The sequence below is a fragment of the Ascaphus truei genome, chromosome 1 (assembly GCF_040206685.1).
Source record: "Ascaphus truei isolate aAscTru1 chromosome 1, aAscTru1.hap1, whole genome shotgun sequence".
In the NCBI taxonomy this organism is placed as follows: domain Eukaryota; kingdom Metazoa; phylum Chordata; class Amphibia; order Anura; family Ascaphidae; genus Ascaphus; species Ascaphus truei.
Window position 1 is genome coordinate 75047310 of NC_134483.1, and position 144179 is coordinate 75191488.

General features: G+C 46.0%; 1 protein-coding gene across 2 annotated transcripts; it reads right to left on the minus strand.

Annotated features, from left to right (window-relative positions):
* Nucleotides 1-24567: 24567 nt before the first annotated feature.
* Nucleotides 24568-110534, minus strand: LOC142489242 (very long chain fatty acid elongase 7-like). 2 transcript variants are annotated; one of them, XM_075589680.1, is made up of 8 exons: nucleotides 110381-110534; nucleotides 55601-55687; nucleotides 52474-52664; nucleotides 48798-48878; nucleotides 47669-47725; nucleotides 47116-47221; nucleotides 36202-36338; nucleotides 24568-25282 (listed from the first exon to the last, which is right to left on the minus strand). In XM_075589680.1, exons 2-8 carry the CDS (start codon nucleotides 55662-55664, stop codon nucleotides 25073-25075), a joined length of 846 nt encoding a protein of 281 aa, XP_075445795.1. In that variant the 5' UTR covers nucleotides 55665-55687; nucleotides 110381-110534; the 3' UTR covers nucleotides 24568-25072. The 2 variants fall into 2 exon arrangements, with proteins under 2 accessions (XP_075445795.1, XP_075445802.1); XM_075589687.1 differs by lacking the exon at nucleotides 110381-110534 and adding an exon at nucleotides 58959-58978.
* Between the last annotated feature and the right edge of the window lie 33645 nt (nucleotides 110535-144179).

Below are 144179 nucleotides of genomic sequence, written 5' to 3' on the forward strand. Positions count from 1 at the left end.
ATATCGACGCCTGGAGCATCTGTTCCGAAAAGGGTTCCCCCGCCAAAACTCCGTTAAATAACTTGAGCATGGGCGCTGCCAGAACCCCGACAAATTTTTTGTAATATAAATTCGAGAACCCGTCGGGTCCTGGGGCCTTAGAGGGTTTCAGATTCTTAATGACCGCGGTCAGTTCCTCCAGAGTGAAATCAGTCTGGATTGCCTCGCGCTCCAATCTGTTCAGCCTAGGAAGGGATGCCTCCTTTAAGAAGGACTGTAATAAATTGTTCGTTTTAGGGTTGTGTGTTACCTTCTCCCCATTATAGAGCTGTTCATAAAAAAGTCTAAACTCTTCCACTATACGTTTAGGGTTGGAGGACATCTCCCCCGATTTAGTTTTAATGGCCTGTATGTTATAACTCGGTTGCCTATTCCTGATCCTGTTAGCTAGCATGGTGTCCGGTTTGTTGGCTTTCTCAAAGAATTTCCTCTTAGTCCAACTCATGTCTCTCTCAGCCTGGGATGTGAGGAGGAGGTTAAGTTCTATCCTTACATCCTTCAACTCCTTAAGAATGTCCCCTCTACCTGATCGGCTATGTAGTATAGAGAGCTCATGTAACCTCTTATATAGCTGTGTCAATTTTATTTCCCTCTGTTTTTTCTGTCTTGCTGCTAGGCTAATCAGCGTTCCTCTCATCGTGGCCTTATGGGCCTCCCACAGTGTTATATGAGAATCCACTGTGCCTGTATTCGTAACAAAGAATTGCCTGATCTCATCTTTAACTGTCTGGGCTAATTCAGGGATCTTGATCAGAGATTCGTTTAGTTTCCAGTTTGCCCCCGGGCTGACTGGCCTAATTTGCGTGCATCGTAGCTCGATCGATGCATGGTCCGACCATGAGATGTCATGGATTAGAGTTTCGGTAATTTGTGGGACCATTCTGCTCGATACAAAAAAGTGGTCCAGTCTACTATAACTGTCGTGTGGGTGTGAGTAAAAAGTATAAGTGCGCTCGCCCGGGTGTTGTTCCCGCCAGATGTCTACCAGGCATCCTCTTCGTAACCCTTCTATAAGAGCTGTTGCCCCTATTTGTCTTGTTTTTTCCTGTCTCGGGGATCTATCTATTCGCGGGTCCAGGACCTTATTGAAGTCCCCTGCCAGTATTATATTGCCCACAGCCCATTGTTTGAGTTTGAGAAAAAATCCCTCAAAGAACTGAGGGTCGTGTTCACATGGGGCATACATACATGCCAGCGTGATTCTACATTGTTGTATCTGGCCCACCAGTATTATATATCTGCCTCCTGGATCACGTTTTATTTTTTCCAGTTCAAACGGGACTTTGTTATGAAGTAAAATGGCAACTCCTTTTTTCTTTTCTTTGGCTGAGGCGAGGTAAAACTTTCTAAAGTTTTTGTCTATAAACCCTGGGTTTTTGTTAGAGCAATAATGCGTCTCTTGAAGAAACAGAACATCAATTTTCCTACGCTTGAATTCTACAAAGGCGATTCTGCGTTTTTGGGGGGAATTGAAACCCTTAACATTTTGTGATAGGAACCTTAGAGCCATGCTTGTGTGTGTAGTGAGTCTCTGTGGGTGCGGTGCTTTTGCCTCCTACCCGTGCCTTGGATTTTCTGTGACTGCCAGTTGCTGTGTTGCTGACCTCTTGTCGTCGTACGACCTCCTGGTGGGGTACCTGTGGAAGGGGTGGGAAAACACAAAAGGAAATGACAGGGAACATATAATCCTGTAACAAGTACAGGTAAAACCACCTTGGTCCTAGCTGACCTGTGGTTTGCTGCCTGGGAAATCCGCCAGTACTCTGGATACTCTTCTTTTTCTGTCCTGGATTTTGGGATGTGTACCAGGTCACGGGTTCCCAGGTCTTTGACCGGGCTGCAGCTTAAGGCCGCAGACCAGCCACAAGGGCACATGCCAACGGGTGGGGATAAAGGCAATCACCAGCCCCCCCCCCGCCGGCAGTGTTAACATTGCCTTATGATAACAATATTCCTTAATCATCTAAAATACAAACTCAACTGTATAATTGGTGAACTAACTAGAGATTATCTCCTGATCTTAGTCTATGTAGCTGTCTGACTTTTCATGACTACTGTGTATTATCTATGCTATGATTCTCATTAAGGTGTCCCCTCTGCTCCTCAGCCGGGGAATGCGCGCACCCCTTCGCTGAGACCCCCCTCTCTGCTCGGCGAGTCTTTCATCTGCCTCCTTCGATCTGCCGCATCAGACGGCTGTCTCTTCTTCCTGGTAGGCGCTGTCTCTGACGTCAGATCCCCTGCGACGGGGCTCAGCGAAGGGCCGCCTCCTGACATCCGCCGGATCTAGTGCGCATAACCGCCTGTGCGTAGCTGAAGAAGGAGGTGTGTCTCGGGGGTGGAGCTGCCCGGAGCTCCCAGCTTTCGCGCCCAAACTACATCCGCCATTCTGAATTGGCGCTTCTTCCTCGACTCTTCCCGCGGATCTTGCTGGGACGCCATTTTGGTTAGTATATGGAGTCTCTTTTCCCCAGATTTTCCCATGTGTTTCAGCAGGGACTTTACCGCTTGGGCCCGAACCATCGGTGGGGGCTAGAGGGTAACACCGGAGCCCGTAGTCGTCAGGCAGCTTATAGTAAGGGTGATAGTCTCTTTATTTGTGGAACAACCGGGGTGATAACAGTAACGACTAGTTCTGCAGAGACTAGAAAACAGTCAGTGGACTCCTTTTTCAGCCAGGTCTTGAAGGTCTCGCTTTATCCTGCCGATGGCCGGCCGGGGGGCCCACCTTCTCCCAATCTGCCTGCCTTGGGGGGCAATTTATTGGGGGTTCGGTCTGCAGCATGCTCGGTATGTCCAGTCTTTTCAGGAACTCCTGGCCGTCCGATATATGTTTGAGGACATGAGATCGTCCATGCTGCGTCACAATCAGGGCGAAGGGAAAGGCCCATCTGTATTTTACGTTTTTGTCTCGTAAAATTCTGGTGACCGGTTGGAGGGCCTGGCGTCTGGATAACGTGATCGGGGAAATGTCCTGGTAAATGGCCATCTCTACTCCCTCGAATTTCACTGTAGGGGTGGCCCTGGTGATCTTGCAGATTTCCGCTTTTGTGGTGAAGTGGTGTAAACGTAGGATTACATCCCGGGGGGGATTGTTAGGCAAGGGACGTGCCCTCAGTGCTCGGTGGCACCGGTCCATGACCAATTCTGCTTCTGTCTTTCCTGGCATGATGGAAGTCATCCATCTATTTAGCATTGCTTCAGGGTCTTGTATTTCTTCAGGGATCCCCCTCACCCTGAGGTTGTTCCTTCTGTCACGGTTCTCGCTATCCTCGTGGCGGTCTTCCAGTTCTGCCACTTTCCGTTCCAGTATGGTGACCCTGGAGTCTGTCTCTTTTTGGCTTCTTGTGGATTCCTCCATTTTTTCCCTCGAGGTCATTCGTGCGGTTTCCGATATTTAAAATGTCCTTCCGCAGGTGTTCTACCTCTCCTCTGAAGAAGGTTTTCAAGTCGGAGAGAAGCTGCGCTATCTCCCGCTTCATAGCGCCTGTCGGGTCATCTGTCCCTATCTCTATCTCCGGTGCGGAGTCAGAGTCTGATGCCGCCATACTGTCTGTTTCCCTAGGTTTTTTAGCCCCCACGAAGTAAGTGCGGACATCTACCTTCTGTTTTGATTTTTTTCGTGTGGCCGCCATGGAATTGTATGCTGTGGGTATTCCGATATTATTTGCTGTTAATTTGCTGCGGCTAAATTGAGTTTTGTGATCAAAGTTTATGTAATTCTTGCCGGCGGGTTACGGAGCTCTCAGTTTAGACCTCCATCTCCATTCCCGTCGCGCATGCGCCTTCTCAAGTTCTCTCTTTTTAATCTTAAATGTTCTCCTTTTTCAGTCTCTGTACTATTCAGGGCCTCCTTGCAGTCCTCCTTCCATTTACACACATCTGCTTTGAGAATGACAGTCTCCAGTCGTGAGACTGTGTAGCTCCTTTCTGGAGACTTCCAGGTCTGTGCGGAAGCTGTTGGTCTCATGATGTGAGGCATCCAGTGCTCTGCGGAGTGTCTGAACCTCTTTCTGAGATACGTCCACCTCTGTCCGGACACTGTTGACCTCCTGTTGTGAGGCATTCAGCTCTACGCGAAGAGTGTGAACCTCTTGCTGAAAGACTGTCATCTGCTTTAGTGCCTCCTCATACTTCCGCTTCAGCTTAGCCATCATTTTGTCAGATTGGCTCTGCTTTTCATCCATGGCGGAAATAGTAGCATTTGCAGTATCTAGCTCAGTCTTGAGATCGTCCAATTCTGTTCTAGATTCAGAGTACCTTGCGTGCACCGTCTTCTGTAACTCAGCATTATCATCCCTCTCAAGTTTCAATTGTTCCCGGAGTAGATAACAGTCACGCCTGGCAATTTTCAGGGCAGGTCAAGGGATCGTCACTCACTGGTTCCGGCTCCGCTTCCCTGGGATGGTTGGTTGAGGGTTCATCACTGTTGGCACCGGACAGACACTTCTTTGGGGTACACGACTTCTGCCTTGGGCCCCCTGGATATTCGATTATTCGCGGGACGAATTCTCCATTTTCTCTAGGCTGCAGGGCAACTCGGCCCCCCTTTTTCTCCACAGGATCTGCGGACGTGTCTGCTCCTTCCACGGTAAGTGAAGAACCGCTTTTCTTTTTCCGCCGTTTTGGATGACTCCGTCCGATCCGGAATACTGGGGTCTCCTTCGTTATTTGATACTTCAGTGGCTTCATTGTATACGCCAGGCTTTCCTTGCAGTTGCTTTAGCTGACAGAAATATTTGATGATCTGCTGCTCCCGCTCTTTCTCCTGTTGACCATATTCGTCATCATAGAGAGCGGTCTTTTCGGTTCGTGCTGAGTTCAGGCACCCCCACCATTCTTGGGATGTTTTGTGGGTGTCACTCGGTTCGGGTTCCCCGTAAGAGATGTCTTCCTCTTTATTCGGACTGGAAGGGCCACTCTTCCGTGGGGTAGGTTTCATTACAGGAACGCTGCATCTTGTCCTCCATTTTGGGGCTATCAGGTGTAATTTTCTTCCTGACCTCAGGAGGCGTTATTGCCGCTGTTACCACTGTATTTGCTAGAACTCCCAATTGTGGTAGTCCTACAGATGGGCGTATTTTGCTTGTAGAGGTCGTAGTTCTCACAGGCATCTCTGTAGACTTTTCTTTTTCTTGGGTAAGTTTTCCAATATCAGCAGTACTGTGCACGCATTCTCTCTCTTTAGGTATACTGGATGTGCAGTTGCTAGGTAAAAACTTCTATTTGCTTTACACCATTTACTTGCTAGGTGCAATACCCTCCGCTTCAGCCAAATAATGTGGTTTTCTGCTTGAGTTCAGTAATGTTCAGTCTCAACTTTGGGTATTATGGCATTTACTCTTCACACTTTGGGATACCTTTTACACAGCTCAGCAATTCCTTTTTCCCCAGTAGGGCAATTTTACCCTCAGCACTTGTTTACTGAAAATTCCCCTGCTTCAGCACAGTCTTGCATCAATTTTCACACTTTTCTGCATATACTCCATTCACAACTGGTAGTCCTATGCGGTGTGGCAGCCTTTACTTGCAGAATCAGTACCACTCGTGTGTCACCATCTGTATTCACTGCTTCAGCGAAACATTTGAAAACAACAAACGCCTATCCCTTTTAAGGGCTAACTTACTTCTTGAACCCTGACTACAGCTGGAAGGAAAAACCCCTATTTCAATGACCATATTACACTTTATTTGTGATAGGCAATTAAGGTTTACCTGCTTCAGCACGGTCTCTCTTTCTCCTCTTGGAATCGGGGAAAAGAGTCCATCTGTGGTTTTGTAAGTTTCAGTGCAGTGTAGATTTCCTGCCTGGGTGTGTCCCTTTAACTCTGGTCTCTGCTGCATGAGATCCTTTGTTTATGTTGCTCAGGCTGTTTGTAGGCAAAAAGCACAAAAAAATAATTTTCACAGGCAATCTCCGGGCCCCTTTGAAATACATTTTATCACTGTTATTATTTGACTCTTATGTGGGTTTTTCGCATGACTGCTGGGGATATCGAATATTTTCACAGTTAATCAATGTTTCAGTGTTAAATACTATGAGAACACCTGCTCAGAGACATAGAAATATGACTTCTTAATATATCCTGCAGTTGTTTGCTCGCTTGGTCTAGTCATGTGTCTCAAATCTGCTTTCCAAATAGAAATCTCATTCTCATTTCCCTTTCATCAATACAAGCAGCCCCGGCTTGCAAATTGCAGGGCCTGGTGCAAACGGTGAATGCGGAGCCTCCTACGCTCCCCATAGCCCTACCTGTGAGATGGCGGTGTTGCTGGAGAGAGGTCACCCAGGGGATCTTGGCATGGAAGTTGAGCCCCTGCTGAAGTCTGGTTCGGCTCCTGTGATCGCCACCTGGATGGGCTGCCTCTGTTACCGCTCCCGCTCCACAGGTGGTGACCTGTGCAAGCACAGGGCCCGGTGAAGTGGCGCTGATGCCACTGCCATCAAGCCAGCATTCACAGAACAATGTTAAAACCAGTATTTTCCAAGGTCATTACCAGACAACTCCTCCAGATGGCGGTAGATCCTAGTCTTTCTGTTCAAAACTGGTTACCACCAGTGGTGCTTCCCTTTTTTCAGCCTTCATGTGAGAATGCAAAGTAACAGGAATATTAATGAGTATCTCTTACTCACGCTTCCACACAATGGGTGGATAGAGAATAGATTTTTGGGTGTTTGATTGGTCCTTTCAGTCTAACCGTTAGATTGGGGGTGATAGCCGGACGATACATTTAAACTGATTCCGAAGGTAGAACCGAAGTTTCTCCAGAACTTTGAGGTGAATTGTAACCCCCCCACCCCCCTCCCATCTGATATGATTTCGCCTGGGGCCTCGTGCAGCCGCCAAACATCTTTTAGGATCAATTTGATGTCTGTTCTGCTGAAGGGAGGCTCTGTGTAGCAATGAAATGGGCATCTTTGTGAGCCGATCCACTACCACAAGAATGGTGTCATTACCACTGGATCTGGTTAGTTCTACCAAAAACTCCGTTGATATTGACCCCCAAGAACGAGTGGTGAACGGAAGAGGCTGCAGCAAATCCACAGGGGATGCTTGTGCAACTTTGCTGCTGGCACAGGTCTCGCATGAGAGAACATAGTCAGTGATGTCTTGTGACAGTTTGGGCCACCAAAATGAGCGGGACAACAGTTCCTGTGTTTTGAGGACACCCGGATGGCTGGCCGGTCGGGAATAATGTATAAGGCTGAGGCCCCGTTGTCGGCGCGTGCAGCTGAGATCCCCGGTCTGCGGTGAGCTGCAGGGGGAAAGACAAGGGAGGGGGGGGCGTGCTGGGGGGCACGGCCATGATGTCACCCGGCAGGTTTGCCCTCATTGGCTGAGCCACCGGGGGCATGAGCAGTACTCCATCGCAAGTTGTGAGCACAGATTTCCTGTCTTCAGAGAAATCTGTTCGCACAACGCGGTGGGCAATGTATATAATGGCCCCGGCCCCATTGGGGGGCGTCTCTTGTCCCAGCAATGCGCGCCATAGCGGCCGCTGCAGCAGGAACCTAGCCTTAGTTGGAGCACTTTTAGTCTTACTTCCTTAGGGACGAACAGATGGTCTTTAAAGTTTCATAAGCTGTCCTGTAGGAACAGTTCAGCATCCTGTGGAGGGTTGTTAAGAAAAGTGTCATTGTGTTAGGCTCTCTTAATCCTTGTAAGGAGTTCAGAAGAAAACGTGATGCCTAGGAAATGTGTTTTTGGTAGAATGGTCTCTTCCTGTTCTAATCCTCTAGCACAGCAGTGCGCAAAGTGGGGGGCGGGAGATTGTGCTGGGGGGCGCGGGCAGTTGCAGAGGCCCCGCGCTCTTCCCCCAGGCATTTAAATTAAATGCCGGGGGATCGCGTGAGGCCCCTGCAACTGTTTACTTACCGGGATTCAGCAGTCTGTGTTGCGTCGCCATGGCAACGCCGCGGCACCATGTGACCTGACGTCACACGTCATCTGATGCGGATAAAGGTTGGCAGGGGGGCGCGAGAGCCGGGGGCAGAGAGACAGGGGGGTGCAGCACAAAAAAGTTTGCGCTCCCCTGCTCTAGAAGGTTTAAGTGTTAGTCAAGACAGGGCATCTGCCTTCACATTTTTAGAGCCGGAGCAATAGTTAATGGGGAATTGGAAACATGCGAAGAACAAGGTCCACTGAGCTTGCCAGGCTGATAGAATTTATTCGATCATCAAAGAGGCTAAGTTCCTGTGATCCGTAAGGATGGTAACTGGGTGAGTAGCCCCCTCAAGTAAGTGTCTCCATTCTGCAAATGCAGCCTTTATAGCCAAGAGTTCCTTTTTTTCCAATGTCATAGTTCCTTTCTGCTGCAGACACCTGGTGAGAGTAGAAGGCACATGGATGGAGGGAAACAAAAGAAAACAGCGCACAACGCCAAATAGTGAAGCAAATTCAACAATATATTATAGATTTAAAAAGGGGGTAATATATCTGCGTACATAAAAAAGGTTGGTAAAAGGCATGTAGTGTGTATCACACTGTTTACCACTCGGCTGTTAGCTGTAGATTCAGGTGCTTGCTTCCCTCTGCTGCTGCAGCTCAGTTGATTCTGGGGCAGGACGTCAGTCTTTTCACTCCCAAGGGGATTTCCCTTCATGCAGCCAGGTTCAGCAGCTGGTACTGGGGCTCGGTGAAATCGCTCCTGCTTCCTAGCCGATATGAAGCTGCTCCTGTACCTTGGCAGGTGTATCCTCTGCAGAGAGGTTAAAACGCAGCTTGCTGCTGTCTTCACAGCAGTGGTGGATTCAATAGGGAAGTTTGAACAGACTTACAGAGTCTCTCACAAGTGTCCAAAACAGCACACAGGATGAAATAAAAACAGGACAGGCCAACACATAGACAAAGGCCAATGTAAGCAGATATAAGGCAATAGAATGTTACATCCAACTAGTTTCGTAGATGTAGAGTTTCGTAGAGTTTCGTAGAATTAACTACTTCCCTGAAGAAGTAGTTAATTCTACGAAACTAGTTGGATGTAACATTCTATTGACTTATATCTGCTTACATTGGCCTTTGTCTATGTGTTGGCCTGTCCTGTTTTTATTTCATCCTGTGTGCTGTTTTGGACACTTGTGAGAGACTCTGTAAGACTGTTCAAACTTCCCTATTGAATCCACCACTGCTGTGAAGACAGCAGCAAGCTGCGTTTTAACCTCTCTGCAGAGGATACACCTGCCAAGGTACAGGAGCAGCTTCATATCGGCTAGGAAGCAGGAGCGATTTCACCGAGCCCCAGTACCAGCTGCTGAACCTGGCTGCATGAAGGGAAATCCCCTTGGGAGTGAAAAGACTGACGTCCTGCCCCAGAATCAACTGAGCTGCAGCAGCAGAGGGAAGCAAGCACCTGAATCTACAGCTAACAGCCGAGTGGTAAACAGTGTGATACACACTACATGCCTTTTACCAACCTTTTTTATGTACGCAGATATATTACCCCCTTTTTAAATCTATAATATATTGTTGAATTTGCTTCACTATTTGGCGTTGTGCGCTGTTTTCTTTTGTTTCCCTTCTCTTAGTGTGTGTGGGGTGCTGAGCCACCCCTGCGTTTACAGCTGCAGACGCCATTATCCCCAACACGGTTATGTGGCACTTATTATTTAATGTTTAACTACCTCACTGTGGGAGTTGTGGTTTAATTTTTTATACATTTTTTATCACTAAATTGATGGTATAGTCACTGCACTGTATATATTTATACATTTAAACTTTATAGGTAGTTAGGTAGTAGCGCACAGTTTTGTTTTTTTTGTTTTTTTTGTGTTTACATGGATGGAGGAGCAATTTTTTGCCTAACTCTTTGGGAAAGAATGGCACCAACAGCTGAGTTGGAGGCATCAACTTCCAAGATGAATGGAAGTTCAGGGTTTGGATGAACGAGGATAGGGGCATAAGTAAAAAGTGACTTTAATAATTCAATTTCTGAATCGGCTTCTGGAGTCCATTTGAATGGGGATCTTCTCTAGGTGAGTTTGTTAATGGGAGGGAGCGATTATGCCTGAGAAGTTCTTAATAAACAGTCTGTAGAAATGAGCCATTGCACCGCCAATTAGGTTCCCCATTATAGAGACTTTCTCCATCATACAGTCTCTCATTCCCCACTGTGACTATTCATACAATCACTGTATATAACTGGGACCCCCCCCCCCTTTTCAGGTACTGGTACCACGTGTGTGATATTTTTCACTGCCTATACCCTCTGCAGCACGGCATACATTGTATTACTCAGTCTGTGTGTTCTCCTGTCCTGTGAATTGTAGTGTGGACATGTATCCATGAGTGTGGTTGCAATTATTAGTCACATGAAGGTCTTTTCTGGAGGTTTTTGTACAGATGACACCATTTTGCCTCAGTGTCAACTGACCAGCAGTCCTTTCCACTACCTCTCTGTCTCACCATTGGGGACTTTTAAACTACACTGTATGTTTTTTGTCACATTTTTTCTGCGTTCTTACAGTTAATAAAGTTTTTTTGTTTTCAGTTATGTGTATAGTGGTTCTGTGGGACCTTTTTGTGGTTGGTTCCCATTAGGGATTTGTGGTAGCAGGTACTTTACTGCTGCTTTTAGTCAAATAGCAATTATGTGTATCTAGAGTGCATTCAATAGGGGCTTCGGTGACCCCTTGTGGTCACTTATCTGTGTTCTCCATATGTGTGTGCCTTGCAGCCATGCACTAACTACCCTCTGTGCTGTATATGCTGGCAGGCATCTTAGGAGTGGCAAGTTGGTCCCTCTGCTTGAAGAGCTGCACTATACTATGGCAGTCCCTTTAGCAAGGGGCTGCCGTGCGGTGATCTAACCTACGAAGAAGCTCTCTGATGCCTCGCGGGGGAGGTTGTTTCCCAATCGTGCTATTCTAAGAAGAAAAGTGGGGGTAGTTCCCTGATGCACCTACAGGGAGACTACAGTCTACTTGTGCTACAAGAAGAAGTTGGGGCAGTTCCCTGATGCGACACCGGTGAGACTGTTGCCCATCCAATTACACTATGAAGACGGTGAGGGTAGTTCCCTGATGCATCCCGGGGAAACTATTGCCCACCCAATTATACCAGTCTGTGTGATCGGGCAGGTATCCGAGGATGGTCGCCAGATCCGTGGGTGCCAGAACCTCTGCTGTAGGAGCTGCAGCCACGCACAACATGGCCCATGAAAAGGGAGCTGCATAAAGTTCTTTCACTATGTAAAATGGTGGTTCCCGCCGAAAAGGGGAGACCACATAGTTGCAAAGTTGCAAGACTTTATCTGCAAATCTATGGATTTGGCGCGGAGCCTGACCGCACCCTTCTGGCAAAGTTATCCGGGATTGGCGCAAACGCCAAGTGCCACCCTGTTATCTCCAGTGGACTATCTAAAAACAAGATGGAGGAGCTAAGGGCATATCTATCTGCCACTGAGCCGCGGATGTGAAGACTTAGCCACAGATGCACATGGTAGTAATACTGCACAGTCGTATGCTTACTCGCTCCCTCTACGGACTTTGACGATGGAAGAAGAAAAGGGTGTTCACTTTGTTCTCCCCGGAGGATTGCTACTACTACCAAATGATGGGGAGAATTCACTCCGTTTGGTCTGCCCGCAGTGTGCGCGGGGGGGGGGGCCTGCACTGGGATCCGCTTCCCCGTGCTCAGAAAGTACCACACTGTACCTCCATTTCCAGGACCCTGGTGCTCACCACAAGCTGGACGGGACCGTAAGGCTGAGGTGGGAATATTAGTAGCCACCGACCTACAACCGCGTAACCGCGTCTGGAGTGCAGAGTAATGTTCGTGTGGCCGGGTCAGGGTAGGAGAGGTGTGGATGGTAGTATATACTCGCCGTGGTCAGGGATTGGAGAGAGTAAAATTGTCGTTATCAATAGTCGTGGTCAAGGAGGAGAGAGGGTGGAAGTCCAGAAGCGAGCTGAGGTCAAGGGGTCAGAGAAGGCAGAGGTCCAGGTACGAGCTGTGGTCAAAAACAGGAAGCAAAACGAGACAAGGCAGTAGGTTGCTTGAGACAAGCACACGAAACACAAACCTATGTTTATGCTCAGCCAGTTTGTAGGAGGGCTGGCTGAGCATTTAAAGGACAGGCAGCCAATGGAAAGGCAGCACACAGGTGCAAAGTAACGAATGCAAGACAGCCCACAGCTGCAGGGTAATGAGAGTTAGACGTATGCTGTCCACTGATAGGCCAGAATGCACTACAGGTGTGGAGCAGCTGCTGAGTGTTAACCCCTTGTTTGCCTATGTCCACGCGGTGCCTGCGTGTAGGTAGCATGCGACGTGCGTCGCCCATGTCGTCACGGGACGCACTACGGGGCGGGACACATCACTGTCCTTTGTGTATTTTCTTTTCAAGTTGTGCGGCGCCTGCGTGTAGGTTGTAGCTGCACGCGTCACCCGTGACATAGCTGGATGCTTCACGGAGGCAGAGCCTGAGCCCGATCTTGACGGTCTGCCTTTAACAGGGGAGTTATCCCTGTTCAGGAAATGTGCCTCTAATCCAGCAGTGTGGTGGTTAACTGCTGGTAGTCAATTAACCAACACCACCTGGCTGATTAGGTTTGTTAGAAAAGCCTGCCTTTGAGACAGGAAGTGAGATTTTTCCTGAGTCTCACAAATTGTGGGACTGACCATAGGAACAGACGTCTTGAGCCTGCCAGAGACTGCACGCTGCCAGCAAGACACAGGGGAAAGGACTTCTAAAACCTGGAGAACAAAGAAGCCTTCCCCTACAAGAAACAGATAAGACTTTACTTTCTAAGACTTTTGGTATATCTGCACATATCAAGATATATGTTTGGGGCTGGGAGACATGCTAACTTAAAATGAGTTGTTGACTGCATAGGTTTAACTAGAAATACTCCCAAGTGGAACAGAAGCTTTGTTTGACCCCTTATTTGCATACGTTTGGATGATTTTCTTGTGTTAAAGAAACAGGTGTAATAAAAGCCTTATTTAATTTCACCTTAAAAAAGTCCCCATTGCATACCTCTGCACATGTCCTCTTACACTGCCAATAGAGGAGTTCCCTATATCACTGGGTTCCTCCAGAGACTAGTGGAGGTGGCTGGACAGCTGTCTGAGACCCCTCGGCCTGATTACTGGATTATGCTCCAGCACCTGGTCGGCTCCGACTTCCGACATGGGACCCGTCGGTCCCTAATTATGGACTCTGGGATGGGGTCGCTGGGAGCACTGGGAACCGAGGTCAGCGGTTTCTCCTGTCCTGCAGGAGAAGCTTTACTATTGGACGTACCTGAGCCCACACCGGACGGTGTGCAGTCACGTGAGTCCCCTTCTACCATCTCACCCGTCCCAGCCCCGATCCGCACCTTAGAGGAGGCGAGCCGGTGCCTGGACAGGCCCGGCTGTACAAAGCCTCCCATGCTCTTGTTGCACTGCTCACCCCAGGAGGAACCATCCGCTGTTGGATCAACGCGTTTCCGGCCAAACTTGAGGTGTCTGACGGGGCCTCAACCGATCCCGAGGCTGCGACTCATCCATCTCTCTTGAGCCCTATCTCCTTCCCGGCCGTACCGACCCAAGATGTCGCTCCATGCAGGACCGATGCTCGTGGAAGGATGTGCCAGCTCCGCCTACAGTGCCAAGCCATCTGCGAGGCCAGAGATCGAGCCATGGCCTACGTGGCTACTACCTACGGGGAGCGCATCGATGATGCTATCAGTGTGGAGAAATCTCCACTAGTGGTATCGGCCGATACTGCTGTTCCTCCGACTGCTGCACCCGCCCCTGCTTCATTGGTGAGTGCAAAATCAGAGGAACTTTTTAGAGCACTGCCGGGTACGGAAGCAGGGGTATGATCAGCAATGCTGCTCCGTTGAAATCCAGGCCATGGGAGGCCTTGCTTGGCCTTCAGCTACAGTTGTCCCTACTTCTGGGCATGGACAGCTGCAGGCCTTGATGCGGACAGCTTCTCCGGTTGTCGCTCCAGTCGGGTACGATGCCCTAACTCCCCGGAGAAACTTGACTTTGGGGTGCGGGACTTATTCCGTTCTGCCCTTCGGTCCCGCTCTGTATCGTCGCTCCATTCTGACCGTTCACCCAGTCTGGAACTTGGTCCCTAAGGAGCTGCCCGTGACCACAGTGACAAGCCCCGGGCCCCTTGCCCTGTTACTCCCATAATGACCCTGGCTATTCCCTCTGTGACGACTATTGCATGTATGCCAGATAAGGTGACTAAAGGGACGGAAGCATTGCAGTGGTAGGATCCACTATTTAGGGAATATGTGCCACATTTAAAACGGACACGGTTCGTACTAGAACGGGGGTCCCAAATTGATTATTGGTGGAAGGAGGGTCAGTTTCCTGCCAAGCAGGAGGCAGAAATCATGCGCGAGTGCTGCGCTAAAATGTGGAGGGCCTTGTCTCTAAACCAGAGGGAGAGGACTGAGTTAGTGAGCCTCTGTGGGTAGGACCCATATACTGGGTGTTACCAGGCCAGGCCTATGGGCATAACCTAACAAAGAGTAGTCGCGCCGATAGGGTGCTGGTCCAAAGGTTCCGGCTGGAAGGATATGATTACCCCTACCTTCCAGAAGATTTAATGTGCATGGCCGAAATGTGCAGGGATGAGTGGGTGCGCATAGCTATTATAGACCATGTAATGCAACGAGTTGGCAATAATACACATGAACGAGAGGAACGAGTTGCTTATCTAAATAAGATATGGCATGTAGGCCGCAGTATACACATTGACAGGGTGAAGTATGTCGCAGAAAATGGCCACAAGCGCTGCTACTCTGTGACAGTGACAGCGAGGGGAACATGGTGCGCAAGCCTGACCCCGTGCACTATTATTGACAGTCTAAAAGTACTGTATGACCTGTTGAAATGTTTACTGCATTTTGTGTTCAATTGTATAACTATGTGATGGATGTTACTCCCTCCTGTGAGGTTGGGAGGGCTTTTCAAAACCAGGGGGAGGATGTAGCCAAGTCCCTTTGGACTACTGATTCCCTGGCTTTCCAACACTGTTAGTCCTAGTAAAGAGTGGTCTGTGTTGGGAGTAGATCATGCAGGGCCGGTTATTCTGTTCTGTGTGTGTGTATGTTACAATAACAGGCTATTCCTGAACTTTATTGCTAAGGGGGGCCTATGAATATAGGAGGCCAGCTTACAAGCCACTCCCCTGGGAAGGAGTGGGGTGCCTCTAGAGGTTTGAGTGTAACAGTAGTTCTGGGCTGTCCTCCATGCTGTGAGGATGCAACAGTGAGGCTCTCCCCAAAATGAGTAGGCTGAGGCCTTGCCCCACTAGGGGGTAAAGTTAACCAAGAAGAGGTATTCAAGGCCTCAAGTCTGGGTATTGCATTCGGGGACTGTATCCTGTGTCTCATCATGCTGTACCAATAAATCCCAGCTATACCCCATCTGGTGTACTGCTTGAAATGACCACCCAAAGAAGAAGTGCCCCATAGCTCCATTCTGGCCGCTCCAGGTTCCTCTGGGGCTGGAGGCGCTGTCACTGACCGATGAACCATCCAGAGGCGTGGTGCTCAGAGCACTCCTTTTTGACACATATACATATATATTTTTGTGGCGGCTCAGGAGTTCCCAAAATGAGCTTCTTGGGGTTCTGTGTGTTGATTAACTTATTGTCAGCTGGTCTCAGCTCATCCTCAGCTCATCCTCTCTCAACTGACTAACTGACCTAACTAATTTAGGAGGCATGTCCCAATTTGAACATCCTTAGGGAGTGTCTCTAACTCTGACTCATTACAAGCCAGAGCCGGATACAGATTGGCCCACACACAGCAGGAGGTGTTCCAACCAATATCCACCCCTTAGATTGACAGCCTCAGAGTTGCTAAGCCTGCCCTCGAATACTGATACAATATTCAAGGCTGAAATACACATACAGGCCAACTGAAGGAATTAACCTTTCCACTGCCTGCACTAACAGGACTGACAGAGGAAAGCCCAAAAAAAGAAATAGCTGCCGGAAGGCCAGGCAATATACTCCCTCTGGTAAAACTCCAACACCTATAAATTTAACATACGTGAAATGCAACAACTTGGCACATTTCAGCAGAACATGATGAACACAAATACAGGACATGACATTACAATACATTGCAATGTAATAACACCATTCCTACAATAGGAGTGAGCTACCTTAGTAGTAATGAGCTGGGTCATGCTTCCTGACCAGTCTGCCCTGACTGTCAGGCACTCTTACAGAGTAGCACCTGCGTTTACCGAACTCAGAAATGTACTCCACCCTATCTAGGTGAATATTGCGGCCCACCACCCATAACTTTAATAATTGTGGAGCTCTGTCAAGATCCACATAGGTAGGATTCTTAGCAGTGGCAGCTAGATGGGCAAGTATAGCTTCTTTCACCCACTCTATACGGTGAGCTTCAGCACTGTGCATTAAATTCTCAGGGAGATGGGGGTATTCGTAACCCATCTTCCTGAATCTATGAACAAGTACTCTTTCTGCGCGGCTAAATTTCACTAAACTTATGTCGGTAGTGGTGCCAGGTAGCACCCAGAAAATGGGACCTTCCCATAATGGTACTCGCTCTGTCTCCTCCCTGACAGGAGACAATACATTTACAGATTTTACTGAACCCGTCTCCTTCTCATCACAATCCCCCCACTGCACAGACCCTTCCATATGTGTCACAGGCACATTGTCCATTGGGAGCCACAGGACTCACTGGTGATAAGGGCCTGGGTTCAGAGCTCGTATCCTGAGACTGGTGACGGATGGGGAAAGCGGGACAGAAGGGGCAGATGACACAGGGACTTGGGCCGCCGGTGACAACGGGGCCTCACCAAAGTCTCGAGGGGGCACATTCAGGGAACCCTCCCCGGGAGGAACAATGGCACAGTCCTGGGTCAAGTTCAATTTGCCCCTCCCTTTGGCCTTAATATAGCAGGCTTCAGCCAGCGCTTTGGCCTGAAGAGCATCTCTGGCTTCCTTCCGCTTCCTACAGCGCAGGAGGAAAGGATTGTTTGTATCAATAGCACTCACCGGAGCGGCCTGGATATCACTGGAGCTCACCCAGCCATGCGACTGGGCGACCTTCTCATCTCCCGGTGGTGGAGCAGCAACAGTAGAGTCGACGCAGACATCAGGGGTGGTGCCGGCCAGCACTTCTCCCGACAGTTGACTCTGTAACAGCATATCATCGTAGTGGCGTTCAGCAGCTCGCATGTAGGAAAGGGCACGAGCTCGGGCCTCGCCCATCTCCCGCTGACGCCGCAGGTACAGCTCTGCAGCTTTCTGGGCTTGATCCCAGTGGGGATCTGAAGAAAGGACAGGCAGCTCACGGTCAGTAGTAGCAATTAGGTTGTCCCCAACATCATCGGGTACGTAGGAGGTATCGGCCAATACCTGTGGGGTGTCCGGAACAGCAGCCTCAACAGAGGGTACCACCAGTAGAACGCACCTCACGGTGTGGAAGTGAGGCGGTACCGCAGGGCTCGGATGGCAGACCACTGAGTGCCGCTGGCACAGGCGCAGAGGGGAATGGCTCTGGAGACGGAAGAGGGTCAGGCACTTGTTGAAAGGCATTCACCCAGTCGGTAGGACTCATCAGAGAGCGTTCTTTTCGACCAACATGCCTTAGAGTTGGCAGATCCATGCTGGACCTGGACGACGGGCGAGTGGACACCACTTGCAGGTCAGGGTAGAACAGTTCGTACACCATGGCGATGTAATGATGCACAGCATCATCGGCTGATACTTGGGCCAGTTGGGATAACTTACGCACCAGTTGGTATAAGGTACGCAGCTCCCCAGTGCTCATTACCAGGTCCGGTTCTTCAGGGCCATCGAGACTAGCCCTCAGATAAGGCACTCGACAAGCGGAGCAGCTTCCCATCAGGTGCAACAAGCCGCCTGGGTAGTCACACAGCGGGCAGACCCAGAGGAGTTGGTTCTCAGGGGAGTCCCGGATGACAAGGACGCCAACGGTTAGTTCATAAACCTGCCCACAGTTCTTCATCGATATGGTAGGCAGATCACAGTAGAGGCACAATTGCTGTCTCTGGAGTACACATGCGTCTGGCTCCTCACATCCTGTGTGCTCCTGCAGGGCACACCCAGCTCCTCCCCCTGGTAAATAGTATAGTCCAATCCAGAGCAAGCAAGGGGGAGGGATTTCAGTATTTTGCGCTGTTTCTGCAAACTGTAAGTCCAGCAAAAGCTTGCAAGTTGATGCAACTTTTGCAAAAGAGCACATGGCTTCCCTGGTAGGATCGTGAAACGCCATTTTGAGGTAGATAAGAGTCCATGTGGTCCCCAGTTCTCAGGAACCGCCATTTTAAAGCACAAAGTCCAGCACCACGCAGTCTCCTTGAGAGCAAAACCACCATCTTCTGAGGACTTGTGAGAACAGACGTGGCCCACTTTTCTTCAGTAAGGGACCACACAAAGTAAAGCACAATTCTTTCTGCTGAGTACCACTCACACTGGTATAGCTTCAGGGAACGCCTCACGAACCTTTACCGCAATAGTCCTGTTATTGCTGGGTGCACAGGGGTCTCCGATCTCACCTCAGAGTCCCTGTCCCCTTGCTGCTATCTTCGTTGGGGAATACAGAAGGGTATCACGCTCCCTGGCCCCTAGCCCCCAGGGGGTCACCCCAACTGCAGTGCCAGGATGGGCCTGCAGACTCCCTGGTGTAGCCTCAGGGACCCGTTATTCCCCATCCTTTTCCGGGTTAGCTGATAGGCAGGGTATCCACGCTCCTTGGCACATAGCCACCAGGGAGTCACCCCAAATCCTATTTAGCGGTGTGTATGTGGGTATCCACGCTCCCTGGCACATAGCCACCAGGGGGTCGCCCCACAGGCTAGCAACATTATGTGGGTAGCATACTCCCTGGCACATAGCACCAGGGTGTCGCCCAAACATAGAAAGTCCTCTTTAGGGTAACCCCCTCCCTGGGGAAGCTTCAGGGAGAGATTCCCTCTCCGGGGCCTGTCTGCTGCTGCAAAAGTCCCAAACATTGCTGCATGGTCCACTGTCTCTGAAAACCTGTCCCGTTGTTAAAACCTGTCCTGGGGAGCAGTTCCATCTCAGCAGTGCCTCCAAATGTAACCCTTTTAGGGTACCCCCCCCCTAAGTGAGATTTGGGGTACACTCCTTCTTGGTTACCTTCATAGGGTATTGGTGCTGTGACCTGCTGGCAACAGGAGGGCTGAGGGCTCTGCGGTGGTGTTAGGAGAGCCAGAACAGGGAACAGGGGGGGGGGGACAGATTACCTTGTTGTCTCTCTTGATGGTGCAGTGCCTCCAGCCAGCAAGGATCCCCTGTGGATCTTCAGGGGATGGACCCCCCAGTGACACACCTTCATTCAGAGCCAGTAACAAACATAGCATGTCTTTTCATTATTTATTCAGCCAGCAGCTCCAGGACAGAGAATACACAGTTCTCATGCAGTACTCATCTGCTTCTCTCTCTACTCCATCTACACCAGATCCCTGATATAGACAGCATGGATTCCCTCCCCTCCCAGCCTTAGCTTGGCTAGGAGGAAGAGACAGTTCTTCCCCTGACTGACTTCTCTCAGATCCTCTCTCAACCTGACTAACTGACCTAACTAATTTAGGAGGCGTGTCCCAATTTGAACATCCTTGGGGAGTGTCTCTAACTCTGACTCATTACAAGCCAGAGCCGGATATGGATTGGCCCACACACAGCAGGGGGCGTTCCAACCGATATCCACCCCTTAGATTGACAGCCTCAGAGTTGCTAAGCCTGCCCTCGAATACTGATACAATATTCAAGGCTGAAATACACATACAGGCCAACTGAAGGAATTAACCTTTCCACTGCCTGCACTAACAGGACTGACAGAGGAAAGGCCCAGAAAAAGAAATAGCTGCCAGAAGGCCAGTCTATATAGGTGTATTAGTATTTTATCTGGTAGTGTTAGGACCTGCGAGCAGGGTCTGCCTTGATGTGGCTCACGAGTATTTTACTGTGTATTTTTGTCATTGGGCTTTTTTATACTTTGTTTTATGCATCTGCCACCCTCAGTAGCACTCCTTTTTGACACTTATATACATATATATTTTTGTGGGGGCTCAGGGGTTCCCAAAATGAGCTTCTTGGGGTTCTGTGTGTTGGGAAATGTAGTGACTCAGCGCTAATATATCTCACCACAACATAATATTTTTTTACTTTTAGTGCAAATATAAAGAGCTAAGGTTTAAAAAAAATTATACAGTAGAAAATATAACTTTTATATTCATCAGAAAAGTGATCCAATCCAATTGCAGCCAGAAAGTTCTAAGAATCTCACGTGAATGCCAAACAAAGAATCACAAAAATCAGGAATGGACTTCTTGGGCGCATTAGATTGTTTGTAATATAAAAATGCAAAAGAGAACTGTTACAGTGAGAACGCAACAACACGAAGGTTTTCTAATGGTAAACTCTTATTCAGCCTCAAAACATGGAGCATCAAAAGAGTTTATTTTCAGCATAATTTAATGATCAGGCAAAAATACCTAGCTCCTATCTGGATCTATAGGTTGGATGCTAAGCCGCTTAAAACTATACCAAACAACTTCACTGGCAGGTAAGTTTACCTTCTGCCTCCCAACGTTCTCCTGGCTGGGGTGAGAGGGGAGAGTCCAAGTCCAGTGTGGTCTAGGAGTTCCATGGGGTGTACCTCCCTAGTTAAGAGAGAGCATCCAAAACAGACAGGCTTTGATACAGGGCATCCTTCGCTCCTCCATCAGAGATTCAGGATGTTGGACACCCTGATTCACAGAAAATAGACTACTGAGAGCTACAGCCTTTTAAAGCTCCTGAAAGAGCCAGTTGAACCTGGCTAATTAAGTCAGCTGCTCTCAGACGGAGATTAACCTGATCAGTGCTGGGTTCAACCACTATATATAGGTCTCCCATGCTAGTTATCAGACAGCGAATCTACCCTGTCACAAGAACATATAGTGTAGTTTGTCTCAACAGGGTGTACAGATTGATTAAAGAAAAACTCTATGCACTCAGTGAATTGCCTCATTCTTTTTCAAGCATGTCAGTATCTCTTTCTTTACAGGCTTTTTCTTGTTTCCAGGAGTTTATGTCAGAGCATGGGTTAACCCTTCTCCACAGTGGAACTACCTACTGCACTAGTCTTGTAGTACACTTAATTAGATCAAGGGGTCTGATAGTGTAATCATTATTTAATAATAAAGATGCACATGAATTAAATCACACTCACAAATGTGACAGTCAATTTCAGCACAGGGGGAATCAGTGTTGGTGTTTCTGTGCATGGTAAAGGACCTTTGGCATGACTGTCAGGGTTGGGGAGATTCGAACAAACCAGCGTTCCCTCCACCACAGGACGCTCCTCAGCATTGCGTCTCTGTCCTGCCAATATCTGGTATCACAGCTGTATCCATGGAGAGCTGCAGTCTCTCACTCCGGTCCAACTCCAAGACTGATTCACTCACTCCACTCATCCAACACAACCCTTCTTCATGCCGTTGCTTCCGACTTTTTTGTTTAGACCGTGTCTACGGTGTGCTGGGCATAAATGCTATGATGTGTTTCCGTTAGACTTTTTTTTCACTTACTGTATGTACATGAGACCTGAGACCTGAGCCCTCCTGAGCTGAACTGTCCATTTTATTTATCACAGCGGTTCAAGCGTGCCCCAAAACATCTTTTGCGATATCCCGATTAACGCGCGTGCACGGTCCGTGCTGCTGGAAGCATCAGGTTTGCAGTGGTCTGTGTGTTTTTATTGTGTTATTAATTTATATATTTTTAAAATTAAAAAAAAAAACGTGTAAGAATAAATTATTTATTAACATTGTGCGTGTGTACACACACACACACACACACACACACACACACACACACACACACACACACACACACACACACACACACACACACACACACACACACACACACACACACACACACACACACACACACACCCCTGTGAGTCTATATTAGAAAACCCCCGAAGTGTCGCTCTGACACAAAACGCGTTGTGGTGAGGTCATACCCAGCAAAGTAAGATCTGTGACTGCGGAAGCTGCCAGCTGTGCATACCCACGAGGACGCCAACTGAAGGACTGATCCGGCATCTTAATTCCATCATTAGGGCTGGAACTTTTCTCTTTCCTTTCAACAACTAGGACTTTGGAATCGCGGGGGCTTCAGTGACCTGAGCCCCGATCCTCTGTGCAATGCGGATGATCAGGATCACTGTGACCCACCTTTATTTTATGTAAGTGTTAGATGTTCTATTCGTACATATACATTGTATTTTGCTTTTCTAATTGTGTCTGTTATTTCTCCTTTGCACCCCCCTTTTTTATTTTATTTTTTAGTCTATTTTAGAAACCCAAAACATATTTCTTCTGCAATAACATATTGCTGGTTTGTGTGACGTATAATTTGTTTTAGCAAATAACTTGACTGTCCTTTTAACGCCGTGTATTGTTGCCACATTATATAGACATACAGTACACCCCCAAGACATTGAGGCGCTCTGCATTTAATATTTTTGTCCTGTTTCCTATATTGTTAATTAAGGAGGGGGGGAGGGGGAAGAGAATTCTTCATTCATGAGGAAAATGAATCATGACTTTTTTTACCCTCAATAATTGATTTTGAACAGGGGGTGACCTTTTTTGCTCTGCCACACATTGCTTCACTCATCAGTCTTGCGCTGTCTTCAATTACATTACTGCTTGAACAGATTTTTATTTTTTTTCTGTCAAAGCGTGACAACTTATACCCCCCAATGATGTCACACACTGTGGGCGATGCAATTGAATGGTCAGACTGCCTTCCCAACTCGCACACGAAATACAGTAGTAAGTCACCATGTCTGCTGACAGCACTGGAAGAAGGAATTTGCAGAAGGTATGTAAAACAGCAAACACAATTATATAATAGCAGTGGGATTCGGGATCAGATGTAGTAGATCGAGCATTATGCAGAGGCACAAGTGATTTAGTGCATGGCTCAAGCATTCCTTCTCTTTCTGTGAGTTGTTATATCACTCCATGTTAGTCTATATATTATGTATCGCAGCCTTGTAATCATTTCTAAAGGTCTTGGTTTCTGTCGTGCTCTGTACTTAATGTCTCCTTGTGAATTATTCTACTTTGTTTCCCCCCCCAAAAAAATATAAATATTAACTCTGTATACTGCTCAACAGTACACAATCACAAAAAAAAAAAATCATAAATATAGAACATAAAAATGATAATAGGATGTGTGTGGTTTAACCGGTAGCGGATACAGGTGCGTTACCAGATCCAGAAGGAGTGGGTACAGTGGGCATGTCTTAGTCTAAAATGGGGCACCTGTCCAAAAATAGTTTGATAGCTTATACCCTCCCCTAATACTTACACATTCTGATCGCTCTCAAGCACGTGCCTTCTCTAATGAGCTCTGATCTACCACAGGGCAAATCTTGTTTCTGCAACATACAGTATGTATTTTTATTTTTGCAACCTGACCCGGAATAAAAAATTTTTTATATCGTTTAATAAAACTTGACACTTTTTTGCAAACATCCCTGGCAACTATTTTTTTTTTTTTTTTGCAGCCTTTACACATGCCCAGCCAGTGCAACAATCTATAAGGAAAGTCTCCATGACATGCTAAGCAGGTAGTTTTATAGCCAATTCAGATGTGACCCTTGGAGCTGGGAAAAGAGGGGTCACATTTGGAGTCCGGCATAGACGCTTGTCCAGTGAAATATTGCTCTTTTTAGGACTTTCAGTGAAATAAGAGGTTTTTTTAAAATATTTTTTTGTGGGCTTCTATAAGATTTCCCACCTCCAGAACTATCTTTTCCAAAACAAAAGTGTGCAAGATTGCAATTAAAATTCAGCATTTACCCCACAAGAGGCACAAAATAGTTGTTCCACATGTAGACCAACCAATGAGAGACAAAGAAGAAGACTAACACCCATCCCGATTGAATATGTTATGGATGGGGATTGTGTTCTTTCAACATGATCATATGTGAGGAAACGCGTGACCAGACACCATGTCTCGTGCACTATTTTAGAAAACAAAAATGTTTTCATACTAATTAGATTGGGGTTAAATGACCAAATACGCACATGGGACCAACACCAACTTTCAATTTGTTCTGGAAAACAATGCACAATCTTTTCAGAATACACAAGAAAAACTTCACAGCAATCTAGTCTACAATCTATCATTACTAAAATGTGAACGGTTCCTATGCCATGCAAAACTCTTGCTGGGATAAGCAGGCAAATTATGTATAAGAAATCTAAAACACTGCATTTCAAAACACTAATCTGGTCCTTTTTTCCCCCCTCCATGTCTTGTGAGCAAATCTCATAAAATGTGGAAGTTAAACTCCTTTGAATGCATCGTTTCTTTGTAATATAAAGTACATATTTTTAAGATTGATTAGATGCATGAATTTATGATCACCACTTGTATATGAGATATGTAACATTACTCAGTGACAGACGAGGGAATTAATTACATTATTGTGTGACTGAATCATGCAACAAAACGAACCACAACCATTTTTATTTTGGAACAAATTTGTACAAAAAAACAGGCATTTTGTGCCAACTTGAATTCATTTTACAAAATCGACATCAAGTGTTGTGGACTTAATTACAAAAAGGTTTCATGTCTTAAAAGACGACAATCATTTTTGTTTAATACAATTACCAGTTCAGTGTTATTTCTTAGTAGTTCAAATCAACACAAACATTGGTGCTCAAAGTACTTTTCATAGACATCCATTGTTAAAACAAGACATCATTTCAGCTTTATATGTGACAAACAATAGTGTCTCCGTTAAATAAATTACATTTCTTAATATGTACATTTGGTGAAAAACTCCTGTACGCCCTTTAATCACCAACATACAAACCCAAATAACTTACAGTAAAAATACAGGGTTTTTTTGTTGTTGGGGGAAAAAAAATGTGCAAAGATGTACAGTTTACTGCCACCCAATGTATGTCTTGATTGTCATATAATACAAAGTACCATTCTCTGGTACTACTAGTTATAGGATATGTTATTGATCACATCAATGAGATTTGTTCTTGATTTCTCCATTTTGAATGTTCTTCGGCAGCCTCTTTCCTTTGGTATAAGCATGGAACCAAAAATTGAGGAACAAGACTAAGAAAATTAATCCATATGATACAATGACATATAAGAAGATTGGGAACTGGTAGTGACAATCATTCATGAAGAAGAACTGTCCAATGTGAAAGGTAACCATTAGGAACTGCGTCTGAAGGAAACAAAATCGAAAACAAAAAGTAAGGAAATGTTCGTATGGGTTACTTATTGAAATACTAACTTTTGAAGTAGTAGCAACACAAAAAGAAGCAAACCTGGGGAATATGTGCACTCAAGCACGTTACCAAATACAGCACATTGCTGTATGTCAATATATAGGTGAAATTTCCCATGAGAAATTGTCAACATAAATTAGTATTGAAATTGTGGCTTCAGTCAATTTCCCTCCTTAACTCTGATATAGAACATTTTTGTTTAAAATGGAAATTAGCCACTTTAACGTTATAATTATTCCCACTTTCCTATTCCATTAAATATATTCATATTTGTCCTCCATTGCAATTTCTCTGCATTTATAAGATTTCAATAACATGTTGGTACTACACTTTTGCCAGGTCTGCTTTTGCCATGAGCACATAACATATTAATACAAATACTGTATAACAGTGTCTCCTCAGAAGACTAGGTATAACATTCCCTCCCAGCTTTTCAAAAGCCAAGCAGTAACAGAGGAGAAAAAGGGGGCAAAAAAACCTTTCCAAACCACAATATCATTTGGGCTAACCCACGCCCGGGATATTGGGGGGCCAACATGTGAAAGAGATTACACACTACGTACAGTACTTTTTGTACCGGGCCGTACAGTAGAACTTTGGCTATTCCTGTTTATTAGCACCATGCTTTTCTTTCATTTAATGGTTTTGCAGAGGAATCAAATGATTTCTAGTCATGAAGTTAGGGGGAAAAAAAGAAGCTTCAAAGCAGACAGTTGATAGATCTCTCTATCTAAATTAATCAAACTCAATACGAGAAAAAAAACCTTATTAGCATAAATAAAGACATAGCAAACATATTGATAGGCTAACCATAGGACTGGTTCTACCCGTGCCCCAAAATACTGTAATAGTGACCTACATACTTGACTTCTGAGCACTTATTTGGTTATGACTTGCTAATTTAGTGTGCTTGGCTTTTACATTTATTTATTATTTTTGTTTTAACACGTACTACGGAGTCAAATTACTTCCGTATTGAGGATTGGTACATTTCCCTTATAATATTCTACAGGGTGTTCCTACTTTACAGAAAAGTTTTTTTTTTTTTTAAATGATGACCACCATTCTGAATACAAAACCTTTGAAAATGCCCCTCTGGAATCCCCATAGTGCTTCTAGTCAGTTAAGTGTAGCCAGGTCCCCCTTCTGCTTGTGGGCCCCCCTCTGGGTACTCACCGTGCGGCGGTCGGGAGTAGATGCGGCCGTCCGCAGGGAGGTGTGGGGGCATGGGCGCGCGTGACGCACGCTCTTCATGCTGCGGACGGTTGCCAGAGACGCATGCGGCCGGTTGCTAGGGCCGCGGTCGGGTTGCGAGGCGCGCCCGGCGGATCCCGGTGCAGGGCGCCGCCATGACAGTTCTTCGCGCGTGCGCCGACTGCCGATGCGACGGGAGGCCCTGGTTAGATCGCGCATGCGCAAGACAAGCGCGCAAACTGCCACCAATGAGAGGAGGGCTGTGTAAGGGAACTTCAAGTTCCATGAGCCTTTGGAGCGGACACGTGACGCCAGGGAGCCAATAGGGCTGCAGGAGCTCCCTGCTTGCAGGGAATAGATACATTTCGCGGGTTGCAGCACGTTGGCAGTTGGTGACAGGAGCAGCTAGGGGAAGGAGGTAGGGTGCAGGAGTCAGTGACTCTCTGCACTAGGCCAGCAATTCCCCTAGGCCCCAGATAGCCCTGAGTCACCCTAGTGGAGTGTTGTAGGGACAGGCCCTAGGTTAGGGACTCTGCCCCATTAGCTATTTGTTAGAGTGCAACGAACATTGTGCGTCTTGCTGGGAGAGAGCTGGACTATTATCCGATAGAGATCGCCTCTGATGGATCGTCCTGCGGTGGATCACGGATATCGTGCGGGAGTTCGCCTTGATCCTTTGTGATGTCCGCTGCAGGTCCGAGCACTGGAGTGCTCGGCAGGTAACCCATAACCTCACGTGCACCAACAAGGCCTATCACCAGACATAGTGGCTGCGCAGTCACACACACACTTGTATATGACTTGGGAGTGCGAGACATTGGGTTGGGTTTACTGGACACGGGGTGGGATCATTCTGTGGAAGTGTTAGCGTCCGCCGTGGCGCATAAAGTGTTAGCGTCCGCCGTGGCGCATAAAGTGTTGCGTCCGCCGTGGCGCAAGATAGTTTTAGTGTTGTGTGAGACGCAGTGGTTAGTGTCTTCTCTAGAGAGGGACATCTGTTATATTCATTGTGATTATATATGTGTTTCTTATGCTCCAAAGTAAAAGGTATTTGGTTAACTCACATACGTGTATATGGTTATTGTATTGTCCTGCGAGGAACCACTCCCCCTCTGGTGGGAGCCATCGCAGGTGGAGGCGCTGCACCGAGTAAGTGGTTACTCATTAGTATAATATATTGCCCCAGGTTCCCCGTGGCGGAAGCTCAGCCCTCCTGTGAGCCAACAGGTAACGCACCACACCCGAGTAACACTGTATGATTCCCCGCACCCACAGTATAATCTGTGATTGGGGGGGGGGAAGCCCATTACATTTGGAGGCACTGCTGAGTTCTTAGACCTGGGGTGCCCTGTCCATTTTTTTTCTCAAAATGTCACCACCATTACCGTCCCCCTCACGCTCAGAAGTGTGTGATTGGGCCGTGGAGCTACAAGTGCCGCCGCTCCACATGCTCGCGGTGAGCCGGGTTCCTGTTGATACGCCGTCTTCATCCATACAACTGGACTTGCGGCAACACCCACATATCCGGGATGCTGCCAAAATAAGAGTGTTAGAGCGACGTAAGGATGCGAATCGGGAGTATTGCTCCATGTTAGTGAGTATAGGGCAAGATATAACTGAAGATCAGGGTCCATCCAGCTTGTGGCTCACGACGTCCACCGGGTCTTGCTGTATTGTTGTCTATCCTGAACTGCCCATAAAATCAGAACCCGGCAGCTCCCGCACAAATTTACAAGAGGTTGCAATGCACACATCGCCTTCCCCCTCTGAACGTGATCGCGGGGCCGAGAGGGCCTCACACGCCGACTACAGCCCACCATTAAGTATGGCCAACTCGTCCTCTAAACCTGGGGACGAAATCCGAATGCTAGCTCAGGCCCTCCTAGAATTGGGGCCGTCCCGATCCGAAGCTCAGATTTCGCAACAGTATTGCAAGATAAAAATCTTTTCAGGAACCAAGCCGACCCCAACGGGTGAAGAAGCGTTTGACGTCTGGAGAGAATACACTTCTCAGGTTCTAGAAGAATGGACATGCTCTGAGTTGGTGAAGCGGCAATGCATAATGGAATGCCTGCACCCTCCCGCATCCACCACAATACAGATGGCTAAAGATCAACATGCGGACGTCACCGCACATTAAATGCTAGAGACTCTTGCGCGGGCTTATGGACGAACTGAGGACATAGGGCAATTGATGAAACGGTTCTACGATCTTTGCCAGAAAGACGGAGAGGAGCTATATGACTTCTTACAGCGGATTCGAGCAGTCTTATGGGAAATGCGAAAAAGGAAAAGTATTACGGCCGCCCAAGTGGATGAATACTGTCGTGCTCAATTTCTGAGAGGAGCGATACCTGACCACCATATCGTAATCATGATAAAGTGCTCCATGATGCAGGGCGACCCCCCTTCCTGGGAAAAGCTAATGGATGAGATAAAAAAACATGAAGCCTATGCCCAGTTGCACACTTCCAAGAAGGTTAAGGAGCCTTCCACCAGTGACCCTGCTAAAGCCGCTGGGGCCAAGGCCAAGAACACCCCGACCCAGGATGAGGAGGTCGCAACTAAGGGCTCGGGCCCCAAAGCTAGACCCGCCCGTAAATCATCTTCTCCGTACAGGGGCCGCTCGGAACAAAGAGATCTCCTTTGCTATACCTGCGGTAAGAACGGCCACTTCTTCCGTGATTGTCCAGAAAGGGAGGACCTCACCGAGGACAAAACTCCCGACCGAAGAAACCCAGCCCGGTCGATAGTATGCCGAGTACAAACTGTCGGGTCTGATGTGGAGACCCCTCCGGGAACTACCGATACCTCTGCGGAGGCTGACGCAGGGGATGACGCCCCAACTGGGAAGCTTACAGCCAAGTAGGTCCTGCAGCTATCATACCGGTGTTACTAGAAGGGATCTATGCGTCGGCTCTACTGGACACGGGGTCACAAGTGACCATCATATACCGCCCGTTCTATGAACAGCACCTCCGACACTGCCCCCTGAGAGCGGCCGATCATGTGACCGTACGGGGGCTAAGTAATGAAGACTACCCCATCGATGGGATTGTAAGGGTTCAAATGGAAATACTCCAGCTGAACACCGGCAAGAGACACCCCATGCATGTAGCGGCCCTGGTATGCCCGGAGCCCCAAGACCAGTGCAAGTATCCGATCATCTTGGGCACCAACGCTGATATAGTACAGGCGGTGATCCGAGCGTAACTGAAAGAGACTAACGAGTTGCCGCTAGCCACCGCTCTCCTAGATCCGGTCCTACGAGAGGAGTGCAAACGGGTGTACGCCCTGGAGCGACACGGGGATCTCTACAATCGTCAACGCGGGCTGACGACCATATTACCAGGGGGAGTGCGAAGAATGGCCGTCTGGTGTTGTTATCCCGAACGAGATGGGAGCGATCAGTTTTTCTCTCTGGAAAGTACGCCTGAAGAAGAAGAGGTTCGGAGAGGGTATAGGGTACTACCCAAAGTGAGGGAGTGGATGGCTAAGATCCCTCTATGAACCGATATGTATGTACAAAATCTCTCCCCCTTCCCGATGGAATTTGATGCCGACCAGAAGTTAGGTTGCATATATCCGGTCAGCCCTGTAGAAACCACGCCTCAGGTGAAGGCGGCGGCCGTGGATGAGCAGTTAGTTGAGCTGGACTTCAACTTCGGTGAGTCAACGCTGTCCACCCAGTGGAAGGAGCGGCTGGCAACCCAGTTGAATCAACGACGACAGGTGTTCTCCACGAGTGAGATGGATGTGGGGTGCAGTCGCAGCACCAAACATACCATTCGACTGAGTGATGCCACCCCTTTCCGAGAACGCTCTCGTCGCATCGCCCCGCGGATGTGGACGATGTGAGGAACGTCATTCACGATATGGAAGATGCCGGGATTTTGACGGAGTCTCGGGGCCCCTACGCGTCACCCATAGTGGTGGTGCGTAAAAAGAACGGATCCGTACGACTGTGTGTCGACTATCGAACTCTGAACAATCGTACGATACCGGATCAGTACAACCTTCCGCGCATTGAAGAGATACTGAATGCGCTGAATGGAAGTCAATGGTTCAGCGTGCTCGACCTCCGATCCGGGTACTATCAGGTACCTATGAATGCGGAAGATCAGGAGAAAACAGCTTTCGTCTGCCCATTGGGATTCTACCAATTTACACGTATGTCCCAAGGTATATGTGGGGAGCCTGCTACCTTCCAACGTCTGATGGAAAAGACTATCGGGGACATGAGCCTGCGGGAGTGTCTTGTATATCTGGATGACATCATCATCTTCGGAAGAACTCTGGAAGAGCACGAAGAGCGGTTACTTAAAGTGATAGACCGTCTGGGGAACGAAGGGTTGAAATTGTCCCTAGACAAGTGCCGGTTTTGCCATACCTCAGTGACCTACGTGGGACACATCGTGTCCACCCAAGGGATCGCCACCGACCCCGCCAAGGTAGAAGCAGAAGTGAACTGGCCTCGTCCCGAGAATGTCACGGAGCTGCGATCCTTCCTGGTATTCTGTGGGTATTACTGTCGCTTCGTGGAAGGGTACTCTAGTAGAGCTAAACCCCTGAACAATCTGTTGAAGATATACCCCTCAGAGACCTGGAAGGCTGTATCGGCACGCCAACCGTTTGGTGATAAATGGACGTCTGAGTGTGAGCAGGCCTTCCTGAAATTGAAGAAGTGTCTGACCGAAGCGCCGGTGCTTGCGAATGCTGATCCCGAACAGCCATACGTTCTGCATGTGGATGCCAGTCTCAATGGACTGGGTGCCGTCCTGCACCAGAAGCACCCTGAGGGTCTTCGGCCTGTATCCTACATCAGCTGCAGCTTGACGCCCAGTGGACAGAGATACCCAGTCCACAAGTTGGAGTTCCTGGCTCTCAAGTGGGCTATCACCGAGAAGCTCCACGATTACCTGTACGGTGTTACCTTCGAGGTAAGGACGGATAACAATCCCCTCACATACGTCAATACCTCGGCCAAATTGGGTGCCGCCGGACACCGCTGGCTGGCCGCCCTAAGCAACTACAGGTTCTCCATGAAGTATAAGCCGGGACCTTTGAATATAGGGGCTGACGCTCTATCCAGACGACCCGGGTTAAGTGCTATTCCAGATGATGAGGAATGGGAGGAACTCCCAGGACCCGGAGTGCGAGCTATGTGTAGCATGGCCACCATCGTCAACGACCAAGTGGCCTTTTCAGAATTACGAGTGGCTGATTCATTGGGATGCCGGTTACAGGCTGTTCCAGCCGCCTACTGCGACCCCAAAGGGATGAACATCACGCATGACAAGGTGTTACGGTGGAAGGATCTGGTAGACTACCAAATACGAGACCCTGTCGTTAGTATCATCAGGCGAGCCGTTGAAAAGAACCCAGCCCTTCTGAAACGCGCGCCCAATGATGTGGTGGCCTTGCTCATGCGGGAATGGGACAAATTCGAGATAGACAATTGCTTACTCTATCAGGTGGTGCAATACCACAACCACCCGGATAGGCGACAACTAGTCCTCCCTAAGAACTTACAATACCTGGTGTTGAAGTCCCTACATGATGATCATGGACATCTTGGTATAGACAAGACCTTTGGCCTGGTCAGAGATCGCTTTTTCTGGCCCAAGATGCGAGAGGCCGTTGAGCGTCACTGTCGCCGCTGTACTAGGTGTATACAGCGCAAGACCCTGCCTACCCGAGCAGCCTCCATGGGCCGTCTAAAAAGTTCTGGCCCCATGGATCTTGTGTGTATGGACTTTCTGTGCATTGAACCTGAAAGCCGGGGAATATGCAATGTACTGGTCATCACGGACCACTACACCCGACATGCCCAGGCCTTCCTCACGAAAGATCAGAAAGCCATCACAGTTGCAAAAATATTATGGGAGAAATACTTTGTGCACTATGGTCTTCCCAACCGCCTTCACTCCGACCAAGGGCGGGACTTTGAAAGCACCTTGATCAGAATCACGAACGACTCCATATCACCCCGAAGGAGATGCCCTGCCAGAGCGATTTAATCGAACCTTACTGGACATGCTCGGAACTCTGCGGAGTGCACAGAAAACTGAATGGAGTCGACATGTGGAGGCCTTGGTGCATGCGTACAACTGTACCAGACACGAGTCAACTGGGTTCTCCCCATACTTCCTCATGTTTGGGCGAGAGTCGAGACTGCCAGTGGATGTGTGCCTTCGCGTCTCGACAGATGGGATACACAACGCTACCCATTTCAAATACGTGCAAAGGCTCAAAGACAGTTTACAGCAGGCCTATCAACAAGCTGAGAAGGCTACAGCTACGTTGAACGCTGGAAATAAAAGACGATATGTTCATAAGGTCAAATATCGGGAACTTCGTCCTGGGGACGCTGTGTTGCTTAGAAATCTGGGAGTCCCGGGAAAACACAAATTGGCCGACCGATGGAGAGACGGAGTGTATGAAATAGAATCCCAGATGCCTGGCCTCCCGGTCTATCGCATCAAAGACACCGACGGCCGGGTAAAGGTATGGCACCATAATCATCTTCTCCCCATTCAACAAGTGGAAGATGAAGAGACAGAGATACTGGCCACACCGCTCAATGGTGAGCCTGACTTATCAGAGTTGGGTCAAGAGACTGTCGATAATGAGACCCACTCTGAAACTCCTGAAGATCCTATGGAAGGACCCTCTCAAAGGGACTACTCCACAGAAGGGGCATCTCCCGGAGGAGCTACGGGTAAAGGGCCCCGTAGGCCAATGCCTACTAAGGTGGCACCAGCAGGCCAGCCGTTGGATGCACAGAGCCCGTGCTTTGTGCCTAACAGAGACTGTTCAGAGACAATTATCCCCTCAAGGGAAGAGGCCGAGCCTCAGGACTGTGTTTATTACTCCCCCGAGGGAGTTGCAGAAGAACAGCTTCGCCGGAAACAAAGAGTTAGGTACCCTCCAAATCGAGTAACCTAGGATCAAATTGGGGTACCCCATTATGAGGCTCAGCAGTGGGCTCGCGGCAGAGTGCAGTCTGTCATTGTGATGTTCACTGAAATGTGTAATCTGATCTAGAGTTAATTAAGATCGTATGTGGTTGTGGCATTTTTATTATTTAACTTCTGTACATAGTTACATTGTTGTGTCCCAAGCAGGGACGTTGGGGATTTTACCAGGGGGAGGATGTAGCCAGGTCCCCCTTCTGCTTGTGGGCCCCCCTCTGGGTACTCACCGTGCGGTGGTCGGGAGTAGATGCGGCCGTTCGCGGGGAGGTGTGGGGGCATGGGCGCGCGTGACCCGCGCTCTTCATGCTGCGGCCGGTTGCCAGAGACGCGTGCGACCAGTTGCTAGGGCCGCGGTCGGGTTGCGAGGCGCGCCCGGCGGTTCCCGGTGCAGGGCGCCGCCATGACAGTTCTTCGCGCGTGCGCCGACTGCCGATGCGACGGGAGGCCCTGGTTAGATCGCGCATGCGCAAGACAAGCGCGCGAACTGCCACCAATGAGAGGAGGGCTCTGTAAGGGAACTTCAAGTCCCATGAGCCTTTGGATCGGACACGTGATGCCAGGGAGCCAATAGGGCTGCAGGAGCTCCCTGCTTGCAGGGAATAGATACATTTTGCGGGTTGCAGCACGTTGGCAGTTGGTGACAGGAGCAGCGAGGGGAAGGAGGTAGGGTGCAGGAGTTAGTGACTCTCTGCACTAGGCCAGCAATTCCCCTAGGCCCCAGATAGCCCTGAGTCACCCTAGTGGAGTGTTGTAGGGACATGCCCTAGGTTAGGGACTCTGCCCCATTAGCTATTTGTTAGAGTGCAACGAACATTGTGCGTCTTGCTGGGAGAGAGCTGGACTATTATCCGATAGAGATCGCCTCTGATGGATCGTCCTGCGGTGGATCACGGATATCGTGCGGGAGTTCGTCTTGATCCTTTGTGAAGTCCGCTGCAGGTCCGAGCACTGGAGTGCTCGGCAGGTAACCGATAACCTCACGTGCACCAACAAGGCCTATCACCAGACATAGTGGCTGCGCAGTCACACACACACTTGTATATGACTTGGGAGTGCGAGACATTGGGTTGGGTTTACTGGACACGGGGTGGGATCATTCTGTGGAAGTGTTAGCGTCCGCCGTGGCGCATAAAGTGTTAGCGTCCGCCGTGGCACATAGAGTGTTGGCGTCCGCCGTGGCGCAAGATAGTGTTAGTGTTGTGTGAGACGCAGTGGTTAGTGTCTTCTCTAGAGAGGGACACCTGTTATATTCATTGTGATTGTATATGTGTTTCTTATGCTCCAAAGTAAAAGGTATTTGGTTAACTCACATACGTGTATATGGTTATTGTATTGTCCTGCGAGGAACCACTCCCCCTCTGGTGGGAGCCATCGCAGGTGGAGGCGCTGCACCGAGTAAGTGGTTACTCATTAGTATAATATATTGCCCCAGGTTCCCCGTGGCGGCTCAGCCCTCCTGTGAGCCAACAGGTAACGCACCACACCCGAGTAACACTGTATGTTTCCCCGCACCCACAGTATAATCTGCGATTGGGGGGGGGGGGGGGGAAACCCGTTACATAAGTATAAGCAACTAACTAGCTCTTAGTGAAAGCAGGTACTGCTGTGTTAGATCTGCTGAACTACACAAATTTAGTTTTGGGGGGGTATAGCTTAAAACAACCAAAAAAAGTTTACTAAAAGCATCATATTTTGAAATAAATGTTGAAAATGGCACAGACAAGGTTACATGGCCATGTACTTTATTGCAATGACCGTGGACCCATACGTTTTCAGATTTTAAGTTTTATTTGTGCCGAATTGTAAGTCAAAATAAACTACAAATATGTCTGCAGGATCACTAATAGAAAGCAGCAGCTCATCTCCTGATGACATTGCGGCTTTGTATTGGGCACTGGCGTGAGGCTGACCCAGGTGGCTCTTTGGTCTCTTAATTCTTTAAACCATTGATTGTAAAACACCATGGCACCTGTTTAATATACTATGAAGCAGCTTTCATGGTACAGAAGGGTTTAGCGCCATTTATTTGAACATAGATCAGGTACACAAAGTCAGTTCTGGAGAGTAAAAAAGTGCCAAAAACACTCCCAACGTACAGCTAATAAAAATATCACTTAAGAACACATTCACATGTCTCAGACAGGTTCACAAACCTGCCTTTCCCCATAATCGATAAGCATACATACTTCCACTGCAGCCAGGGATTCTGGGTAATGACATGCAAATGAGCGCTCAGCTTTGACTGCAAAGCCTTGGTTATAGAAACGCATGGTCAGCAAACCTGGCTGACTACGCACTTCTTTAACCCAGGCTTTGCTGTATAACTTGTCATACGGCAGGCATAAGCTTCTAGGGATCCATGTTAAAATGGATAGGAGGCAAAAAGGGATACCCTGTCAGAGCTCATTTGCAGGTCATTACCCATGCTAATTGATTATGGGGAAAGGCAGGTGTGTGAACCTGTCGAAAACATGTGAATGAGCTCAGAAGTGATATTTTATTTGCTGCTATGAACATAAATGAAATCTCCAGAACAGAGAAGATTCCTGTGCTTCTTCTAAGCTTTAGTAAAAATATAACGCTCTGTTTGAAACTAAAAATGCTAGCGTAATTTTTCCGACGATAAGGTAACATTCCATTATTTTCATGGCAAAAAAAAAAAATCAGAGATAAGATATACATACCAGTTGTATAGAGGTCATGTATTTTTTCCACCACAGGTACTTTTGATAGACTGGTCCCATTGCCGACAATCCATAATAAGAGTACATGATAACATGAACGATACTGTTCACTAATGCATGGAATGTGCCCAAACCACCTGAACAAGAAAGAGGATGTTAGATATTTGGAACCAAATCCAAACGAGATCAGATGATTGTCATGGCATGAAAAACGTACCTGGTTAGGATACTTCCAAGTGCAAAATCTTCTATTGCAAAAGTATAATGCACTATAATATTTAATCACTGGAAAGAAGTTGAGAACCAAAGTGTGTGTGATCTCGTGAATATTTAAATTCAGGCCACACACACACACACACACCACACACCACACACACACACCGGTTCTCATTAAAAAAAAATAAACAACACACACACACACACATCCCTTAATAGCATAGTTTTGAGAAATTAAACCAGCAGGAAAATCAGCAACAAAACATTAAAAAACACAATTGCGATACCTGCCTCCTTTCACACTTTGTGAAATTGTATCCTTTAGTGTACATAAAGGGAGCCCTGGACTTCTAAGGAAGGGGCGGCATGACATAAGGCCGAGGGTCCCCTCCCCATACAATGCTGTGATGCCAGGCCAGGGGAGAGGTTAAGGAAGGGGTACTTAAGGCAATGGGGGAGGGATCCTAGCCTCCTCTTTCTTTGATCAACTCCAGGGAAGTCACCTTTTCCTGGTTCCGGATTCCATATTCCTGGTGTCCTGATCCAGAGAGATGGCTGCACGGTGAGGAGGAAGAAAGACGTGGTCGGAGAGCCCAGCAGAGCTGAAGGTGGTTGTGGTCGGTGGTGGAGCTGCAGGAGAAGGTGCAGCAGCGCGGTCCGGGGTGGATGCTCACGTGCTCGGCCGTGAAGTGGAGATTACAGCCAGAGGGATCGCCTGGCGGAGCAAAGAGGCAGCAGCAGAGGTGGAAGGTAGAAAAAAGGGGAATCTTAATCTTATGGGTTTTTTTGGGAAGATCTGCAGATTTTCGTGTTGGTTTTGGGAGGGCATGCGCATTTAGGCATAGTGAGCCAGTTTCAGATTCCTGGAATCCATTGGCGAATTGTTTTCAGCGATCCGCCGGCAGGTGGCATGGAGTTGGGGCGCTGGCGTGGATTCCGTGGTTTAGTGCGGATTTAATAAGTGGTGTGGATTTGTGGGTGCATTGAGAGGAGTGCGCGGATACGTATTTTGTGGTATAGGGGAGGATTTGGCGCGGATTCGCGCTATTTAGTAAGCGGTGCGGATTTGTGGGAACATTGAGCAGTGTGTGGATTTGGGCAGGGAACGCGGATTTTGGGGTATAGGGGCGGATTACAACAAGGAGCATGGATTTGGGTGTTTAAACAGATTTTGCGTAGGAATTTTGGCAGGTAGGTGTGAATTTGGATTGGGACACGTATTTTGGGGTGGAATTCGCGTGGATTTGGCTAAAGGGGGAGGATTTGTCAATTAGGGAAACCTAGACATTTTAGGAGAGTCCGGGGTGGTGGAAGTATGATAGGGACCGCAGGCAGAAAAAGGCGATTAAGAAACCGTTGCGGTGGGACGTAAAGGACATGGACCTGTAGATGGGCAAAATGATGCTGAATAAAACCGATTCCTCTAGGTCCGGAAGCTCACAGCGAGCTGGGTAGTAGGTCGAGAATAAGAAGGGGGGGTTCTTGCTGGCAGTATAGCGAGGCCCAGAGTAAGTGGGGCACAGGTTGTCAGTTTAGACATGAGTGCAACAGCTACGGGGATAGCCACCCCATGTCTAAATGCAATAAAAATGGCAAGGGTGGATTTAAGGAGAGCAAGTGGAGAAGCTGGGGCAAAAAACACTGGATATTGGATGGGACCGTGGCTCTGCCGCTACCCAAATAGGGAGGCGGCGGAGCTGCCAGAGGGGGTTTTTTTTGAGTGGTTTTCCCCTATACAGAAAGAATGTGAAATCACTGGAGATGCACATGGGGGTAGCACAGGCGAAAATAGCAAAGGAGGCGAGGGCAGGCAGAATGGCAGGACGTTTTCCTTTCCCCTGTTACCAGCGTTGAGAGTGTTTCTCCATTGGGGGTGGTCCCAAAGCAGGAGCTGGGTTCATTCAGTCTCATACTTCACCTGTCATACCCAGAGGGGTTGTCTGTGAATGATGGGATTGAGAAGAACTTGTGTAGCATGCAGTATGCATCTTTTGACAGTTTCAGGGATCTGGAAAGGGAGGCTGGACCGGGGGTGTGGATGGGAAAAGCCGAGTCGGCATTTGGTCTGCTGCCCATGCACCCAGAATGCTTACACCTGCTGGGGTGCAAGCTGGGTGAGGAATTCTTTGTAGATCTATGCCTCCCAATGGGGTGTTTGATCTCATGTTTTAAACTTTGAGATGTTCAGCTCCTTGTTGTACTGGACATTAGGAGATGTACCCAGAGTTCGTTGTATCCTGCACTACTTGGATGACTTGCTATTCATAGGAAGGATGGGTCCGATGTGTGCGGGAGGTTACTGTTGGAATTTCAGGAACTCATGGCATGTTTCTTTGGCTAAGGACAAGGGGAAGAGCCCTGGGGTACGCATCAATTTTTTGGGTATTGAAATTGATATTGTAAAGATGGAGATTCCTTAGCTCTCAGGAAGCTACAGGCTTTGAGGGAGTTTATGGGGCTCAAGAAAGCCACGCTGAGGCAGTTCCAGTCCCTGCTGGCCCAACTCAATTTTGCAACCAGGATCTTGTCAATGGGAAGGGTCTTTCAGAGGCGACTGGCATTCACAATGTCAGGGGTAAAATCGCAGCACCACTTTGATAGGGTGTCAAAGCAGGTAAAGGGGGATCTGCAAGTGTGAGACACCTTCCTAGGGTGGTACAACGGGTGCATGATAGCGTTTCAAGGAGATATGGTGAGTGGGAAAGTTCAGCTCTTCACGGATGGGGCTGGATTTGTGGTTTTTAGAGCATTTTTTCAGGGACGATGGTGCACTAAGCGATGGCCGGAGGAGTGGGGGCAGCAGGAGTTTATGGGGAACTTAACATTCTTGGAGATCTTTCTGCTGGTGGTGGCAGTGCAGCTATGGGGGATGGAGTTGGCCAACAGGGAGGTCATCTTCCGGACGGACATGGGCGTGGTAGCTGCCGTGGACCAGCATTCAGCGTCTTCTCCGTTAGTGGTCCGACTTCTGGAGGTTGCTAGTTCTAAAGTGTCTGGATCATAATATACAGTAAGGTTCAAGGTGAAGCATGTGCCGGGTTTGGTTAAAAAGATCACAGATGCCCTATCTCGTTTTCAGTTCATGGCATTCCAGGAGTTGGTCCCGGAATTGTCTACAACAGGGGAACCATTCAACTTTGACAGCAAGCAGTGAGGGAGTGATGGAGCTGGTGAAGGCTTCGGTAGCACCGGGCAAGTGGTCAGCATACACCAGGGCTTGGGATGAATGGCAGGCCTGGTTAAGTGCAGAAGAAGAACAAAGGCCTGAGGGAGTGAGCATAGAGAAAATCAGGGGCGGAATGTTAAGGTTTCTAGTAAAGAAACTGGAATTGGGAGGTTCAGCCTCAATGATTGGAACATTTTTTAGCAGGCGTCACCTTGAAGTTGGAGACGGGGATTTTACCAACGATTTCATCATTTGCAAGCTGGTAGCGGGTTGGAAGAGGGGGGTCAAATTCAAGGATAGTAGGGCCCTTATTTCGGCAGCAATGCGGGGGGGAAGGCAGTTTGGGATAAGGGCAGGCTTCGGCAAGATGTTTTGGATGGGCAGCAAGGGGATGTGTTGGGACCAACACCTGTCCGAGTTATTGCGTAGGAAAAGGGGTAGGGACCATCCTGATATCATTTTGCTGCATGTGGAGGGGAAATTATTTGGCAGCGGTCCCATCGCTGGATTTAATGTGGAACATGTGATGGGACATAGGGTGGATTGTAACCAGATTTAATCAGGTGACTGTTTGGAAAGTGGTATCTCCTAGGCTGCGCTGGCGTGGGAGCAACAATGCAGCAGTGGAGAGATCCAGGAGGAAAATAAATAAGGCTATGGCATCATTCATGTTGTATTTAGGAGGAGTTGCAATAAGGCATGAGGTGTGTGGGACCGCGCACAGGCGGGTAGATCTGCGTGTGTGTGCGCGCGCGTACAGGCGGGTAGATCTGCGTGTGTGTGTGCGTGCGCGTACAGGCGGGTAGATCTGCGTGTGTGTGTGTATGCGCGCGTACAGGCGGGTAGATCTGCGTGTGTGTGTATGCGTGCGTAAAGGCGGGTAGATCTGCGTGTGTGTGTGTGCGTGCGCGTACAGGCGGGTAGATCTGCGTGTGTGTGTGCGTGCGCGTACAGGCGGGTAGATCTGCGTGTGTGTGTGTATGCGCGCGTACAGGCGGGTAGATCTGCGTGTGTGTGTGCGTGCGCGTACAGGCGGGTAGATCTGCGTGTGTGTGTGCGTGCGCGTACAGGCGGGTAGATCTGCGTGTGTGTGCGCGCGCGTACAGGCGGGTAGATCTGCGTGTGTGTGTGCGCGTACAGGCGGGTAGATCTGCGTGTGTGTGTGCGCGTACAGGCGGGTAGATCTGCGTGTGTGTGCGCGCGCGTACAGGCGGGTAGATCTGCGTGTGTGTGCGCGCGCGTACAGGCGGGTAGATCTGCGTGTGTGTGTGTGCGTGCGCGTACAGGCGGGTAGATCTGCGTGTGTGTGTGCGCGTACAGGCGGGTAGATCTGCGTGTGTGTGTGTGCGCGTACAGGCGAGTGGATCTGCGCGTGTGTGCGTGCGCGTACAGGCGGGTAGATCTGCGTGTGTGTGTGCGTGCGCGTACAGGCGGGTAGATCTGCGTGTGTGCGCGCGCGTACAGGCGGGTAGATGTGCGCACACGCGAGTAGGTGTGCATGCGTGTGTGTGTGTATACAGGTGGGTAGGTGTGCATGCGTGTGTGTATATATAGGCAGCTAGGTGTACGTGTACACATACACGTCAGAAGCACGAGAGAATCGCGTGTGCGCGCGATACAGCAAAATATACATCAAAATGTATATTAAAAAAAAAAGTTAATATGTATGTACACAAAAGGACACCATTTTGCCAAGAGTGTCAGGAGGCAGAGATCTCATTTTAATTAAATAGGACACTGTAAATATCAGAGAGCATTAATATTCATCCCAATTACTCGGCTCCTGCTTCTCCTGTAGCAGCATAAACCAGTTGTTTCCTTGAAGAGGCTACAGCAAGTGAAGGGGCCACGTAACGCAGCAAGTGAAGGGGCCGCGTAACACAGCAAGTGAAGGGGCCGCGTAACACAGCAAGTGAAGGGGCCGCGTAACACAGCAAGTGAAGGGGCCGCGTAACACAGCAAGTGAAGGGGCCGCGTAACGCAGCAAGTGAAGAGGCCGTGTAACGCAGCAAGTGAAGGGGCCGTGAAATGCAGCAAGTGAAGGGGCCGCGTAACGCAGCAAGTGAAGGGGCCGCGTAACGCAGCAAGTGAAGGGGCCGTGTAATGCAGCAAGTGAAGGGGCCGTGTAACGCAGCAAGTGAAGGGGCCGTGTAACGCAGCAAGTGAAGGGGCCGTGTAATGCAGCAAGTGAAGGGGCCGCGTAATGCAGCAAGTGAAGAGGCCGCGTAACGCAGCAAGTGAAGGGGCCGCGTAACGCAGCAAGTGAAGAGGCCGCGTAACGCAGCAAGTGAAGGGGCCGCGTAACGCAGCAAGTGAAGGGGCCGCGTAACGCAGCAAGTGAAGGGGCCGTGTAATGCAGCAAGTGAAGGGGCCGTGTAATGCAGCAAGTGAAGGGGCCGCGTAATGCAGCAAGTGAAGAGGCCGCGTGAAGAGGCCGCGTAACGCAGCAAGTGAAGAGGCCGCGTAATGCAGCAAGTGAAGAGGCCGCGTAACGCAGCAAGTGAAGGGGCCGCGTAACGCAGCAAGTGAAGGGGCCGTGAAATGCAGCAAGTGAAGGGGCCGTGTAATGCAGCAAGTGAAGGGGCCGTGTAACGCAGCAAGTGAAGAGGCCGCGTAACGCAGCAAGTGAAGGGGCCGCGTAACGCAGCAAGTGAAGGGGCCGCGTAACGCAGCAAGTGAAGGGGCCGCGTAATGCAGCAAGTGAAGGGGCCGTGTAACGCAGCAAGTGAAGAGGCCGCGTAACGCAGCAAGTGAAGGGGCCGTGTAATGCAGCAAGTGAAGGGGCCGCGTAATGCAGCAAGTGAAGAGGCCGCGTAATGCAGCAAGTGAAGAGGCCGTGTAACGCAGCAAGTGAAGAGGCCGCGTAATGCAGCAAGTGAAGGGGCCGCGTAATGCAGCAAGTGAAGGGGCCGTGTAACGCAGCAAGTGAAGAGGCCGCGTAATGCAGCAAGTGAAGAGGCCGCGTAATGCAGCAAGTGAAGAGGCCGCGTAACGCAGCAAGTGAAGAGGCCGCGTAATGCAGCAAGTGAAGGGGCCGTGTAATGCAGCAAGTGAAGGGGCCGTGTAATGCAGCAAGTGAAGGGGCCGCGTAATGCAGCAAGTGAAGGGGCCGCGTAATGCAGCAAGTGAAGAGGCCGCGTAATGCAGCAAGTGAAGGGGCCGCGTAATGTAGCAAGTGAAGAGGCCGCGTAACGCAGCAAGTGAAGGGGCCGTGTAATGCAGCAAGTGAAGAGGCCGCGTAATGCAGCAAGTGAAGGGGCCGTGTAACGCAGCAAGTGAAGAGGCCGTGTAATGCAGCAAGTGAAGAGGCCGTGTAATGCAGCAAGTGAAGGGGCCGTGTAATGCAGCAAGTGAAGAGGCCGTGTAATGCAGCAAGTGAAGGGGCCGTGTAATGCAGCAAGTGAAGGGGCCGTGTAACGCAGCAAGTGAAGGGGCCGTGTAACGCAGCAAGTGAAGGGGCCGTGTAATGCAGCAAGTGAAGAGGCCGCGTAACGCAGCAAGTGAAGGGGCCGTGAAATGCAGCAAGTGAAGGGGCCGTGTAATGCAGCAAGTGAAGGGGCCGTGTAACGCAGCAAGTGAAGGGGCCGTGTAATGCAGCAAGTGAAGAGGCCGTGTAATGCAGCAAGTGAAGAGGCCGTGTAATGCAGCAAGTGAAGGGGCCGTGTAATGCAGCAAGTGAAGGGGCCGTGTAACGCAGCAAGTGAAGGGGCCGTGTAATGCAGCAAGTGAAGAGGCCGCGTAATGCAGCAAGTGAAGGGGCCGTGTAACGCAGCAAGTGAAGGGGCCGTGTAACGCAGCAAGTGAAGAGGCCGCGTAACGCAGCAAGTGAAGGGGCCGCGTAACGCAGCAAGTGAAGAGGCCGCGTAATGCAGCAAGTGAAGAGGCCGTGTAATGCAGCAAGTGAAGAGGCCGTGTAATGCAGCAAGTGAAGGGGCCGCGTAACGCAGCAAGTGAAGGGGCCGTGTAATGCAGCAAGTGAAGGGGCTGTGTAATGCAGCAAGTGAAGAGGCCGTGTAATGCAGCAAGTGAAGGGGCCGTGTAATGCAGCAAGTGAAGGGGCCGTGTAACGCAGCAAGTGAAGAGGCCGTGTAACGCAGCAAGTGAAGGGGCCGTGTAACGCAGCAAGTGAAGAGGCCGTGTAATGCAGCAAGTGAAGAGGCCGCGTAACGCAGCAAGTGAAGGGGCCGCGTAATGCAGCAAGTGAAGGGGCCGTGTAATGCAGCAAGTGAAGAGGCCGCGCAACGCAGCAAGTGAAGAGGCCGTGTAACGCAGCAAGTGAAGGGGCCGTGTAATGCAGCAAGTGAAGGGGCCGTGTAATGCAGCAAGTGAAGAGGCCGCGTAATGCAGCAAGTGAAGGGGCCGTGTAATGCAGCAAGTGAAGGGGCCGTGTAACGCAGCAAGTGAAGAGGCCGCGTAATGCAGCAAGTGAAGGGGCCGTGTAATGCAGCAAGTGAAGGGGCCGTGTAATGCAGCAAGTGAAGGGGCCGTGTAATGCAGCAAGTGAAGAGGCCGCGTAATGCAGCAAGTGAAGGGGCCGCCTAATGCAGCAAGTGAAGAGGCCGTGTAACGCAGCAAGTGAAGGGGCCGTGTAACGCAGCAAGTGAAGGGGCCGTGTAACGCAGCAAGTGAAGGGGCCGTGTAACGCAGCAAGTGAAGGGGCCGTGTAATGCAGCAAGTGAAGAGGCCGCGTAATGCAGCAAGTGAAGGGGCCGTGTAACGCAGCAAGTGAAGAGGCCGCGTAACGCAGCAAGTGAAGGGGCCGCGTAATGCAGCAAGTGAAGGGGCCGCGTAATGCAGCAAGAGGCCGTGTAACGCAGCAAGTGAAGGGGCCGTGTAACGCAGCAAGTGAAGGGGCCGTGTAACGCAGCAAGTGAAGAGGCCGTGTAACGCAGCAAGTGAAGAGGCCGTGTAATGCAGCAAGTGAAGGGTCCGCGTAATGCAGCAAGTGAAGGGGCCGTGTAATGCAGCAAGTGAAGGGGCCGTGTAACGCAGCAAGTGAAGAGGCCGCGTAACGCAGCAAGTGAAGAGGCCGCGTAATGCAGCAAGTGAAGAGGCCGCGTAACGCAGCAAGTGAAGAGGCCGTGTAACGCAGCAAGTGAAGAGGCCGCGCAACGCAGCAAGTGAAGGGGCCGCGTAATGCAGCAAGTGAAGGGGCCGTGTAATGCAGCAAGTGAAGGGGCCGCGTAACGCAGCAAGTGAAGGGGCCGCGTAACGCAGCAAGTGAAGGGGCCGCGTAACGCAGCAAGTGAAGGGGCCGCGTAACGCAGCAAGTGAAGAGGCCGCGTAACGCAGCAAGTGAAGGGGCCGTGTAACGCAGCAAGTGAAGAGGCCGTGTAATGCAGCAAGTGAAGAGGCCGTCTAATGCAGCAAGTGAAGGGGCCGCGTAATGCAGCAAGAGGCCGTGTAACGCAGCAAGTGAAGGGGCCGCGTAACGCAGCAAGTGAAGAGGCCGCGTAACGCAGCAAGTGAAGGGGCCGTGTAACGCAGCAAGTGAAGAGGCCGTGTAATGCAGCAAGTGAAGGGGCCGCGTAACGCAGCAAGTGAAGAGGCCGTGTAACGCAGCAAGTGAAGAGGCCGTGTAACGCAGCAAGTGAAGGGGCCGTGTAACGCAGCAAGTGAAGGGGCCGCGTAACGCAGCAAGTGAAGGGGCCGTGTAATGCAGCAAGTGAAGAGGCCGCGTAACGCAGCAAGTGAAGGGGCCGCGTAATGCAGCAAGAGGCCGTGTAATGCAGCAAGTGAAGGGGCCGTGTAACGCAGCAAGTGAAGGGGCCGTGTAACGCAGCAAGTGAAGAGGCCGTGTAACGCAGCAAGTGAAGGGGCCGTGTAACGCAGCAAGTGAAGAGGCCGTGTAACGCAGCAAGTGAAGGGGCCGTGTAACGCAGCAAGTGAAGAGGCCGCGTAACGCAGCAAGTGAAGGGGCCGCGTAACGCAGCAAGTGAAGGGGCCGTGCAACGCAGCAAGTGAAGGGGCCGCGTAACGCAGCAAGTGAAGGGGCCGCGTAACGCAGCAAGTGAAGGGGCCGCGTAACGCAGCAAGTGAAGGGGCCGCGTAACGCAGCAAGTGAAGGGGCCGCGTAACGCAGCAAGTGAAGGGGCCGCGTAATGCAGCAAGTGAAGAGGCCGTGTAATGCAGCAAGTGAAGGGTCCGCGTAATGCAGCAAGTGAAGGGGCCGTGTAATGCAGCAAGTGAAGGGGCCGTGTAACGCAGCAAGTGAAGAGGCCGCGTAATGCAGCAAGTGAAGAGGCCGCGTAACGCAGCAAGTGAAGAGGCCGTGTAACGCAGCAAGTGAAGAGGCCGTGCAACGCAGCAAGTGAAGGGGCCGCGTAACGCAGCAAGTGAAGGGGCCGCGTAACGCAGCAAGTGAAGGGGCCGCGTAATGCAGCAAGTGAAGGGGCCGCGTAATGCAGCAAGTGAAGGGGCCGTGTAATGCAGCAAGTGAAGGGGCCGCGTAACGCAGCAAGTGAAGGGGCCGCGTAACGCAGCAAGTGAAGGGGCCGCGTAATGCAGCAAGTGAAGAGGCCGCGTAATGCAGCAAGTGAAGAGGCCGCGTAATGCAGCAAGTGAAGGGGCCGTGTAATGCAGCAAGTGAAGGGGCCGTGTAATGCAGCAAGTGAAGGGGCCGCGTAATGCAGCAAGTGAAGAGGCCGCGTAATGCAGCAAGTGAAGAGGCCGCGTAATGCAGCAAGTGAAGGGGCCGCGTAACGCAGCAAGTGAAGGGGCCGTGTAACGCAGCAAGTGAAGAGGCCGCGTAACGCAGCAAGTGAAGGGGCCGTGTAATGCAGCAAGTGAAGCGTATTTAGATACGCAACTCCCGAAGTCTCACTGACGTCACATCCGCCCTGCTGGAACGCAGGAGTGAGACGCACGCTGAGAAGAGGGAAGGAAAAACTGCACCAAGATACCGGAGGCGAGATGCATTGCGTATCTAAATGCTTTTAAATAGCATACATCATGTGAGTGTATTGTTATATTTTAACCACTTGAATACAGTTTTTAAACAGATCGCGCTATGTTGGCTTTTCTGTGTTTAACCATTTAAGGAATACATTCCCACACCGAGGTTCCAGCCAGCTTATCATCACTGCAGACACATACCCAAAGATACCTTTACGTACACAGTATCATCCTCACACTTGTGAGTATAAATAACAGCAGACTTAAAGAAGAATACATATTTATTTGTCACAATACTGCCCCATCATTTTTATTTTTTATATCTCCACATGTTTGCGCTTCCCTTTGATCACCATGCTGCATCCTGTGAAAGTAGAAGGCTGGCTCACTCTAGTTTCAACAGAAAATAAATAAATATGGAGGCCAGAGGGGCCAAACAACAAACACACACATTGCTTAGCAATATTTTCTAAATCTGGAAAGACGCCAGACTAGGTGCGCAAAGTGTTCCAATGAGCTGTGAGCTTCTGTGCGCGCGCGTCACCCAGAGACGTTCGGGAATCACGACTGGATGTAAAATACTAAAATGCTTCATGTTTCCTACACGTGAACACAATAGTAAGAATACTTTGCATTACCTGCAGCAAACTTGACACCAAACCACCAGGTCCATGGCATGATGGAGTGATGGTATACATGCAAGAAAGTGATTTGGCTATTCTTCTTACGCAAGACAAAAAAGATCTTAAAAAGAAAAAAAAGCAATAGTGTTAAGTGAAAACATATCCTTTACTGTATTGTATATTTTTCTGGTTAATAAATTTTTCTGGTTAATACGTTTTCCTTATTGACTGCTGTTTAAATGGGAAGGGCAGGAAATAAAGATAAGAGCAAAGTGTAACACTTATGTGCATGCACGACTTCAAAAAGGTGTAACGGGCATAAGACTGTCTAAAAGTACAGTATCAAAACTGTGGCATAAATTTAAGCCGGTATTATCTGTACAAGTCTAAGTAGAACAGAAGCAATGATTCTATTGTACAGAAAATGTATTTATTACACATTAAACTAAACTTTATATACAGTTTATCTAGAAAAAAAGAAAAAAACAGCTCCTAATTATAAATCTTCCCAACGCAGAACATCCTCACCATTAGTGATGACACGGGGGCACATTTCCTGAATACTCACAGTGTCTAATAATTCAATAAACTTTGAGAAGTAGTACAGCCAACAGGTCCAAGCCATCTACAGGAAACAAAAATCAGTTTACACCTGTAACGTTTGAAACAATCTGTTCATTTATCCACTGGTGTGTTAAAAAAAAAATTCAATTTTTTCATCATCAGCTATAAATGTACTATATGCCAAACATTACTATTGGTACTTGAAACATTTATTCATTAACATCTTTGAACAAACAGGGTGATAACAGAATCACCCAAGAGCCCTATTTGCTGCACTCAGTCCAATATTGGGAAGTGTGATTACAAATAATTGTATCATTGGCTGGCAATTGGATACACAGGACCTATAGTAACCGCTCCCATCGCTGTGGGAGGACGGATACCATTAAAAGCCAAATTCTGGGCAAAAATAATACAATTTAATATAACGTCGACGCACGAACAAACACAGTGAACGTAAAAACAATATACGTGCCTCTGGCTTTCCCTATATGCGAGCGGTGTTAGGTCTTACTGTGGTGTAAATTCATTAACATCTTGTAATAGGGAATTTCTTAACGAGTTGGGCCCAAACCCCTATTCCATGGCTTCCTCAGGTGGTGTCCTATCACCAATCTATTTCTGTGTTTCAGTTAAACAACAAAATGTACTTTAATTATATATAGTAAACAATACTGCATTTACAATACGGTGGTCAATGTGCAAAAACAATGCTATAAATGACTGCTCCACCGCCACATATATTCTTTATTTCCCTAGAAAAACTGATTTATTGTTAACTACAGAACATGTGCTATTTGTAAACTCTTTCAAAGTGGTCCCACGGCCACAGGAAAGAAAAAAAAGGAGGAGAATTGCTCAAAACACACGTGTATTACAAGAACCAATCCATGCAAACAGCAGCATTGCAATACCCTAGGGTTTTTGGCAATTTAAAATCATTTCCATTTTATTATAGGACACATAATTAATAGTCAAGGCTAAAAAAATAAAAAAAATAAAAACACACACACTTTTCTTTTTGCCAATTACCCCAAGTGACATTCTCACCACATTTACCTTTTATATATTTGATGTACTTGAATGATCAGAGGCATGTTATCATAAATCTAAACTTATGCCAAGTTACTTACCCTGACAGCCAGGGGTGACCTAGAGTAATCAACAACATCACAACGATAGGAATAACTTGTACCCCAGCCTGCCACAAGAAACTTGAAAAAGGGAACAAAAAAGCATTGTTATAAAACATTGTTAAAATTCAAGGACGTATTAACCTAAAAGAAATAACTTTTGTACAAAGTTATGGCAGTCTCCCTCAAACACGTTCACAATTAACATGAAATATTACAAATACAGAACATCCAGTGTTGAAGGTGCAATCCTACGTAGAACAACTTAAATGCCAGCAACGTGTCTAACAAAAATTGTAAATAGTTCAGAATAGTGATAGATTTGTGAAAAAATATGCTCTGTTATTTTTTTACAATATGAAGTTTGGAATGGATGAAACAATGACTATGAATCTTGTTGGGCCCGACCCAATAACAACAGAAAAGGATAAGTAAGAGAGAAGTATAAGACGCACCATCAACTTTGCGTGTCACCATTTATACACATTTCCAGCAAAAACACTTAAAAATTGATTGCAAAAAACTAGCATGATTGGAAACTCTAGTAATTTGAACCGATTCATTGTATCGCTGTTATTAATTTGATTTGGTCCTATGTTAGGACTACATATTTTATATTACTGTATGTGAAGGTGAGGGGGTAATCAGGCCATCAATAAAAAGGTATTATGCCCGCTGGTTACCTCTGATCCATATTTGGGGTTTTAGAGTGTCAGCTCTTGAACCTGTTTGTTGTACATGCAATGTATGTAATTGTGCATCAATAAAGAATGTTCAGTGTTTTACCTTTCCAGGAGTGCCAGCAAGCAGATATTGCTAGGCTATGCACTTCAAGGGGGTTTTTTTACGGAGAAAGTTTTGTCAGAATGTGTCTAGGTAGCGGAGTTCCAGAGATACTGGATACCCCAAAAATGTACTCGGGAATCAGGTCGGATTCTCGGATACATCGCTCCAGCAAAATCTCCCCTTGAAAACACTTGCGTGATTCACCGCCAGGACTCCCTGCTTCAGCACAGACCAGAAAGGTAAATGGGGCATAGGGATGTGTGGTATCCCTTAAACGGTAAAAGGGTCCCTAGTATAAGGGGGGATGCACAGTTAATTCCCTGCTTACCCAGAACCTGGTATAGGGGTTCTGGGGGTACTCCAACCATATATAAGGTTGTGAGGGTTTTTATGAAACTTATGTCCGGTTTTCAAGAAGGGAATGAGATACAGCCCTGTGAATGAACCGAAGCGGTTTTTCATTCTACTTTGGGACTTAGAAAAAATATTTTGTTTCATAATGTTTTAATAGCACAGAAGGCTGTGCGGATTTTAAAAGCCTAAGTCAGGATTGCAGTGTGTGAGGAATATGGCTAGTGGGAATAAAAGGAAAGAGTCTCATTCATTCTCTCATAACCAGAAGACAGACAGAATAAAAAAGTGTAATGTATATTTTATTAAACAGGTATGCTTAAAATGTATTTATGCTTGTGCACTGTAAAATAAGCTGGGACTTTCAAAGCCGGTATTCTGAGTGAGCCAGGGGGCTACCAAACAGTGGTGCCCCTGTGTCTACTCGAGGTCCGGACTTGAAAGCCACAGATGCTGCCAGAGTTGTGAAGAACATTTGGGCAGGATGGCTAGGTGAAGAAGCCACGTCCTGGGATCAATGCAAGCCGTTACGGCTAGCATTTGCCTTCCCAGACCTGGAGGCACCTAGCCCCGTGGGTGGCTTCTGCATAGCAAGTGGCAAACTCGTGCATGTCCATGTTTCATTCAGAAGATCCGCTTGCCCAGCTTCAGAAGACTGGAAGACATCTGAATGGCTGGTTGAAAAGTTCCCACGCTGGGATTGGCTGTAGTAATGAATTCCAAAATACTATAAGAAACCCTGCAGCCAATCCGGACAAGAGCTTTCTAAGCGCCAAGACGGCAGCAGCAAATTCGAAATCACCAAAAGATGCTCTGAGAGAAATACCAGCGAGCCGGCTTCAGAAATTTCAAGGCAAGACATTTTCTAAATCCCACTTTTCGGGGCCAAGGTCTGAAAAGAGAACGTAGCGGTCGCGGCTGGGATTGCAAGTCATAAGGAGTACCAGGACGTTTGGTACTATCTCCCGGTCAAGGGATTTCTGCAGCTCCGGAATAGATACAGTGGTGGTGTTAGGAACTTTATGCCAATTTGAGTTCCAGGACATTTCGGGCCAACTCCAGTCAACCTAAAAACTTTGTTTTATGGACTGTTTCACCTAGGAAAGGCTAGTTTTGCAGCCCAGACCCCCAGTAAGTGTGTTTTCTCTTGTATTTTGTAATACACTGTGCGTACGTCTGTTTCTATGGAATAAATGACAATTTGTTTTACTATTTGGTTTTGCTCAGTGATATGATCCCGGTATAAAAAGGTGTAAATGCCTGGTCTCCCTTGACACTGTATTATATACAAACACACACAGTGAGTAAACAAAGAAAAGAAAGGTGGAAAAATCCTCCATGTAAAGCAAAAAAAAAAAATGTGCCGAGCAATTGCATTTTAAGTGAAACTTCTTTGTCTTTTGTCACAAATATTGTATTTGTGATTGTTTTGATTTTTAATCAAAACATTACCATATCAGTGACAAAACGCAAAGACGTTTGACTTAGAACGCGCGAGCTAGACCCACACCCGTTTTAGCTATTTGCACTTCTATATTTATACTAACAGTGAATTCCTCGTGTGCGCGCGAGAAACAGTGTGCGCACGCGCGCAAGAGACAGTGTGCGCGCGAGAAACAGTGTGCGCACGCGCGCAAGAGACAGTGTGCGCACGCGCGTGACACCGTGCGCACATGACTGAGTGCGCGTGTAACACTGTGCGTGCGAACAGGAGAATGACTATAGGCTTCTGCGCATGCGTGGCAGGGTTTACAACCTCCTCTTTTGCGCATGCGCTGCCTAGCCATTTGGCGTCACTTCCATCATGGTTTTTCGTTACAACACAAGGGATTTTCCCTATAAAAACTCTGTAGGTGCCAGCAAAGAAGAAGTTTCACTTCAAAAATACCACTTGTGAGCACATCATGTCTCAGACATGTCTACAAACCCTGCTATTGCCCATTATCTCTTAGAAAAAACTGTGCAATACGGCAGGCATAAGCTTATAGGGGTTCATATTAAAATGGACATGAAGGAAAAAGTGACTGTTCTCATTTGTATGTCATTGCCCAGAATCCCTAGCTGCAGGGCCACCGACCGATTTCCCGGTGCCCAGGACTAGTTACAACTGGGCCCCTCACCCCGTGTCGGCAGTCTTGGGGAGAGCCAGGGTCTGGCGGCAACGAGAGGACTGGCCTCCCTCACCATTTCGCGAAGGGCCTCTCTGAACCCCATAGAGCTGGGGAGAGCCAGGGGCCGGCAGCAACAAGAGGACCGGCAGCGGGGCTCAACTGTTTTGTTTGGCCACCGGGACCTCTGCAGCTACCTGGCCCGGGACACTTGTCTTGGCTCTCCATGTGTCTGTGGCCCTGCTTTCGACTGCAGTCCTGCTTTTCAACATTATCTGTTAGCTGCAGACGTCAGAATGTGTGCACAAGTGATCTTTTTATTTGCTGTACACATATGGAATTTTACATTTCATAGATGCACGGACGACATGTTTTACTTATTAAGACCCCATCTAGCATAAACTTAACATGAAATTCTTCTGTGAACTTACTTCATAGACCATGTATAAGGAAAAGGCCACCATAGTGAAGTTATAGAGCGCCATTAACTGCGTCAGATGAAATGGTTTCCTATTCTCCATGAGCCTGGGACCCAGGGATGTCACAAAATAAATGTAAGCGACAATAATAATTGTTTGCGGGATGGGAGATGACATGAGAGGCCAATCTTCCACCCTTGGATCTACGGAAAAGAAAAACGGTGATTTCATGTTAATTGTACTAAAGAATAGTCCCAATAAACAAACATTTATATGATGGGGTTTTTTTTACCGCTAACAAGGCTTAGGGGTTATTTATTAAATTCCCACTAACATAAAATAAATAATTGATGTATAAAATGTTTTACCAGGAAGTAATACATTGAGAGTTTCCTCTCATTTTCAAGTATGTCCTGGGCACAGAGTTAAGATAACAAATAATAATACATGGTTACAAATCCATTTACATAAGTGAACAGGGTATAGATTATATACAAGACATTGTATGCACTGTTAGAGATAATATATATTACAGTATAGGCGCGTGTAACCGTTACAGACCAGATTAAAATGTGAGACAGCTTTAGTTTTGGAAGAGGCTGCACTTATAGTGCCGTCGCCGGCGACAGCACGCTGTGGTTGCTGGAAAAATCAAATTGACTACATCCAGCGATCGCGACCAACCCATCGCTCCGTCTCTACTATAAGCGCACGCGACAGCGGCAATACATTTGTTTTGCCGCGGCGCCGGTACTATAAGCGCAGTCTCAGACTGGTGGTGGCTGAGAGAGTCTCCGGTAGATTGTTCCAGTTTTGGGGTGTACTTCAAATGGAAGTTATCGTACGACAGTGGCCCCACTTCGGTGTATATAGGATTACCCCCTTACACACGTATGCGCTTAATATGCTATGAAGCAGCTTCCCAGTGCTGGAGAAGATACTAGTTCCATTTTTTTAATAGAGCAATTTTTTTCTTCAGCACAGGATAGTGGTTCCACAGCATAGTGATCAAGGGGCTTAAACTCCCAAATATGCCAAGAGCACTATCCCCTTAATTTCCTAAAATATAAGACACTTTCTGCAGCTGTTCAATGGTTCTCATAAAAAAAAAAAAATTAAAAAAAAAAGCTTTTGGTGGCTTAAATTCTCATAAAAAGTATGCTAGCAGGAAATCAGCAACTAAACATTAAACTTCACATTTATATTTAAATATTGAAAAATAAATTAGTTTATCAGCCTCAGAAAGACTGGATTTATATATGAACCTCGATCGTCCTCATTGCTTTTGGACTCCAGCCAGCACGGTATAGGTGGAAGCACAGTCACCCAGCCTCTAAATCATTAACTTGTTCTGTTATCCATTAACAAATCCAGTTTCCTACGACTTCTCCGCACTAGCTCAGTAACCATCGGAGCTCGACTTTCTTCACCTTTCACACATTGACAATACAATTGAGACGCCTTCCTCCATTTTCTAGCATATCTCCTATCGCCCCGAGATTAAACTTGTCTTTTAGATTCCAAGGACTCTACAAGACACCCACTTAAAATAATGAAAAATACAAAAATAAAAAAAAACGAGGAAACAAAATATTTTTTTAGCTCCGTATTATATTTTGTTATCGGTGTTGGAGACAATTGAACTTGAAACACTTTAGCTGGCCTGGCCCTACGGCAAACATCCAACAGGTTGATTCTACACGAAGGACCATTAGAAGCAACAAACCAAGATGCTACAAATGGATCTGTATCAAGAAGAAAATATAGTTTTAATGTGAAGCCACATTAACTGGATTTTTTTCTATATTGCTGGTATTTATAAAACTATAACCTAGAAGTACCAGAAATATGGTGCTTGTGGCTGAAATACAGAAAAATAACTAAAAATATGCCATACGAGCTGGTTCTGGGTCTCCAACTAGCTTCCCCCATTTCAAAGATTATTGTATTGAACTTTAAGCGACTAGGTGTTACACACCGTTTGGCAGTTTTCCCTTTTTTTAGGCTCAAGTTTTATTCTACCTACATAAAACGTGCTGCTGAAGAGAGATGTGCAAACGCCGCTGTTTCGATCGAAGTTTGAAAAACCACATGGAAGTTTTGATGAAACTTTTGGCACCAAAGTGGCAAAAAAAATCAGCCCCGAAATTTTTCAAAACGTATCGAATTTTTTAAAGTATTTGAAATTATTTGAACAAGCAATGCCCACTGACTTTTTAGCATTAAGCAAACTTGTCTCAAACTTTTGAATCGAAGGAAACTTTCGACCAACCAGAAAAAGGGGGAAATTCGCAAAGTATCCCAACATGGCTAAAAACGTTTGTACGTCTACTGCTAGAGCCCAAACTGTTATGCTTTTGTCTAGTGCAGGGGTTCTCAACTACAGCCCTCAACAATCTCCCCCCCAAAAGGTCAGGTTTTCAGAATATCCCTGCATCAGCACTGGTGGTGCAGTCTTTGACTGAGCCACATGTGCTGAAGCAGGGATATCCTGAAAACCTGACCTGTCAGGGGGTTCTTGAGTTGAGAACCTCTGCTCGAGTGCAAGAAGTCTCCCGCCATTTGGTTACTTACATGCACAAAACTGACAGCCAGGACAAAGGTCTCATCTCCCTTAACCAGGAATCAGTTAATTACCTATACCAAGTACAGATGCAGCCACGAGTATCCGAACACTCGCCTTGGAAAATCTGGGGCAATCTCACAGTAATGCTGCAACATTTCTGTGACATTTCTGCAGACATACTAATGGCCCATCGGATTAACACAGCGGGGGTCCCTGGCAGTCCCATTGAAACTGAATGAGACTGCCAGGGACCCCCGCTGTGGTAATCCGATGGGCCATTAGTCTGTCTGCAGAAATGTCGCAGCATTACTGGGAGATTGCCCCAGATTTTCAAAGGCAAGTGTTCGGATACTCGTGGCTGCATCTGTAGGTAAGGGGTGGTGAAGCCTCACTCACCGGTTATTTTTGCAAAAATATAGGTATATTTTCTTCAAATACTTTTAAAGCCACAGCCACATAGAGGGCAAGTGCTCCCTGCCTAAGGAGCCAAAAGTTTAACCAGAAGCAGGAGGTCGAGTACTCATCCACTATCCACTGATATTCTCCAAATGACATCACTCTTAATGGACTCACCAGCATCTTTAATCCATTCATCGTAAAGAAGTACTGCCCTTGAGGTTAGTTCCTTGAAGGCCATGCTCACTGGAATTCCGACTTGCTCTGCAAAACATAAAACAAAATGTCTAAAAATGTACACACAAAAAGCTAAATAATTAAATATATTTATACAGAAGGGTTTTTAAAGCCTTATAAAAACAACACAACGACCATTCTATTCACTCAGTATCTTATGGGTTTAATTCCTATACCAGATAAGGGGAAAAAAAAAAAAAACCTCAATGAAAAGTAGCTGTAGAGGGAGAAAGGGGGTGGCCTGGTATTAAAGGGGTTGCACCCCATATGGCCATCCCCTGACCTCACCAGAGACAAGGGGTTAACTGGACTGCGGTCCAGGGATGAGGTTTGCACCTTATACCTTGAAAATGTATGTTCCCCTGTTTCATTATAAGCATGTATATTAATGTTTTAAAGTGCATTTCTGTATCTCCAATTCTGGAGGTCGCAGAGAGTTCATATTTGGCCAATATGTGGAGTCACTCTAGGCATTAAAAACTGGTAAAGGTCGACCCACTGAGCCCACCAGAATGGAACTTATTAATATGTGTAGATATTAAAGTGTATATGTATTTTATTTTGGATCTGTTCTGAAAATGCAGACGCCATTTGCTAGGCTAATAAGTCATGAAGGGCAAACGGCTGAGTAGCCTAAGCACGGTGATCAAAAAGTAACTGCCTTGATTGTTACCCAATGTCTAGGGATTAAGTATTAGTCAATCAACAAACTCTGCCAGTCTAATTGTTACCTGAGGGCATGGGTTAGTCTGTGTCTCCACATTAGAGAGTGAATACAGATAATTGTTCACCAATAGGCTGTGTTCAATGTTAAGAATAGGGTTGCAAAGGTATATAAACTGTGTCAACCCTACAGTTTTTATTTGTGCTTCTGATACCATCTTGAATGTCACTGGATTGCTGGAGTTGTGCTTCTGATACCATCTTGAATGTCACTGGGTTGCTGGAGAATTGCTATTGGATACTTCTCCATCCCCCAACCCTAAGTAAGTGTTACCTTCTTGCCTGTTAATTGTACTATATTGCTGTGTTCACCTTATTTAAGGAATAAATTAAATTTTATTATATCTAAGCCTCGTTCAGTTCAACCCAGATATTTGGTGTTCATTATATCTTGTCATAAGCTACCGTGACAGTAGCGAATTGACATTTATGATAAAGATAGGATAAATAAAGCTGGATAAATGGAGTGTTGAACATTATGATAGCAGTCAGACTAGCCACACTGAGAAAATGTACCAGATGTAGTTTTATGGCACGTGGGACAGCCACGTGCAGAGGCAAAACTAGAAGGGGGGGGGGGGGGGTGTTTGGGGCAAAATCCCCCCCCCCCCCTCCTGGCACATTCAGTATGTTGCAGCCCTGCACTGATCGACCTGTCACAGTGAGAGCTGCAGTCAGTCACAGCGCACCCGATCCTGCTTCACTACCGTGACATCAGGATCAGACACTATGACCGGCAGCTGTGCTGTCTGATAGGTGTGTTAGTGCAGCGCCAGTCAGTGAGAAGGGACGAGGGAGGCAGAGAAAAAAGAGTGGACGGCAGAAACTGAGGCAGGTGTGAGGCAGAGACATGCAGGACTCTGCCCGACTCTCCTCTCCATGATGTCAGGGGGAGGAGTTGCTGTGTGTGCAAGTATGCTGCGTGTCTGCAAGTGTGGAGTGTATCAGTGTATCATGCTGTGTAAGTAAGTGTGCTGTGTGGCTGTGGAGTGGGGGTGCTGTGCAATTGGAAAAACTTGCCCCAGGCACAAAATCACATGCTGGTGTGCATGTGTGATAGATAGATATATTCACCATGTATGTACATAGCACTTCACAGCAGTAATACACGTGCTATAACATCCACAAAAGTCCAAGACCAATCCCAGCTAAAATTGAGAATATAGGACTGTAAAAAAGTTTTTAATTAAAAATAATAATAGGTGTCCAGACCATCTACCCTAGATCACAAGCACGTTGCCTAAAACTAAATCCGCCAATGTGGACCTGACCTACAGCAAATCAAAGTTTCTACGACTCGTTGTCCCAGCCATTGCCATACCCCTTGCTTCCCTAATCAACTATTTTGTCTGCAGGCCATATCCCCAAGCCCTGGAAAACTGTCAGAGTAGTCTTCAAAAGTGGGTAAAAAAAAAAACAAATATGTTTCGAACTACAGGCCATTCTCTCTTCTTCCAGTACTATCTAAAATCATGGAAAAATGTGTCAACTCCCAATTAAGTGATTACTATACCAAGACAATGTCCTTCGCCAACTTCAATCTGGCTTTCGTCCAAAACCCTGCACAATAACTACCCTCCTAAAAGTTTGCAATGAGATCCAAATGTCGAATGGAATTGGGACGTCTTACTGGTGCACTAATAGATTTTGCAAAGGCTTTTGATACTGTTAATCGTGTTATCTTGTTAAACAAACTGTGGAATAGGGGAATGATGCTTTAAACTGGTTTCAGTCCTACCCATCAGGTAGATCCCAACACGAGTCTCTCTGGCTCTAACTCCAACCCCTTGGATATCACCCGAGGTGTCCCACAAGGCTCTGTTCTGGGGCCCCTACTCATTTCTGTCTTCATCAACGACCTACCTACAGCCTTGTATGTGAGCTTCAATGCACATGTACTGTATGCAGATGACACAATCTTATATGCACCCAGCCCTAGCCTCTCTGACTTTGGAATACGTTTCTAATCTGATGAGAAACTGGATTTCCTAAAACAAACTGTTTTCAAACACTGACAAAACCAACAATGGAATATGGGACCAAGCCTACAGTACATTTCTAAAGCTACAAATGACAGAGCTACAGATCAGAACCAACTCTAATATCATCCTAGATCCCATCACTAGTTTTAAATATCTGGGCATATGGTGCGTCCCCATTTAATATTTGGGTTGCACATCGATACCTGGATATCCAAAACCTATGCCAAACTAGGCGTACTTTATAGCAGGGGAGCACAATCTGTTTTTCCCTGCGCCCCCGTCAGGGGAGCACAATCTTTCGTTCTGGGCATCATGACGCCGCGTTGCCATGGCGACACATCTCCAGAAGCCGCCTGAGCCAAGGTAGGTGCAGTTTACAGAGGCCTTTGCCGCTTCCCCGGCATTTAATTTAAGTGCCTTTGCGAAGCGCGTGGGGCCTCCGTAAATACAGCACCCCCTGCCGACAATCTCGCGCCCCCCTGCTTTATAGGAACAAGTCCTCCCTAAGACAGCTGGTTAGAAAGCGTATCGCACAGCAAATACCAATTATAGACTATGGGGACATAGTATATGATAAAGCACCTCAAACTCACCTTTGCAAACTAGACACTCTACGACTCAATATGCCGCTTTGTCCTCCAATGTAACTACAACACACATGACTGCGAAATGCTCAAAGACAAAATTAGCCATTACTTGAGGCTAGGTGCAAAGTTTATTTTTCCTGTCTTGCCTTTAAATACTTTCTGGGCAAGCTAACCATGTATCTGGACAAGCGCCTCATCCCTCCCAGACACAGCTCTTACCCGAGATCTGACTCCAAAAGACTTTTTATGGTCCCATGGTTCAACAATGAATCCGGCCGCTCTTCCTTTTACCGCGCACCTCACAACAAACAATCTACCAGAGACTCTGAAAATCGCCACCAGTCCAAGTTCTTTCAAAACTAAGGCGGTCTCACATTTTAATCTGGTCTGCAACTGTTCCATACGCCCATAACATATACCAATCTTTAACTGTTCATACACTTGCTTTATATTTAATGTAACCATGTATTTGTCGTCAGAACTCTGTGCCCAGGACATACTTGAAAACGAGAGGTAACTTGAATGTATTACTTCCTGGTAAAACATTTTATAAATAAATAGGTTACACTCGAATCCATCACAGTTCACAATGTAGGTAAAAGCTGTCGTTTTTACCAGTGTAACATTGCAAAGATACGCCCTTTTTCTCTGTCCCGTTACTGCAAAAACTCTACTGCGGCACTCATTCTCTCCAGTCTCAACTATTGTAACCTCCTGCTGTCCGGCCTTCCTGCCTCTCACCTGTCTCCCCTAAAATCTATCCTTAATGCTGCTGCTAGAATCACTTTACTCTCTCCTACATCTGTCGCCACATCTCTCCTGCTGAAATCTCCTGAGTGCCTATCAAATCCCGTATTACTTCAAAATGCTCCTCTCTTTTAAGGCTACGTTTATAGTGCTGGCGACTGTTACTGGAAAATCAAATAGAGATGACTTCCAGCGATCGCGACCAATCCGTTGCGTCGCGCTTACTATAAGCGCATGCGGCAATGCATTTGTTTTGCCGCAACGTCGAGTCACTGTCACTATAAGCGTAGCCTACGACTACATTCTTTCCTGCCTCTCCTTGTATCACAGCCCTAGTTTCTCACTATGCACCTGCCTGTCTCTTGCGTTCTGCTCAAGGATGTCTTCTGTCTACCAGTTTTGTATCTAAAGCCCACTCCCGCTTAAAACCTCTCACTCACGGGCCAACACCTCTAATGTCCTTCCCCGTCAATATTCGACTACTGGTACCAGTGCAGGCAGTGTTAGGGATAATCTGGGTTTTCCCTTGCAGTGAGCAGCTCCCTTGAGTGACAGGGGGGTAGGCCTAGGGTCTGTATTCTGCCCTATCAGGGGCTCAGACCTAAGGCCTTCCCCCTGTGTACAAAAGGGGCTGCAGAGTCAAATTCTAGGAGTTCTGTGGGCTGGAGAGATCCTCTCCCTCAGGGAATAAGGGAGCTAAGGATAGACTTGGTGGCCTGTAGCTCCCTGGGTTGAGTCCAGGGACCCTTGGAAGAAGTGTACTTGTTGAAGAATAAAGATCTGTTCCTGTTTTATACTCCTGTCTGAGAGTGCAGTTAATCCGGGGAATGGAGGCCCTGCAGCAAGTAAAGAACTGAGAGGAACCCTTAAGCCGGTCCTATTCGTCCCCACTAACACTGGCGGACACTCAGTATCCTGTAAGGCTAGCAGGTGAGCAGCACAACACCAGGTAACAGTGAAATCTCCCAGAGATGTATCATTGAACCAAATGTGTATTCAAATATTACTTTGTTCTAAAATATTAAAAACCAGAGACCGAACATGAAACACAGACAGAGCTCAGTGCTACATCCATTAACACAGATACACGGTACAGTGATATATATATATATATATATATATATATACACACATGTATATATACACACATGTATATATACACACACACACATCAGTACCGTGTTAGCCGAGCTTCAATAATCAAAAAATAAATAGATGATACCGTTCTGTGGCTAACGAAAGGCTTTTATTTGTGCGAGCTTTCGAGATACACTGATCTCTTCTTCCGGCGATGTTACAATGAATGAAGCAAAGGGTATACTTAAAAACAGTGTCTCTTGGAATTATATCTCTGCTTGTCCCTCCCCTGTGTGTGGATGTGATTTATGGCTAGAGGTGTTAAATGGTTCCTGAAAGTTAGTGATGTAAGAGTGTGTGTGTGTGTATCTGTGTGAATATAAATGAATGGAGAGCCCACAGTGTATACAGTGCTTTACAAAAGGTGTGTGTGGAGTGGGAGTTAATATAAATGGTGTGGGTAGGTGTGGAAATGTGAGAGATTGTAGCATAACTAAAAGTGTGTGTAGATACTATGTGGTCCCTATTGGTATATAGGGATGGAAAAACAAGGAGTATTAGTATGTGTAAGAGACATATGTGTGTGCATACGTATAGCACAGTGTGTACAGACATGGCCTTTAGCGCTCATAGGAGGAGAGTTCACTTGTGTAAGTAATGACTCATAAAATTTCGATCTCTGTTTAGGCCACCGCTAAGTGTTCCGAACAGTTGCATACACTTTCTTTTTAATAAAATGGTCTTTTAGTTTAACCCTTTGGCCAAAGTGTTGTAAGCCCTTGAGCCCCTCCAAGGCAGACCACATCTCAAGGGTCCTAACACTAAAGTAAATTCTTAATAACCTGTACATTACCAGGAAGAATGATTTATAATAAATCTGTCAAAATTAGTTGCATAGTTCTAAGTCTGATTGAAGCTCTTATTAACCTGTACATTACCAGGAAAAGCACTCTGTATTAGATTTGTCACAATCAAACTGTATGCAGGTTCCCATGGGTGTGGAGGTGAAATGGAGTGAGCTTTTAACCCTTTAAAAGTGGGAGGGAGTGAGCTTCAAAACTGGGAAGGAGGAGCCACCCTCCAAATCAGCCAGGACCAGCTGAACAGAATTGCAAAACATACAGAACCCCAATAAGCTCATGTTCTGTCTCTGGTTTTAAATATATATTGCCATGCTCAGTAGCAATCCTCTTTGACACCTATACATATATATTGTGATTATTTTGGGGGTTCAATATGAGCTTATTGGGGTTCTGTATGTTTTGTTCTAAAATAGCATGAAAACAAAATCTTCAAATACACCATCCATGTTATCCCTGCAGAGTATCATGTTGAAAAGTAAATATATATTGGGGTCAATTTTAAAAGCTCCAAAAGTGATACATATTGCAAAAACTCCCATTGATTTCATGAGTTTTCAGTTAATTTGGGGCTTATTGAATCAGTGAAATATAGTGTGTCTTTTTGATCCAAATTACTTACCGGACTACTGGTCATTAAACAATTACACAGTGCCATTTTCAGATGACTGTGCATTAAAATTTGCTAATAGTCTAGTGATTGTGTGAGAAATAGCACGTAATAATATTTTCATAAATGTTTTAAGAACTGCATTAAAACAGTAAGTATATAATGCAGTATTGATGTAGTGGCAAGAATGTGTGCGACTTTATAAATCCCTGTCATTTATCCTCTAGTTTGACAATAGATTACAGTGATTTATATAAAATAAGTGCGACGAACTAGAAAGCACACTATAGGGAAAAAAAAAAGTTATGTAATATATAACTATATAATCTATATCTCTTTGGACCAAAGATCTTATAATCTATGGGGACGATTCACTACCCTCCAATATGTGTTATTGTACCTCAATCCCACATGAACACCAGTCAAGTTAACAACAGATAACATAGGTTACTGGTGTAAAATTATATAATTACACACACTATATACAGTAGACTGCAACAGCAAACATCAATGTGTATCATACATTTGTATGCGATTGGTGACTATTAATATTTTTCATAATTGAAATAGGGCTTAAAGCAAGTCTCTGGTATTGAGCTCCGTTTAGTACTGTAGGGAAGCTCAGTGGAACGTTTTGTGCTGATGTGGTCCTCTTTACCACATGGGGTTCACATGTATATCTGCAAAAACAAGCGCGCCCCAAAAAAGGAGAACATTTAAACAACTTACCGTAATTTTCTTTTCCTGGAACCATGGCAGTGGGCACATAGGCATTAGACATACATAGGGAGGGTAACTATGTGCCCACTGCCATGGTTCCAGGAAAAGAAAATTACGGTAAGTTGTTTACATTTTCTCCTTTCCTGATCACCCTGACAGTGGGCACCATTGGGACATACCCAAGCAGTGCAAATTTTAGGGAGGGATACATCAGAATAGACAACACCAGTTTAATGCCTTATCAGTTTGACCTTTATTAATACACTTTACACTTTATTTCACTACAGTTTCTAACACTCTACGCCCAAAGCTTGCATCAGCTGAAGATTGTACGTCTAGTCTGTAGTATTTCAAGAATGTATTGAATGAGGACCAGACCGCTGCTTTGCATATTTGTCCTGGTGTAGCCTGGGCCTTAAATGCCCATGAAGTAGCCATGGCCCTTGTAGAATGAGCTTTAACGTTCAAAGGTTTATCTTGTCCTTTGCTTTCATAAGCTTTTTTAATACAAGACACCATCCACTGGGAAATTGTTGTCTTTGATGCTGCTTGTCCTTTCTTTGGTCCCTCTGTCATGATGAATAATTTGTCTGACTTTCTGATATCTCTCATCCTTTCTAGGTACACTTTAAGACATCTTACCACGTCTAACTTGTGTAGTCTTTCTTCTTTCTTATTTTTTGGTTCTGGACAAAATGACGGAATCACAATTTCTTGATTCATGTGGAACTGTGATACCACCTTTGGCAGGAATTGATGTACTGGTCTAAGAACTGCATTGTCTTGATGTATGACTAGGAATGGTTCCTTGGTAGATAGAGCCTGTAGTTCTCCCACTCTCCTTGCTGAGGTGATTGCTATCAGAAACGCCATTTTCCATGACAACCATTTTAGGCCTATCTCCTGTATAGGTTCAAACGGAGCTGCTGTTAATACATCCAACACTAGAGACAAGTCCCATGTAGGTACCCTGTTCTTGATGTAGCCAGGTCACCTGTTTCCCCCTTCGTCCTCCTAGGGAGCCTCCGTGGCCAGGAGAGATACCTGGTGCTGCCGGAGGCCAGCGGCAAACCCGACGGCCATCCCAAGGGTGGGGGCCGTTGCAGGGAGCGGTGCGCTGTCTCCGCGAGCGGGCCGGTTGCCGGGGACGCGATCGGGCCGTTGCTAAGGCCGCGGTCGCGTCTCGAAGGTCCCGGCGGCCGGCGAAGAGAGCGCCGCCATTACTCCACCACTCGCGCATGCGCAGGAGTCGCGCGAGAGTAGGGACAGTGAGAGGGATGTTGCGGCGGCCATTAGGGGTTAGTGCAGGTGTAGGAAAGGCACGCATGCGGCCCCAATGTTATTACAGGCGCCCAGGGACTACAATTCCCATAGTGCTTAGCGAGGGAGGCACCAGGTGCCTCATAGGAGCCAATAGGGCTGTAGGACTGATAGGAGGAGAAGTGGATACATTTGGCGGGCTTGCAGCTACGTGGGCAGTGAGAGCAAGGAGCAGACAAGGGAAGGAGGTAGGGTACAGGAGCGAGGGACTCCCTGTACTAGGCCAGCACCCCCTTGGCCCAAGATAGCCCTGAGTCCCCCAGTAGTGTGAGTGTTGCCAGGGACAGCCCTCAGGATAGGGAACCTGTCACTTACTTTAGTTGGCAACTGGGGAACAGAAGGGAAGATAGGGACAACTGGGGGGGTTTCATAGCGGTAACCAATCCGGGGAGCCATAGCCCAGGGTCCTGTTGTAAGTTAGTGGCACGAGACAGCTGGGGGGTTCATAGCGGTAACCAGTCCGGGGAGCCATAGCCCAGTGTCCGTGTTGCGAGTGGCGAGGCGAGGGGGGGGGTTCATAGCGGTAACCAATCCGGGGAGCCATTGCCCAGGCCAGCGTTGCGCGTAGTACGAGGCAACTGGGGGGGGGTTCATAGCGGTAACCAGTCCGGGGATCCATGGCCCATGGCCCGTATTATGAGTAAGGTGGGTACAAGACATACCTTTATAGGATAGGCAACCCCGAATGCCCTAGGAGATTGACCCTTAAGCCACTTAAGGATGCTGTGCTATAGGGACGGCCTGTAGTGCAGGGTGTGTCACGTTGCTGTATCGTTAGAGAGGAACTCAGCGGATGCTGCGGTTCCAGTGACGGAGTTCGGACCCACGTTGGGAGTCCACAGAGAATATCGCCAGGATAGGATCAGACGGATTCATCACGCGTCTGACCCTTTGTGAAGCGTTGCTGATCCGAGCACTGGAGTGCTCGGCAGGTATCTACAGTTCTAAGTGCACCACCGGGCCCTTAGCTTAATAGTGACTGCGCAGTCACCCATTGACTCTCTGCAAGAGTGCGGGACATTGGGTGGGGTTCTTTGGACACTGGGTGGGATCACCTAGTGTTGGGGAATCGTCCTGCGAGACGTCACGGTTAGTGTCTCCGCCGGAGAGGGACACAGGTTATGTTATGAATGTGATGTGTCGTATTACATGTTAGTAAAGTCCTCAGTTATTATACTCCATTGTGTATGTGATCATTGTGATTGTCCTGCGATGATCCACTTCCCCTTTGGTGGGAGCCATCGCAGGTGGAGGCACTGCACCTATTGTAAGTGGTTGTCCATAGTATTGTAATTGCCCCAGGTTCCCCGTGGCGGAAGCTCAGCCCTCCTGTGAACCAACAGGTAACGCACCACACACACCTGGTAACACGTATGTTCTCCGCACCCCCACTGTATATGCGATTGGGAGGGGTGGAACACCCGTTACATTGATTTGAGGTTTTAACCTTTTAACTGCTTGAAAAAACCTGATTATCAATCTTTCCATTGCCAGATTTCTTTCCAACAAAGCTGATAGTGCAGACACCTGTACTTTCAATGAGCTGAGACTGAGACCTTTCTCAAATCCTTTATGCAGGAACTCCACTATAGATACAATTCTTGGTGAAAGGAATTTTTGTTTCTCTTTTTCACACCAATCACAAAAGCAAAGCCAGATTCTATGGTATACTCTTGATGTGGAACTTTTCCTTGCTTGTAACAGGGTTTGAATTGTTTTGTCTGAACAACCTTTCAGTCTCAATGTTTCCCGCTCAATCGCCATGCCGACAAAGCCCATTGTTTGGCATTCAGATGACATACTGGCCCTTGTCGCATCAGCCCTTTGCGATCTGGTATGTGCCATGGTGTATCTACTGCCATATTTACCAAGTGTGTAAACCAAAGCCTTCTTGGCCAGTATGGTGCTATGAATATCACCTCTGCTCTGTCTTCCCTGATTTTCCTGATTGTTTCCGGAATTAGAGGAATTGGAGGGAACAGGTATACCAACTTGAAGTGCCATTTGAAACTGAGAGCATCTGTACCTTGTGCACTTGGATGAAACTGTCTGGCACAGTAGTTCCTTACCTTGCGGTTTTGGTGTGTCGCCATGAGATCTATGTCTGGCTGACCCCATCGCTCTACCAGTTCTTGAAACACCTGTGGATATAATGCCCATTCTCCTGGGTGTATGATGTTCCGACTTAGAATGTCTGCTGTAACATTTTCTAGTCCTGGGATATGTATGGCTGTAATTTCCGACAAGTGGCACTCTGCCCAAAAGAGGATTTCTGCTGTGAGGTTCATCAGCTTTCTGCTCCTGGTTCCTCCTTGTTCGGCTATATACTTGACAACTGAACTGTTGTTTGATTCTATTTTTATACAGCCACCTCTTATATGGTCTTGGAAAGCTTCTAAGGCCCTTGTACTGCTTTTAATTCCAGCAGATTTGATGGAAGATGCTTTTCCTGGTTTGTCCAGGTTCCTTGCACCAATGTTTCTCCCATCTGGGCACCCCGACCTGTGTTGCTCGCATCTGTTGTAATTCTTACCCAGTGCACTGAGTGTAGTGTTTGTCCCTTTTCCAGGTTTCGGGTATCTTCCCTCCACTTTAATTCCTGTTTTGTGTGTGGGTGTAACAAGATTCTTGGTCTCATATGTATTGCTGCCCATTTTCTGACGCTTAATGTTGAAGCGAATTTCCCTAGGAGCTTCATGCATTCTTCTGCTGAAGTCCTGGTAGCTTTCCTGAGCTTCTTTGTTGTATGGCTATGTCTTGCCTCTTTGCGTCTGGTAGTCTCACTTCTCCTTTTGCTGTATCAAATTCTACCCCCAGAAATCTTAACAGCTGAGTGGGCATGAGATGGCTCTTGTTTCTGTTTATTAACCAACCGTGGTGTTCCAGGAAGGTTATTACCATCTTCTGGTCTTGCTGGAGTTTCTCCAGACTCCCTGATTTTACCCGGATGTCGTCCAGGTATGGGTATATTTCTACCCCTCTTTCTCTCATTTCTGCCACTAGAGGGGCTAGAACCTTTGTAAACGTCCTTGGGGAAGTCGCCAGACCAAATGGCAGTGCTGTGTACTGATAAAGATCTTGATTTACTATAAACCTTAGGCATCTTTGGTGTCCCTTTGCTATGGGCACTTGTAGATAAGCATCTTCTAAGTCTATTGCCACCATCCAGTCTCCTGGTTGTACCTCTTGAATAATCAGGTTCAACGACACCATCTTGAATTTTCTTATTTTCAAGAATAAATTCACACTTCTTAGGTCTAGGATTGCTCTGTAATCCCCTGTAGGTTTTACTAGAAAATTCTGGAATAAATTCCACATCCTCTTCCTGAGGTACCTTCTTTATTACTTCTGCTTGTAATAATTTCTTTAAAGCCGAATTCATCTGCCTTCTTTTTTCCTTGGACTGTATCCATGTTATTAAGAACATATTTCTTCTTGGCATCTCTCTGAATTCTATACTGTACCCCTGACGAATGGTCTGTAATACCCAATTGTCCTGTATTGTTTGGGCCCATGTTGCAGAAAACTGCTTCAGTCGCCCTCTACTGGCAACTGTCACGAAAAAGCCGGTCCTGGCCGCCCCTCCATGTTGTTTGTCTTGGAGATGACCTGCCAGGTCTATATGCTTTTGCTTCCTTATATTGGTTTCTATTAGCCTGTTGGAAACCGAATCTTCTGCTTTTCTTGAGGTAAAAAGTGCTCTTACCTCCTGATGCTTTTGTTATGATTGCATCCAGTTTGTTACCGAAGAGGAACTCACCTTCAATGGTAATCCACACAAGTTGTTCTTTGATGCTGTGTCAACCATCCACTGTCTGAGCCATAAAGCCCTTCTTGCTGATACCGCCAGCACCATAGATTTTGCTGCTCCTTTTACTTCGGACAGTGCTTTAAGAATAGCACTTCTTTCCACACCTTTGTATATTGCTTCTTCAATGTTGGCAATCCACACTCGCATAGCCCTTGCTGCTGACGTATTTGCTATGGCAGGTTTGAGGATGTTCCTGCGGTAACATATGCTTTCTTCCATACGTATCCATCTTCCTATCCATAGCGTCCTCCAATGACGCAAGTTCCTTATTGGAATTGTGGTCTTTTCTACTATTCTGGAAATAGCAGTATCCACCTTTGGGCTGACATCCCAAAATTTTACCTCCTCTTGTGGGAATGGATACATCTTCCCAAACCTTTTAGGCGTAAATACTCTGGCGTCTGGTTGCGCCAACTCCACCTGAATGAGGTCCTTAACTACTTGATGGATAGTAAAGACTACCTTTTTAAGCAGCAGCAGCAGCAGCAGCCCGCTTAGCCTGTCAACAGCAGGCCAGTACAGAAACTCTTGAAGCAGCCAGGACACTCTTTTTGTCTCGCCCCAAAAAGTTTATCTTTTTTGTGGGTTAACTCCTCAGTGTCTTCCAGTTCCAAAGCCTGTATCATGGCTTGATGAGTGGATCCACCCTTTCTACATCAAATTCAGATTCCTCTTCCTGAATATCTTGATCTGATGAATCCATTTCACTCTCTGACACATGAAAACAATCAATTTCAGACTCATATGATGAAAAAACCTTTCCCCTTATCCAGACTGGTCTGGGATCTAGATCTTTCCTGCGCAGGGTTAACAGCTTGCTGGACTGCCGCATCAACACTCTGTTTAACAGCCTCCTTCATCAATAAGGAAAGTGATCATTTGTTCATTGGTATCACCTGCAGGTGTCTAAGACAATCTTCACATAATTACTTCCCTATTAGGGCTGGTTTCTCACAAGCTGACACCATTTAGTTTTCTTAGCAACCTTTCATTTATGTTGCAGGGATTCCCCTGTCCCTTTTGAAGATCCTGCTTCAGGGAGGGTAACCACCGAACTAAATTATAAAAACAAAATAAATACTAAACATACACCCTAATGTATATATATACCATCTCTCTTTCCCATGTAGAACTAAAACTAAGGACTCACCTAGCCTTGGGAACTGAAGTTTTGGGTGTTTCCATTTTTGAATCCATTTCCAGCACTTGGCTTCTCCTTGCTGAGCGTTCCATGCTGCAGCTTTCACTCACACATACACAGTGTGGTCGTCGCTTCTCTGACGTCATCAAGTGCTCGTGCACGGCTCGTGTGTCTGTGCACGCATCTGCCGGCCTGCCGTGACGCTCGCGCTCCCGAGCGGCCGCGTGCACTGTACCCTTTTACCGCAGTATTTCAGATACTCACGCGGTCAATATGAACCTCCTTCGGTTCGCAGCAGAGTTCCTGGGGTAGTTCACCGCCGCGTCCCAGACGCTAGCGCGGTCAATTGAGCCATCCTCCGCTCGCAGCTATGGCTGCTCCCCCCTCCGCGTGTAGCGGGCTGCTGGGTACTTTACCGCAGCGTACCAGACGCTAATGCGGTGAGTCTGGGCCTCCACGGCTCCCAGCTGCAGCTGCTGTGCGCCTTCGATTGGTCCTTGGGCTTTGCACCTAAGCTTCCCCGCCCGCGGCTGCAGCTGCTCCCCCCCCCAACCAGGGGCTCCCCCGATTCTAAGGGGTCTCCGTCTTGCCACCCGTAGGGCGCGTCGACCGGAACTTCAGGGCAGAGAGGCTGAGACCCTGGATATCTGCACAAGGTGCAGTAGGTGAGTCCTGTTAGAAAATAACAAATCCTACTCCTAGCTGTGAGGACAGGAAAAAGACTAAGGTGCAGGTAGAGGGAGGGGCCTTTATGGCCTACCTGCAAAAGTCTATTTCCTGTCCTACCTAGAGTGAGAAGGGATTAACCCAATGGTGCCCACTGCCAGGGTGATCAGGAAAAACACTTAAGAACATAGCGCGATTTAATAATTAAAAAGCATGATTGAAGAATAAAAAAAAGAAGGTTTACACGCACAATCCATTATCTATGTAGTATGCCTTAAAAAGATCCAACTGGTGCCTGCCCCACCGCTTCAGTCTGCGGTGACTGATCTCCACCCATGGGAACCACACACACTTTGCATTGGTTCTTGCAGATACATAGCTACACACACACACACACACACACACACACACACACAATAAAATCAGCAGCAAATACTAACTTTAGAGTTGATGCGTTACTTCCACTTTAATTAGCTCCTAACAAAAAGTAGTCATGTATATATGGTGGTGTACACGGCACGCAAACGTTTGCAGAAAACACAACAAAAAGCAATTGACGTTTGGGTTCTAGATTTCAGAAGCTAAATTAAAGCAGCAGAATAGGTCAGATATAATAACTGCAGTGTGTGCTGCAAAGTGCGATCTTTAAATGGACAATGCTTTGCAAACTACGAAAGAGGACTGGTATACAGAAGTGAATACAGTGATCTATTAAACAGATGCATCTGAATGTATTCCCATTCTCCGATGTATAATTTATACAAGATTTTATTAAAAGGGCTAGGAGGAAAGGAATGAGTGGAGGCAATGAAACTACAGCATTACATTCACTGTGTGTGTGTGTGTGTGTGTGTGTGTGTGTGTGTGTGTGTGTGTGTGTGTGTGTGTGTGTGTGTGTGTGTGTGTGTGTGTGTCATGAATAAGGGTATGAGCTGTAAGAATAGCAAGTTACTTTAACAGAAAGGGCATTATGTGCTCCTATTTCCCATAAGTGTGGCGGCGACAGCAACATTTCCCACTATGGTGGATTGCAGTTTTGTAACAGCACTAAAATAAAGTACATTTAAATGGATAACATTATCTTAACGGTCATAGGATTGCAGATGTTGTAAAAATGGCTGAAAAATAATTAGCTTATTACTACAATAAAAAATGAGTAGTAATTGACTTGCTCATTCAGATCACCTGACATGCGGTCATACAAGTAGGGCCGCCGACAGGGGTGGGGACAGCCGGGACAAGTGTCCTGGGCCCGGTGGCTGCCCAGCTGCAGGCCTCACTCCACACCGATTGTCCCCGCTTCTGATGTCAGCGCGTCACCGGGCCTCCCTCCATGCTGTGCGCGCTGGAGGCTCAGCCCAGCTTACTACCGGCACGTGCTGATGTCATAGAGACCCAGCACACGCCAGCCACTCGGTGTGGGACAGTCAATGAGGAAAGAGGCCCGCAGCTGGGGAGAGCCGGGGTCCGGCAGCAGGATGTAGAGGTATACACATGTGTAGAGGTGTACATATTGTCACGGTAGCTTGTGACAGGGTATAATATACACCAAATATCTGGGTTGAATTTAACACGACTTAGATATAATAAATATAGTTTATTCCTTAAAGAAGGAGAGCACACAAGATGATACAAATAACAGACACGGTATAGACACTTACTTAGGGGTTGGACAATGAAGCAATCAGGTACAGGATTGGCAATTCTTTCAGCAATACAGGTTCAAATGAAGACATCACGAAAAGACACGAAAGACACTGGGCATAGAGCTTACACTCCTTTATATGGAGTTTCACTCCTATACCCTGGCATTGAGTGCAAGTCATTGGAGAACAATTCCTCCTTGCCACCTCACCTGAGAGGCAAAGTAATACCTGCCCACTGGGTGGGCCTTATTCTAATCAGGGGCTCATTTCCCTAGCCCCCCTCCCACAAGACCGGTGTCTGAAAGTCTGCTTGGGACAGGAAAACCTTTGTCCCAAGGTGTGAAACACAATACTTATCATAAAGTACCCACGTCCTGCTTTCCTTTGTGCTAGCATACACAAACAGGGTGGGGGAGCCTTTGATCAGGGGGTTTATTGTAGACCACTTGTCTCCCCCCTGAGCATTAACATACCATATGGGCTCTGTGTTTTTATACCACATCCAAAATACAATACATTCTTTAATATCTACACATATTAAAATAATCCGTTATGTGGGTCTGAGCGGACTGAAATTTGACAGGTCCTCATGCCGGAGGACCCTTGCCATTGTGGCCAAATATCAGCCTTCCACGACCCCCAGAACCGGAGATACAAAAATACAGTTTAAAAGCACATTACAAAAGTGGCTTTTTCTGCCATGCAAGTCAACGGCAGAAATCTAAACTTTACCATTACCCTGACTCCGTTCTGTCGCCCCGAGAGGGTCGCTATTTGCCATGCAATCCTGCCAGAACTAGGACTACATGGTGACCGAATCTCAGCCCTTTAGGTTGAACAGAACCTGAGTTATGGGTTCCAGGTTTCTGCTCATTCTGACTTAGCCGTTTTTTCCACGTGGCTTCCCTCCATTAAAATCAAAAAGGCCGGCGCCTCCATAGGAAATGGATGGGCCGGCGCCGCCATAGGATTCAATGGGACCTCCGCTACCATTGAAGTCAATGGGACACACACACACACACTTTTAACAGTTAACCCTACTCCGTTCGGTTGAGGGGAGAGGGCTGGAAATTGCCATGCAGTCATGCCGGAGCAGTCACTACATCCTTGCCAAATCCATACCTTGGGTCCCCACAGAACCGGAGTTATGGGTTTTCAGATTACCCTTTTTCACACTTAGTGTTTGAAAGCCACGCGGCTTTCTCCGCCATTACGGAGAATGGTAGGACCCTCTTGGCCGGCGCAACCCTTTCTCTTCGCCATTAATTGTCGGACCCTGTTGGGGTCAAGTGAGGGGGTTCCTAACATCTAGGGGCAAAAGGAATTTTATTTCTGTGTGCCCTAGAACAAAAGTTCCCACGCCAATTGGCCGTGAACTTGACCGAGGCCCTAGTTCCCACGCCAATTGCGCAATCAAAGCTCTTTTTTTGACAATGTTGCCGCTCTTGCGGTTTTGTGGTCTGGCAGGCTGCCAGCTCGTCTCCGGAGGTCGGCTTCCAGGAATCCCCATTGAAATGCATTACTCCATTCACTTTCAATGGGGAACGCCGCTCGTCCTCTCGAGCGCCACCTGCAGGTCTTCTACGGAAACAGGCCCAAATCGCCGGAATCTCCATAGGATTGTATTGAGCCCCCATGGCGATCTATGGAGAAACTGCAAAATGGAGCCTGCAAAGGCAGGAAAAGGGACTAAGGGCCATAAACACAGAATTAACATTAACCCTTTCCCTCCCGCATAGATCCCAGTGTGAGTGTTGGTGCAGACACTGGAATGGGGAACAATACATCTTTACAGGGGAATACACATTTGGGTGCTGACGCAGGGTAAAAACACATTACTGGATCGCAGTCAAGTTAACCCCTTGCCTCCCAAGTGAGAGCAGGGGGTGGCCAAATGGGGTGTAACCCCTTTAATACCGGGCCAAACCCCCTCTCCCATGACACATGTGTAGAGGTGTACATAGGTGTAGAGGTGTACATAGGTGTACATAGGTGTAGAGGTGTACATAGGTGTAGAGGTGTACATAGGTGTAGAGGTGTACATAGGTGTAGAGGTGTACAGAGGTGTAGAGGTGTACAGAGGTGTAGAGGTGTACAGAGGTGTACATAGGTGTAGAGGTGTACATAGGTGTAGAGGTGTACATAGGTGTAGAGGTGTACATAGGTGTAGAGGTGTACATAGGTGTAGAGGTGTACATAGGTGTAGAGGTGTACATAGGTGTAGAGGTGTACATAGGTGTAGAGGTGTACATAGGTGTAGAGGTGTACATAGGTGTAGAGGTGTACATAGGTGTAGAGGTGTACATAGGTGTAGAGGTGTACAGAGGTGTACAGAGGTGTACAGAGGTGTACAGGTGTACATAGGTGTAGAGGTGTACATAGGTGTAGAGATGTAGAGGTGTACATAGGTGTAGAGGTGTAGAGGTTTACATAGGTGTACATAGGTGTAGAAGTGTACAGAGGTGTAGGTGTGCATAGGTGTACATAGGTATACAGAGGTGTACATAGGTGTAGAGATGTAGAGGTGTACATAGGTATAGAGGTATAGAGGTGTACACTGGCGACACACTTTATTCGAGCTTGGCTAGTCCCACGAATTCGGGTATACCCGGGTGTATTGAGGTTTGTGACTGTTTTCTGCCCGAGTGCATTGAGGTATTTTCCATGCAGGGATTTAAGCATTTTATTCCCACTGGCTGCAATACTGCACAGTATATATATATATACTGCATTACAATTCATGAATTTATGCCATCTGGTAGACACGCGAAGCATTGCAGCCTATTAAATCCTTATTATCATTTAACAGATTAGCCGCCCGTCAGCCAGGCATGAACCCAGGCTGGGAAGGCAAACGCAACGGGGCTTGTCAGAGGTGAGGAGCGGCGCATTCCAGGTATCTGCCAGGTACCTGCCAGGTACATACTGGGTATTTGCTCGAATAAAGTGTGTCGGTGCAGTACATAGGTGTAGAGGTGTACATAGGTGTAGAGGTGTACATAGGTGTAGAGGTGTACATAGGTGTAGAGGTGTACATAGGTGTAGAGGTGTACATAGGTGTAGAGGTGTACATAGGTGTGTAGAGATATATTGGGCGGAAGGTTGTATGTATTTGAGGGTGGAAAGTTTTTTGGTATATATTTTGTGGGGGGATTGTGTGAGGGGGGAAATGAGTGAGGAGGGGGATTGAGCGAGAGTGGGGTAATTGACGGAGAGAGGGAGGGAGCGAGGAAAAGAGGGAGCAAGAATGAGACGCAGGGGAGAGAAATGCATGTGAGGCTGGGGGTGGGATGGAGTGAGAATGGGGTAATTGATGGGTGGGGGGGAGGCGGGGAAGAGGTGAAACGGAGGGGAGAGAAGTACACGGGAAGAGGTGTGAAATGGGGGGGCTCAAAACACTGCCAATGGGGGTGGGGGGTGGCTGGTCATAACTAGTCCTGGGCCCTGGGAAATCTGTCTGCGGCCCTGCATATAAGAAAATATTTTATTCACTACAAGACTAACTGGTGGACCATTTAACGTTCTGAATAAAGCATCAATTTCCCCCCCTCTTTTTTTTCTTATATTTGCAAAGCATGTGACAATGTATAATTCTACATTCTTACCTAAGATGGCAATCGTTTGGTGCTCCTGTTATAAATCCTGTTTGTGTGCCTAACATAATGGCCGCCTTTCAGTTTCAAATCAATCCTTCAGTTAGTGTAACTCAGCAGCTACAACGTATTCTTATATTACTAAGGTAACATTATCTATTGTCACAGCTCAAACTGGTGGGAAGATTGCAACACTTTCGTGTTTGCGATCATTTGTTGCTAAAGATCTTGCACTGCTTTGGAGGTGGGCTAAAACCTGCTATAGAAAATCAAAGGATGCTTTAAAAACGCATTAATAAAAAAATTGCATTTAAAAAGTTGAATAAAAACAAAACAAAAAATAAAATTAAAAAAACATACTATTATCCAATACTACAGAACCAAATGTATTTAAAAAGGAACAGAAGATTTCAAATGTTTTGCTGCTTTAAGGGAACTTGTAGGTGAATTTGGAGTGGAAACATTAAAATATTTAGTGTGGAGTAACTTTTGCAACAGATGCCACTGCTTGCTAAACTTTATGTAGTGTAGTAATAGAACAGATTCAATTAGTTTACACATTTTACAGTCGCAAACAAATGAGGGATTCTTTGAAGCATTATGCCTAAATCAACCTGCTGCTGTGACAATTACACAACACATCTGTTACAACGCAAATTAGAACAACGACACCAAACCACTGTGTGTATCAAGAGAAGATAGGTGGTCTTTCTTCTATACTTCCTCCAAACACTGGCCCTACGTGTTTGTTCCAAAATGCCGCTCCATTTCCCTACAGCCCACGCACATCACCAAGCCAATATTTTACTTTTTTGTACTATTACAGGGGGGGGAGGGGGTTCTTGTCCCAGCAATTCTATCCACCAACACGATCAAATCCCTGCTAGGCAGGGTGTAATGACCGTGTGAGCCCCCCACTAGTCCCTGTTTTTCTGCCACCATAATCATATTTGACCGTAATATTATAATAGTGCATTATTGAAAAGAAATCTGCACGAAAAAGCAAATGCCTTTTGCACATACAATACATCAAGGTAACTGAAATCTAAACTGGCACCATACCAGTCATGCCATGAAGACGTTGCTCTCATCGGTAACACTAGCATGATTGATAGATGTTTCACATTCTTTTTATTCAAAACTTCCCACAACAAAATATTTGACATGCCACTGCATTCTCTCTCTGTGCAACATAGCATATTGTAGCTGCATTTTCTGTACAGTATACAACCCACAAAAGTTACAATGTGGACGTTTTGAATTAGTACTAGTGAATGCACTGTGTATGGATTGTATTAGCAAACTGTGAACTGCGCTTGTTTAATCCTACGTTCCTTTTAATATTTGACAACTTTAAGGAGACCTATTGGCTCTCGCAATGTATTTAAAGGTTTTTAAAAACACACCTCCCTCTTCCTTCTTTCGTCCAGGCTGTACAGCAAGTTTTGAAGATCATGCATCATTTTAGTTATATACTCTGCCTTGCTACTTTATTGATGTCCTTCTAAAGACAGAAATACCCCGTAGAGCAGAACACAACATTCGATGTGAAATTTTACTAATTACCTATACAAATAAGAGGGACCTTTCTTTTGTTAACACCAAGTTACACATCATGATCCAACCTGTGAATTGTGTAATTATACAGGTTAATAAGAATTTTAACCCAGGGAGTGTTAGGACCTGCTAACGGTCATGCCTTGAAAGTGGCAGCAGGCTTGGGACCCTTTGACCAAAGGGTTAAACTGAATTACTCTTTTATCCTAAGAGAATATATAGGTATTGCACTGTGTATTTTTGTCACATTGGAGGTAGCTTTAGGCATCTTTGCTTGTTTTTTGTTCCAACCCGTGATGCCAGATTGTAAAAATGTACGCAGATAGTGAACATCTGTACAAAAGTCAAAAACGTGAGTTACAAAGCTTCAGTCTGGAATTGTGTACATCGCAAGTCATGATCTACTTTAGGAGTTTGTGAAGACTCATTTGATAGCATTTTACAGGTTGGATCACAGAATGTAACAAAGTGCTGTATGTAAGATCTCCTTTATAAATGTGCCCACTAATAACTCAATATACTGCCAACTGCAGTCCTCAAGGGCCACTAAAGTCAGGTTTTAATGATATCGCTGCTTCAGCACAGGTGGCTCAGCCATATTTTACACTGGTAACTCCGATACGAGTATACACACAGTTTTGTGTTGCATAATTAACTCCTGAACAAGAGATTTTTACAATATTTTCATATACAGTACAGGAAAAACACACACACGCACAACCATGGGTTTTTTGTTTTTGTTTAACAGAATGAACTAGATTAAGAACCGGACATTACATATCGCGCATGGAGTTACAAACTTTGATACCATAGGCGTACAACTTTCCTAATAAAGTATATTGCTTATGAATTTAAATGGAACAATTCATTGTACACAAAGCAGGAACATTGTGAAAAATAGAGTTTTCTAAAGGAGTGCCTCTTGAATGTGCAATACAAATGTTATTCCTTGATGTTTGATGGTTATTGCTGTGACATTGTAGCTATTTCACGCAATGGGTCATCGTGAACAATGTGTGTGTTACCAAGACAACACACACTGGTATTTACTAAAGAAAAACAAACAAAAATGTCAAAATGTACAATTGTAACCCTAATGGCGTTCCAGAGTTTACCAATACAACAACACTTCACAATATGGCTTAAATGTTTGTAAAAGCAGACAGTTATTTTATTTTAATAGTATGCGGTGTTGTCTGGCGGCATTTCCTCAGCAATAACAGATTATAAATCGAAGACTGGGAGACAAAGCACGATTTGTGCCATCTCAGTGATACATGCCATTAAAGTCAATGGCAGGCAGACTATTCGGCCGCGATAGCACGGATCACGTTTTTCGTTGACTCCTGGCCGTAGGTTCTGCATCGCCACACACATGTGAAATGCTCTCCCGATAATTAGAGAACAGATTGTAAGATTATCCCTCCATTCTTGACAGATCGTTTTACAGATTATCATAAACCAGGACATAAAAGTAACCTATAGAGATGGACAAATCTTTCACCAACATTTGAATTTGCCAGTTCCTTTCAGTTGTGGATATTTGCAGCTCAGGTCTCAAAAAGGAACATTCAGGGTTCTCCCCACCCCCCCCCCCCCCCCTAAAATCACTGGAAATTCTGTATCGAATTTGAAATTGAAGGTTTAGAATTTATTTCGGGAGGAGTTTCAATAGGGGTGCAGCCTCAGGTCTGAGCCATTGTGTTCTTGGGTTTGGCTTGGCGTAGGTTACAAGGTGGCTGCTGCAATAGGCAAGCAAATTCAGGACCAAGCAGGGTTTGGAAACAGCAATAGATGGGATAAACTACAAACAGGAACAGGAAACAGAGGTCTTAAATAGGGCTGGCTGCAGGGAATTGACATGTACAGGTTATCAAGTCATTAGAAGCTTTCAGACAGGTCCTGATCAGAAACAGCAGTCCCGGTGGCAGAGAGGGAGTATTGCCAACTGGAAGGGAGAGCGCGCGCGCGCACACACACACACACACACACACACACACACACACACACCTTAATATAGCATAGTAGCAGTTACAGATTCATTCCATCATTGGAGATCTATCTCCTAAACCATCCCTCCAAATAAATTAGGGAGACATGCCTGTGCTGAAAAAGGAGCACACCTGGAAGGGAGATATTTAAATGTACTTTGCATAGCCATTACATCAACTATATATAGAGTTGATAAAGGTACCAACCTGAAATCTTGAATGGTATCAGACCCAACAGGACCCACAACCACTGCTTTTCTAGGCCAAATTTCTAGTAGTGTGGCAAAACCAGCCATCACATCCTACTTTTGTGCTGCTCACACACGTAGCTATTAATGTTTCTCACAGGTATCTCAGGTGTGCTCCACAGGGAACATTAATCTGTGCAACCAGGAAATGGTCTGCTTTTAATGAAGCCAGAGAGAGAGAGCTACTACAGGTATGTGCACTCATTTTGGTGCTACATGAAGGCAATGCCAAAAAATGGCCACGGTAGAAAAGGGACACATTCACTGTGCCATCTGCCATACATCGATTTGAAATACTTTATTTTACAATATAATAATAAAAAAAACCTCTACAAATTGTAGGAAGTGATTCCACTTGTCAACCCAATAACACTTTGTGTGCTGTGGGGAACAAGTTTAAGGCACCGTAGGAATAGAGGATGTCCGAACCAACCGCAGCAGAATAGGAACCCACACAACCTCTGGTTATTCAGAACAGCTCTACCAGTGTGAGCTAAACCAGCTGATGACTAGCAGTGCATACTGCCTAACAGCATACAGTACCTCCTCTATTTTGTCAATTACATTTGTAACTTTGAAAGCACAAAGTAATAATATGTACTGAGGGCTGTGAGTTACTGAGGCTCGGTGACATTAAAGAAACAGAACATGGGCAACCTCGCTCTACTGGGTGAGAAGAAAATGGGTGACTTCTCTGCTGCTCTATCATTGTATATTGTAAGATTTCCAGTTCAGTTACATTATTATATTGTTATATTGTTATTAGGTAGAAATCTGGTAAATAAGAACAAATGCAACACATGCATTAGTCTGATTTGCAACAATTCTTCAATACAGACTACGTTGCCTACTTTAATTTACTATGACAGGCAAAGAATCTTATTACACATGAAGTCTTTTACAGCTGCAGACCAACAATATCCTACGTGGTTTTTTTTCTTTAATAAATCAGTTCTGTGCTATGAGAAAATGTATAGCATGAAATTATTATTTATTTTTTTATAACTTTGATTTTATTAGGTGATACAGTACATACATGGTAACACAACCCATTGGCTTTAGTATAATCACCCATTTTCTCCACCCTACCCAAAGAAACTGACAAACCGGACACACAAGACAGACAGGGAGACGTGACCAAAGGGTAGGAGGGTGGGAGGGGGGTGTGTGGAGGAGGCGACAACGTTGGTGGGAGTAGGGCAACCGCTCATTCTTCCCGCCTTCCAGGCGGCTGTTCGCTTTCTCATGAGATGGAGATGTTTATCTCCCCCGCTTGGAGAGTCCCCCAATCTTAGGGCTCCTGCCTACTCCTCAGGCCTGCTGTCGCTTTGTGGTCATGGATCAGTTTGGTCACCGGAGGACGCTTTTTTGACTATCATTGCAATATTGTGGTATTATCTACCCCAGGGATGTCTGTCTGAGCCAGCCAAGGGGACCAAACTTTTAGAAAATTGGAGCCGGTGTCGTTGACCAGACTTGTCAACTGTTCCATCCGGCAATCAAACCAAATTCTATTCCTGATTTTGGGTATAATTGGAATATCTGGTTGCTTCCATAATGCTGCGATCTCGCACCTGGTGGTAGTTGCAAAATGTGTAATTAATTTATGTGTTGCGTTCGAGAGCCCCCGGATCCGCCTGCCCAATAAGAACAGCCACGGGTCCAGGGGGATCTCCACACCGAGCAGTCGTTGCAGCCACTCCCTAATTTCCACCCAAATCGGAGCCACCCTCGTGCAAGACCACAGCATGTGGCGTAAGTCCGCTCGTTCCCCGCACTGCTTGGGGCAGAGTGGTGAATAACCTTTGACAAATTTGGATAGTTTAGTTGGGGTATAGTACCAACACATCAGGACTTTATATGCGTTCTCCTTTAATGTGGTACAGGTAGAGCTTTTAGCTGCTGCCTGCAGGATCCTGTCCCAGTCCTCGTCTTCTAATGTCTCTCCTAAATCTGCTTCCCACTGTCTCATATAACTAAGTCTGGGTTCGTCCTCTGTCTCTGGGCAGACCACTTCCCTGTACATCCTAGAGGTTAGTCCCTCGTGTCCGTTCCTCTTGAACACAACTGCTAAAAATTTGTTCTCCGGGGCCGAATAGGGGCTTTGTTATAGAATGCCCCTGATCTGGAGGTATCTAAAGAATTCTGAGTTAGGAATGTTTTTTTCCTCTTTGATATGGTCAAAGGTTTTAACATATTTTCTACCTTCCAGATCTTTTAGTCGGAGATACCCTGATCGAATCCAATTTGAAAAACTAGAGCTATCCAATCCTGGAGCAAAGTCTGGGTTACCCCAAATGGGGGTCATCAATGAGTTCAGTGTTGTGAGAGAACATCTGAATTTGGCAGCCTCCCAAATCTTCAAGGAAATTAAAATGGCCTGCAGCGGTGTGGACCGGCTTTTTTCAGGTAACCACATTAGGTTCTGCAATTCTATGGGTGCGCAACATTCTTTTTCCAATGCCACCCATCTCCGAAGGTTCGGATCTGCGTGCCACTGTAGGATTTGGCTCAATTGGGCTGCTTCGTAATAGGCAAACAGGCAAGGCACCCCCAACCCTCCTCTCGAGGTCGCCCTCCTCAAGATGTCTTTTTTTATTCTTGGGCCTTTTTTATTCCAGATAAACTTCGTTATTGTAGACTGTAACAAGAGGACATCGTCTTTTAATAGGGGGTTCGGGAGGGCCTGGAAAAGGTATAGCACCCGCAGAAGGAGATTAATTTTCACACTGTGAATTCGTTCAATCCAAGAGATGCCACACTCCGCCCATCTCCTGAGATCCTCTCGCAGAGTCATAAACAACGTGGGATAATTTGCCTTATATAAAGCTTTGTAATCCTTTGTGAGATAAACCCCTAGGTATTTGATCATGGAGGGTTGCCACTTAAAGTTGAAGTTTAGTCCAATTAGCTTTTCTACTGGTTTAGGTACATTTATGTTGAGGGCTTCTGATTTGGCCTGATTAATTTTGAACCCTGAAATTTGATTAAAATTCCCCAGAATTGAAAAAACATTGGGCAGGGAGGTAAGAGGATTGGATAATGTCAGAATCACATCATCCGCGTATAGCGCCACCTTGTGTGACTGCTCTTTTACTGATATTCCCAAAATATCTGGGTTATTTCTCAAATGTGCCGCCAAGGGTTCTATACAAAGTGCGAACAGCAAGGGAGACAGCGGGCATCCTTGCCTTGTACCGCTATGGATTTGAAATTGTTCTGATAGGAACCCCTGATGTCGTACCCTCGCCGCTGGCCCTCGTACAATGCCATAATGGCTCCCAGGAGACGTCCCTCGAAGCCAAATGCCTCCAGCGTCCCCCTCAGATAGGGCCAATCGATCCTATCGAAGGCTTTTTCTGCGTCCAGACTCAATACCATTAACGGAATATTTTGCTTTTGTGCCAGATCAATCAAATCGATTATTCGTCTGGTATTGTCTGCCGCTTGCCTTCCTCCGATGAAACCTACCTGATCTGGATGAATCAATCTGGGAAGGACGGTACCCACTCTATTAGCTTGGAGAAATTTTTTATATCCGTATTGATTAACGAGATGGGCCGGTAGCTTTTACAGTCTGCCGGGTCCTTTCCAGATTTATGGATCAGGGAGATAGACGCCTGAAGCATCTGTGCTGGGAATGAGGCCCCTTGCAAGACCGAATTAAAGAGTTTTAGCAATTTTCAGGTATTTTTTGTAATATAGGTTTGAGAAGCCATCTGGACCGGGCGCCTTGGCAGGCTTAAGAGACTTTACAACTTCCGTTAACTCTTCTAAAGAGAAGTCATTCTGTAACGCTTCCCTCTCCGCCCAGCTCAATGTCGGCAATTTCGCCCGATTTAAAAATTCCCGGAGACTATCCCTCGTTTTATGATTGTGTATGACCTTGCCTCCATCGTAGAGCGTCTCGTAGTAGCTTTTAAATTCCGCCACGATCCGCTTAGGATTCGAGGTAAGTTCTCCCCCCTGCGTGCAAATAGATTGAATGTGGTAGTTTGGTATTTTGTTTCTAAGTCTGTTAGCTTGGAGGGTGTCCGGCTTGTTCGCCTTCTCGAAAAACCTGCGCTTAGTCCAGCTAAACTCCTTCTCAGCTTTGGAGGCCAATCGAATGTTTAACTGACGTTTGATATCTAAAATTTCTTTTATGAGTTGCTGTGAGGGATGCCAATTTCTCCTGCAGCTCTTTAGTCTGACGCTTCTACTCTCTTTTGCGTCTAGCAGCTAGCCACATAAGAGATCCCCTGAGGGTAGTCTTATGGGCCTCCCACAAAGTTGCGTGTGATGACACACTACCCTCGTTCTCAGTAAAATATTCCTTGATCTTCTCTCCTACTTCTCTCACAATTGTTGGAATTTTTAACAACAGCTCATTTAGTCTCCAGCTTGCTCCCGGCCTGTCTAGTAAATTTAGTGTGCACCGCAGCTCTATAGGTGCATGGTCTGACCACGAAATGTCGTGTATCCCCGAGTGGGAGACCACTGGAACCAGTCTATTAGACACAAGGAAGTAGTCTATCCGGCTGTAGCGGTTATGGGGGTGGGAGAAGAAAGTGTAGTCCTTAATCTGTGGGTGTTGCTCCCTCCAGATATCCACTAGCTGGCCGTAGTCCTTGTGTAATCTTTATTACGTCCTGTCTGGGGGGGGGAGGCTAGATGCTGTGCATCGGTCGAGCTTGGGGTTCAATGTCCTGTTTAAGTCCCCTGCTACAATCATGTTTCCCTTTGCTTCCTTGTGCAATTTCCGGAAAAAAAATTCTGCAGCCGGTTCGCATGGTGCATATATTGACACCAGCGTAAGGGGCTGGTCCTGTATGGATCCCACAAGGATAAGGAATCTACCTTCCCTATCCCCCACCTTCTTCTCTAGCATAAACGATATCCTATTATGGATTGCTATGGCTACACCTCTCTTCTTTTCCTGTGCTGATGCTAGGTGTATTATTTTAAAGTACTTATCTAAAAATTTTGGGAAACTACCCCTGGAGAAGTGAGTCTCTTGGAGAAAGAATGTCAACCTTATGACGTTTGTAATCCTTAAGGGCCAACTTACGTTTTGCTGGGCTGTTAAAGCCTTTAACATTGTGGGAAATACACCTGCTCTCATTATTCATTTTGCTTAATTCGTGACCTGTCTCCGTCGGTGTGCTCCCGAGCTGTTCTGCCCCTGTCAGGCGGCGTGCTGTTCCCAGCTCTGTCTTCTCCGACTTCCCCGTCCCCTTCCTTGCTCTCACATGTGGGGGGAGGGGTGAGGGGTGGCAGGGAGTGACACAGAAGGAAAAACCAGAAGGGGAGACAAAAGTGAAAACACAACATGAATACATGCACATAAAAAACAATTTGTCGTCGGCTCCAGGGCCTCCCCGCCCTGTAGCCAAGTCCAGCACCTTTGGGGTGACGGCTCTCGTGGATCCCTGTCCACGACCCGCAATTATCCCCCAACGGGTCCATTTATCGGGTTCCAGGGGAACCCACCTCCCCCGGACCCAACTGAGACCCATGCCGACCCCGGGGTATGTAACTCCTCCTCCACCCCATGTCCGCGCTCTCTACACACCCATCTTCTCCTTCTAATCTAAAACTTTAAATGCCCCAACTTGCCTGTGTGAACTTTGGTGCATCCTACTGCTTATAGGTCCCTGCAGCTTGCTTGGCGTTTACATCCTAACAGTCTACCTTTGATATAATTATGATGGTTATTATCACCCCCCTCGTACCTCCCACTAGTCTCCATCCTAATTCCTCACTGTCTCCTACCTCCTCTTCCCTTTTCTAACCTCCCTTCCTTACATTTTCCAGTGCCTCTCCTCGATCTGTCTCCTGTCGCCCTGTATTCTATTCTACCCTCTCCTTCCTGCTCCTCGGGCCCCCTCTCCTTCCTACTCCTCTGCCCCCTCTCCCCCCCTTCTTGCCCTGTATTATCCCCGTCCATCTCTTATTCCCTCCCCTTCTACATTCCGCTCCATGTCCGGCAACTTAAATTGCGCCTGTAGGGGGCTTTCCAGACCCATGTGTTGCTCCCCGATGCGTTCTCGTGTCCCGGTGACGTCATCTGCACCATCCAAGATGGCTTCCCTCCTTTCGGCTCATTGTGATGACGACTTCCGGTTTCCGGACGCCATTTTGGATTTTCCTCTGCCTCGAGGAGGATGGAGCGCGCGCTCTCCTCCCGCCTTTTCACCTCTTCCGGGTTCTGCGCCTCAAGCTGGATCCAGAGAAGCGCCATCTCGACCGCCATCTTCTCTCCACATCCAGGTCGGGGAGCAAAAGTATTTACCCCTTCTTTTAACAGGAGCTGTCGCCGAGCTTTTAGGTTGGTGTGGGATCTTCGCGGCCCAACTGTGGGCTGCTATTCCCCTGTATCCTACTGACAGGGGCATTGTAGGTGACCTGGCAACTCATATTGGTAGATCCTACGATTCAACAGGCAGGCATTTTTTTCCATAGTGAACTGGACAACTTTTAATAATAACTGAGCCGCTGCGGTGGCTATTTTAGTCTTTCATCTCTTGCTCCCTTTAGCCTTGGGCGAGCCAACCCCTCCACTCCACTCGGGCTCTAGTGACTCTGCTTCCTCAGCCTCCCTTGTGGGGGCCCCCTTCAGGCCCAACTTGGCTAGGAATTCCGGCCCTTCCGTGGGATCTTTCATTGTGATGGCCCTCCCGTTCCTCGCCACCAACAACCCAAACGGGAAGGTCCATCTATACCGCACGTTCTGGTCCCGTAAGATCTTTGTGACTGGCAACAAGCTGCGGCGTCTAAGCAGTGTGACAGGGGACAGATCCTGGAAAATGAGCATTCTGCTGCCCTCAAATTCCACTGTTGGTAGGGCCCTCGTTTGGCGCAAAACTGCCTCCCTGGTAGTATAGAAATGCAGCCGGATGATAATGTCCCGGGGCTGCTCATTTTGCACTGGTCGGGAGCGGAGGGCTCTATGGCAGCGATCCATGGCCAGAGCTTCCTTTCCACAATCAGGCAGCAGGGACTCCAGCCAGCGCGCGATGAACTCCTCACAGTCTCCTACCTCTTCAGAGACCCCCCCGTATTCGATTATTCCGCCTGTCGCGGTTCTCTGCATCTTCCTGACGTTCTTTCAACTCGTCTATTTGCCGCTGTAAGTCTCCAGTCTTTTTTTCCGTTTTCTTAACTACTTTGATCGTGTGATCCACTTTATTTTCCAAGTCGTCCGTTCTTGTTCCTAGCTTCACGACATCCCTCTTTAATCTCAGCCTGCAGGAGAGACTTTAGGTCGTTATACAGCCTTTCAAAGTCACAACGCCGTACTGGTAAAAGTGATTGATTATTGAGCCCTTCCTCCTCGCCTTCTTGCTCAGTGTCCGTGTCGGGGTTTGAAGCAAGCGCCATTTCCCCTGTCCCGCCACTCGAGCCAGCTCCTCCAAAGTAAGTCCTGACGTCCGCCAATTTTTGCTTCTTCTGGCTTGCTGGCTTTTTCGGGGCCATCCTTGTATGTTTAGTCAGTGTTTCCTCGCTTTTTATTATAAAATTCGCACTTTTCGGGGTGTTAACAATATTTTCGGTGAGCGCAGCACGGAGCTAGACACTTATGTTACCATACCCGTGGCCTTCGTGCATGCGCCTCGTTAGCATGACATTTTTAATGTAGTACAATGCAACAAACAGAACAAATCGATTGTCAACTTAGCTAATTACTTATTGTGTGGTTTTTATTGATGCACATATTAAAAGGGAAAAAAAAATTTCAAAAAAGAACCGGCAGTCCAAGCTGCCATTTTTTTTTATTTTTTCCTTTTAACATGTGCATCAATATAATTTACACAATGATAAGTAATTAGCCAAGTGGCCGATAGATCCGTTCTCCTGTGATCGATCTGCGAAGATTCAGTTTGGGGGTTCACTAAATGGCTGTCTGTGCAGCAGAAGATGCAAAGTTCTGTGGGGAAGATCAAGTGACCAGGCAGTCACTAGATACAATTGGTGCACTACTAGAGGGCAGGGCTCAAAAAAGGGGGTGTGCCAGAGCCTGTTTCAGAAGAGGAAGGGGATGTAACTTTGTAAATGGTTGCTATACAAACAAAAAGGATTTTTACATTTAAAAAAAAAAAAAGTCAGAGTTGTTTTTGAAAATGTAAAATAAAAAACCCAAAACCCAAAACCCACTATTTTCTCATAGTACAGAATTGATCTAAAAAAAAAAAAAAACACATGTAGGATATTGGTTGGTCTGCAGCTTTCAGTAAAAGGTTTGTTTAGACTTCTAGTTAGAATACAGCTGTGTTGGAATGTCTAGGGTGGGCCAGCAAGAGACGACCATTGCTATTGACTGATGATATGCCACGGTAACCAAAACTGATCATAACTGAGGTAGTCTCTTATACAGGCAGTCCTCGTTTTACAATGCTTCGTTTTATAATGAATGGCTTATCTAACGCTACGCAATGCATACCTATGTTAATTTTTTCAACGCCAAAACGGCTTATCCAACGCTTTGCAAAGTTGTTTATGTGTATACAGTATACATATATTATACTATACAATATATATTATATTATATATTACAGTATATGCACTATATAATTTATGTGTGTGCTGCATATCTTATTGTCTGCGTAAAATATTTTGTGTATTTAGCATTAAAAATGCCTTCAGGGGAGACACCTGCTGGCTGTTGGAGGGAATGGAGACTTGATTTCAGAGCTCCTCTCCCACCGGCACTATTAAAGCAATTACAAGCGGCAAAAGCGTGATTCTACCTGATTACTACACAGCACATCTTTTATAAACATCGAGAGATGCCGATTAACAAAACAGCTCGATCCAAAGGCCAACCGGTTACCACTTTTTTCAAGAAAAACGGAGCGCCCCCACCCGAAAATAAAGAGATCCCTGGGCAGACATCAGACAAGGCCCCTGCTGTGGATCCTCTTGTGGAGGAGGAGGGAGATGAAGATATAGTCCGGCGCAAAGACCTAAAAGCATTCTGCGCAGATATGAAGAAGTTCTTCATGACAGAACTTTGGGCGCTTAGAAAAGACCTAGATGCTCTCGGAGAGCGTACTGACTCCATTGAAACTAAAATGGACGAGACAACCACCGCCATAGCTGAAACACACGACCAGGTCACTGCTTTAAATGACAGAGTTAGATTTTTAGAAGATAAGGCAGAGGACGCCGAAAACCGCGACCGGCGGTGCAACATCAGGCTACGGGGGGTCCCTGAAAATATAAATGACCCTGAAGATTTTACAAATAGGTGGCTGGAGCACCTTTTTCCGGATAAACCAGACTCTGAGATACGGCTAGACAGGTGCCATAGAGCTTTGCGCGGGAAACCCCAGAGCGGCGACCCCCCCAGAGATATTGTGGCGCGATTCCACCATTTTCGCACCAAAGAAGAGGTGTGCAGGATCTCCCGTGAAGCTAAGACCCTTGAGTTCGAGGGGGTCAAGCTCCAGATATACCAGGACTTAGCCCCTGCCACCTTGAATAAAAGAAAAGCTCTGACTCCAATTACAAAAGTTCTCCGAGAACATAACATCAGATACAGATGGCTTTTTCCCTGTGCCCTCCTTTCAATTAAAAATGGTGTTGCTCACACTTTAAAAAACCCAGAAGACGGAGAGGGCTTCCTCACCAAACTCGGGGTCACTGGAGCCATACTCAACCCAGCACAGCCACCATCCGTCATCGCCAACCCCCTCACTCCCTCCTGGAACAAATCAGGGACCCCCCGTACTAAGCAGCATGTGGTGCGGGAGGCTTCAGGCTCCAACTGATCTTAATCAGCACAACAACACAAGTTTATAACCTCTCAGACCACAAGGAATGAATCCCTGTTCAAGCCCACTGTCCCACCAGTACCAGATATCAACCAGACTTACCTCCTCTGCCAGATGTCAGCTATAACCTGGAGCAGATCCGTTTGCAGTTTTGGAGCAGCAGCCATCTTGGTCCTGTCCTCCTCTGTGTGAGGCGGGAGCAGCAGAGGTTTTGGCGCGAAGGAATCACTGACGTCATCCGGAGGTTCCATCCTCACGCGAGATCTCAGCCGCAGACTGATGACGTCGGGGAGACCGGGACTATGGGACGCGAGACGGCCCCTCCATTGCTGGTGGGGTAGGAGGGGGAGAGGGAGTCTCGGCGTTCGAGCCTCTCTCCCTGCTCTCAATTCTTGGCCTGCTCGCCCCAGCATCTGCGCGCCCGTGCCCCAGCATCTGCGCGCCCGTGCCCCAGCGTCCGCATGCCCGTGCCCCACAGCCTAACACCACATAAGCTGCACTCCCCGCCTTCTCGTGAGATCTCGGTCGCGGACTAATGACGTCAGAGCGACCGGGACTTCTCTGTAGGAGGCGGTCTCCCCGCGGCCCCGCATGAAGTAGGAGGGAGACTGGGAGATCGAGCCCCTCTCCCTGCTGTCAGGTCTCGGCCCGCTTAACTGGGGGGACCGGGGGGGGGGGGTCACATAACCCAGCGTCGCCGCCCAGCATCACCTGCCCAGCTCAGCATCACGCGCACTGCTCAGCATCACGTGTACAGCACCACCTGCACAGACCTGCCCAGCACCACCTGCACAGCCCAGCACCACCTGCACAGCCCAGCACCACTTGCACTGCACAGCCCAGCACCACTTGCACTGCACAGCCCAGCACCACTTGCACTGCACAGCCCAGCACCACTTACACAGCCCAGCACCACCTACACAGCCCAGCACCACCTACACAAACCAGCACCACCTGCACAGCCCAGCATTACACACACATCTCAGCATCACCTGCACAGCACATCCCAACATCACCTGCACAACACAGCCCAGCATCACCTATGCAGCCCAGCTCAGCACCACCTGCACAGCCCAGCATTACACACACATCCCAGCGTCACCGCCCAGATCGTTGCCCTCCGCGTGGTGCATCCACAAGCTCCTAGTGATGTCAGTGCAGCCGGGACTTTTCTACAATAAGCGGTTCCTCCGCAGCCCCAGGTGGAATAAGAGGGGGAGAAGGAGACTTGGAAGTCGAGCCCCTCTTCCCCCTCACGGGTCTCGGCCCGCTCATCTGGGGTACCCGGAGGATATATATGGGTCTAGTTACCACCAAGCATGTCCCTGCCCCCCACACAATACACAACACCCAACAAACATAAATAAATAAATAAAGATCATCTCCATGTCAAATAGTGCCCCACATAGGGTGACACAGGATCTGGGAATCACACAGGATCTGGGAATCACACAGGATCTGGGAATCGCACAAGAAAGAAGTTAAACCCATATGATCTCATATAACAGAGATGATTAACATTTTATTAAAAAATAGTAGTATATATGGAGAAGATATGTTATATGGGTTAGAGGTATATTATTGTTATGTTGAGTACATGTGTATATATATATATGTGTATGTTTGTGTGGGTGTACATATGTTTGTATATATGTGTGTTATTACATATTACCAGTGGTTGACAGGTCACCGGGAAATCTACTCGCCACACGAGAGGGTCTGCTCGCCACCTGGTGCCGGGCGTGTGCTGCTTGCTCGCCCGGGGGTTGGGTCCACTCGCCCGGGGCGAGCAGGTGTGTGGGTTTGTCGAACACTGCATATTACTATATACGCTATATAAGATTCCGCTATGATAAATATCTGCTGTTTCGGTTTGGCTGTACACGGTGTGCTACGAGAAGGTCTATTATGTCACGTCATAAGGACTACATCAGTGATGGAGACTTTTCAGCACATGCGGACTCGTTCGATATAAATATATTTATCTCTATATGAAGAAGCGGGTTATATGGAGGATACATACAATACAATTTACATATTATTTGTCTCTACGGATTGAAATTACCGCACGTATTGTATCCATATGCTAATGTTTCTCGTGTCATATCTGCCTTATATGTTCGGGAAGATGGTGTGCAGACATATATATATACATGTTTAAAATTTCATAAGTTAGCTTAATTAAAGCTGTTTAGAAGATGTTCACATTAGATAAGATTACAAACATAAGGGCTCAACGGCCTAAGGTTACTGTTATTTTACCAAGGTTAACCCCGCTAACCCCATTACCAGTAATAGCACTATCTAGATTACAATCGGGATTCAAGGTTCATGGTCATTAAGGTCACTGTTAGTGGCACTGAGATGATGTCACTATCATTTTATGTTGCAGTTCACAAAATATGCTTTGCTTTTTCCTTTTTGAAAAGTGCCGGGGGAGATACTCCCCTTCGAGCATGTGTCCCCTTCATCGGTCCCCAAATATGAGGGACCGATTCCAAGACCCAGGGTGGGATATCTTCAACACAGGAGACTGGCCCATCTTTAAAATGGAGTCAGAAGACCCACCCTTTGGGCACAGGAGCTACTCTCGGGGGCTCCCGAGATACGCCCTTGTTTTTTGTTTATCCCTTTTTACAATTTTATTATTATTTTCTTTTTCCCGTTTTAGCCCTCTTGTCGCTTCCCCTGTCTTGTCTACCTTTCCCTGCCCTCTCCCTTTCCCCTCCCTCTCCAGGGAGCATGGATTCCACCCAGAGCGTCTAACCGACACGATAGTTTGGGACACATCCGCCAGAAACCTCAGATATAATTTCACAAGTAAGTATGCAGATCACTATATATATCATTCCCTGCTTCGTAATACATGGCGTTAACATTAATCTCTCACAATGTGAAGGGCTTTAATAGCCCAATCAAAAGAAAGATTGCCTTTACAGATTACAAAAGAAAACAAGCGGATGTGCTATTTCTACAAGAAACACACTTTAGTAATAATAGCTCCCCCAAGTTCCTAGATAGGGGCTTCTCCCAATTTTATACAGCATCAGCATCGGTCAAAAAACGTGGGGTAGCCATCGTATTTAACAACTCAATCCCATTTATTCTCCAGACAATCAAAAAAGATGTAGATGGTCGTTATATCATTTTAACAGGGACCATACATGAGCAGCCTATTACGTTGGCCTCCCTCTACGCGCCCTGTACACAGGATGCGTCCTTTTTTGACAGATTCTTCCGCCTGCTAAACTCAGCAGCTAAGGGATACACTATAATAGCAGGAGATTTTAACATCACAATGCAATCCTCAATAGACAGATCAGGGGGAAATGACTCCGATAATAAAAAAGCTCAAAATTCCCTGCACAATGCCCTGAAAGATAATCAATTAGTAGACATATGGAGGGAGCTCCACCCTACGACAAGGGACTACACTTTCTATTCCCACCCACACACCTCATATAGCAGAATCGATTATCTCTTCGTTTCGTGCCACCTGGTCCCTAAGGTCAATCATACAAAGATCCATGATATTTCATGGTCTGACCATGCACCAATTGAGCTCAGGTGCAACAATATTCAGACCAATAGACCAGGCGCAAACTGGAAACTTAATGAATCCATTCTTAAAATACCCGAAACCTGCGAAACGATAGGTCAAGAAATAACTCAATTCTTTGAGATAAACACAGGCTCTGTGGAGTCCCATATGACTTTATGGGAGGCTCATAAAGCAACGCTAAGAGGCATAATAATTAATCTCACTGCTAAAAGAAAACGAGTGAGGGATTCCAAAATTCGGACGCTCCAATCCAAATTGAATTCCCTTTCATCGAGTCATAAGACCAATCCCGATCCACTTACGACACAGGAACTTAAAGATACAAAAATTGAATTGAATATGTTATTGACTTCCCGGGCAGATAACTCCCTATGTTGGTCTAAGAGGAAGTTTTATGAAAAAGCTAACAGGCCGGATACGATGCTGGCGCGCGCACTGAAAGATAGGCAATCTAAGTTTAATATCCAAGCTATACGCTTACAATCGGGTGTACTTACGGCCAATCCTAAAAAAATAGTGGAAGAATTCGGTTCATTTTATGGCTCCCTATACGACGGTAAGAAGGTGGCACACAATAACAACACGAGCAGCGCACTAAGAGATTTCTTAGCCAGCTCAAAACTGGAGAGATTGACAGAGCTAGACAGAGAAGCTATGGGCGCTGACTTCACATTGGAAGAAGTGTCGCAGGCCATCAAGGAGCTTAAGCCATCAAAGGCACCAGGCCCTGATGGCTTTTCGGGGCTTTATTATAAGAAATTTTCCGAATCACTTGCTCCAAGGCTGCTCCAAATGTTTAATGCTATCTTAGCAGGAGCCCCTATTCCTGGGGACATGCTGCGGGCGTCTATATCACTTATACATAAACCTGGCAAGGATCCGCTAAATTGTAAAAGCTATAGGCCAATATCTCTAATTAATACCGATATCAAAATATATGCGAAATTATTGGCCAACAGATTAAGTCACATCCTACCCAGACTAATACACCCAGATCAGGTCGGTTTTGTTAAGGGGAGGCAGGCAGCGGATAACACCCGACGATTTATTGATCTGTTGGAATTGGCTAACAAAAATAACACACAAAGCATGCTATTAAGTCTGGATGCAGAAAAAGCTTTTGATAGGATAGACTGGCCATACTTAAAAGAGACGCTCGCGGCATTTGGCTTCGGAAATCGGGTGAGTAGAGCGATTATGTCACTATACTCAGGCCCAACCGCCAGGGTCATACATCAGGGCTTCCCCTCGGTCCCATTTCAAATCCAGAGTGGCACAAGACAGGGATGCCCTTTATCTCCCCTCCTGTTCGCCCTATGTATTGAACCCCTCGCGGCACGAATTCGAGATAGCCCGGATATCTCAGGGTTAAACGTTTACTCCCAATCACATAAAGCGGCCCTCTATGCTGATGATATCCTATTAATTATCTCCAAACCCCTTACGTCATTACCTAACCTGTTTGACCTACTAGATAAATTCTCCAAGGTCTCAGGTTTCAAGATTAACCAATCCAAATCTGAAGCTCTGAATATCAACCTCCCTAGACATACAGAGAAATTACTGAAACTAAATTTCAATTTTAACTGGCAAAAGAACTCGATAAAATATTTGGGGACCTATATCACCAAAGATGCAAAAAGCATCTATAAAGCAAATTATCCCAAACTGATCTGGACTCTAAAACAAGACCTAATCAGATGGTCTTCCAAGAAGATTTCTTGGATCGGAAGGATTCACAGCGTTAAGATGAATCTACTTCCCCGTATCCTATACCTCTTCCAGACACTACCTGTGCCACTCAAACTGAAGGACATACTCTCACTTCAGTCTGGAATATCTAATTTTATCTGGGGAGGTAAAAAACCGAGAGTAAATAAGTTATCTATGAAGAGACCTATTTTAGCGGGTGGCCTAGCGGTACCCTGCCTGTTGTCATATTTTAAAGCGGCTCAATTAAGCCAGGTCATACAATGGCATTCCGACCCCAAATTAAAAAGATGGGTTGAGCTCGAACATGCAGCTTGCTCCCCTTTAGAGCTTAACAATTTGATTTGGCTACCTAAAACATCAAGGAAAAACACTATTTTACCGCTCACCTCAATAGCTAACTCCTTATCTGTTTGGGAAGCATCAAGAGTAAAAAACTCACTTACTTCAGCAAATTCCCTGATGTCACCCATTTGGAATAATCCTAGCTTTGCACCGGGTCTTATTGGTCATAATCACTCAATTTGGAAACAAAAAGGCTATACTAGACTCAAAGATCTGGAGGGCCATGATCTAAAAATTAAATCTTTTGACCATATCAGACTAGAAAAAGACATCCCCCACACTGAATTCCATAAATACCTCCAGCTCAGATCATTTTATAATAAATTTGCCCCATACCCCCCATTGGCGAACTTTGAAAAGCTCTGTCGGGCAGAAACCGACACTAAGGGACTCATATCTACGATATACAGAGAGGTAATCGAGCCTGCAATCTCAAAGCACCAATCACCTACATTCCGTACCCAATGGGAAAGGGACCTAGGGGAGACCTTGGACGACGAAGAGTGGAATGCTATATTCATAGGAGCCGCAAAAAGTTCTATATGCACCACACTGAAGGAGAACGCATATAAAGTTCTTATGAGATGGTACCTCACCCCACTCAAATTATCTAAGTTTATACCAGGGTCCTCCCCATTGTGCCCTAAACAATGTGGAGGAACAGCTGACCTGTTACATATGCTGTGGTCTTGCCCGCTGATATACCCGCTATGGGAAAAGATCAGAAATTGGATCCAGAGAGTTTTCGATCTCACTATTCCCCCAGACCCGTGGCTGTTTCTCATGAACAGACCCCTAAAGAACCTATCAAAATCACACAATAAACTAATTGCACATTTTGCTCTAGCTACGCGGTGCGAGATCGCAGCACTATGGAAACGCCCCGATATTCCAATTATCCCAAAGATTCGGAATCGTATTTGGTTTATCTGCCAGATGGAAAAGTTAACGAGCTTAGTTAATGACACTGGTGACAATTATCTAAAAGTTTGGGCCCCCTGGCTTGCCCAAACAGACATCCCTGGGGTAGAGCGTAACACAATTTGGCTATAATAGTAATAAATGCGTTCTCCTTTGGGGGCATGAGAACCAACCCCACACCTAGAACCTCATACTCCTTACGCCCAATCACTTATTCTACAGAAAAGCCTCACTAGTTGATACATAGTCCTCACGCTGTCCTGGTGTTCCCCAGATATATTCTTATTCTTGTCCTTGGATACACCTTCCCCCTCTCCTTCCCCCCCACCCCCTCCTTTACCTCCTCCCCCCCACCCCCCACCCCTTGGTTTTTTTTTTTTTTTTTTTTTTGTTGTTTATATATTATTATTTACCCCAGTACCTTACACATGACGATTCCCACTCACGTGGTTAAGTAGGGCTCGAAAAACTACGTGAGTTTATTATGCTCTTGTTATTGTATATGATATGCTAAATATGCACCTGATGTCTTTTTTTTATGTATATCATGCATTTATAATAATAAAATACAAGTTATAAAAAAAAAAAAAAATGCCTTCAGGAACGGAACCTTTCATTTAAAGTGTTCCTATGGGAAAACGTGTTTCCTTTACAACGTTTCGCTATCCAACTCCATTTTGAGTAATGCATTGTGTCGGATAACCGAGGACTGCCTGTATCTACATAAAGACATCATGTTAAATGGACTAGGGTGTTCTGAAAGACTCATGGCACCATATCTGGTAAGAGATGGCTGACTAGGTGATTTTCTTTGGATAAATACAGACAGTAAAAGCTATTAGAGCATAGTGGAGTATTTATTCAGCCAACGTTTCGGTCTTACACAGACCTTCCTCTAGGTGGACCCCTGCTGAATAAATACACACCACAACCATTATTTTGTCTACATCTGCGTCGCACCAAAGGCGGACGCCTGATGGGTTTCCCCAAGATCTGCTCCCCTCTGCACATAACCAGCATGCTAAGAGTTAATCTCCGTTTGCTGTGTTTTGCCAGCCCCACCCTCTGGAATGCTAATGCCCTTGGAGGACAAAAGAACTCTCAAATAACAGCTGCATTCATTCTGAACCCCTTCAGTCTACATCTGCGTCACCCCAAAAGGTGCAGCCAAAGGTGGTCAGCCATTTGCTGATGTTAAAGCTTCTCTATTTCAATCTGAAACTCTCCAATCCTTTTATCCCCTGCACCCAATTTTCCAACTCTAACTATCCATGAAATGTCTGTGAATTGACTGTAGACCCCAGTTCATTAATGGAACCATGTATTGTTATAACTCTGTGCATAGGACATACTTGAAAAACGAGAGGTAACTCAATGGATTACTTCCTGGTAAAACATTTGATAAATAAATACATTTTGTTATCCTGCAGTGATACAAAATAAATAGAATCTTTTACATATATGTATTAAATGTTACTTTGTCAAGGTCATTATAAATCTCTAAAAAAAAGTGTGTATTTTACCCATTTGGAGTATTTAAAAGGATTGCCTTGTCTCTCTTCTTATTTTAATAGATTATAAAACATGTTTTCTGACAACTAAAAAAGGTGAAGTACAGTTGTGACAGTGGTGCTAGCAATCAGCTGGTTTAGCTCACACTGCCTAGAAAAGTAGTTGTTGGGGGTTCTAGTCCTGTTGACACTATTCCAGTAATGAGGTTGGTATCTTGGGCTTATGATCAACTCTATATAGTTTGTATGGAAAACCTTTTAGGAAGAGTGTGAAGCGACCCGTTTAAATATACTTTGCATAGCCATTAGCAAATCTCCCTGTCAGCTACCCAAGGTGTGCTCCATCTTCAGCACAGACGTGTCACCCTAATTTATTTGGAGGGACGTTTGAGGGGAGATATAGATATATTTTACACACAAAATTAGAAAGAAAAGGTGTCTATCCCTCTCTAACAATCCAGAAACAGATTGTCAAAAATGAGTCCAGGAACTGATTTTTCTTGGTCTTGGGAGAAAAAATTCCGAAATTGTGAATTGCACTTAGAGATTCACGGTCCAAAGGAACTGGCCGTTCTGTGGCGGATCCAAGTCAGCAAAAAAAAAAAAAAAATAATAATAATAATCCCAATCTCTACTTATCAGTTCCTCCAGTTAATACACTTTGTGATATTCTTATGTAACCCTGCTAACCGCCCCCCCCCCCCCCCCCACCCATCTCAAAATCGGGGCATTTACTGGGGAGCTACACTTACTAGAGGTGTGGTGCTATACCTGTTAGGTTCACAGGAGGGCCGAGTCTTCTGCATGATGGTATGAGAAATGACGGGACAGGCTTAACAGGATCTCTGTATTCGTTGCACAGTGGTATCAGCGCCTCTAGTCCCATGGTTCCTGAATAGAATTGGGGACTCCCTATGGAACACACACACACACACACACAACACACCAAAGACATCCAGGCAGGTATATGTCAAAGGGTATACTTTATTACAACCACTGCAGCTCATCACACAGTGACACAGTACAGCAGCAGATCACAGTTTGAGTGGTACACACTCCCTGGTATTCTGGGGTGCGGGTCAATGATGTTACTCATGCCTGCCCTCGCAATGGGGAGGAACTTACAGCCCTGGAGCAGATCCTGCTAGCTGGAAAACAGGGCTCCAAAGACACAGTATGTTTTGTTGCATTCTGCCAAGAGCTTTCTAGAAGGGGCGGGCAGATGACATCAAACCTATCACGATAGGATCTCTCTCTCTTGCCATGAGTCACCACCCACCTCAAGTTACTCCCAGGAGAAGCACAAGTGGGGTCAATTGCCCACAGGTTAATTCGGTCATGTCTGCAGCTATCAGGACTTACAGACAGAGCAGGGAAGTACAGGCACAGATGACAAACCTGCTATACTTATATTTAAAAGTCCTCATGGCACACAATACTAACACTTGCATCTTAAATATTCCCATATGAAAAGGGTAGATTCTTCAATTTACATAATTTGCTCCAGGAATCCAATTCATTTGTTAAACGTTCATATAAAAATGGGAAAAGGAACTGGGCTCTGTAGTATCTACTGAGGAATGAGAAGCTCTCTCTGCCAACACATCTAAACTCTTATTATGTATGAATATAAAAAGGAAATGGTTAAGTAATTTTCCGTTGGCATACGATTCCTGCGAGAATTTATAAAATGTGTACAAATGCCTTCAAACGGTTGTTGGAGAGAATGTCGCTTTTTGAGAATTAATGTCTCATATAGAATGATCTTGTCCCCAAATCTCGCTCTCTCTCTACCACCTGCTCCCAGATTGTTGTTGTAATTAAAGGCTTAAAATCATAGTTGATATTCCAAGAGACCCATATATTGTGCTCTTAAACTAAACGGGTTTCTCAAATTCCCAAATATTGGCATCACATATTTATGGCCACTTGATGCTCAATAGAAGGTAATTGGAAGCATCTATATATCTACACATCTACATCTATACATCTATACATCTACATCTATACATCTATCCATCTACATCTATACATCTACACACACATATACATATATATATATATATATATCTCTCACTGGGTTCAGATAAAAATAAATAAATACACGCTGACAGTTCACCCAAATTAAGATATTCACAGGTTGCGTTGATTAATGATGGACGTGCATTTGTATCTTTTTCTGCTAATTTGCCCTTTCGTTTCTTCGACATTTTTCTAAACGATACTGAAGTGTACAGAACTTGAAGAACATTTTCTATTTTGTGGTTTACCTTATTCCCATCCCTCCCCCCCTCTGGTTATATTAAAATATATGTTAACCTTGTAAATAAACACATACATACAGTACATACTGTACTCATCTTAGATGGAATCCCAGTTGCTATCATTTCATCTACAATTATCCCCAGTCAACCAAGAGTCCAAATTCTCTGTTGGTTATTAGTGTATCAATCTTCTCATGAAAAATCTCCGAATTCATGCTGAACCTATTTTATGGTACATTAGTCTTGCAGTACGAACAGTATATTTAAGAATAATAATTGTTAAAGGAATAATTTGCTGGTACTAGTAAAGGATAGTTTACTTTCACACCCATCACCAACTTCAATAATGCAGCATAGTAGCCCTATTAGAAATAAGAACATTTAATATTCTTCTTTTAATAAAACAAACTAAACAGACGTTCAGGAGTTAAACTTTTCTCTTGTACAGGCCAGGAATATTAAGCATATATTGAATTGCCTGCAGATACTGTAGCGGTTTAATTATACCTTTGCGAAGACAAAATGTAAGGCTATAAAATCAGTGCTCAAAAAGGATTTTCTTTTTTTTCTTCAGTTACTCCAACAAAGAGCTTAACATTGAATATATTTATTGTGAGATATGTTCCTTAAGTATTGTCAATAGAAAACGGATAATGAAGGGAATGGATTTTCTGCAATCTCTGTGATTTGCAGCACTCATTTAAAGAGGCAATCCATGCAGAGTTTTTTTTTTATACACAGAATTGAAGCAGGGAGTCACCGGAGCTGGACTCCCTGCTCCCGGAAGTACTTACCTCCATGGGGGGTGCCCGTGGCCACTAAAGGGTTCACATTATGGGGGATTTTCAAATCTGCCACGCCCTGCGGGCCAATAGGAAGCAGTGATGACACCTGGTGCGGCTTCCTATTTGCCTGCAGGGAGAGGTAGCTTTAAACTGCAGAGAGATACCAGTACCTCCTTTCGAGGCAAGCATCTCTGGAGTAGGGGGTCCCCAGAACAGAAGGGAATTCAGGTCCAGAGAACCCCTGCTTCGAGTGTATATATATAAAAAAAAAAATGCATGGGACCCCCAAATATTACAGATTTCAGTCCTTGCAGGTTAACAACTGCAGAACATTTATGTAACCCCGAGTACGAAGGACAATTCCTATAGATAAACTGTTCTGCAGGTTAATAGGTACATGATCATTCCACCTAATCAACTAGCAATATATTAAAAGTTGACAATGTGGGAGGTGATCAGCTTCAGAAACAGTGCCTAAGGCATCAACAGAACTCCCAACACAGACAGGTAACCAAACAAATGCAATAGAAGAATGATGCTTGTATCCTGTTATTAAGCGATGTTTACAGAATCCAGAACGTATGAAAACATTCACTTTTAGCTTGAATTGGGTGTAAATATGATGATTTTTTTTGGTCCTCTGATTATTTTGAAATGTAAAAAATTAAATGAGTTGTGTTGCTTTAACGGGTTTTGATAGCCGTGATTCAGAAAGGTTGCAACTTGAGCTAACAGTTAAATGATTTGGTCTCCAAACTACAGCACCTCAGAGTTGGAACTTAATGAGAAACTGAATGGTGGAAAGAAATGTATTTATAGACACAAAGCACGTTAAAAAGGAACAGCCCCCACCTACGATGAAAGTGAACTAAGGACAGTGCCATGTTTAGTACGGTAAATAAAGCTGGTTGGTATCCAAATATTTTTTTATTATTTTTAACGGTCTGTGCAAACTCTTGATTTACATACAGTAACAAGTCTCAGTTAATCATGTTTACAAAATAACTTTGAAAAATTACTTACAAATCCTTAAAGGTGTTGGATTAAAACAGGTCACTTTCACTACTGAAATAGTGGGTCCCTGCCTGAAATGCAAAATGATTGGCAGCTGCAAAGCTTGGCAGTATATATACCACTGAAAACAAAATCCAAAATTGGAATAACAAGATCCTATGACAAAGAAATTCATCAATTGCAAGTCAATGAGGGTGATCCATATGGCCACGTGTAAATGTGTAATGAAGTATGTGGGCAAACACATGGGAACCATCAGAAACTAGATACTCCCATATCAAAGCAAGGAGAAATAGGGTGCTCAACCCCAGTATAACTTCATCCAGATAAAGACTGTTATTACAGTATATAACAATTCATGAAGAAACCAGTGGGAGCGAGTATAATATATAGACCATTGAGTCACTTGAATAAACACATGAAAGTACTCAACTATTGCAGTCTTAAAGTCTCTAACCCACTCGCATCATCTCCAGGAATAATCAGTTGCGTGCCAGCCATGAAGGGAAATCCAGAAGCAGTAAGAAGAGAACAAATAGCGCACAGCCAGGGAGCCAGGTGGAGATAAAAATAAAATTCCATTTATTTCAGTGCATTGCTGATGACATCTTCACCCCGTTGGGAGCAGAAAAACACACCTCCTATGTGTTTCGGACCGGTAGGTCCTTTATCAAGGAGTCTGGTAGATGGAGAAATCAGTTACCTTATATACCCGTAACTTCATTAAACTAATTAGACAAATCTGTGCACGATCGTGTAAAAATCCCCATTGTGCATGCGCGTGACGTCACGCGGGGCGCCACCACAAAGGCACCAAGGCCTGTGGGGCGTTTGTCTAATTAGTTTAATGAAGTTACGGGTATATAAGGTAACTGATTGCTCCACCTACCAGACTCCTTGATAAAGGACCAACCAGTCCGAAATGCGTAGGAGGTGTGTTTTTCTGTCCCCAACGGGGTGAATATGTCATCAGCTATGCACTGAAATAAATGGAATTTTATTTTTATCTCCACCTGGCTCCCTAGCTGTGCGCTATTTGTTCCCTTACTACTCCCATATCAAGACACGTGAATCAAGTCCACAGGGGACACACAACATGCCTACAATTTCAATGCATTAATCAAGTCTTGGGGTATTAGAACAGTTGACTTGGATATCGTTCTACAATGAACTGAGGAAAAATGGATATATACCCTGGGCACCCTGACACAAAGGGCCTGAATGAAGGCTTTGTATATTCAGCCCTCTTATAAATTACAAGTTTGAGAAAGTTGGAAAGTGCAAGTAGGCAGAACACTGACAAAAACAAAAAACACTGTAGAATTATAATATAGTAACAATGTACATCAATTGAATACATTTGAAATTATATAGGCCCATAAAACTAAACAGACGTTCAGGAGTTAAACTTTTCTCTTGTACAGGCCAGGAATATTAAGCATATATTGAATTGCCTGCAGATACTGTAGCGGTTTAATTATACCATTGCGAAGACAAAATGTAAGGCTATTCCTAACAGAATCAGGGCTCTGCTTATATACTGTACCACAATCTAGATTACAAAAGAAATCCATAAAACCAGTAGTCTAGCACAGGGGTGGGCAACCTATTTTTCAATGTAGCCACAGGTGTGGCGAATTAGAAGTGAAAATAGCCACAGCATGTAAAAATTGAGGCATTATGTTGCGCATGCGAAAAATTTTAAACAACACACACTGATTGAACAAGTTTATAAATTCTCCCATCACAACCCCCCTCATCCTCTCACCCCCCTCTTCATTGTCCTCTCACACCACCACCACTACCCTCCTCCTCATCATCACCTCACCCCCATCTCATTTAACCCCCATCATCATGATCTCCCCCAGTCCCTTTCAGCAGTCCCCCTCATCATCAAGCAGCCCCCCGTCCTATGTGTAGGGCACATAGGAGGGTGCATAACGCGCGGGGCGTAGGGCAGGGGATCTGTGGCGGCGGGAGGCGGTAACTCCACAGCAGCAGTGGGGGCAGGGTGGGTGCCGTGTGGACAGGCTTGGTGCAGCTGTGGGGAAGTGGGGGTGGTCTTGGCAGCATGGGAGGGGATGCGGAGGGCAGCGTGAGTGGGGATGATGAGGACAGCACAAGAGGAGAGGGTCAGGGCTGCGCGAGAGGGGAGGTTCAGGGCAGCGCAAGACGGGAGGGTCAGGCCAGCGTGAGAGGGGAGGGTCAGGCCAGCGTGAGAGGGGAGGGTCAGGGCAGTCTGAGAGGGGGTGGTCTGGGAGCATGAAAGCAGCATGAGTGGGGATCTGGGCAGCAGGAGAGGACATCAGGTTCTGATGGGGGTACCTGGGCATGGGGGAGGGGTATCCTAAGCCTGGTGGTGGGTGCTTATGCAGGCTGTGGGGGTTTAAAGAGGCTGTGCTGGGGGCTGCTCCCCGGGTCTATGGCTCATGGTGGAGCTGATCAGTACAGCCAAAGTCACTCTCAACCCCCTGATAGTGGCTGGGGCCGGCTGGCTTCTCCCTCCCTGCACAGCTGAGGAGCAAGCACCGGAGTGAGGCTGGAGAGCTTTCTCTCTGTGCTGCTGCAGCTTCTCCTGTCCCTGTGGCTGCCTGTGCGGTAAGAAGCAGGGGGGAAAAAGGGAGGGGGAGAGGAGGAGAGTGTGAGAGCTTCCTCTCCGTGCTACTTCTCTTGTCCCTGTGGCTGCCGATGCAGTAAGAAGTAGGGGGAGGGGAGAGGGCTTCCTCTACGTGCTGCTGCTCTTTCTCCTGTCCCTGTGGCTGCCGGTGCAGTAAGAAGCAGGAAAGGGGGGGGGGGGGAGAAGGGGGCAGAGGGGCTAGGCTACCATTCGTCACAGTTTCACTGCCAATTCGCCACACCCTGGCCATTGCCCACCCTGGGTCTAGCATCATTATTCCAGCTCCTGGAAAATAGAACTATTTGTAAGCAGCAAGATACTTTTTACGATTCTGTGAAAAAATGTACAGCACAATGGCTGTAAACAGAAACAGTTTTTAGATACAATTGTACTCATGATTAGATCTGTGAAATAACACAGTTTCGAGGAATAGCAGCCATGCGTGTAACACCACTATTATGGGCTCTTTTAGTGCTTGTGAAACAGTCCAAGAGGTGGTAACAGTCCTCTGGCTACTTCCCATTAGTCCAGGGAACAAATCAGGGAAAAGGGCTAATAGCCTGCTAGCTACCGAGCAAAGAGCCAATTGGTAGCCACCTGGCTTCTTGGCTGGTTTGGTGGGGACCGTTACCCCAAAACATCCTGGTTCTCTTCAGGAACACAAAAGGGAGATGTGACTAGGACCCTCCTAGCTACCTAGCCCTGTGTGGTGGGGATCACCAGCTGAGGGGGTGGATACCCCAAAATCGTACATCTGGGGGTCGCCACAGCTCACTCCTGAATGTCACTGAGGTCCTGCAGCCACGCTGGGATCATCAATGGGGGGGTGACTGATGACCCTCCCCCACGATCCAGCTCTCAAGTCTCCAGCAGACGCTGCCCACAAATACTGCAGCATCCGTGCCGAAGACCATTTGCGGCACTCCATACAGGGGCTCTCACACAGGCCCCTGTCAGCTCTATTTCAGACAGGGGAGGACAATGCTTCAGCTTTTAAATGGAAGTCCTCTCAGCAGGTGGTCGGTCTCTCCCTGGTTCCCTACAATGAGCCTAAGGTAATTGCATTAAAAATAGTCCAGGCATAGTCCCTGGAAAGGCAAATGCATGGGCTTCCCCTCCCCATGCATGTCTGAAACAGCCCCACAGATTACAGCTCTCTTGCAAATTAAGTCCAGGGAACACATCACTGTACACACACACACAAACCTCTGGTGCCCAACATTAACCACTTGGATATCAGAGTACAATCCAAACGACAAAAGGGAAGCAGAACAGGGCTTCACCTTTAATTTTGGAATTTAAAATTGCTGATGCAACGTGTGCGTGCGAAATAGCTATATATGTTCGTTAGTATTAGGCGATTTCCTTTTTTATTTGGAACGATTTATGTCATAGGACAAGCTTTCGAGAGTTTTCCTCTCTGCCTCATGTCAACAATACTGATTGACAAAAGGAATCTATGGCTAAAACAGTGTGGGAGAGCGGGGGGGGGGGGACACAGATGTACTGTAGATTAGGTAGGGCGAGAAAGTTTTTGAAGACATGGAAGGGTGTAAAACTGTGACAAGGAACAGCATGGAGGGGGAAGGTGTGGATAAAGAGAGATGGAGAGGCAGACAGGATAATGAACCAATTCTGATATGGGGTTTCTCACACACTATCTGCATGAAGTCCTTTTGTTTTGGTGTCAAAGTTTAAATGTTTTCCCTTCTTGGGTGTGTTTAAAACATTTCATTGAGGATTTTTATTTTTAAATCATTTATGGAATGATCCGGTTGTGAGAAATGATGTCCGACAGGTGAGCAGTATCTTCCTTCTTCGTAGTGTAGTATAGAGCAGCGGTGCGCAAACTGTGGGGCGCGACCCCCAGGGGGGGCGCGACACTGCCGACGGGGGGCGCGGGGTTTACAGAGGCCCCGCGCGCTTCCCGAAGGCACTTAAATTAAGTGCCGGGGGAGCTGCAGGGCCTCTGTAAACCTAACTTACCGTGGCTCTGGCGGCTTCCTCCCTGTGTTGCCATGGCAACGCGGCGTCAAAATGACGCTGCTAGGTCATGTGACGTCACGTTGCTATGGCAACGTGACGTCATTACGCCGGAGCGCGGGTAAGTTGGGGTTGGGAGGGGGGCGCGGGAGTGAGGGGACAGCCGGCAGGGAGGCGCAGGGAAAAAAGTTTGCGCCCCCCTGGTATAGAGTGTCTGTGCATATTCATTCTGCCTTAAAGTTTTTGGCTGGTTTCCCCAATGTAGCATCCTTGGTCACATTTGTTGCATTGAACCATATACACCACATTCCTGGATGTGCAGCAGTAAGATCCTTTAACATTGAGTTTTCCATGGTTGTGACTGGAATGTGGTGTATATGTTTCTCACACACAATCAGAATAGTTTGTAATTATCCCGTCTTTCTCTCTTGTCCACACCTTCACCCCCCCGCCATGCTGTTACTTGTCACCGTTTTACACCCTTCCATGTCTTCACTTTCGCACCTTATCTATAGTACATCTGTTTTTTTACCCTCCTCTCCCAAACACTGTTTTAGCCATAGATTCCATTTGTTAATCAGTATTGCCGACCTGAGGAAAAGAGGAGAACTCTCAAAAGCTTGTCCTATGACAAATTGTTAGCCACCGCCCCCCCCCCCCAGTGTATCACCCAATACTGAAGAAATCATTTATTCTACACTAACAAAGCTGCTAAATAAATTTATTGTGAGCACATTCACATGTCTTAGGCCTTGGCCATGTTTAGCGCTTGCTGGCAGAAGCGTGCTGACGCGCGCTCCCGCTCAGCACTGAGCCCCTACAGCCGCAATTAGAGCGGCTTTAGTAGGGGCTCACCTGCGCTTCCGCACGCTTGCGGAAGCGCAGGTCTTAGGGGAATTTAAAATTCCCCCGCTTGCCGGCGCCACAGGCCGGTCACATGAGCGGTTCGCCCAATGAGGGCGAACCAGTTCCGTGACATCACTGGCCCGCCCCCGGCCAGTGACGCGCCCACCCCCGCGCCCCCCCCCCCCCCCGACGGCCCGCTGACAGCGTGTGCGGTAAGCAACCGCAAGGCCAGGGAAAGCACCCGCTTTCCCTGCGCCTCAGCACGCCAGCAGGGAGCGAGGCCTTAGACAGGTCTGCAACCCTGCCTTTCAACCATTATCACGTAGCATACAGTGCTTCCACTGCAGCAAGGGATTCTGGGAAACGACATGCAAATGAGCAGACGTGCCACCTTTGCCTGAAAGACCATATAAGCAAATGCAATGGTGGTGGGGTTTTTTGTTGCCTTTTTCACCCACCATAACATAAAATTATTTTTATGGGAAAATGTATATGTAACATTTAGCATTCACGCAAAGCCATTAAATAAATCTTACATTCTAAATCAACGATTAAATTTTTTTTTTAAAAAGGGTGTGTAAATTGGCCAGTGCCTCCAGTACACGTTGCAAAGTAGAAGAGAAACTGTAACTCCTCCACTGCCTGAGGATTCAGGGAACCCCGAGTGAGTTGTATACCATCGGTCAGAGCCTAACACAGCTCACAGAGAAGTCCTGCAATAATCCTTTTAAAACATAAGCCCTCCCCCCTCTGTCTGTCTACCCCTCCCCCCCCCACTCCCAGCCCCCCTTCCAGCCCCCCCCCCCCCACCCCTCCCCCTCCCTTATCCCCAACTATTAAAAAACAATGTTGGCTAGCATGCACTCAATACAGTCGAACTTAAACAGTTTTATGTTATTGAAAAGTATGTACTCATTCCTGTAAATGTCAATGCAAATAAAAAAGATTGATACAAAAAAAAACATAACAGCGCAGTCTGCCAGGGCTCTAGGTTAAGGTCTCACTGTGTGTCTGGGTAAGGCGACAATACACCTGCTGCGGGGATTAAACAAAAACTACAGGAAGAGGGAGAAGTTTCCTCCCATCAGCCGAGCCCAGAGCCCAACCTCTCCAACTGGTATTTCCATATTATCCACCTCTCTTAACCAAGGCAGCAAGAAAGGAAGCAATGGCAAGAAAAGCAGTGACAGTTTGCGGCTGCTTGCCTATAAAACCAGCATTACATATTCTGACTGAAACTTCAGGCTGCCCGTGTCTTGCAACTTCAGCCCCACTGTAACGGCATAACTGCACGCACATCAAGAGTTTAGCTAGCATGCTTTTATATTAGCTATACATTTGTTTAATAACAAGGCCAATATCCCAAGTAAGAGCAATACAGTCGCAGGGAAGAAAAGCAATCTTTAGCCTTCATAAGTCTTGTTTACATGCACGTGGCAAACAGGTTTTTACAAGGTATTAACTCCTCCTGTGCTGGATTGGCTAGCAATACACAGATGTGGAGAACAATGGATATGAACCCCATTGCTGCCCTTTCAGATGGCAAAAAAGGTTGATGAGCTTTTGTCTGGTTGCAATAGACGTCCTACTCCAGAAACGAAGAATTGTGTTTAAATAAATAAGATTGGAAAAAAGGCACAATTTTAGCAGCAAGTGTAAATTAGGAGTGAGGAAGGAAAATCCAAAACAACACCTTCATATACCAAAACAACACCTTCATATACTAAATAACACCTTCACATACTACACATTAATCAGGTTTAAATGAAATTACCTTTTCCCTCCAATTAGTATCAACTTTTATATGAATGGTGTGGACTTATTCCACTGTGCATTGTGGGAAGGAGCACAACAACATTGTATGATTTTTTTATTATTATTATTATTATGGTTTTTTGTTTTTTTAAAGGAGTACAGATACTGTATGTCAATATACACAGACAATGGGAAGGAGGAGATGCCCATCACAAGGAACTTACCATCTAGAACTATGTATAACTACAGTATGAAAAAGTTAATCAGCACTAAAATCAGATTTTTAGGTGAATGTGATTAAAGTTTCACAATGAAACTACACAATGTAAAATGTCTGGTCAAGAAAATGAAGTTAAGCAATGGGACGGTGCCAAGGATGGGGTTAATAGTGTAGGCCCAACTGCTTCTAATCAACTACCAATGTACAACTGCTAGATACAGAAAATAAATATAATGACTAGAAGCACTTCCTCTAAATATACTCATATTTAATAACGGATTAATATAATAAAAATATCACAGGGCTAGAACGTGAACATTCACAACCTGTTATACTATCACTAAAATCCTGACTTCAAGTGATGACCAATCAAATGAATGGTGAAGATAAAATGATTTATCCAAGACTTGACAGAGGTGGTTCCTACCTGTGGTTGCAGGGGTGAGTGAGGCGTTTGATCTGTTCCTGCATCACAGCCCAGCAGCTAGTCCCACCTGTCAGGTCTATTCATACTGCGCTTATACCAAGTTTGTTTGTGAGTGTACATTTTTATGGATACTCCAATTAAATCCATTTAATACATTGATCATACACTATGGGGCATGTGCTTCTGAGAGATTGATATATAGAGATAGATAATACACACAGAGACACACTAGAATGCCTGATTTCTGATGGTGCTTAACACCTCACCGCACCTATTGTGCAAACAATCTTTTCCATTAACTTTCAAGTTAATATTTACCAAACCCGATAAATATCATACATATAACCAGGACTGCCCTGATGACATCAATAGAGTGTGGATTACACGTCAAAAGATTCAAAAGGGAGGAGCTTTTGAGAAGTTTGTAGGTAACCAAGTTATTATGATTAATTTCCATTTACACAATCTGTCAGTGTCACAAACCTTCAAGCTGCTAAACTGGTTATTTTGAGGCTGTGGGGTAGTGAAGCAAACATCTTCCTCAAAGGCTGATAGATCACAAATAACAATTGCAGTTGGACAAACTGCTCAGGCTTTGCAAGTAGTGACAGAAGTTTCATTACGAAGGGAGTTAGAAACAGTGCACCAGAATGGCTGATAAAGCATGCATTTGTATTTCAACGTTAACAGCTCTTGAACAAAGAGGCTATTGATTGATACGTTAAAAAAAAAAAAAAATTAGGATATATATTTCAATAACTCCCCCTCACCTTAAATTTTAAAACGTAACAAATACGTAGACAAATTACAATACAAACCTGAAAAAGCCCATGGACATAAACAGATCCCAATTCGTTTAAAACACCACTAGTCCATAAATTATATCATTCTTAAAACACTTATTTTGGGCAGAATAAGAATGCACATTTTTGAGCTAGAATGTGGTTATACAAGTATCCCTTTGATCAAAATGTTAAGCGCATGGTGTAGTAAAATCTGGATTAAACGCTTAAATCTCAACCAAAATTAATTTCCCTGCAGCACAATGCATGCAAACACCACAAGTCATGAGGGTGGTGTATATCATTCATTCCAGAAGAATGTGGCACTCCGGAAAACGGTTAAACAAGCCAGCTGTACTGTAAATACATGTTTGCTAATACATTCAAATGTGTAAAGTTTAGGAGCATGATGATCCCTGTTGGAGAGCAGAAACTTTTGCACATCAATGTGAACAATATTCCTGTAGTCTCAAATTATTTCATTCACAAGAATCTTTTCCTGCCAACCCTACTGAAGTTATCACAACCTGAACAAAATCTACATTAATCATCTAGTGCACAACCCATACACATACTGTACACTTGTTTCCCCCAGAAGGAAGAAACCCCTTAAATTAGACTAAACCCACAGTAAAAAAAAAAAAAACATCTGAAATCGCAAGGGAAGAATATACGGTTACGGATTTGAGATTACTAGACTAGCACATGGATCAGACACAAGTCAAGACTCAGAAGGTGAACACCAAGCCCCTTGGCAGAAGTTGGAATGTAAAATACAGACACACCCAGTGAACACAGGCTGAGAGACTAGTGAGAAGAAACACACACACAAGAAATGTTCAGCTGAAATAAAGAGCACATGGACACGCTGTCAGTAGTAGCATGATTACTGTGCTGGGGGGGGAGAATAAATGGTGTAACAAAAAAATACAGCATGTACTTACCAGGAGCTGCACCTATTCCTCTTCACAGAGCAGATATCACCGCAGCACAGGACAAGGTTAAAAATAAAAAAATATATAAAGCGGCTCCGTGCTGCTTCAGATGATTGCACATAAGGTGGGTGGACTGATTCATTCACAGCCACATCCCCTCTCTCCGGGCGTTCCCACGTTATCCATGCGAGTGGGGAGTGGCTACAGCCTCAATCCTCATCCCTATTGAGTAGCAATGCATGACCTTGATAGAATAGCCCAATTACTGCATATACAGGTAGTCTCACGCCTGGGCGGTTTTACACTTCCGCAGACAAGTCCTCCATTGTAATATCTGATGCAGATCACCAAGGCGAACAACCACGTTGTGGCTTGCACTGAGGTAGTGTGAAGTGTGATGGTATTACTTATAGAGCAGGGGTGCTCACCTCCAGTCATCAACACCGCCAACCCATGTCAGAATTTCAGGATATTCCTGCTTCAGCACAGGTGGTTCAATCAGTCCCTGCTTCAGCACAGGTCTTGGACTGAGCCTCTAATTAAGTCACATTGTGCTGAAGCAGAGATCCTGAAAACCTGACCTGTTTGGGGGGGGAGCTACTTTTGTATTTGCAAACTTTTTGAAGAAATAGGGATCTACTTTAGAAAGCCTCTCTCCACTCCTTTTTTTTGTTTAGTTTATAACATGGATATCGCTTACATATTTCTAAAATACAGCCCAATGTGCTGTGCCTCAATGTTTCATAAGCCACTTTGATCGTTGGCACTAAAATAAAACAAGTCATGTACCATTTCTAAAAAAAATGCTTCATGATTTAAGATCATTTTAAATGTAAATCCCAAAGCTTACCTTTATACAATGTAATAGTAAATTCCACAACATATTCAGTTCATGCTGCTTGGAGCCAGTTGGGATTAATACATATCTGAAGAAAGAAAAATGTTAAGCAGTTTAGTATGGCAGTGAAAGGTGAGTTGGAAAGAGGAGAGTTGCGGTTTCCATTGAACTTTTTAGAAGTTTCGAAAAATCCATGAAAAATGAGATCAAACTTGTGGGGCCAAAAGTTCAACCGATATGGCCAAATTGTTAACAAATGTTTGCCCTTTTAGAGTGGCAAGGGAGCAGGCCCACATATGTTTAAAAAAAAAAAAACAGACTGTGTGATATATATATATATATAATATAAATATATATATATATATATATATATATATATATATATATATATATATATATATATATATATATATATATAATCACTAGTGTGCACATGCACATGTCTTAGACAGGTCTACAACCCTGCCTTTCAACCATTATCACTTAGCATACAGTGATACCACTGCAGCAAGGGATTCTGGGAAATGACATGCAAATGAGCACACACTGTGTCACCTTATGCCTGGAATATCCATACACATGGAGCCCATTTAAGCTGATGCATCGCCGTTCACACAGCTTTTAAGCACAGCATGGGACTAGCAAAGCATGTCAAACCACTCACAGACATGTTTCAACCTTGATGGTTATCATCAGTGTGAGGTTGGTTTATACTTGCTTTGCAATATATTGCAAAGCAAGTATAAACCAACCTCACACTGATGATACCCATCAAGGTTGAAACATGTCTGTGAGTGGTTTGACTTGCTTTGCTAGCACCTCCCTTGAGAAAGGTCCCGTTCCGGGACCGAAAAGTCTGTTTGGGCAGCCTATTTTTGTACCTATAGAGAGAGTTTGTCAAAATGCTCAAATACCTAGCTTGTATTGAAAGGTAGTAAGTCCAATAGCATATGTAGGTGTATACAATATACAGGTGAGTAGGTCCACAGCCAAATATAACCAGAGTTCCCTGAAAACTGAGAGTGAATGAGAAAAACCCACAATTCACAATTTTATTGGGAATAATAAGGCAGTAAGGCAATAATAAAGGTTAGAACTCACGAACACCTCCATGTAGGGTAGACGTGCTGCTGCTGAAGTAATTCAGATTGAGATGAGTAGAGCACAACCAAAAAACGGGAGTCAGGAGAGGATCCAAAGTACAAAAATCTTTAATGGAGTCAATGCAGCATAGGAAAAAACCTCGTACGCGTTTTGAACGTCTTGTTCTTTATCAAGGAGTAAAGAACTAGTGCAGATCTGTCCCCTTTTAACACAGCTGATCCGCCGCCGTTTTGCGCCCAAAAAAAACCTCCACCCCCCCGCAAGCGCCCAAGCAGACGCAGGACACCCGCCAAGCATGCTTTGAGCGCCAGTGCGCTCAGCGCTAGCGGGGACTCAGCCTAAGCTCCAAAACAAAACAAAAAACATATTTATTAATAATGAATGAGTTACAATTAAAGAAAAAGGGAAAAAGAGACCTATCTGCAACACACATTAACCCAATAAGGGTAAAGTAAGTTAAAAACATTAATAAAAACAAAATAAAGAAAATAATGATGAAAAAAAAGGAAAAATTATGAAAATGTGTCTAGTTAAAAGAAACCTAATGCTGATATATGGTGATTCAACAATAATTATATATATACAGTATATATATATATATATATATATATATATATATATATATATATATATACGTGTATATGTATATATATGTATATATATATATTTATATTATATATATATATATACTACAGAGCATATGCATACTGAAAAAATTAATAAACATTGAAGAATTAATTCAGAGAATGTGTACAAAATTCATGAATAATCATGATAAGGATAATGAAGAAAATCATAACAAACATAAAAAACATGAAAAATTCATGAAAAATTGAACATCAATATCAAAATCATGACAGAACCAAACAGTAAGAATGATTATAGACCCACTGTTTAAATACATAATAAATACAGTCTACTGCAGGAATCATCATTCCTTATACCCCAAGACAAGGATTGTCATAGGGTATTCGGTAAGGATATCTAAGAAGGGAATCAGTATGGATTCTATTTGAGAAAGTGACCCAAACTCCAATCTACATTCATCCCCAAAGGGAAGCGTGTTTGGAGCATAAAGATCCAATACGCTTCCCTGCGGTCCAGCAGATTGATTAGATCAGCTCCTCTTTTGTGTTGATGTACTAATTTGATTCCCAAAAAAGAAAAATTCCTTATCCCACCTGACCCACATTCTACAAAGTGTTTAGACAGTGGGTGATTCAGGTCTTTATTCCTAATTAGTTTAAGGTGCTCCTGTATTCTGGTCTTTAAAGCCCTCGTGGTTCTTCCCACATACCTTCTACTGCACACACATGTAATTAAATACACCACATGATAACTATTACAGTTAATAAAACTGTTCATTTTGTAATTTTTGTTATTAGTCTTACTGTGATCAACAATTTGGTGGGAGCTGGGGAGGAAAAAGGTTGATGGTTTCATGTGTCTGCATGTGATACATGCGCCACATTGAAAGGAACCATTAGTAATAAAGGACTTTTGTCTAATTCCTGAAGTGGAAATATCACTGGGGGAAATGTAGGAACCGATTCTCTTAGCACGTCTAAAGACAAATTGTGGACCCTAATTAATGTATTTATTCAATATCGGATCCATTTCAAGAACCCCCCAGTGCTTTTTTATGATAGATTTAACACTGTTGCTTTGTTTGTTAAATTGAGCGATAAACAAAGGAGAGTCATTTGACAGCCTGTTCTTAGATTTATTCCCCATCTTTTTATGTTTGATATGCGGTGATACTTTATGCAATGGGAGGAGTGGATCTATCTGTATGAAATGCTGTTTGAAAAGCCTCTCTTAGATCACAAACAGGATAACCTCTATCCACAAACTGTTGGGTAAGACTGAGAAAGAAAGCACTCCAAAGTAGAGCAATTCCTCCTCAGTCTGAGGAACTGTCCCTTGGGTATCCCCCTGATCACCACATTGGGATGGCAGCTGTCCGCCCTTAGAAATGTGTTCCTGGAGTTAATTTTCCGGAACACATCTGTTTCTATATTCCCATAAACATCAATGAATAGTTGGAGATCCAGAAAATTAATGTGTGTTGGTGAAAATTAACTGTGAAGTGCAGATTGTATATATTGTGATTAAGATAATTAATAAAAAAAATTCAGTGTAGTGTGATCACCCTTCCAAATGATAATAAGATCATCAATAAATCTTTTTATTACGAAAGGTATTGTGACTAGAAAAAATATAATGTGATTCCCACCACCCCATAAAGAGATTTGCATAAGAGGGTGCAAAGCTTGTGCCCATAGCTGTGTCAACTTCCTGGAAATAAAATTTGTGCTCAAAAGTGAAAAAATTATGTGTGAGAAGAAAAGAAATAGCGTCTAAAATGAACGTGGATTGAAATAATGATGTTTCTGGATTCTCCACAAAATGGAGAATCAGCTGTATTCAATACATTGGTCACGTTGGTATTGAATACAGCTGATGTTGATTTATTTTGGTGTCCGGTGATTGGTTAATTGTCCTGGATGCACTGGGTGTTGGGATATATAAGGAGGGTCACAGGCACTTGACCACTGCATAACCTTGATGAAGGTCCCTCTGTGGTGACCGAAACGTTGGTTGCAGTGCCCTTTTGTTTCAATACAATTTTTTGTTTGGATGACTACTTGCAGTATGCTGTCTACACACAAATATATTGGAAATAGCCGTGTTATTCCAGTTGCGATAGTGCAGAATAAATGAGTTCTTCATTAAAAGAAATCTTTCCCAAACCTCCCATTCTTGCGTTCCGGCAACCACCAAACCTCAAATAGAAATTAGTCAACAGAAAACTTAATAACGAACTTAAAGACACTGATAATGGCACAAAACCGTGCAACAACAAACGTTGCAAACTCTGCAAACATATATGCCAAGATCCCACAGCCAGTCACAACCATGGAACACAAAATGTTAAAGGATCTTAGTGCTGCACATCCAGGAATGTGGTGTATATGATTCAATGCAACAAATGTGACCAAGGATGCTACATTGGGGAAACCAGCCAAAAACTTCAAGGCAGAATGAATATGTACAGATACTCTATACAACAACACGAAGAAGGATGATACTGCTCACCTGTGGGACATTATTTCTCACAACAGATCATTACATAATGGAATGTTTAAACGCACGCAAGAACGGAAAACATTTGAACTCAGAATGATAAGACTCTTTGACACCAAAACAAAAGGACTTCATGCGGATATGGCATTTCTCACACACTATCAGAATTGTTTGTAATTATCCTGCCTCCCTCTCTCCTTATCCACACCTTTCACCCCCCCCCCCCACATCCCCACAGCATCTCCTTCCCCCTCCATGCTGTTCCTTGTCACTGTTTTACACCCTTCCATGTTTCAAACACTTTCTCACCCTACCTTATCTACAGTACATCTGTTTTTTTTTGTTTCTGTTTTTTTTCCCTGCTCTCCCAAACCCTGTTTTAGCCATATATTCTATTTGTTAATCAGTATTGCGACCTGAGGAAGAGAGGAGAACTCTAGAAAGCGTGTCCTATGACATAAATGTTGTCCAAATAAAAAAGATATCACCTAACACTGAAGAATATATATATATATATATATATATATATATATATATATATGATGTTTTGTTGAATAATACAAGATTTTTGATATTCATTTGGAGTGCTGCCTCTGATAATCGTCCACGTGCGGTATCATATTGCCTATTTATTTGTACAGGATTTGCACCCATTTTTTCTATTCAGACAGAGTGCCTATGGTTCTTTATTACCAGATATATATATATATATATATATATATATATATATATATATATATATATATATATATATCCTGTGAAGGGTTTTTGTCACTTTTTTTTACTCACCATAACTTAACTCAGTATTATTATATATATATATATATATATATATATATATATATATATATATATATATATATATATATATATATATATATATATATATATATATATATCCATTATGAATTGCTTGGCATGATAATTTAGAATATATTGTTGATTTGAGTAAATCTATAATGTAATGCTTTCAAGGTTATAAAACTGAAGCACAATTATGAGAGAGGAGAAATTGGAATTTGCACTTAAAGTGACCTGAGGCTGTAGCAACTATGCTCTGTCTCCACATTATATCTTAAATGTAATCTGATGGTTTCAGAAGGGAGGAGTTGTTCTGAAACGCCTCTTCAGGTTGTTACAATTGCTAAGCAAAATTACATTTAAAGCATCTTGCTACACAAGGTTGTTAGCTCCCTGTTTTGCAGACATGCTGCCCTGACGCTGAGCAATAGAACAATCATTGGAGCCAATATAATTCAAATAAAGAGTTATGTCTGCACACCAAAATATGTATAATAAAAGCAATATACTTGCGATTAGAGGTACTGGTGCTCCGTGGTTCAGGGAAAAACCTGTCTGGTGTAATTTCAAAGTATATGAACAAAGTGGAGGATCCAGGGCAGTACGGATTTGTAGAAAAGAAATTTATTCTAGGCACACACAACGTTTCGAGCTGTACAAAGCTCTTTCTCAAGTGACTGGCCTAGTCACTTCAGAAAGAGCTTTGTACAGCTCCAAACGTTGTGTGTGCCTAGAATAAATTTCTTTTCTACAAATCCGTAGTGCCCTGGATCCTCCATTTTGGCCTATATAATTCACCATTATTGAATTTAAAGGTGCTACATTGTAAACAGTCCAAGAATAGGGTACTTTTCATCTAATTTCCCATTGGATTAGAACAAAGTACCATTTAACAGCTTTTTATGCATTCGTATAAAAGTCTATTTTTAAACCTGCACAATTAAAGATTTCAGCTCTTCAATAGATTATATCAAGAACAGTATTATTATTATTATTATTAGCATTAGAGTTATTATTCTGTTAATATCTGAATATATATATATTTTTTTTTATTGTCATGGTTTAGATTATTTGTTGGCATTCTCTTTTTACAGCAGTGCAAGTTAATGTTATTTTATTTTTTGAGTAAATAAAGGGCCATATTTTCTAAACAAATCTAAGGCATATGGATTTTTTTTAGTGCTTAAAGACACCTCCCAGTCTTTCCAAGTGAATAGTATTGTAAATAATATGAATAACAAATTATAAACAGCTGGCCTTATGACTTGTTCTTTGGAATGGACCATAAAATGCTTTCCACTTTAGCAGTACTTAGTAAATATGGCCCATAATATACACATTTAAATTCAGGGTAATGGTCATATTAAATTCTCAGGGTTTTCTGTGTTGCTTCAAAGTGTTAACCAGATATTCAGTCACATTACAACAACATTACAAACACTGGTACTGTTCAACAGGATCAATGAGGGAACAGAAAAAGGAAATGATTTGTAATATATGGAGTTGTTTCTGGAATAAATAGGTAAGATCAGCAGAATTACTGAAGTCAGGCACACTACTCCCATGTTTTTATTGGCACTTTGAGCGCCATCAAATACACATTGATGTGTTTGACCAGCGAGAGCTGCTGTTGTTCACTATCTACTGAGTGCAGGTAACGGAGTGTCACAGATAAGTCCATATGATTGAAAGAAAGTTCTAAAAACTTTGAAGCCCAAATGACTGCGTTCTCTTGACCTCATGAGGGTATCTGTGTGTTACTTCTCTGATCACTAAGTTAAAGCAGCAGGTTATAGGTTTGAAGCAGGTGTTCTCCGGAGCTGAAACCTATTCATTTCAGCTCCAGGAACCCCCTGCTTGCAGAGATGCTTACCTTCTAAGGCCTCGTTCAGGGTGCCAGCTGCAGGAGTTGGAGGGAGGGCGGGAGGGCGGCAGTGCGGCAGTTTGCTGGGCGATCTGTGTTTATCCCCCAGCAGACTTTTCAGCGTTGGGGAGGGGGCGGGGTTACACACGGCAGGTTAAGTATCGAGGTTGCAGTCATGAAATCATTCTCAAGAATGATTTCATTGGCTGCCTAGGTCCCTGTGACGCTGCTGCAGCTCCAAAAAACGAAATTTTCGTTTATTGAAACTGTAGCCAGCTTCAACTCCTGGCTTCGGAGACAGGGCAGTTGCTATCCTGACAACCAGTATTCAAATTGAATACTTTGTTTCTCACGGCAGCACGCACGGCAGCACGCCCTCCCTCCAAAGCCTGCACCCTGAACGAGGCCTAAGGTGCTCCCGGTATCTCTGTGAAGTTTAAATGCCCCAGTCATGCTGCCTATAGGAAGCCACAACAGATGATGTCAAGGCTTCCTATTGGCCCAAATAACGTAGGACATTTAAACGCTGCCATTTCGTTAGGCACACAAGTTCCCTGACTGCAGATGTACTGGAACCCCTACTGAGGTAAGTGTCTCTGGAAGCAGGGGGTCCACGGAGCTGAAATTATTTGGGGTTTAGCTCTGGAGACTCCCTGCATTAATCCTATAACAAACAAAAAAAACAAGTAATGCACCTGGATTACTGCTTTAACTTCATGAAAAGATTATCACAAAAAAGTTTTAAACATGTTTGAAATCTATTTATTAGAAGACTTCTAAATATGATAAAACCTTTTTATGTAATTGCTCCCTCCCCCCCAAAAAACCCCCCATAAAAATCGCAACAGAACTCTATACATAGCAGAAAACCCGTGAACATAATTACATTCGTGTAGGCCTCCTCGGTAATGGTCCCTGGAAAGGGACTGAAACATTGGCTTCTTTTGTCACTGCCTTTGTCATTATATTGTAATAGATCAAACTGATTTCTGTATAGTGCTGTGTTACCCTTCTAACATACAAACATGACCACAGTGTCAGTGTATGGCTGTCTTCACCATGGAACCAAACTGTATGGATAATATCAGTGAATCACAGGTCCTGCCTAAAGGCAACACAGAGTGTTGACAAAGCAGTAGTCCTGATTTGCAAGGCAAATAAAAATAACAAGGACGTGAAAGCAAGAACAGAATACATAACAATGCCGTATATTCCTATGTAAACCAAAAGAACTTGTAATTCCCTGGTTTCCTTCAAAGTAGCCAGTAACAATTGTTACTCTGCAGTCTAGTCTATAACTGATCTTTAAATTCACTTTCAAACATGGTATTTATTATTAGGTATTATTTATTTTCAGCATGTAAAATAGTAAATTTTAACAATGCTTTGCCTTTCTTCTTTTGTGGTACTATCAAAGCTTCGTTCTTAGTATCTCAATCAAGATTGGCACTTTCTTCTATAAACATCATCTCTACTCTAAAGAAAAATCACACTTACTGCTCACTTTACCTGTCGATATAATTTTAGACTAAAAATCAGGAGGGAGAGGGGAAGAGAGAGGAAAGCTCCCGCATCAGCTAAAGTATGATGTACAAGTAATAGACAAGTCAATAAAACCGAACACCGGTGCAAAAGGGGACTGGAGTATACAGTAAACAGACAAACGAAACAAAAGGTTCCCCCTTTAATGCACTCGGGTCGATGAGTGAGAATGATATGGTTAATATATTAAAAACCTTTAATCACGTATATAGTCATAAAAATAACTTGTAAAGAAGGGCATGGTACAAGAAGTCCAGGGCCAGTCCTTGATGACACACCAAAGAATCTTCCTAAACAATTACATATGGAAGATAATGCAAAGTATAATACATCAACTAACTGTGGGCCAAATAGAAAGATAATTCACATATTAAAACCTTCAGAATAGGGAACTCAATCATGAGTCAGATGCCCTTATTACTAAAAAATCAACAGTCTAATGTATAGGAGGCTGCTGATACTGGATCTGAAGGAGTGAAAAAATACACAGACCTACATAGTATAAATGGCCCAAGCCAGGATGTAAATCTAAACGAAAAGACATGAAAAACACACAAATAGTAAAAACTGAACAGTGTATAAAGTAAATATACTAACACACGCGTAATGTAATAACTAAGTAAATAAACGTACTAAACAGTGGGGACAGATTACCTAATGTGTATATATAGATTACTGTGAAGGGCAGGCACAAAATGTGCGATATTAATGCCCTGAGGCACGGTTCAGTGACCGTATCAGATTATGGCCTCTGAAACACAATAGTATATGCACCGAAATCAAAATCATATACATGGTAGGCTACTTGCAACATATCAGACATGAGTGATAAATAAACGTACTTGTGAGTAAGGGAGAAATACCTGGTGTGTATTGATGGATTGTGGAGAAGGGCAAGCACAAAATGTGCAATATTAAATGCCCTGAGGCACAGTTCAATGACCGTATCCAGTTAGGCCTCTACAACACAATGATATAATATTATATCATTATATCATTGTGTTGTAGAGGCCTATTTTTATGACTATATACGTGATTAAAGGTTTTTAATATATTAACCATATCATTCTCACTCATCGACCCGAGTGCATTCAAGGGGGAACCTTTTGTTTCGTTTGTCCGATATAATTTTAGACTCAGTAATAGAGAACATCGTTTGTTAAACAGAGCGGTGAATATTCTACTTCTCTTACTACATCAACCCTGTTATTACTCCCACTCAGATATACTTGTTATGTGGTATACTTATCTCTCGATTTGACTACAAAATATTAAACCAAGTCCATTTATTGGAGTTAGACTCGCTCATTAAAAGGCCGCCTCGTGAAGCTGTGAATATCATTCATTTATTCAAAAAGTAGCTCATTTGCAAACAGGAAAAAAACAAATGAACTCCATAACCACTGGAGATTATTTTCAGAATATTTACTTTCAGAATTAAGTGAGAATAGTAAATAATCGGAAATTCATATTCTTGGTCTATAATCCCAAATCATACTGTGCGTATTATTATTGTACTTTGACAACTTTGACAACTGTGACAACATATTTGGGACCTTACGCCTGAAACGTTTCAACTCAGGAGTGGTCTGTAATGGATTGCTTAGTTTGTCCAGCACAGAATATTTTAACAAACATAGCTGAGTGACTGCAACAAGAAATTATTTAGCACTTTGACAACAAAGAGGTAACACAACTACTAAAAACAACAGAAACGTCTTTGAATTAAAAAAACAATAATCTTATCCAACTAATACACATAAATAGTGTATGTACAGTTGTATGAAAAAGAAAGTAAACCCACTTTGAATTCTATGGTTTTACCTATCAGGACATAATAACAATCATCTGTTCCTTAGCAGGTCCTAAAATTAGGTAAATACAACCTCAGATGAACAACAACACATGACATAGTACACTGTGTCATGATTTATTTAACAAAAATAAAGCCAAAATTGAGAAGCTATGTGTGAAAAACTAAGTACACCTTATGATTCATTAGCTTGTAGAACCACCTTTAGCAGCAATAACTTGAAGTAATCGTTTTCTGTATGACTTTATCAGTCTCTCACATCATTGTGGAGGAATTTTGGCCCACTCTTCTTTACAACATTGCTACAGTTCATAGAGGTTTGTGGGCATATGTTTATGCACAGCGCTCTTAAGGGCCAGCCACAGCATTTCAATCGGGTTGATGTCTGGACTTTGACTGGGCAATTGCATCACTTTGATTCTTTTCTTTTTCCGCCATTCTGTTGTAGATACATATATATATATATATAGCCGCACTTGCGATCCACTGTTAGATGAAGGCCAATGATGATCTTCCACATACTGTGGTTGTGTAAGGAATCGGGGAAAACATCCTTTGCGACGTGTTCCCACCTTACCTGTCATCGCGCAGACCTCCACTTTGGCACCAGTGCGTGCGCACACCCCGCTCTGCTTACAGAGCGCGTGCACACGCGCAGCTTTTCTAGAGTGCCACGGAGCTTAGCTCCGCCCCCTCGGACGCACCATGCTTCTCTCTCGCGCGCCGCGCACACGTGACGTCGTGCACCGCTCCCCAGCTGCGTGGCAAGTACTTCCAGTCCACTTGTCTCCTGCAGCCAATCCCGCGCCTCTGATCCTCCTCCCTTGCTACTGGTTTCTGTGTGCTATAAATATCCTGCAGTTCCCTTCCTACTGTGCTGAGCATAACCTCTTGTAGCCTTGAGCTCCTACGTCCATTGTGCCCTGCTCCTTGTCCTGTGTTTTTCCCTGCAGTTTGATTCTTCATGTACCGACCCGGCTTAACTTTGGAAACCCCTCTGGATTTTGACCCCGGCTTACCCTCGACGCTGCTGATCTCTCCAACCCACACCACGTCTATACGGACTTCTACGTTTCTGACCTCTCAAAACCCAGACCACGGCTATACGGCTTTGACCATCCTGACCTCTCCTTCCCAGGACCTTGGCAAGTATCATGACTAACCCACTCTCTCCATCCCAGACCCGGCTACGTTGACAATCCGCCTGCCAGGCACGCTTCTGCTGCTGTGGGTGCGTGGTTCTATACTTCCCCACCTCAGTACCGGGGCCCTATCTTGCCCGTGGGCAGCGCACGCGTTACAGGTTGCAAGCCTCTTCTCTCCACATTGCTCCAACAATTTTTTTTTAGTTAATCTTCCCATCTTACTTTTGATTGTTGTCTTGGTCTTTTAATTGTCCTTGGAATAATGTTGAGTAGGGATGGGCAAATCAGCCCAAATCCATTTCCTGGATTTTCTCGCATTTCCCCCCAAGATCCGGTTAATGGTGTAAAATCCGCAAACAGATTTGGTCAATTTTAATCTGCGCCGATTCATCAAAAACCGTTGATGGATTTGTATAATCAAATCCGGGGATTCAACAATCCACTAGCAGATTCTTAAAAATCCACCAACGGATTGCTGAATCCGCTGATTGAATTGGCAATAATAATAATTAAAATCTACAAAACGCGAATTGCCCTTTTTGAGATTGAGCCACAGAAATCAGTGGACAAAAGTAACGGGATGATCCGCTGCAGATCCAAATCTGCCCATCTCTAATGTGGAATACCATCTTTGTCCAACGATTGTTATTTCTTCTTGTAATGTGTCAGAACCACTGCCATTTTAATTTCTTCACTCGTGATTACATCACAGACTTTTGTTTGCTCTAGAACCCTTTCTTTTTCCCCTTTCTTCGGTTAATACCCAGCCTACATCTCTCCATACTTCTTTGAGTTGTCTGAAGCTTCTTAATTATTTTCACATTTAAGTTCCAGGTTTCACATCATTACTTGAGCAGAGGCAAAATATACTGGTTGAACACTTTCCTCTTGAGGTGCAGTGCAAGATTTCCTTGAAATATTATTTCTTCCAAATGCCCTCCATCCCATCTTCATTGTCCGACTGATAGAGTAGTAAATCATATTAATTACTTCTGGAAATTATTTATTGTATAACTTGGATAATAATAATAGCATGTTCTTCTATAGCACTGCTAATTGTACAAAGCGCTTTACAGAGACATTTTGCAGGCACAGGTCCCTGCCCCGTAGAGCTTACAATCTATGTTTTTGCTGCCTGAGGCACAGGGAGATAAAGTGACTTGCCCAAGGTCACAAGGAGCCGACACCGGGAATTGAACCAGACTCCCCTGCAGCAATCTCAGTGTCATTCAGTGTCTTTACTCACTGAGCCACTCCTTCTCATGTGGTCTTTTGTGATGTATTCACTGGAAATCCCACTTGTTCTCTAGACTGGGCGAAGTCTAGGGTCTGTTGCAGCCAATTAGTGAATATCTTTGAAAAAATCAGAAAAGTTATCGGAAGTAGACTGATTGTTCTGTAGTTGTTGACGCCTTCTTTTGTCTCCTTTCGTGTGGATGAGAATTACTATGGCATTGCTCCATTGTTTTGGAATTTTCCTGTTCTTCAAGCAGCATGAAGAGTTTGGCAAGGATTTTCTCTAGCTTCTTTCAAGAGTTCAGTTGTAATTCCATCTTCTCCAGGAGCCTTCCAATTCTTCATTGATTTTATTACCGTCTTCTGGGAGGACGCATGGCACATAATTGGTGGTTTCTTCTTGCACTTTGTCTGTTGGATTGTGCGCTGTGTTATCTGTGTTCTTGTACAATTTCATGTAGAAATCCTCAACTCTTTTTTATGGTGCGTGCAAAGTCTTTAATTATTTGATTATCTTGTTTGAACGTCATCATTTGCTTCCAATCACGAGTCGCTGCTGTACCTTCTTTAAGCTTTTGTTCTCTTCAATAGTCTTCATCACCATATCAAAGTTACATTTTCTTACATCTTCAGCTATATGTTTGTGGATCATCTTGCAGAGCTCTATATATTTGTAGCCATGCATAACAATGGTCTACTGTCATCTCTCCTGCTGGCAGCAAAACCTGGTAAGTTACAGGAATGCCAGTAGTAATCATGGAGGTTTGCCCTCACACCCTGGTGAGGTGTCGTATGTATGGATGGGAGTGGCTACATGCTCTGAGTCCACAGTTAGTGACATCAGAGATGTGCCTGCCTCCTGAGGTATATAAGGCACTGAACTGCCTAAAGTTAGTTGTTGTTGCTGCGGTTGGATGCTGCAAGGTGAAGGCGAAGCAGCAAATTCTAATGTGCCCACTAGTGCAGTAACTAGTGGCACCGTATATATATTCAGTTAGAGATGGCCAACTGTGTCCAGGGACCTGGCACAGGGGTGATCTCCCTACGGGGAGAGGGAATCCCACTCCATTGGGAGGGCATACCTTTTAAAGGGAGCACAGAGCAATGTGCGGCTGAAGCAATGACTGTGAGGGGCAGCTGGCCCACATCATCACGCACAATAAAGATGACTTATTCAACGAGAACCCCATGGTGTGAGTCTGCAATTACTCTCCAGGGGCCCTCCCCACCAAGAAGGAGTACCTCATCAGGACCCTCCCCCTGCGGACGCATAGAACCTGATGAGGTGGAGGCGCTGCACATGACATAGGTAGGACTCGCACCCACTACCTCAGCTGCCTGTCTTGCTGACATCCCCGAATACCATCATGCGGGAGACTCAGGAGTCCTGTTGCCTACAGGTGCACCACCAGACACGAACATTTAATGAAGGCTGGATAGACCACAGGGGCCAATATGAGATTGGGGGGGGTCAGACCAGAGGGAACAACCGTTACATATTCAATTCTTCTTGCATTTTTTGGGATTGTTTAATTTCTTCTTGTTTCATATTATTTAAATTATATATAAAGTAATTTGATTCACACCATTGATGGATTTTAAAATTGGCCACAGCTTTATTGAGGACATATTATTATTTAACAGCCATCAGTCACTGATAAATGGCAATAAATATAACCTTTCGGGACAGCTATAGATACCGTCCATGTAGTTTGTGAGCTTACCACAATATAGCATTTATTTTTCAAATGTACAGATTTTTCGCTTCGTATCCACTTTAATATAGAGCCCTTAAATTGTTTTTAATAAGAATAGTACTTGGATATTAAATATTAAACAGTGATATGTTTCATGGATTTAATATCATTTAAGACAAAAAAAAAAAAAGGTGTTTAACTCTTTCGCTTCCAGAAGGACCTGCAACTCATTGCATTGAAAGCCTCTCTGGCAGTGAAAAGACTCAGGATTCCCGGGTAATCAGATGCTTTGGAAACTTGTTATATCCATACATAATATTTTAGGTGAAAAGAATGTGAAACCTCCACAGTGGGCACAATAAAATAAAGTAGACATTTATTTTAAGGAGGATTACTGATTACATCTCGTAAAATAAGCCAGTTACATGGGTGAGTTGTTTAATCTGTCGCCTGCATTTTTGGTATTGCCCTGTTAGTGAAGCAGAAAGAGAGCGTGATTACTCGCACAGAAGAAATATTCACATGGGATCACGAACACATAACAAAGTGCAATGCACTTTTGCCTCAACCTATAGCAAATATACTAAAACCACCAAGATAAAGCTAGACCAGCTAGCAGGTATGGTAAATTATGGAGAGAGCGAAAGATACTTCACTCATACAAGATACGTTTCAGTCCAGCTATGGGACCATCATCAGGGGCGGTATACACACACACACACACACACACACACACACACACACACACTTACACACTTACACACTTACACACTTATTTATTTATGCATTTTAAAAAAGGACAAAAATATTTTTAGAGGACCTATATTTACTAAACTGTGTTATTCTATAATACACTAGAGCAGGGGTGCCCAACTCCAGTCCTCAAGCCCTCCAAACAGGTCAGGTTTTCAGGATATCCCTGATTCAGCACAGGTGGCTCAATCAGTCCCTGCTTCAGCACAGGTGGTGCAGTCTTTAACTGAGCCTCTGAACACCGCTGCACTAAAGACATCTTTCTGGCCCAAGTCGCCGTAATCATCTGCCACAACATTAAATGGGATTATTATTGCTAGGTGTTTGTTACAATGTCATTGTTTCAGTCAGTGGTGTCTATTACTTTTTACCCGCTGGAGGTTGCAAGTTCATGTTACAGTTATGTCACCTCTGAAAAATAATGAAATGACTGTAGGAAAGTACACAGTATTGGAGGCAGCTATCCACTAATTTTGAAACTAAGTGTGTAGTACCACATAGTGGATCAGAGAATATACTGTGTATATATATATATACATATTGTGACAAAGGCTTACTCCGGGGCTCCGCCGTCTGTCCGGGACTGTTAGAACACGGTCTTTTAGGGTAGGTTAAATGACGAGGCGTAAATGCAGTTTTAGAGAAAAAAAAGGAGTAGAATGATTTAACCTGTTTGGGGAGAGGCTTTTCCCCTCCCTGCTTCCAGCAGCCTTCCTGCCTCCAGGCTCTTGGGGAGAGGGAAGAGGAACCAGGAAATCAGTCTTAAATACCTGATTTCTAACTAGCAGAACAGGTGACAGAAATCAGGCAGCATACAAACTCTGGTCTGGATCCCTCATCCCTCAGTTCCAGCACTTGCCAAACTGTGGGATGGAGTGCATGTATTATGAGGCTGCACTTTTCAGCCTAAACAGGATAGAAACTGTTCAGTATCCTGGGAGCCCTATATATGGAATTTATTACCATCCCCTGGTTTCTGTCACATATTCTCCCCCAAGCTCAGACCCCTAGGGATGAGCAACCATGGATATTAGGGAGTGCATCCTTGACAACCCGTCAGCATTGCCATGTTTGTGCCCTGACCTGTGTTCCACAGAAAATTTAAAGGGTTGTAGACTTAGGAACCACCTGGTCACTCTAGAATTCTTCTCTCTGTTTTGACACATCCAGGTGAGGGGTGCATGATCTGTGACCAACCGGAATTTTCTCCCCAACAGATAGTATTTGAGCGTCTCTACAGCCCACTTTATTGCGAGACATTCTTTCTCGACTATGGAGTAATTTTTCTCCTGGGGATTTAGTTTCCTACTTAAATAAAGGATGGGGTGCTGCTCACCTTGAGACTCCTGTGAGAGTACAGCCCCCAGCCCTACCTCAGATGCGTCGGCTTGGACTAAAAACTCTTTAGAGAAGTCAGGTGTGACCAACACTGGTTGGGCACAGAGAGCTTCTTTCAGGCTTCTAAAGCCCTGTTCGGTTTCAGGGGACCACTTTACCATTAGGGGCCCTCTTGCTTTTGTGCGGTCGGTTAGTGGGGTTGCCTTAGTTGCAAAATTGGGAATAAACCTTCTATAGTAACCAATTAATCCCCAAAAGGTCCTTACTTGTTTTTTTGTAACTGGCCTTGGCCAATTTTGTATCGCCTCTACTTTGAGTGTTTGGGGTTTGAGAAAACCTCTGCCAATAGAATACCCCAGATACTTGGCCTCCTCCAGACCAATAGTGCATTTAGCGGGGTTAGCAGTTAGTCCAGCAGACCGAACTGCGTCAAGCACAGCTTGGACCTTTGGAAGGTGGGATTGCCAATCTTCACTATGGATTACCACATCATCCAGGTAGGCGGCAGCATACCGAGCATGTGGTTTTAATATTTTATCCATCATTCTTTGGAATGTGGCGGGAGCTCCATGACTGTGGGTTGCAGGTGCTCTTCTGCTGCATTGTACCTTTCTACGAGGGCCACCAGCTCGTGTGCATTGTGGGGGTCACTCTGACTGACCCAACGGCGTAGAGCAGAGGGAAGTTTCCTCAAGAACTGGTCCATGACCAACCGTTCCACGATGTGGCTTGCTGAGTTGATCTCGGGTTGCAGCCACTTCCGAGCGAGGGGGATGAGGTCATACATCTGGGATTGGGTGGCTTTATCCAACATGAAGGACCATGCGTGGAACCTTTGGGCGCGAACGGCCGTGGTTACACCGAGGCGGGCGAGGATCTCGAACTTCAATTTTGCATAGACGTTAGCTTCGGCTGGCTCTAGATCAAAGTAAGCCTTCTGGGGTTCACCGCTTAAGAAGGGTGCGATTAGACTGGCCCACTCAGCTTCTGGCCAACCCTCTCTCTGTGCCGTGCGTTCAAAAGTGAGAAGATAGGTTTCAACATCATCCGAGGGCCCCATCTTCTGAAGGTAGTGGCTTGCCCTCGTCATTTTCGGGACTGGGGCTGCCTCTGCCAGTGGAGTCTTACTGATTAGTCTCTCTCAGGATCTGGTGTTCCTGCTGTAAGCCCTGGGCAAACCGTTGTTGCTCATCTCTCAGCAAGCGGTTTGTCTCTTGCTGGTTTGCATTCACGTTTTGCAGAGCTGCATTCGTCTGTTGCTGGTTTGCATTAGTCTCTTGCTGGGCTATTAACAGCTGTTGATGGGTTGCATTCGTCTGTTGCTGGTTTGAATTAGTCTCTTGCTGGGCTATTAACAGCTGTTGCTGGGTTGCATTCACCTGTTGCTGGGTTTCATTCGCGTCTTTCTGGGCAGCGACATTGCGTACCAGCGCACTCACCACGTCCTCCATCTTGTTTGGAGAAAAAAAACTTTTTTTTTCTTTCTTTTTTTCTTAAAGTTCTTTAACCCGCAGACCTTTTAGTGTTCTGCGTGCATTCTCCACCATATGTGACAAACGGCTTACTCCGGGGCTCCGCCGTCTGTCCGGGACTGTTAGAACACGGTCTTTTAGGGTAGGTTAAATGACGAGGCATAACGTGCTGTTCCTTTAAACAGGCAATGCCTGTTTTAATCAGTCCCAGGCACTGAGACTGCCACAGTGCATACAAAGAAACACAAGCAAAACAAAAGCCTGCTCACCTGAGCACTAACTTAACTTAGGTTTTCACTGACTCAGGGTTGAAGTGGCTTTTCCACTTCCAACAACAAAAATAAGGAACTTTGCAGTTTTAGAAAAAAAAAGGAGTAGAATGATTTAACCTGTTTGGGGAGAGGCTTTTCCCCTCTCTGCTTCCAGCAGCCTTCCTGCCTCCAGGCTCTTGGGGAGAGGGAAGAGGAACCAGGAAATCAGTCTTAAATACCTGATTTCTAACTCGCAGAACAGGTGACAGAAATCAGGCAGCAGACAAACTCTGGTCTGGATCCCTCAGTTCCAGCACTTGCCAAACTGTGGGATGGAGTGCATGTATTATGAGGCTGCACTTTCCAGCCTAAACAGGATAGAAACTGTTCAGTATCCTGGGAGCCCTATATATGGAATTTATTACCATCCCCTGGTTTCTGTCACAATATATATATATATATATATATATATAGCATACTATATATAGCAACTGTAAATATTCCTGTATGTTCATTTGCATGTCTTAGACAGGTCTGCAACCCTATCTAAGACATGCAAATGAACATACAGGAATATTTACAGTTGCTTTATGCTTTACTGTGGAGGGTTTTTGTCACTTTTTTTACCCACCATAACCTTAATAATTGTGGTATATATATATACCACCGAAATCTTAACTGCATATACATACATATATATACATATATACAGTGTTCGACAAACCTATACATTTGCTCGCCCCGGGCGAGTGGATTTAACCCCCGGGCGAGTAAATATTGGCCCAAGCAGCACACGTTTGGTACTAGGTGGCGAGTAGATTTTTTTGTGTGGTGAGTAGATTTTTTGGTGATTTGTCAACCACTGCATATATATACACAAATATATATATATATATATATATATATATATATATATATATATATATATATATATATATATATTTGTGTATATATATGTATATATATGTATGTATATGCAGTTAAGATTTCGGTGTAGTATAGGGCAGTTAAGATATACAGGGTAAATAAGAGATCCAGTGGAGATGGTGGGTTGGTCAGCACACGGGATTTTGCTCACAGGATGAAATGAGAGGATAAGGAACACGTGATTAGTGTTTAGATAGGCAAACAGTACATTATGCAGTAATAAAATGTTGTTACCTAAAATATTTAATAAAATAAAATCAAATTCTTGAATAGATAGCTAGAATAAAAACTTTTCCATAAGTTAAAAATGGGGATCTGTTATTTTAGGACTGATCTAAGGTGGGGATGGTGATATATAAAAAGGGGGGGTAAGAGCGGGTGATTAGCAGGTTTCTGTAAATCCTGCTGTCTGACAGGGGTGGTAGTGCTGATTAGCAGAGTATAATGGGCAGTCTTACTTTATATAAGTGCTGCCAGAAGCAATATAGCTTCCTCCCCCTCCCAATGGAGGCAGTATGTAAGTGACTTATCTCCCGGGTGCCCAATTTGGAATGAAAAAGGGCCAGACACGGTGAGTAAGTAAAAATGGAATTTATTAAGTGCAAAAAACAGCAAACAGAAATAACACTTACGATACAGCTTGGGCAGCAGCCCAGCTTCAGCCCGATCGTCCGTTCACACTCCTCCGACCAGTATACCTCCCGTGCTCGCGTCCGATGGCGGGACCGGAAGAGGAGGGCTTACCGGATGTCAGCAGGCTGGCTGGGTCCTTCAGGCAGGGAACTACGCGTTTCGCAGTGATGCTTCATCAGGTTCCTCAAATAAGAGATCCAGAGTGTGAGTGACAGAGAGAGAGAGAGTGTGGGGGAGTGTGGGGGAGAGAGAGAGAGAGAGGTGTGGGGGAGAGAGAGAGTGTGGGGGAGTGTGGGGGAGAGAGAGAGAGAGAGGTGTGGGGGAGAGAGAGAGTGAGTGTGTGGGGGAGAGAGAGTGGGGGGAGAGAGAGTGTGGGGGGAGAGAGTGTGGGGGGAGAGAGAGAGTGTGGGGGAGAGAGAGTGTGGGGAGAGAGAGAGAGAGAGAGAGTGTGGGGGGAGAGAGAGTGTGGGGGGAGAGAGAGAGTGTGGGGGGAGAGAGAGAGTGTTGGGGGAGAGAGAGAGAGAGTGTGGGGGGATAGAGAGAGAGAGTGGGGGGGGGAGAGAGAGAGTGTGGGGGGAGAGAGAGAGAGAGAGTGTGGGGGGATAGAGAGAGAGAGTGTGGGGGGAGAGAGAGAGAGTGTGGGGGGAGAGAGAGAGAGAGTGTGGGGGGAGAGAGAGAGAGTGTGGGGGGAGAGAAAGAGAGTGCGGGGAGAGAGAGAGAGACAGAGAGAGTGGGGGGAGAGAGAGAGAGTGTAGGGGGAGATGGAGAGTGTGGGGGAGAGAGAGAGAGTGGGGGGGAAGAGAGAGAGTGTTGGGGGAGAGAGAGAGTGTGGGGGGAAAGAGAGAGAGAGTGTGGGGGGAGAGAGAGAGTGTGGGGGGAGAGAGAGAGTGTGGGGGGAGAGAGAGAGTGTGGGCTGAGAGAGAGAGAGTGTGGGGGGAGAGAGAGAGAGAGTGTGGGGGGAGAGAGAGAGTGTGTGGGGGGAGACACAGAGGTGGGAAACGGTGTGTGACACATACAGAGGGTGGGTGATACACAGAGAGAGAGAGGCTGGGTGACTGGCTGGGTGGGTGAGTGACTGGCTGGGTGAGTGACTGAGTGACTGGCTGGGTGAGTGACTGAGTGACTGGCTGGGTGAGTGACTGGCTGGGTGCGTGACTGAGTGACTGGCTGGGTGAGTGAGTGACTGGCTGGGTGAGTGGGTGAGTGACTGGCTGGGTGAGTGGGTGAGTGACTGGCTGGGTGAGTGACTGGCTGGGTAAGTGAATGGCTGGGTGAGTGACTGGCTGGGTGAGTGACTGGCTGGGTGAGTGACTGAGTGATTTGCTGGGTGAGTGATTGGCTGGGTGAGTGACTGGCTGGGTGAGTGACTGGCTGGGTGAGTGACTGGCTGGGTGAGTGACTGGCTGGGTGAGTGACTGGCTGGGTGAGTGACTGGCTGGGTGGGTGACTGGCTGGGTGGGTGACTGGCTGGGTGAGTGAGTGACTGGCTGGGTGAGTGAGTGACTGGCTGGGTGAGTGACTGGCTGGGTGAGTGACTGGCTGGGTGGGTGACTGGCTGGGTTGGTGAGTGACTGGCTGGGTGGGTGAGTGACTGGCTGGGTGGGTGAGTGGCTGGGTAGGTGAGTGACTGAGTGGCTGGCTGGGTGCGTGAGTGACTGAGTGGCTGGCTGGGTGTGTGAGTGACTGAGTGGCTGGCTGGGTGGGCGAGTGACTGAGTGGCTGGCTGGGTGGGTGAGTGACTGAGTGGCTGGGTGGGTGAGTGACTGGCTGGGTGGGTGACTGGCTGGCTGGGTGAGTGACTGGCTGGGTGGGTGACTGGCTGGGTGGTTGAGTGGCTTGGTGGGTGAGTGACTGGGTGGGTGAGTGACTGGCTGGGTGGGTGAGTGACTGGGTGGGTGGGTGACTGACTGGGTGGGTGAGTGGCTGGGTGGGTGACTGACTGGGTGGGTGAGTGATTGGCTGGCTGGGTGACTGGCTGGGTGGCTGAGTGACTGGCTGGGTGAGTGACTGGCTGGGTGAGTGACTGGCTGGGTGAGTGACTGGCTGGGTGAGTGACTGGCTGGATGACTGGCTGGGTGACTGGCTGGGTGGGGCAGGGGTGACTGGCTGGCTGGCTGGGTGGGTGGGGCAGGGGTGACTGACACTGACTGGGGCAGGGGTGACTGACACTGACTGGGGCAGGGGTGACTGACACTGACTGTGGCAGGGGTGACTGACACTGACTGGGGCAGGGGTGACACACTGACTGGGGGTGGGGGGGGACTGACACTGACTGGGGGTGGGGGGTGACTGACACTGACTGGGGGTGGGGGGTGACTGACACTGACTGGGGGTGTGGGGTGACTGACACTGACTGGGGGTGTGGGGTGACTGACACTGACTGGGGGTGGGGGGTGACTGACACTGACTGGGGGTGGGGGGTGACTGACACTGACTGGGGGTGGGGGGTGACTGACACTGACTGGGGGTGGGGGGTGACTGACACTGACTGGGGGTGGGGGGTGACTGACACTGACTGGGGGTGGGGGGTGACTGACACTGACTGGGGGTGAGGTGTGACTGACACTGACTGGGGGTGGGGGGGTGACTGACACTGACTGGGGGTGGCGGGTGACTGACACTGACTGGGGGTGGCGGGTGACTGACACTGACTGGGGGTGGCGGGTGACTGACACTGACTGGGGTGGGGGGTGACTGACACTGACTGGGGTGGGGGGTGACTGACACTGACTGGGGGTGGGGGGTGACTGACACTGACTGGGGGTGAGGTGTGACTGACACTGACTGGGGGTGGGGGGGTGACTGACACTGACTGGGGATGGCGGGTGACTGACACTGACTGGGGGTGGCGGTTGACTGACACTGACTGGGGGTGGCGGGGTGACTGACACTGACTGGAGGTGGGGGGGTGACTGACACTGACTGGGGGTGGGTGGTGACTGACACTGACTGGGGGTGGGGGGTGACTGACACTGACTGGGGGTGGGGGGTGACTGACACTGACTGGGGGTGGGGGGTGACTGACACTGACTGCGGGTGGGGGTTGACTGACACTGACTGGGGGTAGGGGGTGACTCACACTGACTGGGGGTGGGGGGTGACTGACACTGATTGGGGGTGGCGGTTGACTGACACTGACTGGGGGTGGGGGGTGACTGACACTGACTGGGGGTGGGGGGTGACTGACACTGACTGGGGGTGGGGGGTGACTGACACTGACTGGGGGTGGGGGGTGACTGACACTGACTGCGGGTGGGGGTTGACTGACACTGACTGGGGGTAGGGGGTGACTCACACAGACTGGGGGTGGGGGGTGACTGACACTGACTGGGGGTGGGGGGTGACTGATTGGGGGGGGGTACCTCTGGTGTCACACACATACTCCCATACACATTCTCCCATACACATACACACAGACACACACACACACACTACACATACAGGGGGGGGGGAGGAAAGGCCGCGACCAGCACCACCACCACCACGCTCCTCCCCCACCCACCCGCGCCCATCTCCCTGCTCGTGAGGGGAAGGGGGGGCAGGCCGACATCCCCCCCCCATACCTCACGTGGGCGTAGTGGAAGCTTTGGGGAGGTGGCAGGCATGTCGCGAGGTGTCCCCCAGCAGGCGCCGCAGGGGACAGTCAGCCCCGCCGTGGCTGCCACTGTCCTGCTCCACTCGACGGCATGAAGCTAGTGGTGGAGCGGGCAGACCGGCATCCCCCCCCACACCTCATGCTGCGCCGTCATGAAGATAGCTGGGCTTAGGCTAAAGTGCAATCTTTGGGGAGGCGACAGGGTGGGGGGGAGGCACACTCTCCCATGCACACACACACACACACCCATGCACACACACACACACCCATGCATACACACACACACACACACACCCATGCATACACACACACACCCATGCATACACACACACACCCATGCATACACACACACAAACACACACCCATGCACACACACAAACACACACCCATGCACACACACACACACACACACACACACACACACCCATGCATACACACAGACACACATACACACACACACACATGCACACACACACACACACCCATGCACACACACACACACACACACCCATGCACACACACACACCCATGCACACACACACACCCATGCATACACACAGACACACACACACACCCATGCACACACACACACACCCATGCACACACACACACACACACCCATGCACACACACACCCATGCACACACACACACACCCATGCACACACACACCCATGCACACACACACACACACACACACACCCATGCATACACACAGACACACATACACACCCATGCATACACACACACACACATGCACACACACATTCATGCATACACACAGACACACACACACGACAAGGGGAAGAAGAAGAAGGGCCGCGCGACCACCACCACTGCCCCACTCGTCCTCCACTCCCCCCCGTGACTATCTCCAACCCCGCGCGGGGATCGGCGGGAAGTCGGGGTAAGCGGGGGCAAGGACAAAAGGGGGGACACCCCACTACCATCTCCTGCCCCGCGGGGGGATCGGCGGGAAGTCGGGGTAAGTGGGGACAGGGACAGAAGGGGGGACACCCCACTACCATCTGCTGCCCCGCGCAGGGATCGGCGGGAAGCCGGGGTAAGCGGGGACAGGGACAGAATGGGGGACACCCCACTAACATCTCCTGCCCTGCGCGGGAAGCGGTTAGTAAGGGGGCTTGCAGGAGGCAGGGAAGGAGCAGAGGGGCCGCAGCATGCAGAGATTGGAGAGTACTGAAGAAGTCAGTTTATCTGATGAAACGCGTAGGGACAGGTGTGCAGTGCATCCTCTAACGCTGCTTGCAGATCTGCTGGAAAATCCAAACCCGTTTGGCATTCACATCTACCGGGTGACGTCATTTGCTGTCCCGCCACATCTATCGTCCCCGGAGGGAACCAAAGTTCATCTGTTGGTGTGACCGGGGAGAGGAGTTGCGGAGAGCCTGATATCGTGTGTTCCTGCTGGCGGTGAACAACGAGGGCAAGATCTGACACGGTGGAGCCACGGAGCAGTATAGCAGTGAAGCGGCGGTTGCTGATCCTCTGGAGCATGAGTATTATCTCATAACATGCTTTTAAATATTCTATGTTTGTGAGTTCATTTTATGAGCCTTTTTTGGGAAATTAAATATTTTTTTGCACAGTAATGCACTAGGAATCAGCGCTTTTTTTCTTCTTTTTTTCTATGCAGGTGGAGAGGGAGGTCATTGCACCCTCGTTAAGAAGCTGCCCGTTTCCTGATAGTGCTTGGTTTTATTTCCCTTCATTGGACATTGTTTTTGGACTCCAAAGGACAGTCTGCATTGTGCATTTATAGGAGGTTCCACAGCACCACATATGTATTTATCCATGTATTATGGTTTAGATATCATTTGATTATGCTATATTAGTGTATATATTATTTAATATATTTACGGTATTTACATTTATATATATATTTATATATATATTTTTTTATAATATATGTTTTAGCATTTTGACTCACTTTTATTCTCTGACATCTCCACACAAGCGCAGATCTTTATTGTATATATATATATATATATATATATATATATATATATATATATATATATATATATATATATACAAATATAGCTGTATGCTCATCTGCATGTCTTTGGCAGGTCTGCAACCCCGCCTTTCCCCATTATCACCCAGCATACAGCACTTCCACTGCAGCAAGGGATTCTGGGAAATGACATGCAAATGAGCACACAGTGTCACTTTTTGCCTCAATAACCATTTTTAACATGGTTCCCTATAGGCTTAAGCTTGCTGCATGGTCACAGCTTTGAGCACAGCCAGGGTTAAGGTGCATACCCAGAAAACCACCCACAGACAGCTGTTTCGACCTTGATGGGTCTCATCAGTGTGGGGTTGATTTTACTGGGAATGCAAGAGAGGCTATGGGATAGGCTAAACCATAATACTGAGTTAAGTTATGGTGAGTAAAAAAAGTGACAAAAACCCTCCACAGGAAAGCAAATATGCAAATATAACTGTATGCTCATCTGCATGTCTTAGGCAGGTCTGCAACCCCGCCTTTCCCCATCATCACCCAGCATACAGCACTTCCACTGCAGCAAGGGATTCTGGGAAATGACATGCAAATGAGCACACAGTGTCACTTTTTGCCTCAATAACCATTTTTAACATGGTTCCCTATAGGCTTAAGCTTGCTGCATGGTCACAGCTTTGAGCACAGCCAGGGTTAAGGTGCATACCCAGAAAACCACCCACAGACAGCTGTTTCGACCTTGATGGGTCTCATCAGTGTGGGGTTGATTTTACTGGGAATGCATTAACAGCTTATTTGTGCATATATTTGTATATTTGTATATATATGTTTTACATTTTCTGTTGTGCCGAATCAAATCCCTATTAGGGTATGATTAATGTATTTAGCCAATCCACCTGTAACTGCTTAGTGAGCAGAGTGTGGGAGGTTAGTCCAGAAGAAACACTAGGGTTAGGGAGTGATCACAAAACCACACCAATTGAAGCAAATAATGAGTAAATAAATGGTAATCCAAAAAAGTGGGTGCAAACTGTGAACTGAAAAGTGAATCAGAAAAGGGGGGGAAGGAAAACACAAAATGGATGTGTCTCCTAAAAGAATTCACTATAATGCACTCCTACTTAATTTAAAATTTAACTTAATTAAGTTAAATTTTAAATTAAGTAGGAGTGCATTATAGTGAATTCTTTTAGGAGACACATCCATTTTGTGTTTTCCTTCCCCCCCTTTTCTGTGGGAGGTTAGTCCCTACTTTTTAAGGTATAGAATCTCCCAGTAAGGTCCCTGTAAATTCACTTTCCACTTTACTTGCACATGTAAGTATTTTTACTGGTATATACCAGTTTTTAACTGCACTAAGTTACATAAGCTTATGCTTAGTTTATTAACCCCTTCAGGGTATATTTCACGGAACATTTTGTATGCATTTTGCACAGGGACCTGCTACTGAGACTTACCTTGACGTTGGTTAGCAGGTTTGTTATTATTTGATCAAAGGATGTGTAGCCATGCATAATAATGACTGCATACGTCTTCTCTGTTGGCAGTAAGTCCTGGTATATACAGGCCTGCCCACAGTAGTTATGGAGGTTTTCCCTCACACCCAAGTGGGGTGCCCTGTGTAAGGATGGGAGTGGCTGTATGCTCTGAGTCCCTGGATAGTGACCTCAGAGCTGCGCCTGCCCCTGGAGTATAAAGGGCACCACACTGACAGTTAGTGTTGAGTTCGGAGCAGAGAGTAACCCGAAGATACAGATATTGCAGGAACACTTTTGTGACCCTAGTGCAGTAACTAGCGGGAGCATAGTGATAATTCCAGTGCGGTTACGCCACGCTGTGTCCAGGGACCTGGCACAGTGGTGATCTCCCTAGGAGAAAGGGAATCCCACTTCATTATTGGAGGGCGTACCTGGCAAAGGGACATCACGCAGAGATGTGCGGCTAGAGCTGGCAGCTGCATGGGGCAGTCTGCTACATCCCTGTACTTAATAAAGATGTCCTTGAGAAAAAGAACCCCACTGTGTGAGTGTGAGCTTACTCGACAGTGGATGGCACCAAGAAGGAGTTCCTCACCAGGACCATCTCCCTGCGGAAGCATAGATCCTGATGAGGTGGAGGCGCTGCACATGATGTAAGTTGGACTCGTACCCACTACCTCAGTTACCTGTCCTGATTGACATCCCCTAATAACACCAAGCGGGAGACTCAAGAGTCCTGTTACTTGCAGGTGCACCACCACACACGCCTTGTAATGGGGGACTGGTTAGACTACACGGGCCAATATGAGATTGGGTGGGTCAGGCCAGAGGGAACACCCGTTACAATTGGAGGCGCTGCTGAGAGACCTGTCAACAGGACAGGCTTTTGCTAGGCACACAGTAGGAATTAAGGAAAGTGTCTGCTGCCACTTTGTGCTTGAGGGACGGAGCCAGGGGTAGTCAGGGAGGTGCTGGATATGCATGCCGCAAAGACGCCTTGGGATCCGTTAGGGGTTAGTGAGTCTGGAGCCGGGGGCTATTGCTGTTCTAGTCGCCTTGAGGTTGCGCTAGCGGGGGACGCCTGAAGGGGTAAACTGGTAACTGAGAGCAGGAATTCTGGACGGGTCCGCACTAGGCTAGCCAAAAGTAGGTCGACGCCCAAAGTGCTGCATGGAAGAGCCAGAGTACTCTAGTCCCCATTCCAGATCACTTACCAAGGAGCACAGACTGGAGGAACGTGTTACGGTAGACACAGGAAGGGTGAGCCTAGCCTGAGGTAGTGCAAACACGAGTCAGATCTACGTTAGGTACACAAGGTGGTGCACAAGGCATGTTTATTGTACAGATGTGGTAGCTGCCCCGCAGAGCGGAGCTCCACGTACAGAGAATCGGTGTTCAACGATCACGAGAGACCTGTCGGAATGGAGGATCTGTACAGAACAGAAGGTCCAGGATGGCGGAGAGAGAGAACCACGAGAATGGAGGATCTGCATAGAGCAGAAGGTCCAGGATTGCGGTCAGACAAAGAACAAGCTACAGAAGAGACTTTTGTGAGTTTGTTATGGAATGGCGTGAAAGCCGTGGCTGCGCCGTGTTTGTCGTGTTTTTGTTCTCGGGATGATACCCCTGAGAATAATGAGCAGGACAGTGTGCTTCGATGGGAGGAACAAAATGGACTTTGTTATACCCCAATTAACAGACAGCCAGACGTTGCCTTCAGTGAGAGAAAAGACAGTGAAAGAAAAGACAATGCTTACCAAGATGGCGGTTCCCGCGTTCCCGGGACACCGCGTGGGCATGCTGCAAAAGGTCTTGCAACTTTGCAGTCTGCTAGATGTTGGCCAGGATTGGCGCCAACGCGGAAGCTCCACCCCGCTGAGGAGTTTGGCGCGAAAGCTGGAGCCGCGCCCTCATGGACTATGACTCACTCCGCACCTGTGCTGGGTCAGCCTACAAATCTACAAGACATCCCCCTAGTTTCAACCAGGGGGAGTGGTTTGCGGTCTCACCGGATGTCGCAAGAGGAAATGGGAGGAAGGGTGACTATATCAGCCCATGCCTTTCAGTTGCGAAGAGCCATTGATCAGTATCGACCTCTGAGCAGAGTACCTCCGCTGATAAAAATGGCTGAAGCTGTTGATAAAGTGGACCAAGGTCCTGTGATTTCCACGCATCCTTATTCGGCTCCAGGAGGCTTCCTGGTGATCCGGGTAAAGGGTGTGGAGACTGTGGCGTGTCTCTGCCTGCAGTGCAGACTGCCGGGCGGAGCTGTGGGCAGCGAAGCCCGATGCCCCCACTGTGGACTGCAGTACATGTGGCCCATGACCACATTCGTACCGGTGCAATCTACGGGAATGACCGGAAATGTACCGGTGGCGACAGAAGAGCAGCCGGGAGCTCTCTGGAACAAGAGGGCCAGTCCCGCAGAGTCGGAGCCATCATTGGTGCTTCCGATAGAGAAACTCAGCCATCGGAGAGGTGATCACCGAGGAGCCCATCGCCGGTCTCCTACTGGGATGCCTCGGCCGAACTGCAAGCTGGAATCCTCGGACGAGGAGTGTGCAAGGCTGGCGAGTAAGACAGTCATCAGACGGGACTGTCATACCATTGGTACGCCATGGAGGGATGAAATTCCTCGTGGTGTGGAGACGCGGAATCGAATGTCTCCCGTACCGCGACCATCCGATCGCCGGAGTCCCACTGCCGTGGTGACTAGTGGATCGGACGGAGGCAGATCTACACCTACCCTGCACGGGACTAAGACACGGTGTCTGTCGCAGGCCCAGGAGGTGGAAGATCCAGAGGAGCGAGTCCAGAGCCAGACTGGATCGCGTGGCAGAATGGCGTTGGAGGAGATCCTTGTGGAGGAAGAGATTCCGCTTGGGAATCCACCGCAAGATGGCGTCGCAGCACGTGCGTGTGCGGAAGTGGTGCCGGAGAACCAGGGAGGCCCCGAGTGGGAGATGGTGCCGCCTCTGCGATCGAGCAGCGGGAAGCGATCCCCTATTATCCAGGGGAATGGACGTTTGAACTGCAACCCCAGAAGCTCCGCGGTTGAGAATAAAGATGGACTTTGTGGCGACGTCAAGACAGGTATCGCTGGAGAGCAGGTCGAAACCCTGTCAGTACCTACTGTTCGGTCCCGTCCCCACACCCCGTCCACACCCAAGGTTAGTCCTACGGCCCTCGCTAAAGCCCCTGTACCCGTCCCTATCCTATTTGGATCTAGTTCCAGTTTAGGGTTGTCCGGGGAGTCACGGGGTCCTTTTGATGATCGGACTGGGAGCCTGGACTTGGGTACGTCGGATGATGGGTCGGAGGGAGGAGGGAGCATGTCCCGACAAGTGTCGGTGTCGAGTGATTGTCCTAGCGGGATGAGTATTACTGTTAGGAATACCTCTCACCGTAAGGGAGTTAATACCAGATCTGAGGGTACATCTGGAGTGTCTTCTGGTGGGCCTGATGAGGAGTCCCTAGAAGAAAATGCAGATTCTAGCTCCTAGGAACGGAAGGAGACTAGGTGGTGGGCCCCCTTGTATGAGGGGTATGTCTCGTGGCTTGACCGCACCCGCTTTATTTTAGAGAGAGAGGGGGTGGTTGATCACTGGTGGGCTGCCGGGGATTTTGATGATGAATCCTACCTTAGGGCTCTAAGGGTACGATGGGACCGTATACAGGCAGGCCTAATTATTCCTAAGGGGTCCGCAGGGTTAGATGATCCGGTGGAGACACATGAGCCCCTATCATGGGTGTTGCCCGGGAAGGCTGGTCAAACCAGTTTAACTAGGGCTTGCAGAGCTGAGCGAGCTATCATTGCCAAGTACAGGAAGTCCCATGGGTTTGATTACCCCTATGTCCCTGAACCTCTAATGACAGAGATAGAGGAGAATAGGGAGAGATGGCTCAAGAATGATATTCAGTATTATATCATTGAGCGAGGGGGAGCCATTAAAGGTATACAGGCCGAGCAGAGGGTAGCTCAACTGATGCGGGTCTGGAAGATTGGGCGCAGTGTACATATGCACAAGGTGGTGTACTGTAATGAAAGAGGAGTACCACGGGAATACAGTGTGACTGTGCATGATGCCGCGGGGCGAGAGGTAAAGAAGCCAGATCCTCGGCATTACTATTGAGTGTCCAATAGAGTGGTCTGTTGTTTCTTTTGCGCTCCCTGCTGGTCAGTGAGTGTACTGAGCGTTCATTATTATGTTATGTAATGATGTTGCTGTGTTATTTGTGTGTTCTTTTGCAGTGTTTCCTGGCGCAAGGTACACCAAATTTAGGTCCCAGCCGGGCCGGTGGGTATTCACCAGGGGGAGTATGTAGCCATGCATAATAATGACTGCATACGTCTTCTCTGTTGGCAGTAAGTCCTGGTATATACAGGCCTGCCCACAGTAGTTATGGAGGTTTTCCCTCACACCCAAGTGGGGTGCCCTGTGTAAGGATGGGAGTGGCTGTATGCTCTGAGTCCCTGGATAGTGACCTCAGAGCTGCGCCTGCCCCTGGAGTATAAAGGGCACAACACTGACAGTTAGTGTTGAGTTCGGAGCAGAGAGTAACCCGAAGATACAGATATTGCAGGAACACTTTTGTGACCCTAGTGCAGTAACTAGCGGGAGCATAGTGATAATTCCAGTGCGGTTACGCCACGCTGTGTCCAGGGACCTGGCACAGTGGTGATCTCCCTAGGAGAAAGGGAATCCCACTTCATTATTGGAGGGCGTACCTGGCAAAGGGACATCACGCAGAGATGTACGGCTAGAGCTGGCAGCTGCATGGGGCAGTCTGCTACATCCCTGTACTTAATAAAGATGTCCTTGAGAAAAAGAACCCCACTGTGTGAGTGTGAGCTTACTCGACAGTGGATGGCACCAAGAAGGAGTTCCTCACCAGGACCATCTCCCTGCGGAAGCATAGATCCTGATGAGGTGGAGGCGCTGCACATGATGTAAGTTGGACTCGTACCCACTACCTCAGTTACCTGTCCTGATTGACATCCCCTAATAACACCAAGCGGGAGACTCAAGAGTCCTGTTACTTGCAGGTGCACCACCACACACGCCTTGTAATGGGGGACTGGTTAGACTACACGGGCCAATATGAGATTGGGTGGGTCAGGCCAGAGGGAACACCCGTTACAGATGTAACCAAAGGTCTGCTTTGTCTTACAGACTTAGGTTTCACTATGTATATTTATTTCCCCATTTATTGTTAGCCCAATGGGAGAAGCGCAGGGATTCACTTTCTGTTTTCTCAAATATGTATGGCCAATCTTTTCACCAGCAGCATGCTCCTTACACGGAGAAGCGCGGTGAATATATATATTTGTTTTACATTATTTTCCCTGAGCTTATCGTATATCCACAAATCTCATAATATATACAAACAATGGCCATTTTACATTTCATTAGCATAGGCTTAACGTCACGTTATTGTTGCAGAACATTGTGTTATCTTCCAATAACATGACATTAAATATGTCTTGGTGTTACTCCGATCCAGACCCTAAAAATAGAAGTTTAAGTCAAGTTGAGAAAAAGAGTAAGGAAGAAGGAAGTAATGCTATAAATAACGCTATGTAAGCTAACTAATATTTAACTGCAGCGTTATACCCATCCAAACCCCGCAAAAGTCCTATTTGAGGGTTTGGATGTGACTGACACCAAATGTAGGTATGACCTAACTATCGTAACGTTAAGTCCCCACGTTAACCTTAATGCCTCAATTTCATCTCATTTGCATGTAGTTATTACAAATGGCCATTATGGTTAACACGATGCTCATTACGGGAGAAAATATGACTTGACGCTACGTTATTGGTCTTTGAAGAAATACGGTGAGACTTCACGTCACTTTAAGTACAGATCTAGTTAGGGTTGTGCTCCTGCAGCTGCGTTTTATCAGGATATTCTGTGATATTTTGTGTTATCACAGCCTTAAATCCGAAGGAAATTCTGTGCTATTCTGCATTATAAAGCAGTATGCTGCTTTATCAGTAGGTAAAATTAAGTTGGCTACATCTGTAATTTTCTAAAAAGTATGAATTTTAGAGGATGCACAAAAAACATATTCATTTTACAAATGAAATAATCCAAGTACGGTTTTTTTTTTTAATTGTGTTTTTCTGTCGGCTACGTGGGTTAAGAGATAGCTGGGTTGAAACCTAGAAAGAAAAATGCTTCAAAAGAATATTGTGTTTAGGAGAATAAAGAAATAAATGAAAGGCCCAGAAGCACACACAAACACATG

What these genes read in the sequence shown, in the direction of transcription:
- LOC142489242 (XM_075589680.1), bottom strand. Translation starts at nt 55,664, where the DNA reads ATGGCCTTCAAGGAACTAACCTCAAGGGCAGTACTTCTTTACGATGAA. An exon ending in TGAATGGATTAAAGATGCTG is followed by an intron (nt 52,665 to 55,600) that starts GTGAGTCCATTA and finishes TCTTTTCCGTAG; the next exon opens with ATCCAAGGGTGGAAGATTGG. An exon ending in TTATTGAATTATTAGACACT is followed by an intron (nt 47,222 to 47,668) that starts GTGAGTATTCAG and finishes TTTCTTTTTAAG; the next exon opens with ATCTTTTTTGTCTTGCGTAA.